We start from the raw sequence: 144179 nt of genomic DNA, 5'->3' as shown, positions 1-144179 counted from the left end.
CATGTTTTCAGAAAGAAAGTCTCAAGAGGAATGACTCCGTCTGAGATGGTATGTAACTACCCAATTTTGTTCACTGTTTATATTGCTGTGTGTGAGTGTGTGTGTGTGTGTGTGTGTGTGTTATAGTGTTAGTTTACTCATCTAAAAAAACTAACCCCCCCTCCCACCAGTGCACGGACACACACACATTTCATATGTAATTCTTTGGACATGCTCGAACCCAAATTAAACAAGTTTGGGCGAGGGCGGGTCTTGACTTTTCACTTGACTGAGACCATTTTCACATTCGCCATCTTGAGCATGTGCTTAGGAGCTTGCACGGGCCAGACTCACATCTAAATGGTAAGTTTTACTCTTTTGTGAAATTATTCAAACTTTTTCGCTGTAGCATCATAAAAAGTCATAGCCTACATGTTGTTGTACAATATATAGTAATTTAGGATGGTGGTAATTACAAGTCAAGCTAATTTGTCCAGGTGTTTGTGAAGTTATCGTAAGCAATTCATTATGTAAGTAAAGATTGCGAGGTCAAATTTTTGTTCAAGATATGTTTCATATATCCCACGTTTGGATATAACGTTAGGCTTTAGCTGCCAACGGCTAACTTAGCAGGTGTTGCTAGCCCCTTACAGGTGGAGGAGGCGCATTGCCGTGCTGCCGAATACACAGCAGTTTCCGCTCCCAAACTAGGGGTGTATTACAGTGCTGTGTTTTCGTGTTTGTGTAGACATGGCTCAGCTGCAACGTTCTGGACACCGTCATCTAGCTTGAATAGGTAACTGGCTACCAAGCGAACAGAGCGAGGTAAGAGAGGAGGGAGCGCAACATGTGTTAGCTACTGCTGTGTTTGTAGCAGTAGCTGCCAGTTACAGTAGACACCGGGAGACTGTCATTTCGGCCAGAAACAGCGAGGAACCAAAGTGTGAACGTGCCATCTTTGTACAGATCAGCTGTGGCAGGATTTTGTTATCGATTATCATGACTGTGTAATGATGTGAAATCTTTAAGACAATAAATATGCAAGCAGCTCAAATAAACTCAAAACTAAACTTGAATACAGTATTCTCAAAAGTCTAAAGAGCTAAGCACTAGAATGTATTTTTGATATAATACAGCAGATTCTGCTTTGAGGAATTTTTGCTTGTTAGCACAATAATATTTGTAAAAAAAAAAAAAATGTATTCAGTCTAAATCATGAACTTAATATCAAAATATGTTTTGAATTGTGACAAAATTTTTACAAGCAAAATGAACTATGCAGTCATGTGTGCAACATGCTATTAATTGTGATTTGTTTATGCCTTCTTCATTTCTGTGTTTAGTGAATATTAATTTTCTATTCATGTGAATTATAAATAAAACATCTTTTTAAGGTCAACGATGAATTTGTACGTCTCAAAGTTTCTCTCCCAGTTGGATCACTTTTCTGCGAAGCACATCAGTATATTCAAACCCAAGGGAGGAGCCAAAGGACTGAAAATCCGCCGACTTGTAGAACTAAGTGAGGAGGTAAGTGATAAGCAAAGTGCAGCCTGCTTTTTTCACACTTTATATATTAATATATCACAATTAACTCATTCAGTGCCAGCTGTTTTTGAGCATTTTGACTGAATATTTTCTACTATGACTATCTAAAATCTGAGAAATTCTGAAAGATTGAAGCCTCTACTTTCATCAAAAAAAAAAGAATTTGTTTCTGGCTCGTTTCGTTCTTTTGTAATCAGCCGTTGAATAGAGCAAGTTTTACACAAATCTTCAGTTTCAGAGCAAAAAGCTGAGAAAAAAGCCTTTTTCTTGAAGCTATTTCTTTTTGCTTTAGTGACAACTTACATCTGAACATTGTTTCCTTATATAAAACAAAAAAAACAACAAAAAAAAAACACTGAGACTGGGTTGACCGTTTGATGGCAAAATTATTATTATTTTGCTGTGGGTCAGAGTTGAATGGATTTCTTACTGTATTTTGGCATTCCTCCAAGTTTCTCTCATTGTGTCATTCTGCACTTACGCAACTTCCTCTTCCTCCCGGACATGGAGTGTCACTGCGTTCCCCATCTTTTTTATGGTTTTATCTCACCATTGCCACACTATCCATGAGTTCCGCACATGCTCTGGTCGAGTGTGTGCTGCTGTGCATCTTCTGTCTCGTAAACGCCTTTCCTCCTCTCCCTCTTAGCTCTGCTGAGCATGGATGATCTCTCATCCAAAGGTGCGCTGCTACCTCCTACATGTCACCTATTCTTTTGCTATCTGGCTCACAGGCTGGGGGTATTTTGTACGGCTTTTGCGCTGCTAAAGCAAAAGTTGCGGTTGCGCTAACTGTTTACATAACATAGCATAATTTGATGTCACTTTAAAAACAATAAAAATAAACTACATTTTTTCCAGCAAAATCATGATCATAGTTTAAATATTTTATTTTGTCTAAAGACCCATTATAGATTTATGTATCCGAAAAAGTTTGTTGTATTGTTTATTTGCCCTTAATTCTAAGATGGCACTATTTATTTATTCACCCATTATGAACACAACAACTTCAGTTTGTTTATTAGTGACAAGGGAAAAGAGGGGAAGGGAGAAGGGGTGGAGGGAGGCAAGAGCTTAGCACCACAGTGAAGTTGGTTTCATGTTGGACGGTGGATATTCACCTCCAACACTTTAATGCCGATCTGGTGCTATACAGACTAAAGCTATACAGGCTACAGTTATTCTCTGTTGCGCTGGTTAAGTCCTGCTCATATAATTAATAGGCAACATTGAGTGGCACTTATCAGTAAACTTAATATACAGTATCTCTGTAACCGTACACTACTGTACACAAAGGCAAGGCAACTTCATTTATGCCGCACATTTTACACACAAGGGAACTCAATGCACAAAGGTATTGAATAAAACTTTAGATCGGTCACAACGCTCCTTAACATGGCAGACGTGGCGGTCATCTTGTGACAGGCCTGCAAGGCTAACCCTTATAGCAACCAATGCAAAAGCAGTAGCAACATTTTAATTGGTTCAACAGCTGAATGTTAGATACACTCATTGTTTGTGATTTAATGAATTTCATTTATTTATTTATCAGGACATTGTACAATTACATTAAGCTCGTGAGCAAAGACGATTGTACCAGACCAATAACAACATTTTTTAGCCATGTTGTTTTGCCATATTAGCATTGTTTTCTCATTTATTCCTAGGGTTCAGTATTAGCATTCATTGTATCTCTGTCCTATCAATATATATTGGTCATGTGGTGTTCAAAAGTACAGAAATACTGTTTTAAAGGAGGAAACATGTTATATTTCATATAAAATGAATGCTTGGAAGTGTTTAACAAAGGAAAATTCACGAACAAATGTAGCTGAAGTCTATGCATCCTATGCAACTGAAAAAACATTAAAAACATATTTTCTTGCCTGATAGGACATATGGTCAGTCACAATGATCAGAGTCATGAAATAACTAAAAATAGGTAAAAACAGTGTTAAGGAAATAAGTGGTGTTTCCCATTTGATGACATTGCACTGGGTTAGAAGTCAAGATTGCTTACATACAATTTAAAAAAAACTGAAAATGACCTTGTCTTAAATTATCTTTTATTCCTTTTTTCCCATTTAGGGCGATGGTTTTAGGTAAGTGAATTAAGTTTAATAAGTTTGTTTTATTGGTAAATAACTTTAAAATAGTCTAAATGCTTTGAATGAAAAAAATCGTATTGTGATCGTGATTTTACGAAGAAAAAATTGCGATGTGATTTTTTTTCCCCATATCGTCCACTGGTATCGTCCATACCAGTGGACGATATGGGGGAAAAAAAATCACATCGCAATTTTTATGGTTGCACAGACATTAATTTAAGTTAATGTCTGTGCTAGACATTAACTTAAATTAATTAAAACTCTTATTCAGCTACTAGCAGTGTTATGAATTGCACTTGTAGGTTATATCAGCATAAATACATAATAAATGAAACAAATGCCTTGTTTAATCTAATGTTCATATGAACTGTTCTTCAATATTTTTGTATGTAATAGTGTATTTCTATGGACATTGAGTCTGCTGCTAAGACATTCATTCAATCAAAAATCACTTGATGTTTTCAGGTGTTTTACATGATTAGCTTTTTAATGACCTTTCTGTTGCAGACAAGGAGAGCTGAGGTAAAGGTAGCACTGCCTTAGGCCACAGTGTTTTAAGTGGGAGCCTCCTGCCTCTGTCAAGGCATCAAAATCTGAGACAAACACCTACAACATGAGACATGTCCCCAGCTAAATGATGGAGAGTTGGTTGAAATTAAATATTGACAAATAAATGTATTTTGTCAAAATTCTTGTTAGTTTGCATTTCTGATTTCTGGTTAATTAAAACTAGCATTAGGAGGCCACAGTGCAGGGAGAGCCGCTGGCATAGAGGTGAGGACATCAGTCTTAAGGTATGAATCAACGTTAAAACAGGCCAACGCCATGTTAAAAAAGGCCACATTTTTTTTCGCCGGAACGCATCAGGTCACTAAAGTCTCACTCTTGTCATTTTCTGAAACTTGGCAGCCCTGGTAATCCGTTATTCCCCAACACTGCTTACATGTTGTCAGAACAATTAGTTAAGGTAGGTTTAATAGCAACAAACCATTGCAGTGTGTCAACATTTGAACACTATTGCACTGCAAAATTATATTATGATAAATGCACCTAATGAGATGGGTGGGCAATGTGCATGGAGCACAGCATCCACATTAAGACGTGATCTGTATTTATTTTTTATATATGTCAGCTAGGGCTATATACATTTTTTAGAGAATAACTCCTGTGACGAAACAAAATAAAAATAAAATCATAATTAAACAATATTTGTCAAAAATAATGAGTAATATACATTTAAAAAGTATATATAAGTTGTACTGACATTGATTATTCTGACTACTCCTTTTTAATTATTTATATGTCAAATAAAGATGTATGAGAGCAGCATAAATGTTCCCCTCAGGAATCAATGGTTTACTGAATCTTAACAGGTTTATTGAGCAAGTTTTGATCAACTTAATTTAAATTAACCTCATTTAATTTATTCTGATGACTTCATTCCAGGCCATAATGATTAGACTAAAACAAATGGAAACAAGAAGGAATCAGTTATTTCACCACGAGGGGCCAGAATATTTTACAGTATCAGAAGCTACCATTAGACAACAATGTTTAAGACTCTACAAACTCTGACATTGGTGTCTCATCCACAACAACACACAACTTTTCCCCACAGATCTTCTGTAGCCAGGGCCGTTTGTAGGCAGGCATAAATGAGGGGGCAGTCAGAAATGTTAAGGGGGCATCATATGTACACATCATGCTACAGCACTTTGTATTGGGTTGTTAGCTACTGTATGTGTCCAACCCCAACCTAGAGAAGTGGATTGCACTTAGTCAGTCCTCTACCTTCAAGACCTGTCCAACTTGGGTGTCCCACCTGAAGACTAAGCTCCTGCTGGTATAGCTCTTAAGGTCACTGAGGCACGCAATCTCTCAAGGGGGGAAACTGAAAAATAAAAATAAAATAAATAAAATATCCTTTTTCAGATTTTAGCAACCAACATCATAACATATATCTTAACTGGATGGCCTAATTCTCAAATACATTTTAACTTAAGTTAAGACTTCACACACTACGATATTTACAAAACTGAAAGGTAGTCTCATGAATAATAAATAAAATTCTCAAACTAATTGATAAAAATAATTATTTATTTTGTTAGCAACCAAACATCTACTTTCTCTCCACTCCACAGGAGCACTACACTTTTTAAAAGCGCTAAAAAAAAACAATGGATGCATCACACAACATTCACTTTCTCTTTGTGAGCTGCATGAAGCTGGAGTGAAAAATATTTAAACTGGCTTTGTAAAAACCGCTGTAATTAAATGAAACAAAGTAGTGCTTCTTCAAAGTCTCCGCTGGCCGCGCTGAAAACTGACACACTGTCCGGCTACATTTTGGCTCATTGGCATAATGACAGTGATTGGATGTTTACTGAGGGCTGGGGGGAGGTGTGTCTATGTGAGCTCACAGTGGAGGGACAGAGAGATAAGAGGAAGCTGATATTGTATCGTCTTCGTGTCATCTTTTCGGCTAATTTTTCCGCTACTTCTAAAATTATGATTTGAGGGGACGAGACATTTATTTGAGGGGGCGCTGCCCACTCTTGCCCCTGCATAGAGCTGGCCTCATCTGTAGCTCTGATGAAATGTTGTTTAAATACAAATACAGATCACTGTACACCAAAACTACCTGCCATAAAAACAGTTTCTTCCCCCAGGCTGTCACTCTTGGACGTGGTGACGTATCTTACGCTCTACCGCTGCTTGCAGCGCTCTACTACTGTGTTCTGCTAACGCTAATCAAACTTGTTGTCATTGATATTCTAGCCTTGAAAACACTTGTTTTAATTTTTTTACCGTACAGTTAAACGTACAAAGGTTAAGTAAAAAGCAACCTCGCCTCTTAGAGGCAGTGTAATCTCCTTTAAACTTCCTTTTGTCCTTAGCTTAGCTTAGTTTAGCTTAAATTTAGCACCTATGGCTTCTCTCTCCTCTCCTCCGCTCTCCTGCCAGGTGTGTCAGATGTTTAGCTACTCCTCGTCCTCCTTTAGGGACAATGGTAGTTGCATAAAGTGTAGCGTACTGTTAGATATGGAGGCGAGGATCAACAATCTGGAGAAGCGGTTCCGCACCCCTGATACCAAAACCGAAGCTAGCAAGCAGGACCTAGCCGGTGCGGACCGTGCTAGCTCTAGCTTAGCCTCCCCCCCGGCCAGCAATGAGTGGGTTACTGTCCGTGGTAAGCATAGTCGAAGGTCAAAAAGCCGCTCGGGACACCACCATGTTCACGTCTCAAACAGGTTCTCCCCCCTCCGTGAGGACAACACACTCACCGGGGAACAAACTCTGATAATTGGCGACTCCATAGTGAGAAACGTGAAGCTAACAAAGTCAGCGGGCATCATGAGGTGCATCCCAGGGGCCAGAGCGGGCGACATAGAATCAAATCTAAAGTTGCTGGCAAAGAGTAACCGTAAGTTTGATAGGATAGTCCTCCATGTCGGCACTAATGACTCCCGACGTCGTCAGTCGGAAGCAACCAAATCTGACCAGTGATGACATGTATAGCCGCGTGTCATCATTTAACCGCTGGCTATCGAGGTGGTGTCCAGAAAACGAGGTGGGCTTCATTGATAATTGGAGATCCTTCTGGGGAAAACCTAACCTGATAGGAAGAGATGGAATCCACCCTACTTTGGAGGGAGTATCTCTACTATCAGAAAACATGGCACAGTCACTGTTATGACATCTCATGAATGAGACCATGTTACAGAGGTGGAGTCCTCCACGCCCTTCTGCGCTTGCCTTAGGACAGTTTCCCTCCCATTGCTATTATGATAGCTGTGTTCATCGCCATGACAACTGTTGTGATGGTGATGAATATTATTTTATAGAGACGGTGTCAGTCCCCCGACCCAAATTTCACAATGATTTTAACAAAAAATCAAATAAAAGAGAAATCAATTATAAAAATCTGAAAAAAATTAAAATCTCAAATATAGAAACACTAAAACATAAAACCATTAGATGTGCTCTATTAAATATTAGATCACTGAGATCCAAATCTCTACTAGTAAATGACCTTATCTCAGAAAATAACTTTGATTTATTCTGTTTAACTGAAACATGGTTGTATCAAGATGAATATGTTAGTTTAAATGAAGCCACTCCTCCCAGTCATTTAAATACTCATATGCCACGAGACATAGGCCGTGGAGGTGGTGTAGCAGCTATTTATCATTCCTCTCTCCTAATCTATCCTAAACCAAAGGCCAATTACACTTCCTTTGAAAGCCTGGTTCTAAATTTATCTCATACCGAATCAAAAACCAGTCTTATTTGTGATAATTTACCGTCCTCCAGGCCCTTATTCTGAATTTCTATCAGAATTCTCTGAGTTTATATCAAACTTAGTCCTCAGTTCTGATAAAATACTGATAGTAGGAGATTTTAATATCTATGTTGACAAAGATAGTGATAGCCTGAGCTCAGCCTTTATGTCCCTAATAGACTCAGTTGGCTTTTTTCAAACTATCATCACTCATCGTTTAAATCATACTCTTGATCTTGTTCTAACATATGGCCTTGATATTAATGAACTAAAAGTCTACCCTGAAAATCCTCTGCTATCAGATCACTTTTTAATATCTTTTAACATTATCCTAGAGGATCTCGCACTGTGCAATAAAATAGTTACGAGTAGAAATCTGTCCAATAGTGCTATGGCTAAATTTAAAGAGGCCATTCCTGCTGCCTTAAACTCAGTGCACCATCCAATAAATAACTATGATATTAATTATAACCCCTCTCAACTGGATCTGCTTGTCGATAGCTCTGCTAGTCTACTAAAATCCACCTTGGACTCAATTGCCCCATTGAGGGAAAAAAACTATTAAACGTCAGAGGAAAGCTCCGTGGTTTAGCTCTGAAACTCACACACTCAAACAAACAACCTGTAAATTAGAGAGAATGTGGCGCTCCAATAAAACAGAGGAGTCACGAATACTCTGGCAAGAAAGCCATAGTAAATACATGACAGCCTTACGACATACTCGATCTACATACTACTCCTCACTAATTGAAGAAAATAAAAATAATCCGAGGTACCTTTTCAGCAGTGTAGCCAGGCTAACACAAAGTCAGAGCTCTATTGAGCCCATGATTCCTCTAGCCCTCAGCTGTGAGGACTTTATGACATTTTTTAACGATAAAATTCATAAAATTAGAGATAAAATTAGCCACTCCCTGCGTTCACCAGGGCCTGCGTTCACCTGGGCCTGCTGTACCATTAAATGTAAATAGGCCTAACTGTTTCACACATATAGGACTTCAGGAACTTAACTCTATTAATTCATCCTCCAAACCATCGACCTGCCTTTCAGATCCGATCCCAACTAAGCTGTTTAAAGAAGTTGTTCCCCTTGTCTGCCCATCTTTGTTGGAGACAATAAATATATCCCTATCAATAGGCTACGTGCCACAGTCCTTTAAAGTAGCTGTAATCAAACCCCTTCTCAAAAAACCTACTCTTGATTCCAGCACTTTAGCAAACTACAGGCCTATATCTAATCTTCCTTTTATTTCAAAGATTCTTGAGAAAGTTGTGGCAGCTCAGCTCTGTGAATTTCTTCAAAACAACAGCCTGTTCGAGGACTTCCAGTAAGGTTTTAGAGCTCAACACAGCACAGAGACTGCTTTAGTTAAAGTAACTAATGATCTACTCTGGGCTTCAGATGAAGGACGACTCTCAGTGCTGGTTTTATTAGATCTTAGTGTAGCTGTTGACACTATAGATCACTATATTCTACTAGAGAGATTAGAGAAATTACTTGGAATCACAGGGACTGCCCTAAACTGGTTTAAGTCCTACCTACCTGATAGGTACCAGTTTGTACACGTGAATAATAAGTCTTCTGTGTACACTAAAGTAAGCTACGGGGTTCCTCAGGGCTCTGTGCTAGGCCCAATCCTCTTCTGCATCTATATGCTCCCCCTTGTTAATGTTATGAGAAAATACTCTGTTAACTTTCACTGCTATGCTGATGATACCCAACTGTATGTATCAATGAAGCCAGGTGAGACAAATCAGCTATCTAAACTTGAGGCCTGTCTAAAGGACATTAGGGCCTGGATGGACCAAAATTTTCTTCTTCTTAACTCTAACAAAACTGAGGTCATTGTACTGGGCACACGACACCTTAGAGAAACCTATGCTAGCCTAACTGCCCTAGATGGCATTACTCTGGCACGAAGCAAAACTGTTAGAAACCTTGGGGTTCTATTTGATCAGGATTTATCCTTCAACTCTCACATAAAACAAACTTCAAGAACTGCCTTCTTTCATCTCCGTAACATTGCTAAAATCAGACCTATCCTGTCTCAGAGCGACGCCGAAAAGCTAGTCCATGCTTTTGTTACCTCTAGACTGGATTATTGTAATTCTCTTTTAGCAGGCTGCCCGAGCAAGTCGCTTAAGACACTTCAGCTGGTTCAAAATGCTGCAGCACGTGTACTGACTAAAACTAGGAGAAGAGATCACATTACTCCTGTATTAGCCTCTCTGCATTGGCTTCCCATAAAATATGGAATAGAATTCAAGATTCTTCTTCTCACTTATAAAGCCCTAAATCAGGGGTGTCAAACTCAAATACACAGTGGGCCAAAATGTAAAACTTGGACAAAGTCGTGGGCCAACATTGATATTTATGTAATAATCTTCATCACACATAACATTTTCATAAGGTCCAAACAAGTTTTGCTTTGCTTTCCATTCAATACAAGCAAAGTTCAATACTATACAGTATATAATTAAATATTGCAGACTTAAAAAATAGAATTTCAAATTATAAAAAAAAAAAAACACATGAATGGCATTAATTTCTTAAATAAAATTCAAATAAAGATCATACAGTATGCCTCTTTTTTTTTTTGCAGCCTTCTCACATTTGAAAATGCTTGCTGTTTCTCTGGGCAAATGAGTTCACAAACTTTCTTTATGCACTTTTTCACAAATCGTGCTGATTTTGCAATCTCTGCTGCCTTAATAAAACTAGCCTTTACAGCAGCTTCACTTTGCGATGTGGCTTTTTTTTTGCCACATTTGTCTGTTGTGAAACCAAACTTATTTGAATTTTTTCTACATTCTGGCATCTTTGAGTCATGTCCAGGTCCTTGTGTGAGGAGATCCCCCATCTCCCCATCTATAAACTCACAATTTAAAAGAAAATGATGAGCCAGACGGCTCACAACTCTTGGAGTGAAATATAAACAACTTCAGGAAAGGAGGAGAACGCCATCACTAGATGTGGGGATATTTTCGGGATTGTTATGTTACGTTATGGAACGCACATGGATGTATGCAATCGTCCACGCATTGGCGGGCCAGCCCTAGTAATCATTTGGTATTGCTTTGTGGGCCAAATATAATTACACTGTGGGCCAAATTTGTCCCGCGGGCCAGAGTTTGACACCCATGCCCTAAATGGACAGGCACCAGTCTATCTCAAGGAGCTTGTAGTGCCCAGACAGTTATCAGGCCCCACTTCTCTGGAACCATCTACCAACCACGGTTCGGGGGCAGACACCCTTTCTACCTTTAAGGTTAGGCTCAAAACATTCCTCTTTGGTAAAGCTTTTAGTTAGGAACCAGCTCATAGCTCATAGTTAAGATGCAATAGGCATAGACTGCCGGGGGGGTCTGGCATGCTCGGTTGGAGAGAGGTTGGAGAGGGCGTTAAGAGAGAGGTCATTTAGGTTAGAGAGGGACCGGAGAGGGTCCCATTCTTCTTTCTAACACTCCCTCTATGTCTGCTTCTTCCCTTGTGTGTTTGCTCCTGTACTCCTTCTGGCTTTTGTCTTGCAGGTCCGTGGTATCCTCAGTGTGGAGTTACAGAGTCTCAACAACTCTGTCTCCACCCTCTCCTCTGCACACACCCAACACAGCATAACGTGGACGGCTGTTCACCATAGGAATGGGATCCACACAAGGTTCCTTCTGCTTAACAGAAGGTTTTCCTTGCCGCCATGATGAATTCATGTTGGGTGTGGCATACATATGTATATTATATACGTATATATGCATATGTGTGTATCCATAGATGAAGAGTCCGTCCTTAAGACTGCTCTACTGTAAAGTGTCTTGAAATACCATTGGTTATGATTTGGCGCTATACAAATAAAAGATTGATTGATTGATTGATTGATTGTCACTGAGAATGTTCATGGACATAATATTTTCATTTAAATGTTCACCTGCACTACTCATCAATGCACTACTGCACTATTATCTTATTATTATTATTGTATTTTTATTCCATTTCATTATTATTATTATTATTATTATTATTATTATTATTATTATTATTATTATTATCTTGTTATTTTATTTAGTTTGCACATATTAGTCTAACTACTCTTTATATTTACAGTATGTTTAATGTTTATACTTCTTTTTTTATTTATTTATTTATTTTTCTAGTTGATTGTTATTATTAGTCTAACTACTCTTTATATTTATGTTATACTTCTTTTTTATTTATTTATTTATTTTTATTCTAGTTGATTGTTATTATTTAATGTTTACACTATCAGAGAGAGCACAGTTCACCAAGACAAATTCCTTGTGTGTATTCAAAACATTACTTGGTCAATAAAGTTGATTCTGATTCTGATTCTGTGGGCAACTGCAAAGGTAATTATGACAAATGAAGTGCAGGCGTTTGATGGCCAAATGGGAACCTTTTTACTGCTTATAATGGCCTACAAACACGCACGCTCTCTGGTTCATTGGCACCAACTTGCACAAAATCAAGGTCATCTCAGCAGGTTAGTACAGTCTGTAAATGAGTACAATTAAACAAGATGCTAATGACTGTGAGCTAATGACCAAGTTACAGCAGGCAGATCAGAGACAGGCTCTGTCAGTTTATCTTCATTTTCGTGAATGAAAAGGTCACTTTTTCACCAAAACACCGAAGACACAAAATAAACGATCAAATTTATTTTCATGATGTTCTTTACATACTTGTCTAATGTTAGTTGATGACCCTCTTCCATACCAGCTTTTTATGATCGGGGCAGAGAGAACTGAAGCAGATCCCTGTTGGATTTAAATCTAGTTGATGTGCTTCTCTCTATCGAGGTTTTTAGGAAAAAAAAAAAAAGAATTGATAACTGTGGTATTGACAATACAAACAAAATCATTGTTATGATACCTAAACATGAGTAATGAGCTCCTCAATAAAAATATTTTGTGAAGGCCCACACAAGCACCAGTTTGACCGGATCCACTTGCTCAGGTAAAAATTACCATTAAATTAACCCTGTTTAGAAACACTTCTTGCAATATTCTGTGAAATTGGTCTTCATTCCTGAGACGACTGAACACAGTATGTATTCAGAAAAAGGAACAAAAACATCAGACCTTTGCATCAGCTGCAATCCTGTAAGAACTGATTAATCCTTGTCATTCGGTCCAAATAGAAAGAACCAATCAGATGCCTCCATGCCTGCCACACTCCCCACTGTCCCTCTTGAACACTCTTGAACACTAACTCTAATCACTTACCAATCTCTAAATGGGAAGCTGAACTTTCAATCACTACAAACACCGATTTCTGGACAGAAATTTGTTGTAATACTTTTAAGATGACTAAAAACACAAATCTTCAGCTAATTCAATACAAGGTTCTCCACAGATCCCACATTACCCAACGGAAAATGTATAAAATGGGCTTCTCCCCAACAGATATCTGCTCTCAGTGCACCCAGGGAACAGCTGATTCATATTTACATGCAGTATGGTTTTGTTCGCCAGTTCAACAGTTTTGGTTTGTAATCACTGAAAAACTGTCCTCCATTTTGGACTGCAGGGCTCCTCTATCTCCAAATCTATGTCTGTTAGGAGACCTGACTATGCTCGATATTCCAGAAAACCAATCACAATCCATCCTTGCGGCACACGCCATAGCAAAAAAAAACAATATTAGTGAATTGGAAAGATAAAAAATCGTTAAGCATAAAACAATGGCGAAATCTCCTCATAGAATTAATTTCCATGGAAAAGATGTCTGCTCTCAGAAAAAATAAAATAACCTGCTTTGAGGAGCGTTGGACTCCTTTTCTAATTGCATTGAAATTCTGCTGGCGACGTTGGTGTGGGGTTGCGGTGCCTGGCTGGAGGTGCATGGGTTCGCCTGCCTATTGGTCCGTGGCTGGCGGGGTGGCCCTGCTTGGGTGGTTGGTGGCATCCTCTCTCGTTGGGGGGGGCGGGGGAGGGGTGTTGCTGGGGGCTCTCTTTGCGGGGTCTCTCTGGGCGGTGCCGCCCTGGTGGGGCGTGGGGGTGCCCCTTCCCTACAGGTGGGGCTTGGTGCTTGTCTCGTCTCCTGGTTGCCTTGGGGGCGTGCCTTGTGGCGTGTGGGTCCGGGGCGGTCTGCCGCGCCGGTGTGGGGGGTGAGCGCGCTGGGGGGTACTGGCATCTGCGCCGGGGTTTGGGCAAGGTTGCTTGGCACTCCGGGATGGTGCTCTTTGCTGGGGGGCGGCTCTAGCTGTTCCGGTGGTAGGTCTGTCCTGCTATCTGCGGGCTGGCGGGTGGGTGGGTTCTGCTCCTTTGGCTGGGGGCTGCTGCTCCGCATCGGTTGTGTGCCGTTTGGGTGCCTCTCTCCCACGGTAGGTCTGCGCCCTACCATGCCTGCGGGTGCTGCGCCTGGTGGCCCCGGCTTGGGCAGCGCCCTGTGAGCCGGGCTCTGCGGTGTAGCTGGGCCCTTTGGTGAGGTGGGTGGGGGGGCTGTCTTGGGCTCGTTGCGTGGGCGGCATCAAGGAAAAGCGATCTGGCACGCTTCGGGGTGCTTGGACGACTATAGGCGTAGTCGCCGTCCCTGGGGGCGCTGCTCTTGGTGCTGCTTCCGTTCCGGGTCCTTCTGGCCTGGGGTCCGGTCCCTGCTGGCTCCGGGCACACCGGCGGGCGCCCGCTGGCTGCCCGTTCGGCGCGGCTCTGGCCGTCTGCTGGGCGTGGGCCTTGGCTCCTCTGCTGGGGTCTCGAGTGGGGGTCTCTCTGGGCCCTTCCCTCGGGGGTTGGGTGCTTGGGTGTGGGTGGGTGGGGGGGACGGGATGCTGGCGGGGGGCCTTGGAGTTGGGGGTTGGGGTCGGTGGCGGAATGCGCTGGGTGCTCGGCTGCTTGGGGCTTCCTCTGATGTGTGTGTGGGGGGCGGTGGCTGCCTCTCGGCCTGGGATCTTGGGGGTGTCTGGGGGGTTGCTCAGCCATGGGGGGTGGCCAGGGGCTCCCTGGCCCCGACTCTTTCTGCTGGCATGGCTGCATCTGCGGGCCCGGAGCAGTTCCTGGTTTTGCGGTAACGGTTTTTGCACATATACTGGTATACAATGCACTGGCACGCCTTGGGATGTGGGATAAAACTCATACTGGGCTTAACTTTAGACACGTTAACCCAAAATACATGCTTTAGGTACTAACACTCACTCATTCCCCCTGTCCACAGCCACCACCATTTTAAAAAAAAAGGAAAGTCAGAACTAAGATTTTCAGAATCAGAATCAGAATCAGAATCATCTTTATTCGCCAAGTGTATGTTGTACACACGAGGAATTTGACTCGGTCAACTGTGCTCTCTCCAATAGTGAAAACATTCAATAATAAACAATCAACTAGAAGAGATGATAATAAGTATAAACATAAGTATAAATATAAACAGTAGTTAGACTAGAATGTGCAAATAACAAGATGATAATAATAATAATAATAATAATAATAATAATAATAATAATAATAATAATAATAATAATAGTATAAAAAAATAAATAAATACAAAATAAAAATTAAAAAAAATAAGATAAAAAGAAGGAAAAAAAAGATAATAGAAAAGAAAGGTAATAATAAAATATAATATTAATAAAAGGAAAATAGTGCAGTAGAGCATTGATAAGTAGTGCAGGAGAACATTTAAATTAAAGGTATGTACATGAACATTCTCAGTGTCAGATTGATCCAGGGTTGTTATGTTTGGTTCCAGGGTTTTTTCACAGAAACAGGACTGACACTCTTTGACTGTTCAGTGTTGATCAGAGTGACAGCCTGGGGGAAGAAACTGTTTTTATGGCGGGTTGTTTTGGCGTACAGTGATCTGTAGCGTCTGCCAGAGGGGAGGAGTTTAAACAGATTGTGTGCAGGGTGAGAGGGGTCTGCAGTGATGCTACCTGCCCGTTTCCTGACCCTGGACAGGTATAAGTCTTGGATGGAGGGCAGATCGACACCAATGATCTTTTCTGCAGTCCTGACTATCCTTTGTAGTCTGTGTCTGTCTAGTTTGGTTGAAGATCCAAACCAGACAGTGATGGAGGTGCACATAACAGATTGAATGATGGAGGTGTAGAACATGATCAGCAGCTCCTGGGGCAGGTTGAACTTCCTCAGCTGACGCAGGAAGTACATCCTCTGCTGTGCCTTTTTCCTGGTTGAGTCTATGTGGGAGGACCACTTCAGGTCCTGTGAGATTGTGGATCCCAAGAACCTGAAGGAGTCCACGGTAGCCAATTCCCTATTTAAAATGGTAAGGGGGGGGAGTGGGGGGGATTTCTTCTGAAGTCCACTGACATCTCCACGGTCTTGAACGGGTTCAGTTCCAGATGGTTCTGACTGCACCAAAGAGCCAGCTGTTCCACCTCCCGTCTGAAGGCAGACTCGTCCCCGTCCCGGATGAGACCGATGACGGTGGTGTCATCTGCAAACTTCAGGAGTTTCACAGAGGGGTCCCCTGAGGTGCAGTCATTGGTGTAGAGGGAGAATAGCAGTGGGGAGAGAACACACCCCTGGGGGGCGCCAGTGCTGAGTGACCGGGTGCCAGATGTGATGCTTCCCAGCCTTGCTTGCTGCTTCCTGTCAGTCAGGAAGTTGGTGATCCACTGACAGGTGGAGGCCGGCACTGTGAGCTGGGTGAGTTTCTGGTGAAGGATGTCCGGGATGATGGTGTTGAATGCAGAGCTGAAATCCACAAACAGGATCCTAGCGTAGGTCCCTGGGGAGTCGAGGTGGTGCAGGATGAAGTTCAGACCAATGTTGACTGCATCCTCGACAGACCTGTTTGCCCGATAGGCAAACTGCAGGGGGTCCAGCAGGGGTCCTGTGATCTTTTTCAGGTGGCTCAGAACCAGCCTCTCAAAGGACTTCATGACTACGGACGTCAGAGCAATGGGTCGATAGTCATTGAGGCCTGTGATGGCAGGTTTCTGGGGGACTGGGATGATGCTGGAACTTTTGAAGCAGGAAGGTACTTCACACAGCTCCAGTGATGTATTGAAGATCCGTGTGAAGATGGGAGCCAGCTGCTCAGCACAGGCTTTCAGGCAGGAGGGAGATACTCCGTCTGGTCCTGGAGCCTTTTTGATCTTTTGTTTTTTGAAAAGCTGGCACACATCTCTTTCATTGATCTTCAGGGCAGGTGGGGGGACAGAGGGTGAGGTAGGGGGGGGGGAGTAGGGGGAGCAGGAAGGGCAGAGTCCAGGTTATGGGCTGATGCTAATGAGCTGGGGGGTGGGTGTGAAAACCTGCAGTAGAAGCTGTTCAGGTCTCTAGCTAGTCTTTTGTTACCAGTAGGGTGGGGGGAGGGTTTCCTGTAGTTGGTGACTTCACGCAGGCCTTTCCACACTGCAGAGGGATCTTTGTTTGAGAAGCTTTGTTTTAGCTTCTCAGTGTAGTGTAGTGTTTTATAGTCTATTCGAAACTTGACTGGAAGATGGTGCAGAGTAGAAAGAATGGGGGTAATGTGGGCTGTTCTGGGAGCACCAGTTAAAAGTCTGGTAGCAGCATTTTCTGAGGTTTCTGAGGCTGGTTTTCATAGATGATCCCAGATCACCAAGGGAGTTTTTAATCAGAGGGATCATTTTTTCATGAGCGATGATCAGAGTCTCTGTTTTGTTTGAATTTATCCGGGTACAATTTGATGACAACCAGTTTTTGACACTGGATATACAATCTAAGAACTCCAATAAAAAGTGAGTCATTAAAGGAGCAGTACAACTGGATATCGTCAGCATAAAAATGATAACCACGAATCAACCGACCAAGAGGCATCAGATACAGTAAAAACAAAACAGGCCTGGGCTACTCCACATGACAGTTTGGACATCGTTAATAGCAACATTAAAAGTTGTTCCATTTATACAAGATGTAAACCACTGGAGAACAGTATCAGAAAACCCCATCTCTGTTTAAGTTGTTCAACTAGTACTGTCATCTACTGTGTCAAAGGCAGCTGTCAGATCAAGTAAAACCAAGACTGTTTAACAAACAAAGTCAGCAGCCATCATTACATCACTAGAAATTTTAAGAAGAGCAGTTTCAGTGGATTGACCTAAAACCAGATTGATATTTACCATGTATGAGGTTAGTAGCTTAGCTATCATTTTAGCCATGATTTTTGACATGAAGGGAAGGTTTGATATGGGCCGGTAGTTTATAGGCTTTCCCAGATCAAGATTGGGTTTTTTAGGAATGGGATTCACTATCGCATGTTTAAAGAAACTGGGTACCAAGCCAGATAAAAGTGAATCAATTTTACCACCCAAGGACCAAAACGTCAAAAACATTTAAGAGCAGGGAAGTAGGAACAGTGACCACCTGAACATCCTGTAGCCTGACAGGAGTGAAGGAGGACCATGAGCACACAGGAACTGAGGCAGTGTACAAGCTAACCAAGGGAGGAGTGATACTGACCTTAATGTCTTGCACTTTGTTTACAAAAAAGTTTAAAAATTGTTACAGTCCTCCTGTGTGTGTGTACAGGCACATGGAACGATGAGGGTGCCACAAGACCTTGGGATTTCTCTTATTTCACAAAACAAGATTAGTGAAATAAGCAGAGCAGGCGCGCTTTATCATTTTATCTAGCTCCATTATCTTTTCTTTAAGATGGAGTCTATGCACCCCTAGTTTAGTGATTTTCCACAACCGTTCCGCTTTCCGACAGCTTCTCCTAAAGCTAAAAATAGCTTCATTCATCCACGGACAAGGTTTCTTTTTTGAGCCTGGGGTATTTTTAGCTGGTGCTACTGTGTCCAATACAGTCAAACAGTGGCTATTGAAATTTTACATAAATGTGTCAACATCAACATGACTAGCAAATGTAGTTGGGTCAAAAGAGGCAGAAAACCCACTGATTGCTGCTTCATTATGAATCTCTGCTTTTTCACTTTGGAAGTAGTCCGTACCAGTGTGATTAAGATTAAATACAATACAGCAGTTGTCGCTTATTTGTAAATTGTCAATTCTTGATTGGTCAATTATTAAACCAAAAGAAAAGACCAAATCTGAAGTATGACCTTTTGTGTGCGTTGGACCTGACACATGTTGCACAAAGTGAAAAGAGTCCATAAGAGACATCATCTCAGCTGCCATAGGACAAGAGGAGTTATCAACATGCAGATTAAAATCACCAAGGATTATAACACACTCCAGCTTGACAATAGATGACGTAAACTCAGAGAATTCATGTAGAAATAAACGAGCAGGACCGGGAGGTTAGTAGATTAAAACAGTAAAAAGAGTGTTCATTTCCAACCTTACACGTCTGGATCTCAAAGGATTTGTACGTGTTCATGTCCAACAGTCTGCAGCTGAAAGCGTCCCGGTATACGAGCACTAATCCTCCTCCGCATCGCGTGAGCCGTGGAGTTTCAAACACAGAGCAGTCCACAGGGCACAGGTCATTAAGATGAACGTACTCATCCTTCCGTTGCCATGTTTACGTAAGGTACATCAGATCCAACCCGCGGGACATGAAAAGGTCCATCGGGAGGTGAGATTTGTTGGCTAGCAATCTAGCATTCTGCAAGCCGAGGCGTAGAGTCATTTCCTCGTCGAGCTGCGGCGCAGCGGATGAAGCCACCCGTGATCCACAGTATATACTGTCTACTATATAATACCAAGTATGATTAGGATGATGATGTTCCCACTGAAGTATACTTTCAAGTTCCCCAAGCTGCATTTCGAACCTACAATGACTAAACGTCTCCGTTGATTTGCCATCTTTTAAAGTTCTGAAAGCATTTTAAGCGAGAAGTTGACCAAGTAGAATATCAACATCTTTGCATACTATCTAATGTGAACGCACCACATACTAATTTTGACGTAAGACTTTAAGTATGATTAGTATGATAGAACGCAATTTCAAACACAGCTGGAGTGTCACTACATGATCGGTATCAGAAACACAATCAGTGACTTACGTCACTTCCTTCACTCGCAATTTTTAAGACGGAGCTCCTGTGATATGATATTTGAATGTAAACAGACCGTACTATGTTTGTAAATTACTGTAATAGTACATGTTTTTTCATGTGTTTAATTGTAAATAAAAAAAAGACAAAAAGGAAAAATTACAGTAAAATGTGTGCTTTGTTGTAGTGTAACACCTCCCCCTCGGGGCACAAATGCTTCACCGATTTGCAGTGGTGGGTAGTAACGTGTTACATTTACTCCATTACATGTACTTCAATCATCAATCAATCAATTTTATTTATAAGAAAGCACCTTTAATACAACAAGTGTAAACTCAAAACACTTTTACTTAATTAAAAATACACCCACTCTGCACAAAACACTGACCACCGCACACAGACACACAGGTTAAAAATAAGGACAATGGCACATGGCTGGGCACAGAGGATCTAGTTAAGGAGACATCACAAGGAGCCTTCTGCACCAGAAGCAGGACACAGACCGTGGGCACAGGGTGCTAAGACAGAGCCCCCAGACCAGGAAAAAATTTTTTGCAAGAGAAGTGGAGACTCGGACATTTCTTAGCAATATACTTGAAATTCATTACAGCCACATTAGACATAAAACAACAAAGGAATACGGAGTGTTATAAGGAGTTTCTGAGCATTCGTCTTCCTCGCAGGATGAGATTTCACGGGAGTTACTTTGTCAAAACTTTAGAAATGCCACTTATATTTGGCGAAAATCTGGAATAGAAACACAGCTATTGACAGCCCTCGTATATCTATAAAGGCAAGGAATCTCTGTCTGTCTGTCTGTTCCTCAAATATCTCTGCTCTCACTCGACAGTGTGAGCAATCAAGTAAAAGCAATGTAAAAAACGCAAATGGAAAAGACAAAGACAAAACAGAAAAAGCAACGACAAAATGGAAAAACAAAGACAATACAGAAAAAGCTATGAGAAAATGGAAAAAGCAAAGACAAAATAAATAAGAATATGACTACATTTGTATATTTTTTATTATTGGTTCTCTTTATATTTCCACATTTATTTCCTTTTAATTTTGGCACTCCTGTGATTCCATAAAAAGGGGCTATTCGCGTCATCGACCACTTGATTTTAAGATGGCGGCGCACAGGTCCTAAAACAGTAAAGTAGTCCCATTTTTAAAAGTTAATAAAAATTAACATGGCACAAAATGATAAGTTTTGTTAGACATAGATCGTCTAATAAGGACAATTTCAAAGGTTTTAGGACACATTAGTGTGGAGGACCCCTTTAAGGGCTTCCCTTGATTTCCCTGAATTTTGCTCATTAGTCAGTTTTGTCAAGTGGGTTGAAGAAGGAACAACATAATACTAATTAAAGGTGAAGATTGTTATCTGGAAGCCAATTTTGATAAAACAGTAATACAAAATAGAAATACACAATGTAGAATTCATTGAAAGTTTACCGATGAAATTCCAATTGTTGAATGCAGAGCCAATATCTGTTAGGGGCATGTCAAACAATATTACGCAATAACAAATACAGCTTCTTTAAGGTCTCCCTTGAAAAAGATAATGTAAATCTCAATGGGACCTCCTGGTAAAATGAAGTTTAAATAAATAAAAACGTACGGCAAAATAACAGAAGATTATTTTGTGAGTAGTTATTGCTACCTCTAAGTGGGTATTATTATTTATGCAATTAAGTTTCAGTTTTTATGTTCAGATTTTGTAATTGTTGTTATTCATATGTCAACATATAAAACAGTATAAAAAAATGTAATTACAATTAGGTATATAAAAAAAACAAAAAAAAATTAGGTATATGAATTGTTCCTGGCTAAACGGACACTGAGGTGTGCAAACAGTAAAGGGTCCACTTTGTCTCAAGTTCAAATACATCAATAAAAACTGGTTACTCTCTGCCTTAATTTAAAATGAAATTGTCATTTTGAGGGGCACGCTGTTTCATAGATACTCTTGTCTAGTTGCTGTTGTGAAATGCATTATAACAAACATACCGCACAGTGCTATCCTTTTGTACAGTGTTTAAATATCCCAAGGAATTTAAAAAAAATGATCTTACTAAACATCCAGCACTATACATGATCTTTTAAAGGGTTTGCAATAGAAATTTACAACAGGTACCCTTTAAATGATGAGTCAACTCACAATATTTGCATTAACTCATTTTCTTAACCAATTTAATCACTTTACCATCAGTTTTGTCAAAACCCTGATTAGCTGCATAAACCAATGCAAATCTAACAACTACGGATTTCAGCCAAAACCTGGTTTTAAAAGGGGATTGTGCTCAAATTATTCAGGATCACGTTTTCCCTTTCACCAGTACCCAGCAAAAATGTCTCACCTCCCCCAATAAAAAGAGTAAAATACAAAGCCTGGCTTCACATAGTTGTCCATGAAAATCCTGAGGGATTCTTGGCAAAGGTTATTTCTTGTCACTACAGTGTATTGGCTGTTGTTGTGCCAACCTCAAATAATGTGGCCCTTCAGAGAGATAAAAAGAAGTCCAGCAGCTCAGGGACAAGGTTCTCAGTGTAATGTGTTGAGTCTCATCCAATTAAAATGGAGGTCTCACGCTTGGTAAACCATTGGGGAACTATGATATAGATACAGTCATGCTCATAAGTTTACAAAATGTGGCATAATTTGTGTACAAAATGTGTTTTTTAAATACAAATATTAGCGAAGTAACAAAACGAATTGGAAAAAAAGGTGGTAACCGGGGTGTTGCACAGAGGTATCGGTTCCATGGAGGAACGACAGATGCAGCAGTTTCATCACCAATTTATTGGGACATTAACGGAGCCCATGCTCTTCCTAAATGCTCACCTACATTTCCCAGGAAGTAAAAGTGATGCCAAAACAGTATGCATTACTGTACAGTGCATCCAACAGTGGGCAGCAGTACTGTACCACAAAGAGCAAGAGTGTCATGCATAATAACAATAATGACATTTAACAAATGGCATTCAGACTATAATGTGGCATAGCTTAAAAAAAGTAATTAGTCTAATAATTTTCATGGAATTTTGCCTGGGTTTGTAAACTTTGGGCAGTTTATTGAGGCCACTACAGGCTCCAACAGTGTCTCTGCAGAAGAACACTAAAAACACTCAGAATGTGAAAAATTAACCACTAGCAGGAGGTTAAGCTACTCCACTGTCACTCCAACAGCCCACAGCGATGTCGGTACATTTCCTCTGCCAAGGACAGAAATGTTTCCCCATCCACTGGGGTCTGAGTCTCACGCCATGCTTGGACAAGCTGAATAAATCATAGGAGTGTGACTGAGAGCGTGTACAGCTAGAGAGCCTCAAGGAACAACAGAGTGGCTTCTGAGCTTCTTTCATATTAGCAGACTGTTGGCCACATGGCAGGGGGAGCCAAGCCTTTCCAAGCTCAGGCTGTTGTGAGAGAAACACTGAATTATGCATCCGAGAAGAGCTGGGAGATTGGCTACTGGCTCCGATAGTGCCCTCCTCATTTACCTCTTTTCCTATTTCCTGACAGATAGATGAAGGAATGTCAATGAAGTTTCACAGAAGGTCAGCTCCTCAGACTGAAAATTGATAGACACTGAGAAGTGGGGGTGCTTCTCTTTTCTGTTTTCTGCTTCATTTCATAGAACTCGGAGAAAATGCCACTCTCCGCCCTCTTTTCTAACAGGAGATGGGGGGTTGGGTGGGGGGGGGGAGTGGCAGGTGGAAACGGGTTGTCTCAAGATGTATGCTCTATGACACATTGATGATACATTTGTGACTCTGAAAAAGGCCGAGGGTGGTTGTGTGATACACCACATCGATTTACAGGGGTGAGGCATATCTCTTGCTACACTTAAGGTCACCAGGTCACTCATTAACTGCCTTTGCTCTGCCTGAAAAAATCAATTCTATAATAGAACGTCATTGCTGTCGGATAAGGGTTGAAATGACAATGAAAACAGAAGAGGTTCCTCTTTGTCCTATATGATTATAGATGCTTGCAAGCTTTTCTCCTGTTATCAGGGAATATCTGAGCTTTAGACTCTTTTTTCATTGGCTGGATCGGCAGTGCTCCTCCCCCTCATTTGAACCCTTTGCCCCGTGTCTCTTGACACTTCATTGCCAGGCTGTTGGTTCTATTTCAGTCCATTGCCGTTGGCTATACACTCTGCATATTGTACATGTAGAGAGAGCCTCATATAAAACACCTGCTTTCATAAACAGTAAAGATTTACATTCAACACAAGTGCTTTTCCACAATGGTTTGCATTGTGGTTTCATTATTGCAGAAAAGAATAAACATTTCTGATGACCTAATCAATTATTGAAGAGGTGGAGTGACCTGCGGCTCCCTCTGACACACACCTATGATTCACTGCCCTGCTTTCTTATCAGATATTTGTAGTTAGTAAAGGACAACACAAATCACACTTAAATGCCCTTCAGTACCATTTGTGCTTGCCCTTCTGACTAAGTAGGGTTCAGAAATGATGATAATCAAAACCATGATGCCAGAACAGATGTCAGTTTGTGAATCAAGAGCCTCTTCATGCTAATAACACTAAAAACCTAGTTTTAGTCACATTTCAGAAATGGTGTGCATGACACAGTACCAGCATACCACATGAGAAAATTTAATGGATTCTCATTATTCTCCTGGAGTTATTACGCCAATGCACCAATGGATTTAATATAAGCACACATGATTATTAACCTCTAATTTGGAATTATATAAATTCTAAAATAGAAGCATTAGGGGGTTATATATTACATCTATTTAGCCAAGGCTCAATTATACGATCCAACAAGCTATGGTCATTGGGCCGACACAGACAGCTACAGGAGAGCATAAATGTAGATAACATGCTCCAGGCTAATGGGTGGAATATATGAACCCCCTCAGGGTCTGTGTCATTTTCAGGTTCTTCCCCCACCCCGAGCTTACCAATGCATGGATTTTTTTTTAGGGGTCAGATTTATGATGTGGATAAGATGACAAAAGAAGATCAGCCTGTCATAGCGCAGATGGTTTTTCATTTTACATCCCATCTTCTACTTTCCGCGTCTCATGTTGCTTATCTTCCCACTGACTTGGCTGTAGTACTGAAATAGGCTTTCTAAATTATTCAGGCCTTTTTTCACTAATGTTACCAGCTCATCAAAATCAAATTTTGAAAACATCTAATTTCACAAAGCTGACCTTGACTCAAGTTGCTATCTTATCAGTTATGAAGTGTGGTCTGTGAATAGGTGAGAGAGTTCTGGAGGTGGAGAAGCACTAGGTTCTGAGACGTTTCCTGCACGTATAACATGGTCTCTTGGTGATTCAAGAAAATATACAGCAAACATTTAAGAACTGAAATTATTAATAGGATCTCTAACTGAACGTTATTCTTTTCTTGTGACAGACTGATATCTTATGTTTTTGATACCTAATTATTTCACGGTGTCCTGTTTTTCACAGTAGCTGGTGTTTTAGGATGTGTCATTTCTGCATCTAAACTATTTGCCATACAGATTAAACAACAAGTATAATATAATGAAAAGTGCCAAGGTCAGACAGTATACATTACACCATATATGTAGCCATAACGCAAAATAAATTACTAATGGGTAACAAATTATTGACTCCTATTGTCAGAAGTGGTAATACATATATGGCTGCATGAATGTATTCCAATCAAATATACATGATACTTTAAAAACAGGTTTGGATCAAAACCTACGAGTTTGAAAAAACAATAGTGGCTAAAGAGTTTGAGTCTTTGGTTATCTTATTTGTTATGCACAAAAAATGGTCTTGAAATTACTTTTTTCTGACTCTGTAAAGGGGATGATGATAATTGTCGCCCTATTATCTTGAACTTCATTGCTAAATGTGCTCACACATACACATACCCATGGTTGGGACACACACACACACACACACACACACATACACACACATTCACATACTTGAGAGCTAGCTTATCGAGACGAGTTTTATCAAGTGAAGCCAGGGCAATAACATAGATGTCAACCCTCACACATTTGCAGTGAGAGCATGGAAATTGGTTGATTTTACACGGTCTAACGCCTCACTCTAAATTTCTCTCTTGAAAAAAAATGGACCAAAAATATTGCCTGTAAGGAAGAATACTGTTTATTATTGTAGCCGGTCAGGAAGCGTGAGACTTGCGTGCATACTAAGCATGTGGAGATTAATAAATATGAATTGGTACCTAGATACCAACGTGCGCAATGCGAGTTTATTTATTCATTCAGGGTGCATTGTTACAATTTACAGGTGAAATTGATATACATTGGTCACTGTGTGCCTGCATCGGTAAAATCCATGGTTGCATTGATTTTTTCATCCATCCATTTTCTGACCGGCTTGACCCTGTTTTGTGGCGGTGTGATTTTTTTCATGTTGTATTTCATTCCATCCTGTGTTTCCGAGCCACATTGAATGCACCAACACTGCCTCGCATTTTGTTTTGAACACGGACTGAAGCCAGGAAGCATGTTGGTACTGCAACAAAGTTATAACAACACAGTGGTCCGTGAGAGCTATAGATGAGATTTATAACACACCTAAAAACTTCAAATCAGGCGAAGAAAGATCGTAAACTTGACAAGACGCAGGTGATTTGTAAAGAATGTCGTGCTGCTAAACCTTACACAAACTGAGTGGCTCACTTTTATCAATACGGCCACTGCTGCTCAACCCCCACCCTCCACCAGGCAGATTGGAATCAGAGCTCCAGCAAAATTGGTGAGAAAAGTATCTCTAATGACGTTGTCCAAGTTGGTACTCTCTACCCGTGATTACGACATTAACTGACACCAGACATTATTTTTTTAAAAGGTGTATTTTATTATTTTATTAAATGTTATTTAATTTAATTTCATTCTTTAGTTTATCTTATGGACATTGAATACAACTCAGCAAGGGTCTGTTTACAGCAGCTGTGACTAGCGCCAAATAATAGTTTGTATCTTTCTTTGCACAAGCAGTTGTGAAAACCTGATTGTGAAAGGTTATTGTGGCATTCTGAGGCACTACAACCCGTTATTAAGAAAATGACAAAGCCAACCCCAGGAATAAAGATTAAAAAATGCTCACTTCAAGGGGTAAAAAGAAAACACACAGGTGAGTTTGTATAAGGAGAGCAGAGATGTGTTTCCAGGTTGAATCAAGTACAGTGCTTTGTTTTATTTCAAACTGTAGGAGGAGGAGTTATTAATAATGGATTATATAAATAAGAATATTAATTATGATTATTGATATTACTTCAACTTTTGCGGGGTGCTACTCCTGTTAACAGGAGAATTATGTCTAAATTTTTAGACTAAACCTATTAAGGTGAAACCAGGGAAAAGTGAATTCAAAAAGCAATCTACACCATCATCACAGCTTTAATGAATCAGAGGAATCAAAGATTACGTATAACCATTTATTCAAAACTCAACAATTAACACAGTCAAAATATCAATTGAAATGGGATAATTAAATCATGATCAAATGCATTTCTAGGCTAATAAAAGTGAGGATTATATGTAATAAAGTGAAATCACTATTCTAGGAAAATGCTAGTCTACTAAATATCTATACTATAATTCAAGGCAGGTCTGTGTGGATGTGTGTGTGGATGTGTGTGACTGAGTGAGTGAGTGTGTGTTTGGAGCAAATATCTCCCCGACGCAAAGCCAGTTCGACCTGAAACTCGCTCAACGGGTTCCAAATACCCAGAGTGTGTGTATCTGTTATTTTGGAGTCATTTGGTCATTTCAAAATGTTTATTTTAATTTTATTTCACTTCTGGACGGCCCCGAAATGAAACCTATTAAACTTTTGACCTCAGGGTGTGAGGGGGCGCTCGCGTACCGTCTATATCCATTTCACCTCCTCACGCGAGCAACAGTCACGTGTGCAGCCAGTGTAATTTTATAATTACGGCTCTCTCGGTAAGAGCGCGGTATTGAGCGTGCTACTTCTGGTTCCAGGTTCATTCGATTACATCACAAACATTCTGATTCTTCAGACCGAGGAATGCATCGTTTTTGTGAGCGGATGGGTCCACTATGATTATTGTTTGTTCTGCGCAACGGTGAGTGTTAATTTATATATTATTCTATGTGCTAACAAAGATGATAGCAGCTACAATGTAAACACACACACACGGCTGATGCGCGTGCACGGAGTAGATGGATGTAGACACACACACACGGCTGATGCACGTGCACGGAGTAGATGGATGTAGACACACACACACCGCTGATGCGCGTGTACGGAATAGATGGATGTAGACACACGGCTGATGCGCGTGCACGGAGGAGATGGATGTAGACACATACACACACAGGTGATGCGCGTGCACGGAGTAGATGAATATAGACACACGGGTGATGCGCGTGCACGGAGTAGATGGATGTAGACACACACGGCTGATGCGCGTGCACGGAGTAGATGGATGTAGACACAGACACACAGTATTTATAATCAAAAATATACTAAATGAGTAAAATAAAACAAAAACCTAAAGAAATGCACAAAACTACACTAAAAAAGATTGTGCACAAATGACGTAAAACAAAAAACTAAACAATATTTATACAGGAAGTACACAAAACAACAACAGAAATGCACAAAAATACACAAAAGGCTCCAAAAACATACAAAATGACTCCAAAAAACATATACATATTACAGAAAAATACACCAAACAACAACAAAAATATGAAAATGAAAATATACACAAAACTAAATATTTATATAAAAAACACACTAAAATGACAACAGAAATACACAGAACTACATCCAAAAAATAAAAAATACACAAAATGACTCCAGAATAACACTACAATGGCATCAACAAACAATAATTAAAACAAAAAATATAATAAAAAACCAACACATTCATCATGCTCATGTCTCATAGAATTAAACCATGGAAAGTGCACACGTTATTTTACTTTGCACCTGCAAATATGCCCCTTAATAATGCTACAGAGTATGTTATTATTATGCCCGTAATTGACAACTCCCCTTAAGCGCCCACTATATGAATGCATACTTCCAACGGGCACTGTACTAGTTGAATAAAAATGCAGGATACATATTTGAATAATAGGATCATAAAATAAAAGAATAAAATCACAAAGAGAGCTCATAAAACAATAAGGGGTAGACAGACAGGGGAAAACAAACAAACATGAATGAGATAAACTGTATGGAACATGTTGTGAGTGTATATAAGTGTGCAGTATGGATGTGAGCTATTGTAGATCAAGTTTGCTGATCTGAGTTCATTCTGGTACCTTGAAGATGATGTCAGGGTTGGACCTGGAGGTGCTGTTTGAAGAAATGCAGCGGGACGTGCCACCGTTGAGTTCTGTTGCGTTTCAACAGAGTGTAGTCCTTTCAGCCAACCCAGGCGTTCTGGCCTTCGCAGCTGGTTTAGAGAACGGCTCGTGGCTTACCCCAATGGGTCGCGGAACGGGCTTTTTTTTCGGCTGTTACGCATGTCACTAGATGCCGGATTTGTCCGAACCAAGCAAGCTGTTGTTTCCAAAAATCTAACTGTTTCAACTAAAAATAAAATTAAATAAATAAAAAGATGGGGAAGGGAAACGCATTGAGCATGAAACGGCCAGCGTCCCAAAACTGAAATTTTGGGCGATTTTCTCACTTTTAAAAGATTATCTTTGAGACTCGCCTCCCAAGAAGGAAGCTTCGTTGATTGGTTTGTGATATTTTCTGATATTTTAAGCACTTTTTAAATGATGAAACATTTAAAATAACATTCTGTGGGTATAAAATTATCTGAAAAGAGTGGAATAGGACAGACAATATTTGCAATTTCAATTCCTGCACAAACCATTCCAATAATGTTTTCGTTTGTAACTTTTCAAACATAATACAGTTTCTTTGTTCTTATCTTCATTGGGACACATCCCAGAGGAGGCCTGGGGAGTGTCCTGGGTGACAACTCACCTCAGGGGTCAGTGGGACAGTTGGACAGTTCGGTGATCTTACAGCATCCCAAAGGTATCTGTTTGTAAAGGAGGAAAAAGACGGATGTTTTTCCCCTGTGTGGAGTCGTAAAAAGAGTTCGTAATGAAGACTTCAAAGTGTCAGAGCTAGTCTTTTTGACTCTGTTATTGGGTTCAAAGGCAGCATAGTGGGGTTAGCTATGCACCTCAAAGTTGCTGGGGCGGTTATTTTGTAAACAGTTCATGATAAAGAAACAGGCTCCTTGGGTACTTCCTGCTAGGAAGAGGGTCTTTTGGCTTGAAGTGGTTTGGTTCCCTACAACACTATATAAAAAACAATTTTAATATAAAAGAGTTAAGTTCCCTTTTGCAGTAACCAGGCCTACCATCAATAAGTGGGGCCAGTGGTAGGGGGGGTCCAAAGAAATCAAATCAAAAGAAAGTGACACACACAACAACGGGAGGGGAAGTGCTCAAACACACACACCAGGACTGCACAGCACACGAAGGGACGCCACCACCCTGGACACACCACTACAGAAAGAGGAAGCACAGTTAAAATACAAATCTAAACAGACATCTCACTTTGATGTTAAAGCTGATATACAAAGTTTCTGAGAAACGTCTCGATGTCCCGCCCTAAACAGCCACATTTTCTCCTACTGATTCTGTCAATCTACCAAAAGCCATACCTCTACTTTTCTGCACACACATCGTGTAACAACAAGGTCGCAGCGGGTCACGTTGATATAGGTCTATGGGTCAGGTAAGAGCCAAAATGATATTTACAAGTTTGCTGTTGTGACGAGCGGCCTTGTTTCGATGCACAGTTGCGCATTCACTTTGATTGACGGCCTCAAAAAAAGGAAGTCGTAGCCTATTGGCTGGGCTATCACGGCTTGTTTCCATTTGTCTAAATGACGAAGGCAGGACTTATGTACATTGGCTTATATGAATGACCACCGGCAGTAGCAAAAACAAAGTTAGTTCAAAAGAATGATTTTAAGAAACTCCAGATATCAGCTTTAAACTACAATTAACCAAATACATATGCCAAATAACAGTGTCCAGAACAAAATAATAACAAACACGAGTAATTAATCATCTTTTCGTTCATACCCTCACTCATTCACCTGCACTACAAACTGATTTTACAGGTTTTTCCAAACGAACAAGAACACACACACGCACACACACACACACACACACACACAAACATACCAGCTAACGTTAGCATGAATGTTAGCAATAGTATATGCCTACTGGCTGTAGTGTGAGACGATCACCACCGTTTGCAGGGTTGAGCATTACTAAAACAGGGAATCATTAAGGGTCTGTCATGAAGGCTGATAAAGACTAACAAAACATTATTGAGGATGAGGCAAATTGCACACCTACCGATCAGAGAAGCAACAGGAGTACCCAAGCCAGGTAGTGGGAGGAGCACAAACCAGAAAGGAGCAAGGGGTTGGGGAAGAAACTTGGTCCCTTTTATTCTCCCACCCCAATAAAGGTAGGCTAGGTCATTTTCTCCAGATATACTTTTTAAGTTTTTGGTTGAAATTTTCTATATGTCCTGACAGAAATTAATATCTTATGTGCTCTGAAAAAGGATTGAAAAAAATCTGTCATCTCTACCAACTACCAAAGAAAAAGACGGTTCGGTTTTTTTAACCAGTAAAGGCGGAACCCTTGGAGGACGCTACATTCAAAATCATGCTAGCTTTCGAAAATTACCTACCCTGCCTTTAATGGGCTGGATTGAATTAGTAGCAACAGCATATGATACTGCTACATTATTATTATTAGTATTTTTTCATATTAGAAATGTTAATGCTTCTGTATTAGCATAATACCTGCTGAAGAGTTCATATTAGTATCTGTGTGGCAGACAGGAATATGGACATTGGCTATTGAAAGTGTCGCTTTTAAGTCACTCATTGAGAGTGAGGTTGTCTCACTGTTTTCTGTTTAAGTTGTGACAGTTAGATAAACAGGTTCCAAATGTGAGCATATCTCAATGTGAGGAACCCATTCCTGTTTTTTTTGTTGTGCTTTTTGAGAGGCCAAAAAGAAGTTGCATAAGGTGATGCATGGAAAGCTGGAAATGTCCCTGGATTTAATTTCAGAAATCTTATTAAGTGCTGCTAAAGTATGTAAAGGCATTGGGAGATGTGTCTTTTTGCATTTATTTTATTTGTGCAAAAGTAAAAAGATTAAAGTATGATAAACAAATTAATAAACATGCACGATTGGGACAAAAGAAACCCTTAAGGGCATATAAGAGGGTCCCACAGTATATCAGGCATAACCATTTACTAAATCCTGTCGGGTAAAAAAACATCAACAAATTCATATTCTCAAAGTCAAAAACAGGAACAAAATACAGTTTACAGAAGAATTCATTTTGTTAAAAGTTTATTTGTTTTGGAAGTAATTTAGAGGCAGAAATAGAAATGTTCCAGATTACTAGGACTCTGAACCTGACTGAAAACGGTCCAAAGCCAGTTCTGTAGAACAGAATGTGGAGAAGATCAATAGATCTGGTATCATAATGGTGGATATTAGACTTAGCCACAAAAAAAGACACTGAAATATAAAGGAAGTAAATTATGAATATTGACAAATAAAGCTGCCTATTTCTACAAAATCTACATCAAATTATTTAATATTAGCAGGCTTTGAGATAATTGAGTGGTATGAGCATTCCACCCTGGCTGGTGACAATTTAACAACTTTTTAAACACATTTTAATGAATGTTACAAGGGTGTATGACCTGATATATGGAAAAAAGGGACTAATAAGTCTTCGACTGTCAACGAGCAACCGTAGCAGTGGAGGCAGTCAATAAGGAAACCAGGCTCCAGGTTTTGATGCATCAGTTTTATGTTTATTTTTTAATTTGCACCACAAGCACAGTGTACTTCAATCTCCACTCAACTCTCTACTGAACAGAATGAATGTCCTTATATACAGGTGCACCACTAATTAGCCTGTACCAAGCATGGGGTGACATTTAATTTGCATATTAAAAGTACAACATACCCGAACACCTCAGGAAAGAGGAAGAGAGCATGCACAGGTAAGCTTTGTTGAAGATCACATTTCAATCACATGCAAAACACCAGAACATATTTAATTGTTTTATCTTTCATGTCACTGCTAAGTTATTTATCAATTAAACTGATAATGTATTTTCTGTGTTTATCACTAGATGAATCCTGTGGCCTGAACCATGTGCTTCACCATTTGACCAATAAATTAATTAAACCAATACAACAAAAATGTTTTTCTTAATTTCATTAAGCACTGCAGTTTGTCACAGTATTACAATTTACTTTTTTTAAATTACAACAGTTCATAAGTGTAACAGTCTATAAGTAACGTCACCTCGTCGTTACAGACTGCTAAAAATGACTATGGCAATTTATTCATTCAACATGGTAACATTCAACAATCATGTCTTTCCGGTGGTGTACTTCAGGGGCTAAAGTGTTGGCTTGGATCTACAGGTAAGGGTTATGTACAGTATGTCATGTACCTGAATGAACAGTCCTTATACCATTTAGGACCCCAGAACTTCCCATTTTCCCTGTCTTCACATGACTTGGTGTGGTTTGTCCTGCTAAAAGTTTACTAGTTTGTATCTCTGAGAAATAACCGGTCATTATTTTTTTATGTAAGGCATCAAACATTGAAAGACCTGTTCGCCTTCCTTATTCTGAGACTCAAGGAAAAAAAAGTCAAGCCTCAATAATGGATGAGCTAAAGGTTTGCCAAGAAAAGAGAATCAGGGTGTGACCGGGTCGGGGAAAGAAAAAAAGGAGTGAGAGGTTACATGTTAAAAAAAAATGGGTGTATAGAAAGAATATGTTTTACACATGAAGATGAAGGAGGGGTGTCCAGGAATTTTGGAGGGGATCTGCCTGGACAGGGCCGGCCCGTTATATAGGCAATCTAGGAAAATGCTAAGGGCGTCATACATCCAGGGGGCACCAAATTGTCTGAGAAAAAAAAGAGAAGGAATTAAACAACCAAAGCACTGATATTATTTGGATACTAAACTTCATAGTATGATTAATAATTTGTTTTAATGACAATAAAAAAATAGTTTTACTCCGTATTATATAAACACCTGCTGTTAGATATATTTTAGAATATGAAAATGAACACTAGTCTAGAGGAAACCTTTTTTTTTTCACTTGTCTGCACATTCTGTCAAAGGTCATAACTAGAAAAAGTGCAATCAATATAAGACAGCAATGCATGTTTTGTTATTGCAATGAAATAAATTAATTTATTAAGGGGGAAGGGGAGGCTCAAGGCAGGAAAAAGAAAGGGTGGGAAAGAATAGATTATTTTACAGTGAGAGTGAGATGTGAAGTTGTAGTAGAACATATTGTGCTTATTATGTTGTGTAATCAAGCCAGTCTGGTGATAAGTGTGAAGCTTAGCTATAATGGTGGTTGTGGACAGAGGTAAGGAGTGAGTGGTAATACCTAAAGCAGGTATTTGGGATCAACGTGTCGAAAGTTAAGCCCAGTTTTATCCCACTTCCCAAGGAGTGCCAGTGCATCGTAGACCAGTTTATGCACAAAAACCGCAACCGGTGCGGAGCAGCAGCCCCTAGCCAAAGACGCCCCGGACCCATCCATCAGTCCGCAGATAGCAGGACTGACCTACCAAGCGGTCAATACAGACCTCAACCACCGGACCAGCTAGAGCCGCCCCCCAGCAAAGAGCATCATCCCAGAGCGCCAAGCAACCCCGTTTAGAGGAAACCAAATGTACAGCAGGTCATGTATTAATGTTGGCTATTTCATATCTCTCATTTTACTTTTTATAAAACTGTATTCTATATGTAAACTTTTGTTTTATTAGTATTTTGTGTCAATCTATTTCATAAATAATGAATGGCATATAAAAGAAGATGAATGTTACTATATATATATATATATATATATATATATAAAGGCTCCAAGCCTTGGCCAGCCGCCTAAAGAGATACACGAGAGACAACGAAGCCAGATGAGTAAATCGTCTGTTCGCAACTCAACCAGCGAAAGTGTACGCTCAGTGCCAGGGTAACAATAACATAGCAGACCCACCAAGGCTGGAAAATGAACAGTACTGGAAAGGCATATGGGAGAAGGAGGCAGCACACAACAGTGATGCACAGTGGCTGGTGGCTCTGAGAGAGGACCACAGCAACCTCCCTGAACAGAATCCAGTTACCATCACAGTGGCAGACATCCAAGAAAGAGCCTCAGGTATGAAAGACAGGACAGCACCAGGCCCTGACATTATACACGCCTACTGGCTTAAGAAACTCACGGCACTCCATGAGCGCTTGGCAGCACAAATGAACCAGCTGCTGAGAGATGGGAATCACCCTGAATGGTTAACCGAAGGGCGCACAATCCTGATCCTGAAAGATCCCTCAAATGGTACAGTCTCATCCACCTATCGCCCAATAACCTGCCTTTCCACAACGTGGAAGCTCATGTCCGGCACCATAGCGGCTAAGATAAGCGGGCACATGGATCAATACATGAGCACAGCTCAGAAGGGAATCGGCAAAGATACCAGAGGTGCCAAACACCAGCTTCTGGTAGACAGAACAGTCGCTCAAGACTGCAGAACCCGACATACTAACCTGAGCACTGCCTGGATTAATTACAAGAAGGCCTACGACTCAATGCCACATACTTGGATCATTGAATGCCTGGAGCTATACAACATCAACAGGACTCTAAGAGCCTTCATTGCAAACTCGATGAGGCTGTGGAAAACCACCCTTGAAGCCAATGGCAAGCCACTTGCACAAGTCTCCATCAAATGTGGCATATTCCAAGGAGACGCCCTGTCCCCACTGCTGTTCTGCATAGGTCTGAACCCCCTCAGCCAAATAATCAACAAGACTGGCTATGGATACCGACTCAGGATCGGGGCCACCATCAGTCACCTCCTCTACATGGATAACATCAAGCTGTACGCTAAGAATGAGCGAGACATCGACTCACTGATCCATACCACCCGGATATACAGTGCAGACATTGGGATGTCATTCGGACTAGAGAAGTGTGGTCGGATGGTGACTAAGAGAGGGAAGGTAGTCCACACAGAAGGGGTCTCACTCCCAGAAGGAACAATAGCAGACATTGAGGACAGTTACAAGTACCTCGGAATCCCACAAGCAAATGGCAACCTCGAAAAGGTGACAAGGAAAGCGGCTACGGCCAAATACCTCCAATGAGTAAGACAGGTCGTAAGAAGCCAGCTCAATGGCAAGAACAAGACCCGGGCAATAAACAGCTACGCCCTGCCAGTAATCAGATACCCTACAGGAATAATAAGCTGGCCAAAGGATGAGATACAGACCACAGATGTTAAGACGCGAAAGCTCCTAACCATGCACGGAGAGTTCCACCCCAAATCCAGCACTCTGAGACTGTACGCTAGCCGGAAGGAAGGAGGACGAGGACTAGTGAGTGTGAGAGCCACTTTCCAGGATGAAACATCCAAAATCCATAAGTACATCAAGGACAAGGCTCCAACAGATGACATGCTCAGTGAATGTCTCAGACAATGGGGAACAGAAGATGAGGTGCTGGAGGTTACATCATGGGAGGACAAGCCCCTACACGGGATGTACCACCGAAACATAACTGAAGTGGCGGATATCAAGAAATCCTACCAATGGCTAGACAGAGCCAGACTAAAGGACAGCACAGAGGCACTCATCATAGCTGCACAGGAGCAGGCCTTGAGCACCAGAGCAATAGAGGCCCAGATCTACCACACCAGACAAGACCCCAGGTGTAGACTGTGCAAAGAGGCCAATGAGACAATCCAGCACATAACTGCAGGGTGTAAGATGCTGGCAGGGAAAGCTTACATGGAGCACCATAACCAAGTGGCTGGTATAGTGTACAGGAACATCTGTGCAGAGTATGGGCTTGAAACCCCAAGGTCAAAGTGGGAAACACCTCCAAAGGTGGTAGAGAATGACCGAGCCAAGATCCTGTGGGACTTCCAGATACAGACGGACAGAATGGTAATGGCGAACCAACCAGACATTGTGGTGGTGGACAAAGAGCAGAGGAAAGCCGTTGTGGTCGACATAGCAATACCAAGCGACTTCAACATCAGGAAAAAGGAACACGAGAAACTAGAGAAATACCAGGGGCTCAGAGAAGAGTTGGAGAAAACCTGGAGGGTGAAGGCATCAGTGGTGCCCGTGGTCATTGGGGCACTCGGGGCAGTGACCCTCAAACTGGAGGAGTGGCTCCAGCAGATCCCAGGAAATACATCAGACATCTCGGTCCAGAAAAGTGCAGTTCTAGGAACAGCAAAGATACTGCGCAGAACCCTCAAACTCCCAGGCCTCTGGTAGAGGACCTGAGCTTGGAGGAAAAAAAGAGACCGCCCGCGGAGGGTGAGGAAGAGATTTTTTTTATAAACATTTTTTTTTTTTTCTTCTACAGATGCACTGAGGAAATTTGACGATGTCATTGATGACTTTGCTGGCAGGAAGACCAGAAGAATAAACTTGTAAAGCTGGACTGAAGAATGGATGGTGCTTTTTTTTCAGCTTGTGTTGGTTAATGATGCTTTATAAAGTACCACCATAAAAATGACACTATTTTTGATAAACAGTTTCTTTGTGCAAAACCTCTGCCAACTGCAGTGGTTTAAGTTGATGTGTTCATTACTGCACTTTTAGTATTGTAATGTTAATTCTGGAAGTTTGGGATCTTTTCACAAAATGTAAATAAATAAGAAAATATTTTAGTCATAAGTATTTAAATTAAAAAAAAAAAATACTTGATGAGCCAAACCACCACTTGAGGGCACTTTTAATATATCTCTATTTTTTTGTCTCAAAGTTACAGTGTGCACTAAAGTCTTCAAGCAGCAGTTTTTTTCAGTTCAATTATTGTTTGGTGTTTTAGTTTTTTTAAAAAAAAAAAATTAAGCCAAACATTTTATATCTATCATGTTGTTTTCTGCAATGCCTTACTATAATAATATTAATAACTTGTATTTGAACCTGTGACTAAGATGTAAATTTTAAAAATGCTTTCATTTACTTGTTTGTGTTCTTTAATATGTGTATGTGAAATCATTTTATGAAATCATTTTATGAAATAAAAAATAAAAAATTAAATTTTTTTTTTTTTTTTTTGCATTTTCTCCTTATGTAAATCCTCTTTGTGGGTACGGTGAAGACCACTATGCAAGCGTTAGAAATGATATTCCGATAATAATATTAAAACATTAATGTAAATATCAATTACTTGGTATTAAAAAAAACGCCATATAAGGGGGAACCAAAAGAAAATCTTGCCGAGAGCGCCAAAGAGGCTAGGGCCGGCACTGTGCCTAGAGATAGGGTAGAATGTAATGTGTCTCCTCCATATGCAGCCTTTGTAGATACTGTAGGTGTGTACAACTGGATGGTCCCAATGCTCTGCTCTCAGTCATTCAAGTGCAAAAAATGCATCGTGTTTCCAGCCAAACAATGGAAACAGAGTTCTTATCCTTTTATGGACATAAGTGTTTGTCACTATAAAGGAACATACACAGATAAAAGAACTGTATATATATATATATATACTTTTTAAAGTGCATTTTCAGCTTAGATAGACTTTAGACTAATGCCTATCATCTAAAAAAATGTAATATTGACACCTGGGAATATTGTTTTTTTTTTCCTTTAAACTTCTTCACTTAAAATTAATTTAATGTTCTCATCAAAATGTGCAGAAACATTTTATTACTGTAACTGTGAAGCTTAGTTTGGTTCAAATATATAGCAAGATTAGCCTTTGTAAACTAAAATCATGAAAAACAGGTATTACCATTTTTCTCAGTCGCTTTGGTACATTTCTCGAATCATCTGCACTATTTGCACAAGAGTAAATGCATTTCTCAAAACAATTTGAATAAACAGCAAAACACATTGGATCTCCTGCAAAATCATTCATCCACTTCTCAAAAGTAAATATATGTCAATGAAAATGTCAGTGCAATCAGCAGGACAAGTCTTTGTATCATTGTGTATGGATAAGAAAGTCAAAATGCTTAGTCATGTTGTCAATATAACAGTGTAATCTGGAGGGATGTTCTGGTATAAACTATGGCTAAAGTTTCCATGTAAATTGTAAGTTACACTTTAGTGCATGTGGGAGATTAATCGTCCAGCTTCCATCTTCCGTCTTCTTCTCTCGGGCTTAAACAACCTTGTCCAATTCCTTATCCTTCTATTGTCAGATATTGTGTCATTGTGTTTTGGTTGATCTAATGCTTCTCATATTCCACTTTGTAAGAGGAAGTTCACACAACATTCACCTGGGAGCAATTTACCAAGTCAGGACAAATTTAGAAAAAAAAGCCTAATGGAAATGTATGCTCAATAGGGGTGCAACGATTCTTTTTAGCAACGATTCCAACCTGCTACTTTTCTTTTTAATATGATAGTAAAGCCTGTGGCTTCGCAGAGTTAATGCTAACAAGCAAATGCTACCGCCTGCTGCTGCAGTGAATGCTGCCAGAAGGGCCTGGTTCTCCATGGTCAACAAAGTGAGTGACTCCTTGAAAATATCTCTGCTGTGCAAAAGATAAAGTATTTCGACACACTGGACCCCAAAGGTGGATTCTCCACAATGCTGTTTTGTTGCTGTCTGTTCTGTTTGTGACATCACAGAGAGCCTACAGAGTCGGCTGTAACATCTTTATTACTACAAGTGCTTTTAAAACACATCTATATAAAGTCTGCCGTGCTTGAATCCAGTGCGTTATTTCTTTGTATCAGAAATAATTTGCTTGATTACTTTTTAAAACGATTTTAGATCAATGTGTCATCAGGAAGGCTGATCAGTGTATTTGGATCATAGGAATATATATTGATTCATCAATCTAATGATTAATTTGTTACTAACTTGATGTTCAACTATTTTGCAAGTAAAGACTTATATGATGAACTAATGCCTAAATGTTGTGGGGTGTGAGGCTATTCAACAGAGTCCTAATACATTTTCATTAACATGACATAAGCAATTGATAATGTAGGAACAAGCTGAGGCTTCTACATTATCATTTGTAATAGTGTATCAAAACTGCTTTTTTGACACAAAGATGTGAAGTAGAGAATTTCATTTCTACTTTGAGAAATGTACCAAAGTGACTGAGAAAAACTGTAGAACAGTGCAGGTATGGCTAGTTATGCCATCTAGTGGTAAAGAATTGTTACACATGGTGAAAATCAGTACAGATATTTTTTATACTGCAGTTTGTTTCCCATCTGTTAATTTTTTTTTTTGTATGCCTACTTCTTCTGATCTGTTAATCATCACATATAGTATTACTTGATACAGTCTTATAGTGAATTTATAGACTCCTGTAATCCTAACAGAAATATTTCGATCGTGAGAGGAAAAAGGAGCACCTCGAGATACTCCAAATAAGAGAAAAGAACCTATAACCTTTTTTGCAAACCTCACCTCCACTTAGTGCTAATGCTTCTTCAATAACAAAAGTGACATACCAGCTGCTAAGGACTCCAGTAAAATAAGTTGTGATCCATCAGGGTTCATAATGATAGCTGTTAGCATGCTTTTTAGCTTCCAGCCAAACTAAAGACATTATTGACCAAAGTGTAGAGCTGATGAGTACTCTCGTATATCTCTAAAGCCAAGTCAGAAACCTTCACAGAGTCACCTTCATTCAAATGAAGGTTTGTACCATAAAAGTCAGACATCATTGTTTCCAGGTACATGTTAAATTATGGGAATAATGTGTGTGTCTGAGAAATTATTGTCCTGTGCAATGGAACTGATGGTGAGTTACCTTAAACTCCAGCATCCTGCACTTCCAAACAAGATATACAGAATATAAACCTCTGCAGATAATTGTACTCAACTCTAGATAGATTACATTTTCACAAACACTGGAATGCACAGACACACCTAAACATGTTTCTGTTTTATAATCAACTATTCCAACACCAGCATCCATCAGACATCACACCACTGATAACAACATCATTCAATAGACCATTATGGTGATTTTGTCTCCACTCCAGGTTCTGTTTGTGTATTTTACATTTTGTTTACTTGTGGGACTTTATTCTCTCCAGTTTAGGGAAGCAAATTGTTGGCAGCCTCTGTTAGAATGAAAGTCATGGATGAGAAATGCAAGCAAGAGAAAACAAGAGCAACAACACTGCTATGTAATCACAGTAAAATACACAAACATGAGTCCTCCAGACAGAGATAGAAGGTGCCACTGGAATCATGATAACCAGACCAACTCAATGAATGAGTTAATTTTTAACTGGGACATGAAAAATAAATTTTAAAAAAACACCTCCAAATCGAACCACCCCCATCAATTGGATGCCAAAGTTCTGCTACTGAGGGATTTCATTAAAATCAAATAACTGGACCCATGAATGTGTTAAAATCCTCAATGAATGGTTGTATACTTTTGCAGACAAACAATACTTGTTTACAGTCTACCACATCCAGTGGCTGTGTGTAAAGTTAAGAGGGCTGGTAAAAACTAAGGGGCGGATTCACTAAATAGGGTAGTAAACCAGATATGTCCCTAATTCCTTTGGTGGCGCTGTTTCTTCGCATGCTGTGGGGAATTCACTAACGTTGTGGCACTTATAGGTGCACGTATAGACGTGGTTGAGACTGCCCTATTTAAATGAACATTTTGCTCGTTCAATGTGGAGAGGTGAGTGCACAGAAGCACAAAATAACATTTGAAGAAGGAGGCAGGTGCACAAACATTTAATAATGTAATAGATGCACAAATGTCAAGACGCGAAAGCTCCTAACCATGCACGGAGGGTTTCACCCCAAATCCAGCACTCTGAGACTGTACGCTAGCCGGAAGGAAGGAGGCCGAGGACTAGTGAGTGTGAGAGCCACTATCCAGGATGAAACATCCAAGATCAATAAGTACATCAAGGACAAGGCTCCAACACGAGAAACTAGAGAAATACCAGGGGCTCAGAGAAGAGTTGGAGAAAACCTGGAGGGTGAAGGCATCAGTGGTGCCCGTGGTCATTGGGGCACTCGGGGCAGTGACCCTCAAACTGGAGGAGTGGCTCCAGCAGATCCCAGGAAATACATCAGACATCTCGGTCCAGAAAAGTGCAGTTCTAGGAACAGCAAAGATACTGCGCAGAACCCTCAAACTCCCAGGCCTCTGGTAGAGGACCTGAGCTTGGAGGAAAAAAAGAGACCGCCCGCGGAGGGTGAGAAAGAGTTTTTTTTTTTTAATATAATATATATATAAATATATATGTGACTAACACTAAATATATATAATATAATATATATATATATATATATATATATATATATATATATATATATATATATATATATATATATATATATATATATATATAGTCACATAAATATCTATGTGACTATATATATAATGTCTGGAATGAACACAGCTGTCAGTGTTTCATAAACACTGAGTCTTTGAAAGCCTTTAGTTTGTGTTTGTAGCGATAAATAAAGCACGTAATCATCAGCTAATGATTGTAAATAAGGTTTAAATGAATTGAAGACTCCAGGGAATAGACGTAGCCCTGCAGCCACCAATGAATGGATTCTCTCATTTTGTAAATGTTAATTAACATGATGTTACGGTAAATAAGCTCCTTCATTAATGAAATAAAGACCAATGTTATCAGAACGTTGCCGTTAAAATAAAGGGAAGTGAGTCACGTGGCTCTTTGTGTCATGTGACCTCAGTGCTGTATTTATCTATAGTTGTTTTTTGTTTTTTTTCTAGAAATTGAGATTATAATAAGGGATTTAGTAATTAAATCAAACTCAACTAACGATCGTTGATCAATCGATTGTTTTAATGAACAAGTAGAACAGACTATATGAAATATATTACATTATATATAAAAGATACATGTTATGTAAAGTACTGTTTATGTGTATATAATGTTTTCTGTAGTGTGTATAATGTTGTGTATGTGTATATAATGTGTGTAACCGTTGTGTCCTTTGTTTCAGGCCATGTTGGGAATTTTCTTCAGCGCTAAATCTGCGGTTCTGATTGAAGACGTTCCGTTCACTGAGGAAGACATCCGTGATGAGTATCCGTCTCCACGGTATCGTCTCCTCTCTTATCTCCATGATAACACCTCTCCCCCCCACAGTAAAAACCCCCCTCAGAACATCTACAGCCTGTACAACCAGGTCAGCATCAACTGCTTCATCGCAGGGGGCGTGTACGTGGCGGTCGGCGCCGTGTCACTGTGTCAGGTTCGTCTCAACAAATGTCAGGAGTACATGGTGACATAGACGACCTCTGACCCCCGGCTCCTCAGGATCTGATTGGATGTTACGGGGATATTTATTTCGACCTGTTGATGTTTGTTGTTGTTCATTTGAGATCAAAGTGTTTTCGTTCCAATAAAAATGTGACTTTGTTCTGTTTAAAGATAAACTTTTTATTGTTATCAAATACATTTACACATTTGTAAACTTTAAACAACTTTTATCTAAAGCAAAGTTAAACGTCACCGATGAACAAACTTCATTAAAAAAATCGAAATCAAACCCTTTCAAACGCTGTGGGAATAAAAACAAGCAGCTCCATTTCTACACATGACTCAGCAGTTCTTGCCTCAGCTGATCAGCAGCTGGTGAAGGTAAGCCTGGGTGAGGCCCCTGAGCTCCTGGAGGATGTAGTCCTCAGGAAGGGGGAGGCGGCTAAAGCTGGGGGCAAGCTCGGCCAATGGGACGCTAAAGGAGTCCGACTGCAGTGTTAGCACCGCCGTCAGGATGTTGGCTACACGCTTAGCCATCTCTGACACACACACACAGTGAGACAAAACACAAAGTTTAGACTCAAACAAAATGAAGAAGCCATCAGTGTGTGTCACAGTGTGTGTAACCTAAAGGCCAATAATAAAGTGTGACCTCATCTCTCACCTGATTGGGCGAGCCGGTCCCTGGCCGTCCTACAGGGCAGTGATTGGATTCGTCCACAGAGAGACGTCATGTCGCCATGGAGACGCTCCAGCTGGTATGGGGCGTCATCCGTCTGCAGTGATAGGATGTTGTTATATTGTGGTGCGTGTGGGGGGTGCGGCCTCAGTAGTACCTGCTGTAGGTGTGTCAGCGTGTTGATGACAGTGATGTAATCCAGGTACATATGCCCCGCCCTCCCCCAGTCCACAATGGCCGCGCTGCGTTCAGGGACCGACAGACCATGTAGAAACTCCAGCAGGTTCTGGTGCTCCTCGTTGATGATGCAGTCTAAAAGGGGGGGGGGAGTCAGAGGGGGCGTGTGGGTGTGTCTTAGTGATGTCACTAACCTGAGGCCAGGTGCTGGATCAGCAGACGGTGGCACTGGTTCCAGAGTCCGGCCCGGTACAGGTGTTGGACCTGCTGGTGGGGGTCAGACACACTCTGAGCTCGGAGGGCTTTGGCCTCATGGATCCACCAATCAGGGACCAGCAGACGCTCAACCAGGAAGTGTTCCCTCTGCTCCGCCTCCTCACCCAGGGTCACATGACGCCACAGCAGCTCTCGCACCGCTCGCTCACGGTGCCTGAGCGTTAGTATGTAGCGTTAGCATTAGCATGGAGCGTGTTTAGAGTGTGTAACACATGTATAGTGTGCACTATAGTGTGTACTCACGTATTGTGGGGCAGGTGCAGCAGCACAAACACTGCCATGTCCCAGTGTCCTAGTGCCTCCAGCTGAGCAGAGAAACTGCAGTGGAGGAGGGACTGAAGCTCAGAGCTGAGGTGTCTATAGTTGAGCACCTGCAGAATGTTCCATAGGCTCCAGCTCAAACTGAAGTCACAGCGCTGAGACGTAGACGAGCGTGGCTCCAGCAGCGGCACCAGGCTGTACAGTCTGTAGGAGGCACGGGGTCAGATGGAGCAGCAGGTCACATCACATGACCTCACCAAACTGTCACTAAACAGCTTGATCAGGTGGAAGCACACGTCATACTGAGGTCGTCCACCTTCCTCCTCTTCCTCACGCTCCAGGTATGGTGGTAGAGGAGCACATGCATACCTCCCCTCCTCACACGAGCCCTGTGGGTGGAAGGCGTGTCAACACAGACACACGCAGAGACGTACAGACACGCACACACGCAGAGCGAGTGAGGTGCCTCACCTGGAACGCAGCTTCATATCTGCAGAGGGCGTCGTCCACAGAGGCCGTGGGAGGTAGTAGGAACCACAGGTGGACACCAACGCATCTCTTGCAGTCCAGCTCAGCACACACGTTCACCAGGGAGTCTGACGACTGCCACACCTGCAACACCGCACAGGAAACACACAGTGAACACTTTCAAACTAAAAATAAAAGCACAGTTTGTTTTTTCACGGGCCAACTGGTCATGTTATCCTGTGACAGATGTAAAATGTGTGTGCATTAGTCATACAGCTCTCCCTGACAGCAGGCTGAAGAGGCGGAGCCTCTCCTCAGACAGGAAACAGTCTGTGTGCGTCTGGTTCCAGTCACTGAGCTGCAGAGCCAGCAGCTCTCTGGCATGCGGCGCCCCAGCACTCTGAGCCAATAGCAGAGAGAGGCGATGATCTCCTGGTTACATGACACAAGTTTGCCTTAGGTCAAAGATGGAGCAGCGTTTAAATGCCGACACTCACCCTTTCTCTGAGCCACCCCGCACGCCTCAGCTACGAGGTTTCCTGTCAGGAAGCTGAAGACGGCATCCACGTGATGACCCTTTCCCGCCAAGGCCACTTCCTCCTCCACGCGGGGGGCCGCACCCTCAGAGAGCCAGGCTGAGAAGCTCCGCCTCCTATCCAGCTGCTGCTCGTACTCGCCTGTCGTCTACTCTGGATGCTGACGGGCCCCCAGACGCCCCCCACAGGGTGGAACACAGTGTCCACACCTCACACCAGGACCTAAGCACAGCTACACACACACACAATATCATCTTTACGTACGTTTGGCTCCTTTTATTCTGAAAAACTGTCACTTCCTTCTTTGCACTGACAGCTCCTACTCTTTACTCATTACGCTGCGTTCACACCAAATGCGTTTTCAGGACGCTTGTGATCATTGAATACAGATGCTTGTCACCAGCGTCAAAGATGCTTGGGACACGCGTTTAGGGGAGGGGCTTCTCTGTTGCCGGTGGTGTTCATACAATGGATGATATTATGATCAGTTACGTTCATAATTCACACAGTGACTGTGAAGTAGGGCTGTCAAAATTGCTCAAAAATGACGTTCGAATATTCCCTCTTAACCCCGCCCCAATATTCGAATTATTCGAATATCTTTTTTTTTTTTTTTTTAAATTGACAAAAACAAATTATATATCTGGTGGTGCATGTTGTCAATAACGTGCATTAGGTCAATAACAGATCAAATGAATACAAAGAGACATATTAACTACTTGGTTTTTTTTATTCAAGTTAAAACATTTGACAACCTTGAACGTATTATTGCCCGCACCCTCACGCTCTCTGCACATAACCAATTGTAGCAGGCTTCAGAAACATTTTTACAGTATAGAACTGAACGCTCTGAGCAAGCTGCAGTAAACATGGAACTTTTCTACCTACTTTATTAATGAATATCAATTCACTCAAGTACAGTAGCCTACACGTTAGTAATATTTCTGTTTAATGTGAAATAAAATGTGACAACAAATAACTTATACCCTGAGGTTCATAAAAAATAAAGTGCTATTAAACCGAAAAAGGCTACTTACATTCTTGGTGCTTGTATAAAAAAAAGTAAACAAAACTGACTGCGCTATCACTGGCGTCGGGTCAGGCCTCCAGGCCTACAGGTTATTTACCAAAAACACAAGACGGTCCACATTTGAAGGGGCCAGTGCTGATCTCTTTATTTAATATATTCCCAGCAGTGGAAAATACGCGTTCAGAGCGCACTGATGATCCGGGGATGGAAAGATATTTCTTTGCCATCTGAGCGATGTGAGGGTATCTCCCAGAGCTTTCCACCACATGAGAGGATTTTGTTGCGCAGGAATGGGAGATTCTTGTTCATACATCGACATCTTTTTTTGAAGCAGTAGGCTGATGTCCTCCTGATCTGGGTTGTCCGTGCAATACGTGTCTCCGAAGAGACACCCCATAGCAGATAACGCAGTTTTCTCAGCGGGTTGCGTTTGCTGATCACGGGGTTGTTCGCTAGCGGCCTCACTGCCTGTGCCTTTTGCCACATTCACTGGTTTCATCTCCTCCAGAATAGCCACCTGCACCTGCTCCTCTTTCAAATGAACGAGGCGGTGAAAGCGTGGATCCAGGTAACTCGCTTTGTTAAGCAGCATAAATGCGCCTTTTTCCTCACAATAACGCTTCTCCAGATCTGTGGCGATCTTTGTCTTCATTTCTGACAATGCCGGTGGTTCTGGTCCGTCTGGCGTTGCTTTTCCAGTTGTGCGAGCAGAACATATAGTAAAGGCAGCACAGCCGACACTGTTGGATATTTGTTAGTTAAAAGTGCTTCACTTTAAAGGGTTTAAGAGCCTCCTGCTCCTGCAATAAATAAGTAAATATAATGTGTTGATATAATAGGACAGGTTTGCATTTGTCCAGCTTATTAACATGCACACACAGTAAATTAGGGCCATCATTCTCCCTATTTAAAAATATATAATATAAAAATATATATTAGGACAGTTTTGCATTTGTCCAGCCTACTATTGTACATTTCATACACTATGCTTACCTTTTCCATTAGGGACCATTCGCTTGTGATCAGCTCCATTCTTTACAGTTTTTTCTCAAAGATGACAGCAGACACCGCTACTTGCTGCTCCGATCCACGGCAGATCATTTCATAAGTGATGTTCCATCGCGTCGGACAGTCATTAATCATCTTCTCATTTTTTAATCCCAAAAGTTGTTGTTTTTGCTGGAGGAGGTAGCTGTCGGCGGAAGATTTGTTGAAATGTGAGGCCGCCACTTTCAGCCTACTAACGAGGATTTCAATGGCTCTGACCCCGAGCCCTTTATTGTTTATTGTGTGCTCCACACATGATATATCCACTGTTTGAAGATGTCTCTCCACTGCATTGACGTAATTAATGGTATTGTCCATTGTGATGGAAATTACAGATGCCCTTTCTCTGCCAAAAAAGTCCAAGATCTCTTGAATGCATTCACCTACATTTTCTGCAGTGTGGCTTAGCTTAAGCTCTTTTGTTTTTAGCACATTTTTAAGCATTTCCCAGTCATCATTAATCCAGTGGGCCGTTGCTGTAACAGGATGCTGTCGCTAGGGATGTCCACCCATCCGTGGTAAGAGCAACCTGTTTGTCTTTGATTGATTCCTTTATCTTGTCTGAGGTGCTGTTATACACTTCTACGATTCTATTGGCGACTGTTCCACGGCTCGGGATGCGGTACCTCGGTTCCATTTCTTGACAAAACTTCCCGAAGCCTGCCCCATCCACTACACTGATCGGTCTCATGTCCTTACAAATGAACGATGTTAATTTCCGTGTGGTGGCCTCTTGTCGTGTCGCAGACAATGCTCTTGTGGTAGGCGGTGCAAAATAAGTGTCAAGACGTAGCGGTTTAGATGTAGTTCCACACATCATGCCAAGCTCCTTTGGATGCACATTTTCGAGATGTAAACTCATGTTGCTAGTGGTTGAATGGTATGCTAACTGCATTTTACAAAGCTTGCATACTACTTTATCTCACGGATCCACAAATTTACCTTCTACCGAAAAAAAAATCCAAAGTACTTCCAGACATGGCTTTTTAGATGTGATGGGGTTGAAATCACTTTCACTGCTGCGGTTGAGTTGGGCTCTGCACTTTCTGTTCCATATGCACTGTAGGGACCGGACGTCATTCCTGCGACCTGTCTCTGATCCCTCAAGCAGCGCGAGCACAGCAGACAGCTGCGCCTGCTACCCATTGAACTATATAAAAACCTACCGCGGGCGTATTTTTCCCATTATATATATATAATGTTTTTAGTAATATTCGAATATTAATTTTCACGTTCGAATTTTAATATTTTTTTACTATTCGACTATATATTCGAGTTTAGGATATTTGTTGACAGCCCTACTGTGAAGTGGTGGAACATTGTGATGAGAAGGTGTTTCTGGTCAGATGTATTTAGGTGTGACTCAGCGTTTACACTGTGATGTCAGAGGGTTATAGAGAAATGTGGGTGGATCGAGAATAAAGTTTGGAGTTCCTTGATGGACACGCCCCCTCTGACTCCCGTTCATCAGCTCTACATTAACCAGAGAGTGACTTGGCTTTATTTACGCATCGGCGCCGTTTCAGGATTCATCAGAACTGTGATTGGACGAGAGTCTCTTTCAGCTCTACTTCTGTTTCTCCTGTGCCCAGTTTAACGACCTGCTGACCAGCATCAGCAGGTCCACAACTACAGACACTCTTTTCCAGCAGAAGAGTCTGTCCATCTGTCTCTGATTAGTGTGTTTTTTTTTCTTTTTCTCAATATTCTGTTGAAGTCACAGTCTGGGAACGCTCCTGATTGGTCGATATAACCCAAAAGTTCAACAATCCCAACTCCAGCGTCGGCTGCATTGGAAGCGCCGGACGCACGTCTGGGCGAAAAGCTTAAAAACGCGCTGTGCGTGGTTGTGTAATGTACAGTGGACGTGGCTGTATACCGTATGGTGGTCGTGTAACATATGGTGGGCGTGGCCGTGCGTCTCACTCAGCGCTGCGATCCACTCAGCGTACTCGTGCAGAGCCTCCACCCCGGGTTGAGGGCGTAGGAGTGGACAGGAGGCTCCGTCGGGTGTGCTGATGGTGCAGTGCTTCAAGCTGATCTGAAGGGGGTGTTGGACTCCTCCTCCTCTTCTTCTTCTTCTGTGGTCTTTATGAGATGCGGCTGTCCCACCTGGAGCTGTTCCACCGTCACTTTGTACGGACTGTGTGCGAGTCTGTGTGAGAACACAAGGTACACAATTACTTTGTGTGTGTGTGTGTGTCTGTGTGTGTGTGTGTGTGTGTGTGTGTGTGTGTGTGTGTGTGTGTGTCTTCTGGCTCCTGAGTGGATGAAGCTGAAGTCGGTCTTCAATCTGAGGTCCTCCTGGTGTGATGAACCCAGGACGTGTCCACTGTGGACCAGGGTCCAGCTTGGACCTCACTCCACCCTGAAGGAGCGCACCCTAAACAAGCCGCAACAGCGCCCCCTGCCGGATGCACACGGTCAGCATGATAAAGGACAACAAAGATGGCCGCTGGCTCCACCCACCTCCCCCTGAGTGATGGAGTTCTCGATGGGGACGGGCCCGCCCAGCCTCCGAGCACCAACCGTCCTGATTGGAGGATCTGCAACACGAGGCGTGAGAAGGAAGTGTGAAGGCCCCGCCCACTGTAAAGGGGGGCGGGCTGGAGGATGGACACAGATTGAGTGGGACGGACACCTGCAGACACAACACACCTCAGAAGATGTCTGTAGAAGCCCAGCCCCTTCCACAACACTTATTAACATTAATAAGATTCACACTAATGCTGCACCATCAATTTAATCACTAGATGAGACCAGGGTGAAACAGGAAGCTGTAGGAGTCAAAGTCTGTCCTAATATTTCCTCCTATCTCCTTTCCTATCCACTTTTCCTTAACCCTGTGGGTGACGTCACAGGGTTAAGGAAAGGTGTTAGGAGACTTCCTAATGGAGTTAAGGAAAGGACATCACGTTGGTTAGACCAGTGATTCTCAACTGGTGGGTCAGGACCCAAAAGTGGGTCACTGACCTGTATTGGGTGGGTCATGGACAGCTGGTCAAAAATAAATAAATAGAATTTGTCTTTTATTTTGAAAGAAACTTTTCTTTTGACAGGCATGCTCTGAAATGCATGTTGCACAGGAAAATATAGATTTATGTTTTAAAAAATATATATATACATGTGCTTTCAACAGCTATTTTTGAAAAACTAAATTTGGTTGGCTGAATGAATTCTAAAAAAAATTTGGGTCACAATTTAATGTCTGTGGCAAAATGTGGGTCCCAGGGTGAGACCAGTTGAGAACCACTGGTTTAGACAATTAGACGCACTTAACTGGGTGGCGTGATAACAATAATAATATAACATTAATAACAATAAGGTTAGTGACGTCTGTCGTGGTGAAAAAACTACACATTGTCATGCCCTCTACCTCTGGCATCTCCTGAATTGGTCCGTTGGCACCATCTGGTGGTCTCCATGCCTCACTGTCTGGACTACTCACCTCTAATCATCAGGATTGCTTCCAGCTGCGGCGGGGAGTGGTCTCCCCACCTGCAAGTATTCACACCACTACATAAGACACCGGCAGACCACAAACCGACGCCAAACCATAAACATTGCTCACTCTGACCCTCTCCGCCGCTGGGATATCTCCTGCCTCCTTCCCACCTGGAACCACCATCACCTCTGGAATCCCTCAGCTCACTCCACCCTTCAGCCGGTTCTTCCCCACTCCAGTGCCAGGCTCCTTCGTTTCGTCCGCGTTGGCTGCAGCTCGAGCGTCTCTGTGTTCCTGCCCAATTGGGGTTCAGAGGTTTCCTTTGTTATTTTAGCCCATTCTGAGTTTATGCCTTTAGACCTAGGGTTCTGTTTTTTCGTCAGTAGTTTCCTGATCGTTTTTATTTATTCTTAGTATTAGGTCTTCCTCAGTTTGCTCAGCACTTCCTTAGTTTCTCCACCACCCCACTTAGGGCACTGGTAGGTTTTCTGTTGTATTCTGTTTTGTGGAATAAATCAGTTAATTGTATCTGTGCCTCCTGTTGTGCTGTCTGCGCTTGAGCCTCAGTTCCGTCTCGTGACACACATTTCCTAAAATGGACTAAAATCTAATTTCTAACACTTTCCACTGATATGTCATCAATCACAGGTTTGAATATAAATCAAAGGAAAAGAGGTTACCATGGCTACGAGGAACTAAAGGTATACTAAAGAACGTCACATAGAGAATGGTTGATCACACTCACTAATCAACATTAATACAAAATAAGGAGAATTGTATTAAATAGTTCCATTAATGTCAGATATAGACATACATAATGTAGACATACACGTACAACCACACAAAGGGGGCCAAGCCTTCCCGTGCGATTCGGCCCCCAGATTTTGCGGAGCCCCTGAAAGTACGTCACGAAGGAAGACGGGCTCTTGGTGAGCGTCAGGACACAGGCCAACGTGCCATTCGCTGTGAACAGGTGGATATGAAGTTTTGGAAGATGTGATTTAAAGTGTGAAAGTTACAGGCCAAAATGCATTTGCACCCATTAGAGCGCCACCTAGTGGTGCACTTTTTGGTATGGGTGGTCTGTGTGCTCTGTAAATTTCACAGCCCTCACCATAATACTTCAGCTAAAATAAAGGTTTATTTATATGTTATGTAGTAATAAGCCACGCCCACTTTGACCAATCGCGATTTACTTTGAGATACGGTCCCAGGAGTGAACCAAGGTCATACCCACCAAATTTGGTAAATATTGGTTGATAAAAATCGGTTGTGCCATTTAGGAGATATACATTTCTCATAATTGCAGTGCCCCCTAGAGGCCTTTTTTAAAAAAATTTGGCTCATACCCCCACAGTCTCATTGCAACCAAGGATCTAAGAATTGGTGGTGTTAGCAATTATTTTGACCAAGATATGCAACAGTTTGTGTTTTTATAGCTCGCTAGAAAATTTTACTCGTTAATATTTTGCGCATATTTTGCCCGAACAATTTTTTTTGCTAAACTCTAGATCAAATCCAAATGAAGACTCTACGTGACAAGTTTCATGCCGATTGGACAAAACCCCAAGGAGTAATTTGAAAAAGTAGGTTTTTGATATGTAGTGACTTACAAAGAGCAATATGCTGTGGGAGTGGGCGTGGCCTATGCCAGAAAATGCGACTTTATGTAGGGAACATGTGGATATGAATTTTTTGAAGATGTGAATTAAATTGTGAAAGTTAAAGGCCAAAATGTTTTTGCAATTATAGCGCCACCTAGTGGGGCAATTTTTGGTATGGGTGGTCTGTGTGGTCTTCTATATCTATTCAGTGCTTTTCAAGGAATCTGTGAATATGAAGGTTTGAAATTTGCAACAAACGGTGTGGGAGTTATTGGCCAAAACGCGTTGACCTTTGTTATAGCGCCACCTGCTGGCGGATATATGTGAATTTTTGCATCCAAGGTCCCCTGGAGGTTTTGGACCCAACCACCAAAGAGCACCGCCCTACCTTGCAAGGAAAAATAAAAGGTAACAATAATAATCGGAACGATTACAATAGGGTTCCAAGCACCGCTGGTCCTAGGAACCGCATATGCTTACATACGCGGCTCCCTGGCCCCGCGGGCTTGGCCCCCTAATAATAATAATCGGAAGAATTACAATAGGGTTCCTAGCACCGCTGGTCCTAGGAACCACGTATGCTTACATACATGAGACAGGGGGACAGAGAGTAAGAGGAAAGAGTAGCAGAAAAACACGCAGGCCCCCAGCCCAAAGGGCCCCCCAGATGCGCACGGATGGGGCAGAAGAGCAACATCAAACAGCCCAGGGACCACAAGACAACCCGAAAGGGACTCATGCAGAGGCACCCAAAACACCCCGGCAACCCACCCAAGCCGCCCAAGGCCACCCCACAAGCCCATGGAGGTCCAGGTCTACAGTTAGATCAGTGTGTTAGTAAAGAGTGGTGCTGGCAGTCGCTTGCAGGCTAGATCATCAGCCTAAAATCGAAAAATCAAGATTTAATGCAATTAGAAAAGGAGTCCACCGCTCCTCAAAGCAGGTTATTTTATTTTTTCTGAGAGCATCTTTTCCATGGAAATAAATTCTATGAGGATATTTCACCATTGGTTTATGTTTAAGGATTCACTAATATTGTTTTTTTTTTTTTTTTTTTGCTTTGGCGAGTGCCGCAAGGATGGATTGCAATTGGTTTGCTAGAAGATCAAGTATAGTCAGGTCTCCTATCAGACAGATTTGGAGATAGAGGAATCCTGCAGTCCAAAATGGAGGACAGCTTTTCAGTAATTAGAAACTAAAACTGTTGAACAAGGGAACAAAGCCATACGGCATGTAAATGTGAATCAGTTGTTCCCTGGGTTTTTTAGAGTTCTTTTTTTTATTTTGTTGAGATTTTTTTCATATATATAGCCAGTTCGGGAGGTTGATCTATTGGCGTATTTTGTCTCTGTTACTTGTAAGTACTGAAGAAAATTACTTTCATTTAAATTGAATGTTTAGGTTACATTGTTATATGTTCTGAGTTTATCATTTTTGAAGAGGTCTTGGAGATGAATAATTCCGCTCTCTTCCCATGTCTTTAGATAGAGAGGTGTTTTACTGTTTCTAAAGTCGGGGTTGTGGCAGATTGGAGACAGCATGCTAGTTTTTAACTGAACATTCATAATGTCCAGGGCTTTCCACCACGTAGTCAGGGTGGAGGCAATCAGTGGGTTTTTTAAAGCAGTTATGACATTTGAATGTCAGTGATAAAAGGGAGATCAGAGAGTTGAATATGTATGCAGTCTAGCTGTTCTATTTCTAGCCAGGTGTTGTGGTCTTCTTTTGGTTTTAGCCATTCTGTTAAATATAACATTTAGTTTGCTAAGGAATAATGCGTGAAATTGTGGGCTTCTAAACCACCCTCGCTTTTATTTTTTTTCCGGGTTGAAAGGCTTATTTTGGGTTTTTTATTCCTAGCATAGAATTTTGTAATTGCAGAATCTAATCTATTATCATAAAGATTATTTTGTGTTCTGAAATGTATGAGTGGACCCCTTTAATATCAGAATTCTGACGTACAGCTCCTGCAAGATGTTCAACGAATATTGCAAAGAGCAAAGGTGAGAGTGGGCAGCCTTGTCTGGTTCACCTCTGCAGTGTGAAGCTTTGAGATGTGATTTTGTTTGTGGTTTCTGGGGCCTTAGGTTTAGTGTACAGGGTGGAGATCCATTGTATGAATGATTGTCCAAAACCAAATTTGCCAAGGACAGCAAGGAGGAATGACCAGTTGACTCGATCAAATTATTTTTCTGCATCGAGTAACAACATTATTGTTTTCTTTTTAGAGTTCTGTGCCATGTTGATCAAATTTAACAATCTTCTCGCATTGTCTGTGGAGTGTCAATTTTTAATTAATCCTGTCTGCTCTTGGTATCTAATTGACTGTACTACTTTCTCTAACCTGGAAGTGAGTGCTTTGGAAATAATTTTTACGTCTGTTTATAAGTGAGATGGGACAGTAGGTTGAGGGTAGCATGGGGTTTTTGTCTGGTTTTAGTGATAATTTAATGTTCGCTGTATTCATGTGGCCTCCTACGTAACCTTTTTTTTTTTTTTATCTCTGTCACTACTCTAAAAAAAAAGCGGCGCAAACATTGACCAGAAATGTTTTAGGAATTCAGCAGGGAACCCATCTGGACCGGGTGCTTTGTCTGTTGACATGCCATCCAAAGCATTTTGTAGTTCTTGTAAGGTTAATGGTGAGTCTAAGGTGGTATTACTCTGTAAGTTTCTTAAGTTTTTCTTCAACCATTTTTTCAGCTATCTCTTCCTGTTTTTTTCTAGTAAGAAGAGTATGATATAGTCTTCCCTCTGATGACACTGTCATTAAGTAATGAAGTATTAAAGCACCATAGAGAGAATAATTTCTGATTAGAGTCTCACTTCAGGGTGAGGGATATTGGCGCATGATTGCTAATTATTATAGGATGTACTTTAGAGGAAATCGTATGTGCGATGGAATTATTTGAGAAAAAGAAGTCAATTCGGGAGAAGGATTTATACACGGAGAGAAGAAGGTGCATTATTTTTTAGTTGTTTTTTTCAGTCTCCATACATCTCCTATTCCAAGATCTTCCATGTAATTCATTAATACTTTAGCAGATCGAGATGGTTTTGTATTTGGGCACTTACTGGATCTGTCCAATGATGTGTTGAGTGCCAAATTGAAGTCACCTCCGATGATTAAAGATGAGTCTGCAGATAGGTCTGATAACTCCAAAAAACTCTGTGGAAGAAGTCAGGATTGTCATTATTGGGGCATAGAGGTTTAGAATTGTGAAACATTTATTATAGATTACCACTTTGATAATAATATATCTACCCTCTGGGTCTATGGTGGAGTTGATTATGTTAAAGAGTAATCTTTTGTTGAAAAGGACCGAGACTCCTCTTTGCCTGGAATTGAAACACGAATTATATATCTTGTTAAATTTGAGTCTATCAGAGATTTTTCTTCTGATTTAAGTAAGTGAGTTTCTTGAAAGAAGACAATGTCTGCATTTAATCTTGATACATAATCAAAAATCTTAATCTTTTTAGCCTGCGAGCGAATGCCACGCACATTCCAAGATGTTACTGTAAACTGAGACATGGAAAAGAGTGGGGTTTAGTCCATACAAATGTGAGCATAACCGAGAGTCTGTGAGCATTTGTGCACAGCCGTGTTGTGAGAAACTTAGATGCAAGAAAAAAAGAGAAGAAATACTTATCAAGGGGCAGGGTTGAAAAGGTTAGTGAAAAGCACAAACATACAACAACAACCAGTACCAAAAGAATAAGACAAGCAAGGGGTAATTATATGAAGTGTAGGAAGGGGGGGGTGTTGAGTGGATGTGAAAGAAAAAAAAAGGGTCAGGGGATGGAGAAGAAAGAGTTGACATGGGGGTAGAGAGTGTCCTGTGAGACTGTACGCGCCTATACAAGTCTTGCTGAGAACGCATCTGTGACAGTGCTTCACATGATTGCGGACATCCTTCTCCATGTTTTCCCAGAAGAAACACTGGCGGACCAGAGAAAGTGTGCGGGGTTGACCTTGATGACCAGCGTGGTCGTAAACACCTGACAATGCATCTTTCTTCAGGGTCTCAGGCACAACAAACTGGAACCTCTTCTGTTTTGTCAAGGGATCCTTTATGACTCGATAGAGGATTCCATTCAGAAGTGTTAATTTATCCCATTGCTTCAGGACTCTCAGAGTTGGCTGGCTCTCATTGCAACATTCATTTCTGGAAGGTCTATGTTTCCTGTCAACATAATGAGCGACCCTTGAGATGACTGGGTCCCGCTGCTGGTGTGACTGGAGCTCAGCGAAAGACAAGGTAGTCATCACATCCTGGCCAGGAGGTTCCAAGGTGGTGAGGTGGTCAGCCATGGAGGCTCCACGTTGCCTGGGAGCTGAGTCCCACTCGTCCAAAGATGAGAGAAGAGAGGAGACATCATCTTCAGACATTGAGCCTATGATAGCAGCTGAGCGTTTTGCTTGCAAAGGAGATGGGTCTTGCCTTCTCCTCACCGGCAGGCACTTGAGACAGTACAGCACCCAGACCATCAAGCGAAGCATCGGTGGAAAGAATGGAGGGCTTATCAAAGTCTGGGTGTGCCAACACCACACTGTTGAGGAGCACATTTTCCAAATGCTTTCTCACATGCAGGAGTCCAATCCTGAGGAGTCAGTTCTTGGAAGGTGCCAGCTCGTCTCCGACTAAACTGAGACTGAGACTGACTGAGCCTTTAGTCCTCTTCTTCTGTCCTGCAGTCAAGGCGTAGAGTGGCTTTGCGATGGAAGAACAGTCGGGAATGAAATGTTGATAGTAGGTGGGGTGCGATCGTCATCATTCATGAGGTCTTCCTTCATGAAAGCTGAGATGGTCTTCACTTTCAGTTAACTGGCCGGTTTGTGGTCTACTCACACCCTGGAAGAGTGGGATGTCCTCCCCCCAGGTGACACAGGAGCACTACCGGGCAGCTTTCCCCACACCAGATACTCCCCCTGAGGGTCAAGAGTGATTGCCTGCCGGAGCCTGACTGTGTCACCTTTGTCAGGCAATTCAAGACCAGACCAACGAGTGATGCAGCTCAGAAACTGAAGGAACTGCTCACAATCTGGGTCTGAGGTGTTGGAGTGGATGAGCTCCCAGTACTTCTCATCAGCCTTCATTCTCTAAATCATAGGCCTTATGACATTGCTTCCAATGATAAGCTCATCTCTCTGCCCTCTTACAAGAAAAGTAAGTACAATGAATTTGAACCCATAAAGTTCAATTCCTAGGTCACAGATGCAGCTGGGCTGTGTCGTAAGGCCACCACAGCCGATAAAGACCACCTTCCCGGGCTCAGGCTGAGGACTCGGGAGAACACCAGGGGCTCTAAGCTTGGACTCTGCCTCTGCACTGAGCGTGCATGACATGCTCCCTGAATCAAGCATCCCCTTCAAAGTAGGCTGACCCCCTACATACACCGGAGCATAAAACAGTTCACTATTTCTTTCCTCTATGTGAACCCACTGTAATAACCGTTTTGTCACTAGAAACATTACTACAGCAGCTCACATAGATTGATTGTAAGTCTATTTCCTCACTGAGGGTGTCACCAGTGCCGCCCATGTTATCCCTCTCTCTACACAGGCGGGCTATTTTAAATTAGCAGGGGAGGGAGAAGATGGTGGCACAGCTGAGGAAAGGGAAGCCTGCGGGCACTGACTTCTTATGTGACCGGGACTGAAGCAGTTGAGGCACAATCTGTAAAGCCTGCAGTGTGCATGGGTAGAATGGTCCCAGGAACCACAGACTCTACACCCAAAGGGCTCAGAAGCCTGTGGGTTACGGGGTTGTCTACTCTGACGGTGGGCTGATTGACTATTGCCTGGTTGACGGCTGACTGGTCTTTGGTTGGCTACAAAAGAGGCATTGCACAAGGACAGAACAAGGTCAAACATTGCCACAACCTGCTGAACACCAGAGTCAGCGGTAGGGGAGTCAACAGCAGTATGAGTCAAGTTCGAGGCGGCAGAAGGCAGTTGGGACAAAGAAGCAGACTCACATGGGCACACCTCAATGTTGTCTGTCTGGGGCTGATTGCAGGCCATTGCAGAGAGTGACAGAGAGTTAGAAGGGGGCTTTGGCTGGTGTGCTACAAAAGCAGCCTGGGACACGCTTACATCAAGAGGGCTCTGGCCGCAGGCAGACATACCGACCATGTGTTGGGAGTGGGCTGCTGTTAGTCTCATATTTCTCATGTGAGCATCCAGACACTCATGAACCTCAGCTGCAGTCCACTGCTCTGGTGCCTTTAGTTGGAATCCCATGGCAAGTCTGGGATCAGGACAATGATTAATAAACATCAACCCCCTCCTCCACAGATTTACACCGCCTCCGGAGACACTCATCGGCAGCATCGATTGACTAGTTAAGATGAATCCAATATTCTAATGCACTCTCACCAGCATGAGGAATGGTGCTATAGAAGTCCTTCATAGGCAAGTTAGAGAATGACAGCTGACTGAAGATACCTTTCAGTATGTTAAACACAGCTGTGGGCCGGTCGGCTGCACTCAGTTCAGGGCGGCTGCGGAGTGACACCTTCACCACATCCGGAGCTTTGCCTGTTAATCAGGTCAAACATTTCAGCATCAGTGACATATTTCACCCTACTCAGGTAACAACTCATCATGATGAATTCATGTTGGGTGTGGGATACATATGTATGTGTATATACGTATATATGCATATGTGTGTATCCATAAAATGAAGAGTCCGTCCTTAAGACTGCTCTACTGTAAAGTGCCTTGAGATACCATTGGTTATGATTTGGCGCTATACAAATAAAGATTGATTGATTGATGTCCTCCCATTCATGGACAGAAAACACATCAGCATGGTCACCCCTGAAGTAAGGTGGAGGTTTGGTATCTGACTGCACAACAACCTTCAACTGTGGTCTTACAGCATTGCAGGGTGACTGATCTGTAGTGGGGGACTGAGGCTGTACTGTACAAGTCTGGTGCATAGTGTCAAGGCTGGCTGCGATGTTTTCTCCAAGATATGACTTGGGGTCTGACCGGCTAATTGGCGTGGAACTAGCAGTGGTGGTCAAAGGTGGGATAACTGTCTGATCAGCTGTGTATTTGGGAACACTGGGGGACATCATCCAATATCTACCAGCAACCTGTCGGCTCCTACCCCTCCCAAATGTGACATTATGCAATTTTTTTCAATTTTATTTATATTTTTTATTATTATTATTTTCTCCCTTTCCTTTTTTTTTTTTTTTTAGCACTTTAGTAACGGTCAAAGAGTCCGTCAAACAAGCATCCAACCAGACAGCAAACTTTGCAAGTGCCTTTCTCCGCAGCAGCGATGAGCAGGGAGAAGGAGACAGGAACTAGGACTAAGCAGCCTTAACTCGGGGACCGGACGGGCGCTGATCGCGGATGCAACGGGTCGTCACGGCACCAAGTGTAACCAGTCGAGACTCTGCGTTGTGTTTAGAGATGTTTTATTCTGACAGCAGCAGGAACACACACAAATCCTGGCAGCAGCAGGAACACAACACACACAAATCCTCCAGTCAGTTTTCCCCATAAACATGCCCCTCTCACACGGAGATTGTTAACAAAAGCGAAGAGGTAAGGGCGCGGGAAAACAAGACATAGGCGGAAGTGCTACATTAAAAACTGAACGTGGGGATACACACATAAATTAAGGCTCCACATACTGATTTGGAGGCCCAAATTGTCAGGAATGAACTAATAAAAAGAAATTTACTTAAAATGACAGATTTTGTGTAATTATAACAAAATATTTGACAAGCATACATAATTGACCCTGTTACATATATATACATTTTAAATTATTATTGTTTTTTTTTTGTGTGTGTTTTTATAACATTCATATACACACATATATAAATATGAATTTGGCAATGATAGGGCGTGAATGATTACCTCTGTTCTGACCGAGACGATGGACACGTTGATGTTTTTCACGGTTTCTGACGGGATTTTAACTGCAGACGACATGAAGTTTTTCAGCAGAGCCTCTGGGTCGTCGTTGGGGGTTCTTGATTGCATGAGAATATCACGTTGTCTCGCATACTACGAGATTGTATATCCAGGACTGTCTCTTTAGGATGCTTGTTTTCATTTTTCAGCGCTTTCGGGGTCACCGCAGATAAAGCTGAAAGGATATCGTGATTTACTTTTTGTAAGTCCTGAATTTGTTAGTAGGCAAATTCCAGGCTGGTCTTCTTTTCTTGAAAGTCTTGGTGCAGTAAATCGACCACACCTAGCCTCTTATTGATGGATTTTAGGACCTCTGTGTGAGACTCTGCCTCCAGATCTGACGTGTCCGTCAAAGATTCATTCTTTCGGCGTTTTGCAGACTTACCTGACGTGCTCGCGGCTTTCGGTCTAGTTTCCATCACATACTCGGCGTAATATGGGTCGATGAATTCTTCGAGGTCCTCCACTCTGGCTGGTGAGAGGGCATGTGGTCGGCTCTCGTTTGTGGCGTGGATTTACCGGAAAGAAGCGTTAATATGTGCAAGTAAACAGAGTTGGTACACTAGTCAAGGCAGCGAGCCGGCATGTTGAATTTTCACCGACTGTCACGTGACTCTCAGAACATCTTGCGTGACTAACCTCTCTCCCGTCTCTCCTTCCGTCTACCGCTCTCCTTCCGTCTACCTAATTTTAAGTTTACGGCCCTCTCAATAATGAGCGCGGTATTGAGCGCGTTACTTTTGGTTCCAGGTTTATGACGTCACTGTGTTGCAGTTTGTTTGGGTTTAAAAAAAAAACCAAAGTCAAAATTTAAAACGTTTTTGTACTGATAAAAGTTATTTAAGTTAATATTTCATGGTTATTTAAAATTATCCCCGTGATCCCAAACTTCCTTTAAATCGCGAGTGACGGAGTCCACTTCCTCAAAAAAAAAAAAAAAAAGTACACTTCCTTTTCCGTCTCCATCTCTGTACCTGCCATGTTGTTGTCGCGTCTCAAAAACGGAAGCTCTCTGAATAAGTCATTTGAAACCGTCAGCAACTGGTGAGTCCTATACCGACAAGTTTCCCATTGTTTAAACCATATACCATATAACTGTCCGTGTAATTGCTCACTAACATGCCGTTTCACTATAGTCGGTATTGAACTCAACCCGTTCAATACCCCATCTGCAAAACTGCAGAATCTCGGTGTTGCCACGCATGGAAGTTAAGCTCTGACCACTTGGTTCAAAGGTAAACAATGATTTTTGTTTTTAAAAAATTTACATTTTGTTTTGCGCAGATTTGTTGTTTTTCTGATTGGCGTTACAATACCTATGGAGTTTTGTTATCAGAGTCTCAAACATTTCACAGGAACACACACACACATGGTATTTATTTATAATAAAAATATACTAAATGAGTAAAAAAAACTAAAAACTCAACAATATTTATACAAAAACCACACAAAATGACTCCAGAATCACAAGACAATGGCAAAAACAATTATACAAAAAATGCACAAAAAGACAACTGAAAGAAAAAAATATATGATGATGACTCCAAAAAACATACATTACAGAAAAATACAACAAAAATATGAAAATGGCTCAAAATACACAAAATTAAATATTTAAACAAAAAATACACAAAATGACTCCAGAATCACACTGCACATTGCAATGGCAACAAAAGTAAAGTAACAAAAATAAAATGCACAAAAATACAACAGAAAGATACAAAAATACACATGATTCCAAAAAACTTACATTACAGAAAAATACACCAAACGAAAAAAATATAAAAATGGGTAAAAAAAAACAACACATTTATCATGCGCATGTCTCATAAAATTAAACCAGAGAAATCGCACATGCTATTTTACTTTGCACCTGCAAATATACACCTTTATAATGTTACAGAGTATTTTATTATTAGTATGCCCATAATTGACAACTCTACTTAAGCTCCCACTATACAAATACATACTTCCGACGGGCACTGTACTAGTACTTATTAAACAGTAGAGTTCTGATAAACTTGGGTTTGTTCAGACGTGCTTGGTAGAATGCGACTCGCGTCGCGTCTCTCCTTGTGGGATTTTTTTTTTTTTTTTTTTAATCGTCAGATGCTCGAGCCAGTTTTTTTCACTTCACTGAGTATCTGACACTTTCTTGCTGTATTTCATAAAACAAATAAAAGTAGTAGTGGTTGTTTGGTATAAAACAAATTTATTAAGCTATACACACACATACACTCTCTCTCTCTCCCACCTTCTCCCTCTCTCTGCCGGTTGTCTGAGTTTTTTTTTTTTTTTTCAAACACGCACGCACACCTGGTGTGGATATTTAATATTTAATTGTTTATGAATAAATGTAACTATAATTAGGAAATAAAACTATTTTTTATTCCTTCTTTGCAGGAAAAAACGGTCAAAGATGTTCACGCAGATGTTCTTCCATGGAACAGTCGGGGACACGGTTCATGCAGCAGAACCAGCTGGACCAGGACCACGTCCATGGTTCATAACCTCCAGTTCATGGTGAACTCCACAGCAGTTGGACTGGTGTTAATTCTGGAGCAGATAGAGGCAGGCTTTGTCCATTTGCATTAGAAAACCCAAAATCCTTTTTTAGGAAATGTATATATACAGTGGCGGCTGGTGAAAAATATTCTGGTAGGGCTGGGCCATATCAAGTCAAAAGTCAGTTTCAGTAACCATCTTGTTACAACTGAACATAAATAGCAGGATATCAGTGCTCTGTGAAATAATAATATTTTAATTCCAATATTCATAACTTGAGGCAACATATTGCAAAACCACAATCTTGGCAATAAATCACTTTACTTACTACTCATTTTTACCATTTCATTTACAGCTGAGCACATGAAACAGTGCTTAGTGGTAAATCGGTCAACTTTATCCAAAGAAAAATGTGGTCAAGGGAATTAATGTGTGTCTTTTCTGTTGAAGAGTACTTTGTATGAATATGAAACTGGCCTGGACAAAAATTATGGTAACCTTAAAGCACCTGACTGCTCCCCTCTGGCTCCCGACTAGCTGTTCTCCCAGCCACAAAAAATAGATATAAGTTCACCTTTGTGCCCCTCTTCATCAGGACTTTAAACACAGAGGAGATAAGGAGGTAACCAGGATAAACTGCTGCTTTTGTCTCTGCCTGTGCATCTATTTATTTATTTTAATTATTAGGCAGTGGGCTACTTCCCCTGACGTTGTGCTCTGTAAACAACACACATTTGCTTCTAAAGTCATTGCTGCTCTCACCTCTTATGTTGTTTTATGGTGTATGTTATGTTGTGTTTGTGGTTAAGACTGATGTCTCTTGTCTGCTGCAAATCAAATTGCCCTTCAATGGACAAACTGCTAAAGTGGAAGTGAAAGTGCAGTGATTGGCTCAACAACAACATTGTGCAACAAAATATCAAGTTAAGATTAATTTAAGGGTACCATCCTCTGTGTGTGTGTGTGTGTGTGTGTGTGTGTGTGTGTGTGTGTGCGTGTGTGCGTGTGTGCGTGCGTGCGTGCGTGCGTGCGTCTTGTTTTGATGTTAGGCTGATCTGGGCCTCGCTGTTTTATCCTTAGTTTTTCCACCAATGTTCTCCACTCAAAGAGATTTTGAAGAAGAGACCCTATAACTTTACTCCCTGCGTCATCCATCATAGTTGTCATTGTCATTGTTATCACATCAACGTACTTCTTATTATTATTTTTGAAATTCTGGCAGACCTGTGGAGGGCAGCAAAGGCTCGTTGCTGCCCTCCACAGGTCCCGTGTTTCCCCACACCATAGGCACACTTATAGTAGCTTGCCACTTGGGCGATATCTTCATTGTCCAAGTAACATCAGATTCGACGTTGACACTGGTTGGATATTCCTGTTGCTATGTCGAATCTCTTGACGGTGATTGGCTGCTCTGCTACACTGGCTGGGCAATTGTTCTATCGCCCAAGTGACTCAGCAGATACGAGCAGGAAGCTGCAGGAAACCATTTTCCCACAAAATTACAATTTATATTTTGTATATAACATGTCATTGAGAATTTAAACACACATGGTGTTCAAAATAATGGTTTATTGTTTATTTAAAAAATGCTTATTTTTAAAAAGAAAAATCAAAAGCACTATATATATATATATATATATATATATATATATATATTTATTTATTTTTTTTTTCACATGGTGTAAATAAAGTTATTTATTCTGTATTCTACAAGGACTTTGTTCATTGTTTAATGCCTACTTATAAGCATGCACATTTATTTATTTTTTTTCAGATAATGTAATTGCTCTTTACATCCACACATTCTGAGTTTAAGACATCAGCATATGTTATTTTTTGCCCCAAGATACAAACTTAACCACAGCACAAACTATTAGGTTTGTATTTTTTATTTTGATATATTTATAGGAATGTAAAGTTCATGCAATACTTACCTAAAGAATAGGACATTTAAATAGAATCATGCAAATGAGATTTCCTCAAATCAAACAATTTATTGAAACAAATCAAACAGCAACAGTGGGTATAAAACAAATGTGGGAGTCAATAAGGTGTCATGTGTCCTTGATCATTAATAACGGCATCAGCACAAGTTGAACAGCATGATGAAGAGGACACACAAACATATGTTTATTTAAATACAACAGTATCACTCCAGTCAAACACAGTAGGTCCTTGGTCCAAATGAAGATGGATGGAATGACATCAGGGCACATAATTTCGACACATACTGTACGCACTGATATTCTGGTCCTAGTGAGTCCCAGCAGCAGCACGATGACAGACATGCACAGGCAGTCAGCCTTAACAGCATCTATAATGATAAACACATGAAAACCAATGTATTGCCTTCATCTGCTCTACTCATGCGACCATAGTTGAAGCTGGGTAGCTTAGCAAAGGCTAACACTAACACGGTCATTGTTAAGAAATAAAACATATTTGATAATTACCAAACATTGCAGATTCCTGCTACACCAATGAAGATGGGTAGAGTTGTTTGGCTGAATATTTAAATAAGATAGAATAGCATAGATACGATGTCAACAAAGACGTCAAAGTATGGGCTTCATTATGGCACAAGTGCTCATGGGTAAACTGCTATGTAATTAGTGACGTACTGATGTTATACAGTGACGCAAGGATGTGGCTCTAACTTGCTGCTTTTGCGGTGGAAAACAAAACCGGTTCTTCAGCTAAAAAGAGTAGCTCTCGCTTAGCTTCAAATGAAAACTTCTTGTTCTTGGTGGAAGTTGACACATTGTGAGCCTGAAGTTTAAGTTAACAATAAGAAATGAATGCTTGGCTAATTAACTAATTCAAGCTTTACACAAATCTTCAGTTTCAGAGCAAAAAGCTGAGAAAAAAGCCTTTTTCTAAAAAACCCTGTCAGTGACTTTAAAACTTTTTTTTTTTTGCTTTAGTGGCAACTCTAACATCTGAATATTGTTTCCTTATATATATGTATATAAAAAACAACACCGAGATCAGGCTTTTGATGGCAAAATTATAATTTTTTTGCTATCTGGGTCAGAGTTGAATGGATTTCTTACTGTATTTTGGCGTTCCTCCAAGTTTTTCTCCCGTCAGTCTGCACACATGCAATTTCCTCTTCCTCCCGGACATGCAGAGTGTCACTGCGTTCCCCGTTTTTTTTATTGTTTTATCTCACCATTGCCACACTATCCATGAGTTCCACACATGCTCTGGTCGAGTGTGCGCTGCTATGCGCTGTTACAACGTCAAACTCTCATACTTAGCGCCATTTTTTGTCTCGTAAACGCCTTTCCTCCTCTCCTTCTTAGCTCTGCTGAGCACGAATGATCTCTCATCCAAAGGTGCGCTGCTATCTCCTACATGTCACCTATTATTTTGCTATCTCGCTCACTGGCTGGGGGTGTTTTGTATCCCCCCTCCTCCCAACAAGCAGCGATGACCCGTTTGGCCCGGTTAGTTGATGGTATTATCTCACCATCGCAACATTATCAATAATCTACTCATGACCATACATGTTCTGTGTTAGTATGTGGAGCTGTGAGCTGCTGGATACAGCACAATTTCACTCTGTAGCGCCATAATCTCACTCGTTCCTGCTTCTTCCTCTTTGGCTGGGTAGCATCAGTGGCTAATCTCTCATCTAAAGGTGTACTGCTGCCATCTTCAGGGAACAGTTGGTCACTACCACACCCCACAGTTTAGATATTGATGAGGAACCTCCGCCAGGGTGTTTTCTAGTTATCCCCGTGAAAAAACGTAAATGACGAGTTATCTTGTCAATGGCACTGAGTGAGTTAAAAGAAATAACCAGCCAAAAAGCAGACTGCAGCTAATGCTCATCAAACTAGGAAGGGAGCCAGCATACGAGTGGACGTGAATCTGCTCCTGTTTTGCAAATAATAGCCAAAGACCCAGCTAAAAAGCAGACTGCAGCTAATATTAGCAAACATACGGCTACCGGTCACATTCAACCCGCTGATGAAGACGCATTTGGAAGGGTCGACGTGAGTGAAGAGCCTCCAACTAAAATGAGAATTTCAAGGTTGAAGCCATACAAAGACTATTTATGAACTATGGTTTTAATAATTGTTCCAATCCCAACCAAGAACCATGGCCCATGTGTGTGTTATCTGCAGTGAAAAACTTGGAAATGAGAGTTTGAAGCCTACCAACTAAAGACATTTGGAAACATTGCATTGTGAGTTGGCAAATAAACCACTACACTTCTTTAAAAGGAAGGCACACGAGATTAAATCATCGGCTCAAATCCTTCATAGAAATGTGACATTAACTGACAAAGCACAGCTAGCTTCATACAAGGTTTCTAACTATGTAGCCACAGAGAAACAGCCCCACTCTGTTGCAGAGAAATTGGTCCTGCCTGCCACAATGGACATGGTTAGCACAATTATTGATGAAAAGTCAGCATAAGTTTTTAAAGGATATCCCCCTGAGTAACAACACTGTTTCCGATAGAATTCATGATATTTCAGACAACCTGGAGGAGCAGCTTATTTCAAGACTAAAGACAGCAGGGGATTTCACCATCCAGCTTGATGAGAGCACTGAGGTATCTGATTCAGCAACTTTGTTGGTTCTCATAAGGTACGTGTGGGAAAATTAATTTGTGGAGGACTAATTAGTTTTTCAATGTCTAGCCTGCTTGACTGAAACTAACCAACCATTTGATGAAACCACAGACATTTCAGAAGTATAATCACCTGTGATTGGACAGAAAGTCCTTCACTCATTAGTCACCGTTGGGACCTATTGGGTTCTGTATTGTTAATGCAACAAAATATTGGCCACGTTTACATGGAAGCTTTAAATCCTCTTTAAACCGGAACAAAAGTTAATTCCTCTTTAACCTGACCTTGTAAACGCATAATTCCTAATGCTAATTTAATTCCGAATTAAAGTTAATTCCATATTAGGTGGGTGGTTTATTCTGTTTTTAATTCGTAATTGGATAATTCCTCTTTCTTGTAAACACTTAACCTGGTTAAAACCGCTCTAAGTTTATTCAGATCATTTTACGCTTGCGCAACTTCTGGCGATGACGCGCTGGTGATGACATAATCCAAGATGGCGGCGGCCCGGACTCCATCCTAGAATATTTAATATGAGCCTTAAAAGACATGGATATAATGAAAAGTGTGGATGAATGGAGGCATAAACATGCAGACTTTCACACGGACTTATTAAACACACACAGACTTATTAAACACACACGGACCTCGGTAACCGCGGTAAACGGAACAGGCTTCACCGGACGGCTGGCACTAGGACCCGGGGGCGGAGTCAATGTGTCCCCGTACTGCACGTATAATTACCGGTGATTAGTTCCCATCTCCTTCTGCTTCGCGGTCCAAACTGAAACCGTGTGTTTATGTCGAGCTGCTGATTCAAAACTACAATCAAAATAAAGGTGAAAACAGTTTTCATGTGTGGTGTTCTGAGTTATAGCCAACAATTAAAGGTTTGTTGTGAGTTTTTCCTGATAGACGTGATACGTCACATTCTCCCCCTGTCCAATCAGAGCCTTCCAAACCCCTAGACCTAAAGCAGAATTATCTAAAGACAAATAAACCAGTTTTCCATGTAAACCTTGTTTGGGAATTACTATTTCTATGTAAACACGAAGCAGAACACTTTAATTCCGAACGATGTCATTCCGAATAAATAACTCCGAGTTAAAAAAACATGTAACCGTGGCCAGTATGTGTCAGCCATTTTGTTTTGTTTTTCCCTCCAAAATGTCACTAGCGTTATTCACATAGTACAAACATAATAGGAATAGATTAAGCTCTACTTGGCTCTGTGCACATGCTCTGTGTAACACCTGTTCTGATGTCATTAAAAATCTGACCCTCTTCCTCCTCTGTCTGCTGCACCTTTCATGGCTTCTGCTTGAGCCCAAAGGTCTGAATGACTAAATCTGAAGTTCTTCCAGACTGTCTCATAGTATGTCTTACATGCCACTGGGAAAAAGAAAGGCAACAGACATAAATATATAAAATAACACCACAAACAACAAAACAGATTTTTTTTCCAGATTAAAGTTACTTACATATAAAGACTCCAGTGTCCACTCCACACATGTCTGTACTTGCAATGAGAGTTTCCATCAAATACAAGGTCACAGTCGAATTGTGGGGCAAACTCAGTCTGTCACAACAAATAACAAATAGTGTCAGGTCAGATACATTTACATTTACTTATACTTTCTTTTTTCTTAAAATCTTACCCTTGTATGTGATCATAACGCTTTTCATTTCCCTCTAGTTGTGCAAAAGCTGCACCGTTACCTATAAAAAAATGAATAAATAAAAGTTCAAGTTGGTGAAGCAGCAGGAATAGACATTCACTTTAAATCTATTATTATTTGACAAGGTCACAATCAATCTGTGTATTTGGTTCTGTACTTGTAAGAGAAAAGTTCTCACACGCACACAAAAGCAAAATGGTTTTTACAGGTGTAAATAATTTTCACACATACACAAAGGTTATTTTGCAGACACAAACCATTTTACAAATAAAAATATTTTATTCACACAGATTTTTTTGCAGACAAAAAATGTATTTCATAACTACTAATAATTTTCACACACAAATTTCTTTTGCAGACACAAAATGTATTTTACAAATACAAATTGTTTTTTTTTTATGTACACAATTTTTTTTGAGCACACAATCTTTATGACCCTAATTTGATCCCAAAGCTCTGACACACCGAAATATGTGTAATGAGTAACACTTACTTTTTGTTCCCCTGGGCTAAACACCTGCAGCATCCATTGATCCATAACAGGATCACCAGCCAGGGACGAACCAGGTCTGTCATCAAAAACCTGGTGAGGGAACAAACAAGTCTGTCATGGGTCTCATGAAGAATAAGTATGTATAAATAAAAGATTTGATCCTAAACAGGTCCATCACCACCAATCTAACCAGTGAGAAGGGTGGATGTAGCTCTTGGTGAGTGGGTGCACAAAACGTAATGTCAAAAGTCCAGTTAGAATAAAAACAGGGGTTAGCTTACCTACTACTTGTCTGACATCGTTGTGTGGAGCTCCTCAAATCACATCTCAATGCCATTGTCGTCGGCATTAAACAACGGTCGTCCACCGAGGACCCCGTCTATAATATACTTATAACTTGTATATGTTACACCCCTGAAAAAAGGAGAAATAATCACAACCAAGACTGTTTAGTAGAATCTAATGTTAACAAAAATATAACATGATACAAAAGTACACATTTACAGCACTTTCTTACATTAAAATGATCACAGATAAACATCACTCAATCTCAATTTTAACAATAAAGATTCAAGAAAATTATGTCTATTTAACACTCTTTTAACACTTTTAACTGTCCTAAAATGTAACTGGTATTTAAGTATTTAAACTCATGAACTCAGACACAAACACACAAAATTATGACAAAAATGAACAAAACGACAACAGTAATGCACAAAATAACACATTGAAAAATGACAACAAAAAATACACAAAAAGACAAGAAAAACACAAAAAATTATTGCAAACCCATAGTACTGACAAACAAGCAAAATCAGAAAACAGAAATACACAAAAGTGACTTCAAAAAATGCAAAATGACAACACAAGTACATATTATGACTCCAAAAAAACATACATTTTACAGGAAAACCACACAAAAGGACAAAATAAATGCACATAATGCCTCATAAGGAGTAGGGCAACCACAAACATACACAGAATGACAGAAAAACACACAAAATTACTATCAAAACTCCTTGTTCTTTCCTGTGTTAATGATCAGATTGGTCATTATTCTAACTTCAGACTGGAAGCCTCATTTTTAATTGGAATAAACCAGCTACTTAATTTAGATTTAAGTTAAATTTGGAATAAAATGTACAATAGGAATTAAGTGTTCACAAGGTCAGTTTAAAGAGGAATTAACTTTTATTCTGCTTTAAAGAGGAATTAAAGCTCCCATACAAACATGTTGGCTCCCAGAGACTTGTGTGTCTTTTCAGTGGATACAGTCCTGATTTGCATTTGTATAGATCACAGCATGGTCATTTACATGTGAAAACCTTGCCCAGTCCTAGAAGCTGGGGGGGTGACTTTCTCACCTTGTGCTGTGAGTTTACGGCAATTCCTGGCAGTCATCTGGAGCTGACTGGAACTTCCAGTTGACTCAGAGTTAACGGCAATTTACAGTGACGAAAACTACCGGAAATCCCACTTTTCATGCAGTGTAATAAAAAATGTCACTGACACAAATGTGAAACGTCTGACGGACTTATTCAGACACACCTACTTCACTCATTGATATCTTTGATTGCTACTTTCCAGCAAAGAGATATGACATTTTGAGTGACAAAAGGTGGATTCAAAATCCTTTTAAATTTCCAGTATTTGACACTCAGCCCACATTGGGAGCAGTGATTAGGGGCAGTACTGTGTGTGCACTTATAACCAGGGGGTATTTCATCAAACCCAGCTCAGGGTTAAGTCCAGGTTTAACCTGAAAGTCTGGCTCCGTTAAGCCGGATTCTAACTGGAACAGCGGTTTCATCAACGAGAAAACACCTTGGTTACCATAGTAACACAGTCCGTGGGTCAAACCTGCTCCCGACCAGGTTTAAGCAGCAGGCTTGGCTTAACCTGCAGATGCACTCTCATGAAACCACGTCATCATTTTGAAATAAGTCATTTAGTGTTGCTTTAAAACACTCAATAACAAAAGGAAAAATGAGTCAAAAAAGACTTCTGTTTTTCTTTTTTTTTAAAATACCACTTTAATACGGTATTTTAAAAGAAAATTAAACAGAATATAATGGTAAATGTTTTAATATGATTTTAAATCTATACAAATAACGATATAATCATTGTCTACATGTTTAATGTGTACCGTATTTTTAATGAGATGATCAGTCTCCATGTGTTTAAACCATCCGTAATAATATATAAGGATACGTGTGTAACCATCGCCTCTGTTTACCGCACAGTATAAATGTGTCCATTCATTGATCAGAAATTAATAATGAGAAAGCTGTGGATATACAGAGAGGGAGGGGCTTCAGGGACAGTCACAGGGCAGAGCACTAAAGGCTCCCAATGACAAAGATACACTATCGCTTTAAGGGATGTGCGTGCACAGCTCACCTGCAAATGCAGCCTCTACAGTGTTGTGCTCCCGCTGTTCATTTAGTGGTCAGTTCAACAAACTATTCATCAAACACTCACAAGTCTCATAAATTACATATTATTTGATTGTGAGTTACATCATCTCTTTTATTAAACGCTGACAGGTGTTAAAAAACTAATCAAACGCACACAATCAGTGTGTGATCACAACATGCTTGAGTTGTTTGCTATGATAAATTGACTAAATAATACCTTCTTTAATCCTTTACTTCTTTCAAAATGTTCAAACCTCAGTTGGTCTTTTTTTTCTTTCTTTCTTTTATTTTTTACGTGTCCGTCATTTATTTTCACTTCTCAGTAACAGATGATGTCACGTCCTGTTGGTCTCAGCATTGGTTCCTATTGGCTTCTCATTCATTGTAAAAGCTGCAGCGCATGCGCCGTCACTCTCTAATCATTAAATCTGTGATCAATCTCGTATGATGAAGTTCACTTAAACTAAACACTGTCTGCTGGCTCGGCTCAGCTGGGGAGCTTGAAGCTGAGAGGAGTTTGATGAAATGATGAGAGCCAGCATGTCACAGACGGTTTAGCTGAACCAGGTTTAAACGAATCGGCGATGGATACGCACGTATCCTTATGTATTATTACTGATGGTTTAAACACATGGACACATCTCATTAAAAATACTGTACACATTAAACAAGCAGACAATAATTATATAATCATTTGTATGGATTTAAAATCATATTAAAACATTTACCATGATATTCTGTTTGATTTCCTTTAAAATACCGTAATAAAGTTATATTTAAAAAAAAAAAAAAACAGCATAACAACCTGGACTTAAACCTGAGCTGGGTTTGATGAAATACCCCCCAGGTTTAAACCATAAGCCTGGCTCTACTGAGAACACTGTGATGAAATATCCCCCAGGTCTCTACAGCCCCGAGAAGCAGCGAGTTGGGAGCGGGGCAGCCCTGTAAATCTCGCTTTAGACATAACGTTATGTCTGCTCCTCTATCAGCATCCACAGCATGTCAGTCATTGTTTACTGTTGTACTAGTACAGTGTCCGTCGGAAGTATGCGTTCATATGGGGGTAGAGTTGTAGAGTAGAGTTGTCAATTATGGCCAAATGAGAATGTGTTTGAATGTTGGATGTACAAAGAGGTGTACATACTCTGTACTCTGTAGTATAAATAAAGGGTATGTTTATGGGTGCAAAGTAAAATAATGTGTGTGATTTCCCTGGTTTAAATCTATGGGACATGCACATGACAAATGTGGGTTTTTTTTTTTTTTTTGATGCATTTTTCTGTAATGAATGTTTTTTGGAGTCATTCTGTGTATTTTTGTATCTCTCTGTTGTCTTTTTATGCAATTTTTCTGTAATTATAGTTTTCTGTTTCCAGTGTGATTCTGGAGTCATTTTGTATATATTTGGATCTTTTTTAGTGCACTTTTGTGCATTTCTGTTGTCATTTTATGTATTTTTATAAATACAAATATGTATTTTTTGTGTATTTTGAGTCATTTTCATATTGTTTTGTTGTTAACTGTATTTTTATGTAATGTTTGTTTTTTGGAGTCATTTTGTGAGTTTTTGGAGCCTTTTTGTATATTTTTGTGCATTTCTGTTGTCGTTTTATGTACTTGTTGTATAAATATTGTTCAGTTTTTTGTTTTATTTTACACATTTAGTATAGTTTATTATAAATACTGTGTGTGTGTGTGTGTGTGTGTGTGTGTGTCTACCTCCATCTCTTCCATGCGGTATCACACGTGCGCGCATCATGCACATAATCCGTTGCAGGTTGTTGAGAGATTAAAAAAAAATCAGCCGTGTGTGTGTGTGTTTACAATGTAGCTGCTAGCATCTTCTTAACACATAGAATAATAAAAGAAGAAACACTCACCCTGGCGCAGAACAAACAATAATCAAAGTGGACCCATCCGCTCACAAAAAAGTTACATTCCTCTGTCTGAAGAAGCAGAATGTTTGTGATAAGGTTGGCTAATGACCGTCAGCACAGCCACCGCCCACAGTCATGGAGACGGAAGAGGAAGTGAAGTCCATGACCCGCGATTTAAAGAAAGTTTGGAATCACAGGAATAATTTTAAATAACCATGACTTTTAGCAGTACAAAAACGTTTTTAATATTGACCTTCCTTTCTTTTTTAATCCCAAACAAACTGCGACACAGTGACATCATGAACGCGGAACCGGAAGTAGTACGCTCAATATCGCGCTCATTACCGAGAGGGCCGTGATCTTAAAATTAAAGTTTTGAGCGTTTTGCTACAACAAATTACTCCAAAATAACGGATGCACACACTTGGGATATTTGGAACCCATTGACTAAGTTTCAGGTCGAACTCATACCGCGTCGGGGGAGATATTCGCTCCACACACACACACAAACACACAGACCTTTTTTGCTTTTATAGATAGATGAAACACACACAAAAACACTCTGTGGGTACAAAAACAAGGCAGAGTAACAATAATAACAGTAAACACACACCTTTTGTCCGTGATTGACTCTGTTTGGCGATGTTTCACGTGCTGCTGCCAAGAACGGCGATAAGAAAGCGCCGGCAGTGACCGTGGCTGAGGTGAGCCCGACAAACCCCGAAGAAGAGCGCCACTGACGTCATTCTGCTGTGCCGTATGGGATTGAGAAGTCAAATTGAATTACGTTACACTTTGTGCGGGGGGTGGGGCATGAAAACAAAAATGCAATGATCTCTTTGCTTTCTTTAGTTGTGTCACAAATGAGCAGTGTTGAAGAAGAAAATGAATATGCAATTTTGATTACTTATTACCAATTTGATTTATGAGACAAATTATGCAGCTACAACCTCCAACGCATTAGCCTTTCTGCTAATGCATTTTAATTTTTTAATTTTCCATTTCAAATTGAATTTTGGTACCTAATTGTTGGGCCATCTTTTGAAAACTTAATTGTTAATTTTAACAAACCAAAAATCAACAAAAGTAAGTTAGTTTGGAGTTTGTATTTAACCTTTTTTCAAACTCACTCACTGCTGTGCTTCATCAGCTCACACACTTGAAGCACGTTATTTACCTTCCTGTGTTTGTAAAGCTGTGCAAGCCTCAGAGCATCCACTCTGCCCACAACTTCTGGAGCTCTTTTTTGAAAATTCTGCTCCTGGTGATGTCAGGTGACTGTGCTAATACACGCTAATTACTGAGTGTAAGCTAATACACAAAAGTAGCTCACTCAAATAAAACACAAAACACTCATATGTTGCTTCAAATAATGACAAAAATAATATTATAACTTTAAAATACTCAAGGACAAATATTGTCCAAGGCATCAACATCTTTTTGAGGTGAGTACAAGCTCAACCGACAACTCGACAGTTTGTGCTGCCATCTAGGCTTTTAAATGAAAACTAAAGGAAAGCAATTACACTATGGTACCACAAGAAGGCGCTCCAGGTCAACATATAAACCTATACTACTGAACTTAAAACCACAGACAGAATAGTTACTGTAACTAGTAACTTTACAACGCATTACCTCAAACACTTTTTTTTTTAATCTTGTCTCCACATACTGTCGCAAGTCAACACTACATGAAGTGCAATCTTTTTATGACAGCAATGCATGTTTTTTTATTGCAATTAAATGATTGAATTTATTTAATTGCATAATTGTGACCATCAACAGAAAGGATAAGAAAAATTTATTAAAGGGAGAGTATAAAAAGAGAGAGCAGTGTTACACCTAGGTGAGGGGGACGAGTACAGGGAAGAGGGAGTCAGGGTGGGAATTGGAAGGGGTGGGGGAGGCTCGACTGTTCTAAGGTGAGAGTGCAATGTGATGTTATAGTTGTGCATATTGTGTTGTGTAATTAGTTAAGCCAGTCTGGTGACAAGTGTGGAGAAATTGAAGTAGGTGACACAGCACCTAGCTTAAGTATAATGATGGTGGCCATGAATAGAGGAAAGGAGTGAGTAGTTATACCTAAAACTGGTATTTGGGATAAACGTATCTTAAATATGAGCTTATCCCACAGCCCAATGTGTGCGCAAGAACCACTCCTATACACCGCACCGGGCTCGATAGTGCAGCCAGCAACAACGGGAGCTAAGGAGCACCCACGACTGAGCAGCCCCCCCAAATGCCCTCGAGACCCCAGGCCAAGAAGCAGCCACTACCCCCTATGAAACTCTCAGACTAACGCCCCCTCATTTTGGAGAGGTGAGCAAGAAAAAGTTCTGGTATGCACTGTATGATAGAAAATGCTGTACCTTTGCCCACTTAAACCACTGTTTTTAAAAAGAATTTGGCCCCAGCCCTTCCAAACTCCAACATAACTATTATTCTTACTGTTTGAATTATTTCAGATAAAGGTATTTGGTCATAGCTGGTTTTCAGGGTTTGGTTTGGGGCCCCTTATGGCCAGTAGGTTCAGCATACCAAGATATTTTGGAAAACGCTATGCTCCCAACAGGAACAGTTGGGGAAAGGCCCTTTTTTAAATTCAACACGACTGTGTCCCCAAAGATATGCTGGGAATTCTTCTTCTTCTGTGTAGTTTTACAGTGGTTGGCAACCAAGGCAAGGAGCATTAACGCCCAACTGGCTGATAATTATTTCATCAAAGTGCTCTTAAAGGAGCCAGGCCTACGGTTTAAACTTGGTTTACCCAAGCCGTCCATGTCATTTCATCAAACTCTTCTCAGCTTGGAGCTCACCATCTTAGCCAAGGCAGCTGACAGTGTGCAGTGCACATCTTAAGAAGACCAATAAGATCAATCACAGATTTAATGATCAGAGACGTGAGGCTGCATACGCTGCAGCTTTTACTCTCAGTAAACAGCCAATAGAAACCAATGCTGAGACCAACAGGACCTGACATCATCTGTTACTAAGCAGTGAGAAGAGGGAAAGAGGAAAAAAATGATGGACACGTTTAAGAAGTTTCTGACAGCTCCATATTAATATATATGTACATGAAAACATTGACATTACAACATGTTTCTTTGTATAAAACATCTTGAGTAGAAGTTATTAGCCTTTTGCTTACCTCTGTTGATTGTACACAGAGGCCTAAGATGTAAAACTGCCAATAAATCTGTCACTCTAACAAGTATTGGTGTTTTGTGGTTTACATATCAATTTGAATTCTAATCAATATTGTTTTTGTCGTCGTCGTCGTCGTCAGAGGCGTCGCAACAGGGTAGGTAACACAGGCAAGCCTAGGGCACCGAGGTGAGGGTGGCCCCCGAGGGATCTAACTAAGGCAAATTTCAATGATAAAATAATGAAACTGCTTTGAGATGCTGCAGCAAAAGCGCATCAAAAATCCCCTGCACGGGGCCCTTTCTGAGTAGTCACTGGCTAGTTGCTAGTAGGGGCCAGGACAGACGGCAGATATCGGTGACACAACTTGAAACCCCCCGGACACATTACAGTGATACGTTGGGAACCTCCCTAACGGGGCTCCACTACTACCGGTCCCTGCATCAATGTGCTGTTGTTATTAAACACACACACCGATAAAATGAAGCGGACATATCCCACAGGGCTCATGAAAAGAAGAAAAAAACAAGAAGAGGATGAAATTAAAAAAAGTGATAGTGGTAAGTGAGAATGTGTAAGATATGTGTGTTACATTATAAAAAATGTTTGTCCCAGTTAGTCCCAGTCACTTTGTCCCAAACTCCCAGTCATCCACCCAGCACCAGAAAAGTTAACTCCACGTTTAAGTCTGTGTAAAGTGAATTCAGCCATTTCCTTCTAAACACATTGATAAAGTGTTTATATGTTTATATTAATTATTCAAATTTGACAGTGTGGTTAACAATAAACTTCTGTGGTATGACAAACTTAGAACACATATTTATTCTTACTTTACACTAATTTTAACAGTTTTATGTTAAGAAGTAGTCCAGCTTTGCTTACACATCATAAGTATTGTTGCCAATGGCTGTGTACATACTGTACATTCATAGACACACAATAAGTTAGTCCTTTGCTGCCAATGATATTTTCTCGCAGAATAAAGTGTTTGTTGTCAAATGGTAAAACTGATACATCCATAAATGTTCTGCTATAGCCTAAATGTTACATTAAATTAAATGTTAAAATGAAGCATTAAAGTTGTGACAACAGCAGACCTACATGAAAGTAAGAACTTATTTAGTTTAACTTTTTAAAATACATTTTAAAGTTTAAAATATATCATGAGAACTATCTGATTTAATATGACCACACAAATATTTGTCTTATACTATTTTTTTTCTAGCAATATCATCCTCAGATCATGAGTAGGGTCTTGAAGAAGAAGAGTAGGACATGATGGCACCTTCATGCAGCAGCAGCATTCCATCACCATCTCCTCACCACCCTCATCACACCACATCACCAGAACAGAAGGTACTCAAATAATAGCAAATCAAATAATATCAGATGATCCTGCTCTGTGGCCAAAAGCTATCGATGACAATGCTTGGTGTCAAATTGTGAGAAAAGAATCACTCCAAATAACATACATGGACTTCCCCAAAGTTCAGAAAATCCACCTCGGGAGATTCACCAAAAAAAATTAAAAAATGACAATGAGAAATGGTTAGTGTACTCTTATTTTCCACTTCAATTGCTTGTTTTTTTGTTGTTTTTTTGCTTGGTTGCATTTTTGTCATACTTAAAATTTTGCACATTTCAGTTGTTTGTTTTTCTGGCATTTACTGTATATATTGTGTGTAAAGTTTGCTTTTACTTTACATAGATATGTTATTTATTTTATATGTTAATTATTTAATAAAGTATTTCTTTACTGATACGTCGTCCATCATCATTCTGGGGCCGGGAGGCCCCATTGTCCTTCTTGCCTTGGGCCCCCAGGGGGTCTAGAAACGCCCCTGGTTGTCGTTGTTGTTGCTTCGCACAAGCTGAAACTTCAGGGTTTTTCTGGCTTTTCATACAGTGACCAATCAGCTGATCAGTGCTGTTACACTTATCTGCCTGTTCATCTTGTGCACTTCTTAATTAAATTAATAGCTTTTTCAATCCACCAAACCCTGATTTGGCTGGAAGAACTGTCCATCTGCCAGGGACACTCCCACCCTCTATACAGTAAGAGGGAGGGCAAATGTGCAGTTCCTCATTCAAAATAAGCACCTCTTCTCACTTGCTCCAGCAAGAAGGATTGTCTGGTGAGACATCTCATTCATATTACTCAGAGAACCAGGGTTATATGCATAACCAAAAGTTCTATTTCATAATATTTCTTGAGATGTCTCACTATGAGATATCAGAATCAGAATCAGAAATGTTTTTAATGGCCATGTACAGTTTTAAGGACAGTACAAGGAATTTGTCTTGGTAGTTGGTGCACAAAACAAACAAAAAAAAAACAAAAAAAAAACAAAGAACAACCCAGCAACAATAATAATAATAATGATATATATAAAGGATGAGGGATAAATAAGGGATAGATAGAGAATAAAGGATGTATATATATATATATATATATATATATATATATATATATATATATATATTTACAGTGCAGCAGATAATGTCATCATGGAGGTGGTAATCGGGTGAGGGGGGGTTCAGTGGGTGACTTGGGGTGTGTTCATGTGGATGGTGGCAGAGGGAAAGAAGCTGTTTTTGTGTCTGGAGGTTCTGGTCCTGATGGACCGAAACCTTCCAGAAGGGAGAGATTGAAACAGTTTATGACTGGGGTGGGAGGGGTCGGCCACAATCTTTCCTGCACGCCTCAAAATCCTGGAGGCGTACAGGTCCTGGAGGGAGGGCAGATTGCAGCCGATGACCTTCTCTGCAGAGTGGATGATACGCTGCAGTCTGGCCTTGTCCTTGGCCGTAGCTGCAGCGTACCAGATGGTGATGGAGGAGCAGAGGATGGACTGGATGATGGAGTTGTAGAAGTTCACCATCATCTTTGTTGGCAGACTGAACTTCTTCAGCCGCCGCAGGAAGTACATCCTCTGCTGAGCTTTTTTGAGGTCCTGAGTGATGATGGTCCCCAGGAAGCAGAAGTACTCTACAGAGCTCACTGTAGAGTCTCCCAGGGTGAGGGGGGTGAGGGGGACTGGGTTCTTCCTGAAGGTTACATCTGCTATCATCTCCACTGTCTTTAAAGCGTTGAGCTCCAGGTTGTTCTGGCTGCACCAGGACACCAGCCGGTCTGTCTCCCACCTGTAGTCAGACTCGTCTCCATCAGAGATGAGACTGATGATGGTCGTGTCGTCTGCAAACTTCAGGAGTTTGACCGACTGGTGAGAGGAGGTGCAGCTGTTGGTGTACAGGGAGAAGAGCAGAGGAGAAAGAACACAGCCCTGAGGAGATCCAGTGCTGATGGTCCGGGGAGCAGAGATGGTTTTTCCCAGCTTCACGTGCTGCTTCCTGTCAGACAGGAAGTCTGTGATCCACTTGCAGGTGGAGTCTGGCACGTTCAGCTGGGAAAGCTTGTCCTGAAGGAGAGCTGGGATTATAGTGTTGAAAGCAGAGCTGAAGTCCACAAACAGGATCCTGGCGTAGTAGCCTGGGGAGTCCAGGTGCTGGAGGATTAAGTGGAGAGCCAGGTTTACAGCATCGTCGACAGACCTGTTGGATTTATAGGCAAACTGCAGGGGGTCCAGGTGGGGGTCGGTGATGTCCTTGATGTGGGAGAGCATGAGGCGTTCAAAGGACTTCATGACCACAGATGTCAGAGCGACGGGTCTGTAGTCATTAAGTCCTGTGATCCTCAGCATTTTAGGGACGGGAACGATGTGACAGTTCCCGTATTGCAGACATGCTTATCGAGCAAATACCAGACTGCAAGGCTGAGTCCGTTATACATCAGGACAGTAGAAAAGTCCAGCATGTAAAACCGGACAAATGTGAGGGGCGAGCTACAACTCGCTGCTGCACAAATGTCCTGAGACTAAAGATTAAAGATTAAATCTGGGCCTTCGACTTTGTTATTACGGTAACACTTTATTTGAAGGGGTATACATAAGCCTGACATTACACTGTCATTATTATGACATGACACATGTCATTAGCATTAATAATGTGTCATGAAGTCTGTCATTAAGTGTCATTCGCTAAATTATGACACCTTTGGAGCTATGTTTGCATTTCTTGAGAAAGCATTGTCATGACAACTTGTCATTAGCCAGGGCAAAACCACCACCCATTGTCTTTAATATGACAACTTGTCATTAAGTGTGTACAAAATGACCAAAAATTGTCTTTGTCATGACAACTTGACATTCATCAGGGCAAAATAACCTACCAATTTTTATATTATGACCATGTGACATTAACATGTCATAACAAGCGCGATTATCAAACATCCATCCATTCATCATTTGACCCACTTACTCCTGTTTCAGGGTCATGGGGGTCTGCTGGTGCCTATCTCCAGCATCCTTCGGACGATAGGTGGGGGGTACACCCTGGACAGGGAACCGGTCCATTGAGGGGCAAAACACATTGACAATACTCACACTCCCATTCACTCCTATGGAGCAATCTCAAAATTCCATTCAAGAAAATGGTTATGTTTTTACATTGTGGGAAGAAATCAGAGCGCCCAGAGGAAACCCAGGAAAACACTCCGCACAGAAAGGACATAAGAGTCCACCCTAGGGTTTCAACTTCGGACTTTGTAGCTGTGAGCCAAACATGCTAGCCACTAAGTCACCGTGTGCAACATTTTTAAACATTCATAAATTATTTTCAATTATATTTACTTTTATTACTTGCGGTTAGTGTCATTGATGTCATTAGACCATTATAACTGTAAAATGTCTCTTTTCCATGACCTGAAGTAAAGTGAAACCCTTTGGAATAGTAATGACGATGTCATTATGTGTTATAACACAGTCAGATAATGTTATGACAGTAAAATGTCTGTTTTTCCATGACCTGAAGTAAAGTGAAACCCTTTAAAATAGTAACTAAGATGTCATTATGTGTTATAACACAGTCAGATGATGTAATGACAGTAAAATGTCTATTTTTCCATGACCTGAAGTAAAGTGAAACCCTTTAAAATAGTAACTAAGATGTCATTATGTGACACAGTCAGATAAAATCATATTAATACCTTAACAAAAGCAACAATGAAGTCATGAAACATCGTTTTATTATTCAACAATTTCAAACGCGGGTTTTCACTTAAGTGTACTTGTACACTATTGGGAGGAGTTTCCCCCCAATTTTAAACATGGGATGACTTACCACCCACAGAGGGCCCCAATAACAAATTAACATAGGCTAAAATAAACCATCCAAAATACTGAAAAACTGTTATAAAACTTACAACTGAACTCAATTAAAAAAAACAAAAAAAAAACAAACAAATCAGTAACACTTGTTCTTTAAGGTGAACTTCTTAACATTAATATGGGTTGTCACATAAGTGTACTTATACACTATTGGGAGGACCTTACCCCCCTTTTTTTTGGCTGTGATTGTTTCAGCCATCTCTTTGGTTATAGCTCTCCTACAGCATTCTGCAAATTCACTGATCTTAGTATGGTCTCCATCACTGAGAAGCCCCTTGTAAACATCTGGAAAGGTGATAGCAAGCTCAGCAATTATTGCTGTTCTTGCGATTGTGTTGCGGTCAACATTGATCGCAGAGAAGGCCCTTTTCATGGATCCACATTTAGAAAATTTCTTCATTGCTTTTTTGTAGCGGCGAATGACTCCATCGGGTGAAGTAACTTAACACAAACAAAAATAACAAAACATTTATGAAAATACGGTTACACATAAGTGGGAACAAATATTTTTTGTATAAATGATTAATGACTGCTTACTTCTTGAACGGCTTTGAGCATCGATGTGTCCCTTGGACTTCTTTTTTTTCTTTTTCTTCTTCTTCTCCATCTCCTCTAATTCGGAGGAAGAAAAGGAGCTGGAGTTTGAGGAGGGGGCGGGAGACCCTGAAGATGGAGATGAAGAAAGAACCTCAGCCGTCTTTCTAGATCCTGTAAAAGGTGGGGGTTGGAGAACAACTTTTATAAGCAAAAAACCTGACAAAAGGGCCTATTTCCAATAAACACTGTGTACGCGGACACTTTGATCACTCAGCCTTTACTTGGACAACTGTGACTATTCTAGAGCTAACACAACCAAATATGTGCTGACCTCTGGGGCTATTTGTTTTACCTGTGTACACTCCTCTTACCTTGCTCACATTCTTAAGCAGGGTAGGAGGAGCAATGAGTGTCAAAAGGAGGCATGCTTCTCTTTGACGTCAAAGTGGAGCAAAAAAACCAACTCACTGGTTTGGCGCTGACGTTTTACAAAATGTGGAATAGCAAGGGATGGAAGAAAATTAACTTCTTCAGGTTAAGGCTTGAATACAATGTGCGATTTTTTCCATGGTTGTCCTCAGCTCCAGCTCAAACTGTGCGACTTATCTGAGTCTGAATGTGCGCTGCTCAAGATTCACGTTCTGTACAGACCGACACTATGACACAATCTGACTGCTTAGACTGTACGTCCATACACAAAACATTCAAGTCTTGTTTCCGGAAATGCAATGTACAAATTTGAAGAAGAAGAAGAAGAAGAAGAAGAAGAAGAAGAAGAAGAAGAAGAAGAAGAAGAAGAAGAAGAAGAAGAAGAAGAAGAAGAAGAAGAAGAAGAAGAAGAAGAAGAAGAAGAAGAAGAAGAAGAAGAGACTCTAGCAAAACTCAGCAAAAAGAGCTTTTAAAAAAAAAAAAAAAGTTGGTGAAGCGATGGACCAGAGGCTAGCTGGACAGACGTGGTCAGTATAGTCAGTCAATTTTACAGCGGTCCTACGGTGTTTGCACATGCACAGTGTGAGAGTTCAAGGTAAGCCGTTCCGTGGCACTGCTTCAACTGTGAGATACCCTCACGAGGAGCAACTGGATTTCAAACATGTTTGATTTCCTTACAACCTACGGTTGCTGATCGGGAGCTGGTTGTGAGGTGTTAATCGCTTCTTGAGACCCCAAAATGGGCCAAAAATCGCAAAACTATTAACGGTGAGAACAGTGAAAACCTAAGTTGGTACAATATTCCAACCCAACTTTAACAAATATGATGTGAGCCTTGATAACTAGAATACATTAAAGCTAGCTATTAAGCGCTGAGCTATACTTACCACCGTAACCCATCGCTCCGACGATATATAACCAGATCCATGTTTCTGTAGCATTTTGCGCATTTCATCTTCCTTTTCAGGATACCCCATTTCTGCATCCATCTAACTATTCTCCTTTTGCTCATTGTAGTATTGGCACGTCTCGTATTTTTTACAAGTCCTTGTAATAGTCGAGACATTGCAGCCTTTAAGTGCTTCCTAACGCGCTGTCTCGTCTTCCCTCCCGATTAAGCCGCGGTCTAATCAGTCGATAGGTCTAATATAAATGTGTTACTTTAATTTATCCACATCCACATTGTTACTGGTCATTTTGACGGGCGGGGCAATGAAAGCCAAGTGTATCAGAGGTAAACAAATCAAACTTACCTTGCTGAGCCTCTTTGCGCGCAAACACCTTCCCAGCATGCATTTGTGCGGAGAGAGAAAGAGAGAGAGATCCGAGATACCGAAGAGCGTCAAGTGGAAGTCGGTAAGGTAAGTTGAACATGTCATAACATTTCAAATGTATGTTTTATCATCCATAACTACGAGTGTTTTCAAGTTTTAAAGCTTCTTCCTCTCGTGAAACTAAATGGTTTATATGATTAAAAACGGAGGATGGTGGCGATACGTTTGTCAAAAAAACCCAGCTAGGCGTGTTCAAGACCTAAGTGTGGGTGTGACTAATACCTGGGAAATGGCCACCTTCTCTTGAAGTAATGAAAACGTTCAGTACTCCAGTGAATAGGACCAACAAGCGGAGCAGTTTGACAAGAAGACTACGTAATCTGCTCTGATAATTTCCGTGTCCTTTATATAAATACATTTAGTGAAAAGTAAATGTAGCCAGATTTAAATAATATTATGTTGCATACAATTGATAAACAACATGTTTCATATGACCTAGGCTTGTCCCATTACATAATCTACTTTTTTGTAATATATTTTTTACATGTATTTTCTTTTTTTTTTTTTTTTTTTTTTTTTTTTTTTTTTTTTTTTCATGCATTTCCATAACAGTTGATGGCCAGCAGTAAAAGATTTGTAATGACCCCCCCCCCCCCAAAAAAAAAAAACAAAAAAAAACAATTATATAATAAACATTTCCCCCTGCATTTCTTTATATTTTTGTCAGATTGGCTCTAAGACATTTTAGGCCTGAGCAATATATCAAGATGCAAGATATGATGTGACTTCCCCCCGAGATACAGAAAATTACAATATTGCCTATGTCGAAATTACTATTAGTTGTAGATTAACAAAAGTACACATCAGGACTACTCTCAAATACAGCAGAATGTAAATGCTACGCCTGTGTCTGTTCTATTTGGGTAAAAACAAACAATAAATTACTTTATAAAGCCATTTTGTAATATATCAATGTTTTGATCTGCCACAATAATGTAATTTAATTGAAAATACCAAGAGTTGAGGGCATTTCTCAGCAATTTTTAGGTGTGATTAAATAAGAGATTAATTAGATTAATTACAGAGCATGAATAAATAATCGCACATTTTTATATAGCTTTGGACTCCTGTCCAGGAACGTATTGTTTCCCTCACCGTCCACTGTACATCTCACATCACTGATAGTTCTAAATGTAAGATATCCTCCTAATGCACATGTGACTTACTTCCATGAAAGTAAACTGCAGGACCGTGAGTTTAATGTCGCTGAGATGTAATGGTGTTTCTTGCTGTTTTTTCACAACTTCATCTAGATGGAAACTCGTTTCAGTAAAAAAGCAAATGAAACCAGTCAAGACCTGACGGAAGAGGTTAAGAAAAATGTAGCTGAACAGCCACAAGATAAGGAAGATGTCCCTCCTCAATCAAAGAAGAGACTGAAAATCATAAAAGGTTTGCCAAGGAAACAATGTAAGTCTATTATATTTAATGTATCTTGACAAATTTACACCTGCCACCATCCCAGTAAATTAATAATTTGCAATGCTCTATAAATGTCTGAAAACATAAAATCATGTTGTTTACCAAAAAATGTGCACAGGGGCACCAACAGCGACTCTGGAGTTTGCCAAACTCAAAGAACAAGCCAAGAAGGATCAACAGACGATTAAAATTCTTGAAGAACGCATTGTATACCTGGAGGAGACCAACAGGGAGCTGAAAAAGGACAAGGACTTCCTTATGTCCCAATTAAAGGCACTCTCTCAGTCACCTGTATCTTCTCAAATGCCAGGTACTTTTTAATGCAGTCAGGTGATATTCATGCAGTACTAAATGTTCATAGATGGACTAAATGTTCAGAAAAGTAATTAAGGAGGGAGCATGATAGCTGTGCTTTTGGTACAGGAGCTACGAAATGTGTTTCACCATGCAGGAAAATGTAATCAGGACATGGTAATATTAACATATAATAACGTTACAATTAATTAATTTGTTTGTCCATAATATCTGTTCAAATATAATATTTTTTTTAAAAACTTGAATATTACAATTTCAGTTAATCACATGAAAGTAGATTATCTTACTAAGGGTTGTATTACAAGATAACTAGTTCATTTAGCAAACACTTTTAACCAAAGCAATGGACAGGATGAGCTTTTAGGGTTTTGCCTAACACCTCGTCCCAGGCTGGATGTGAACCAGTGACCCTCCAATTACCAGCCCGCTTCCTTAACCGCTAGTCCACCACCACTAGGATCACAAGTATTTTTTTCATATAGAAAATACAAGTGTCAGAAGATCACAATAATTTTAATTGACCAAAATGTGGTTATGATGCCATACAATTATGTGTATGGCATCAGTTTCATTTTTATAAATGGGTTTATAATGTTTTTCCTTTAGTGATATACATCCCTTTAGCCTCATTCAGAGGGCCTAAAGGCAGGCATACACTGTGCGATTTTTGGCCCATTTTGGGGTCTCAAGAAGCGATTAACACCTCACAACCAGCTCCCGATCAGCAACCGTAGGTTGTAAGGAAATCAAACATGTTTGAAATCCAGTTGCTCCTCGTGAGGGTATCTCACAGTTGAAGCAGTGCCACGGAACGGCTTACCTTGAACTCTCACACTGTGCATGTGCAAACACCGTAGGACCGCTGTAAAATTGACTGACTATACTGACCACGTCTGTCCAGCTAGCCTCTGGTCCATCGCTTAACCAACTTTTTTTTTTTTTTAAAAGCTCTTTTTGCTGAGTTTTGCTAGAGTCTCTTCTTCTTCTTCTTCTTCTTCTTCTTCTTCTTCTTCTTCTTCTTCTTCTTCTTCTTCTTCTTCTTCTTCTTCAAATTTGTACATTGCATTTCCGGAAACAAGACTTGAATGTTTTGTGTATGGACGTACAGTGTGAGCAGTCAGATTGTGTCATAGTGTCGGTCTGTACAGAACATGAATCTTGAGCAGCGCACATTCAGACTCAGATAAGTCGCACAGTTTGAGCTGGAGCTGAGGACAACCATGGAAAAAATCGCACATTGTATTCAAGCCTTAACCTGAAGAAGTTAATTTTCTTCCATCCCTTGCTATTCCACATTTTGTAAAACGTCAGCGCCAAACCAGTGAGTTGGTTTTTTTGCTCCACTTTGACGTCAAAGAGAAGCATGCCTCCTTTTGACACTCATTGCTCCTCCTACCCTGCTTAAGAATGTGAGCAAGGTAAGAGGAGTGTACACAGGTAAAACAAATAGCCCCAGAGGTCAGCACATATTTGGTTGTGTTAGCTCTAGAATAGTCACAGTTGTCCAAGTAAAGGCTGAGTGATCAAAGTGTCCGCGTACACAGTGTTTATTGGAAATAGGCCCTTTTGTCAGGTTTTTTGCTTATAAAAGTTGTTCTCCAACCCCCACCTTTTACAGGATCTAGAAAGACGGCTGAGGTTCTTTCTTCATCTCCATCTTCAGGGTCTCCCGCCCCCTCCTCAAACTCCAGCTCCTTTTCTTCCTCCGAATTAGAGGAGATGGAGAAGAAGAAGAAAAAGAAAAAAAAGAAGTCCAAGGGACACATCGATGCTCAAAGCCGTTCAAGAAGTAAGCAGTCATTAATCATTTATACAAAAAATATTTGTTCCCACTTATGTGTAACCGTATTTTCATAAATGTTTTGTTATTTTTGTTTGTGTTAAGTTACTTCACCCGATGGAGTCATTCGCCGCTACAAAAAAGCAATGAAGAAATTTTCTAAATGTGGATCCATGAAAAGGGCCTTCTCTGCGATCAATGTTGACCGCAACACAATCGCAAGAACCGCAATAATTGCTGAGCTTGCTATCACCTTTCCAGATGTTTACAAGGGGCTTCTCAGTGATGGAGACCATACTAAGATCAGTGAATTTGCAGAATGCTGTAGGAGAGCTATAACCAAAGAGATGGCTGAAACAATCACAGCCAAAAAAAAGGGGGGTAAGGTCCTCCCAATAGTGTATAAGTACACTTATGTGACAACCCATATTAATGTTAAGAAGTTCACCTTAAAGAACAAGTGTTACTGATTTGTTTGTTTTTTTTTTGTTTTTTTTAATTGAGTTCAGTTGTAAGTTTTATAACAGTTTTTCAGTATTTTGGATGGTTTATTTTAGCCTATGTTAATTTGTTATTGGGGCCCTCTGTGGGTGGTAAGTCATCCCATGTTTAAAATTGGGGGGAAACTCCTCCCAATAGTGTACAAGTACACTTAAGTGAAAACCCGCGTTTGAAATTGTTGAATAATAAAACGATGTTTCATGACTTCATTGTTGCTTTTGTTAAGGTATTAATATGATTTTATCTGACTGTGTCACATAATGACATCTTAGTTACTATTTTAAAGGGTTTCACTTTACTTCAGGTCATGGAAAAATAGACATTTTACTGTCATTACATCATCTGACTGTGTTATAACACATAATGACATCTTAGTTACTATTTTAAAGGGTTTCACTTTACTTCAGGTCATGGAAAAACAGACATTTTACTGTCATAACATTATCTGACTATGTTATAACACATAATGACATCGTCATTACTATTCCAAAGGGTTTCACTTTACTTCAGGTCATGGAAAAGAGACATTTTACAGTTATAATGGTCTAATGACATCAATGACACTAACCGCAAGTAATAAAAGTAAATATAATTGAAAATAATTTATGAATGTTTAAAAATGTTGCACACGGTGACTTAGTGGCTAGCATGTTTGGCTCACAGCTACAAAGTCCGAAGTTGAAACCCTAGGGTGGACTCTTATGTCCTTTCTGTGTGGAGTGTTTTCCTGGGTTTCCTCTGGGCGCTCTGATTTCTTCCCACAATGTAAAAACATAACCATTTTCTTGAATGGAATTTTGAGATTGCTCCATAGGAGTGAATGGGAGTGTGAGTATTATCAGTGTGTTTCGCCCCTCAATGGACCGGTTCCCTGTCCAGGGTGTACCCCCCACCTATCGTCCGAAGGATGCTGGAGATAGGCACCAGCAGACCCCCATGACCCTGAAACAGGAGTAAGTGGGTCAAATGATGAATGGATGGATGTTTGATAATCGCGCTTGTTATGACATGTTAATGTCACATGGTCATAATGTAAAAATTGGTAGGTTATTTTGCCCTGATGAATGTCAAGTTGTCATGACAAAGACAATTTTTGGTCATTTTGTACACACTTAATGACAAGTTGTCATATTAAAGACAATGGGTGGTGGTTTTGCCCTGGCTAATGACAAGTTGTCATGACAATGCTTTCTCAAGAAATGCAAACATAGCTCCAAAGGTGTCATAATTTAGCGAATGACAAGTTGTCATGACAATGCTTTCTCAAGAAATGCAAACATAGCTCCAAAGGTGTCATAATTTAGCAAATGACACTTAATGACAGACTTCATGACACATTATTAATGCTAATGACATGTGTCATGTCATAATAATGACAGTGTAATGTCAGGCTTATGTATACCCCTTCAAATAAAGTGTTACCATTATTACATACTAGTACAGTGCCCGTCAGAAGTATGTATTCATATAGTGGGAGCTTAAGTAGAGTTGTCAATTATGGCCAGAATAATAAAAAACATACTCTGTAGCATTATAAAGTGGTATATTTGCAGATGCAAAGGTAAATAGCGTGTGCAATTTCCCTGGTTTAATTCTATGAGACATGCGCATGATGAATGTGTTGTTTTTTCATTAATTTTTATATATTTTTTTGTTTGGTGTATTTTTCTGTAATGTATGTTTTTTGGAGTCATTATGTGTATTTTTGTATATTATTGTTGTCTTTTTGTGCATTTTTTTATAATTATTGTTTTTTGTTGCCTTTTAAGTGTGATTCTGGAGTCATTTTGTATATTTTGTCAGTGTAGTTTTTTGCATTTCTGTTGTCTTTTGTGTATTTTTTGTATAAATATTTAGTTTTGTGTATTTTGAGTAATTTTCATATTTTTGTTGTCGTTTGGTGTGTGTGTGTGTGTGCGTGTGTTTGGGGGACAGGTGTTGTGTGAGTGAAGCTGCAGTAATCAGGTGACCTTCACTATGTAGCACCATCTCTGTAACATGTGAACACTGAGATCTGATTCAGAGTGTAACACTACAGTCACTACCACGCTATGGATGGGTGTCGTGACATAGACTGTAACCGGACTAAATGGTGGTTCGTTATACACTCACACAGTTACATACCTGCACTCTTGTACACGCATGTCACGTAGACGGTGATCGATAGTGAAGCGCACCTGATCGACGTGTGTGTGTGTGTGACTCTAATCTCCTCTGTTGGTTCTCTCTCACACACACGCTGCGGAGAAATGTGCAGCTTGCAACATAGCAGCCATTCCCTGTCAATAACTACCAGGTGAGGTCTGTCCGGTCTAAATAACAAACGGTCAAACTAACATGAAAATAAACATTTTGAAACGTCATCATCAATAAGGAACAGTAAAAAAGTATGTTTCCTCAAAAGAGAAGTCCACAGGAGCTCTGGCACGCACCGGAAGTGAGCTGTGTAGTGAAATAGATATAGATGGTGCGCTAGCACCCCCTCACGATCTGAGGTCAAAAGCTGAATAGGTTTCACTTCTGGGCCTTCCAGAAGCGAAATAAAATTAAAATTAACATTTGGAAATGACCAAATTACTCCAAAATAATGGATGCACATACTTGGGGTATACAAGTTTCAGGTCGAACTCATACCTCATCGGGGAGATATTTGCTCCACACACACACACGCACAAACAAACCTTTTTTGCTTTTATAGATAGACTAGTAGAGTGCCCGTCAGAAGTATGCATTCATATAGTGGGAGGAGCTTAAGTAGAGTTTTCAATTATTGTCAAATGAGTATGTGTTTGAAGGTTGAATGTACAAAGAGGTGTACATACTCTGTAGTGTTATAGAGGGGTATATTTGTGGGTGCAAAGTAAAATAGCATGCGATTCTCCTGGTTTAATTCTATGGGACATGCGCATGATATTTAGAGATAGGTTGCACCAATGTTTCCTCTACTTAGGTAACTGGATAATACATGTTCCAGAGCATCCCCTGTCTTTAAACCCTCCCACAAAACTTAGTGGTAAAATTAATTACACACAAACATGTCAAGTACATCCATCATGCGACCATAGAGAAGACACATAGAAAACTGGTGGGTTTTACACTAAAGGTGCCCCTCTCCATTTATCCAGGCTTGGGATTGGCACACAGGAACACACTGAGTGAGTCCTTTTGTGGCTGGATTCCCACCACCACACCATGTTAGAGGTTAGTTTGTTAGTTGTTAGTGTGTTAGTTCTTAGTAGTAATAGTACGTAGTATCAGTGTGCGTGCCGCTCAGATGCTCCTCCCTCTCATGTCTCGTTTGGTCTAATTTGTGTTGATTTCAAAATCACAAAATAAACGTTTTTAAACGTAATTACTAAAGCAGTTAAAAAACAATGGAAGCACATCCTCAGATTCTGTGTAGTATGAGGGTTAAGAGAACTGAACACTAAAGTAAGCTACGGGGTTCCTCAGGGCTCTGTGCTAGGTCCAATCTTCTTCTGTATCTACATGATCCCCCTTGGTAATGTTATGAGAAAATACTCTGTTAACTTTCACTGCTATGCTGATGATACCCAACTGTATGTATCAATGAAGCCAGGTGAGACAAATCAGCTATCTAAACTTGAGGCCTGTCTAAAGGACATTAGGGCCTGGATGGACCAAAATTTTCTTCTTCTCAACTCAGACAAGACTGAGGTCATTGTACTGGGCCCGCGACACCTTAGAGAAACCTATGCTAGCCTAACTGCCCTAGATGGCATTACTCGGGCACAAAGCACAACTGTTAGAAACCTTGGGGTTCTATTTGATCAGGACTTATCCTTCAACTCTCACATAAAACAAACTTCGAGAACTGCCTTCTTTCATCTCCGTAACATTGCTAAAATCAGATCTATCCTGTCTCAGGGCGACGCCGAAAAACTAGTCCATGCTTTTGTTACCTCTAGACTGGATTATTGTAACTCTCTTTTAGCAGGCTGCCCGAGCAAGTCGCTTAAGACACTTCAGCTGGTTCAAAATGCTGCAGCACGTGTACTGACTAAAACTGGGAGAAGAGATCACATTACTCCTGTATTAGCCTCTCTGCATTGGCTTCCCATAAAATATAGAATAGAATTCAAGATTCTTCTTCTCACTTATAAAGCCCTAAATGGACAGGCACCAGTCTATCTCAAGGAGCTTGTAGTGCCATACAATCCCCCCAGAACACTACGCTCTCAAAATGCTGGACTACTCGTTGTTCCATTTGTCTCTAAAAGTAGTATAGGAGGAAGAGCTTTCAGTTATCAGGCCCCACTTCTCTGGAACCATCTACCAACCACGGTTCGGGGGGCAGACACCCTCTCTACCTTTAAGGTTAGGCTCAAAACATTCCTCTTTGATAAAGCTTTTAGTTAGGAACCAGCTCATAGCTCATAATTAAGATGCAATAGGCATAGACTGCCGGGGGGGGGGGGGGGGGGGGGGGTCTGGCATGCTCGGTTGGAGAGAGGTTGGAGAGGGCGTTAAGAGAGAGGTCATTTAGGTTAGAGAGGGACCGGAGAGGGTCCCATTCCTCTTTCAAACACTCCCTCTATGTCTGCTTCTTCCCTTGTGTGTTTGCTCCTGTACTCCTTCTGGCTTTTGTCTTGCAGGTCCGTGGGATCCTCAGTGTGGAGTTACAGAGACTCAGCGGCTCTGTCTCCACCCTTTCCTCTGCACACACCCAACACAGCATAACGTGGATGGCTGTTCATCATAGGAATGGGATCCACACAAGGTTCCTGCTGCTTAACAGAAGGTTTTCCTTGCCGCCATGATGAATTCATGTTGGGTGTGGGATACATATGTATGTGTATATACGTATATATGCATATGTGTGTATCCATAAAATGAAGAGTCCGTCCTTAAGACTGCTCTACTGTAAAGTGCCTTGAGATACCATTGGTTATGATTTGGCGCTATACAAATAAAGATTGATTGATTGATTGATTGAACTGTTAGCCGGGTCAGAAGTGTTTGGGCTTCACCGCAACTGGATCTGTTTGGACCTCCAACTGCTTCCAGCCTCCCCCCAACTACTGAGTGAGCATGAGAGAGTGGTTTACTGAGTCAGTACTTCAGTAAATACAACATTGCTTAGAAAGTGTCGCTTTTTCTTAGTTTCTTCATCGAGAGCAAGTATACGAAGTTGGTTTGATCTTCCAACTCTGCCGGCGGCAACATAAAATTGTCCATGGCTGAAGAAATCTCTTGTGCTGAAAACACCAACACGCTGCAAAGATTGACCCTGTGACTTATTCACAGTCATGGCAAAGCATGGTCTCACTGGAAATTGTTTGCATCTTAAGGTGAATGGGAAGATGTTGTCAGATGGTATGAGTGTGATTCATGGAATAAAGAGTGCACGTCCACCATTTACACCAATAACAGATTTTGTAACTAAGAGGTGTGGCAGGATTTCTTCAATAATGTATCTTGAGCCATTACAATGTCCATTTTGTTGGTCAAAGTTTCGCAGTAGCATGATCACCATTCCAACTTTTAAATAAATGCGATGAGGAGGCATTCCGGAAGGGCAGAGTGTTTTTAAAAACTTAGTTGGGTACATATGATGACCCTCAAAATCTGCTGTGACAATGCTGTTGCAAACGTGTTCTTCTCCTGGAAAGATCTTGGTCATGTACTCATTTACTGTGTCGACTTCAGAGTTAGTTGGGCATAATATGACACGTTCACATGGCCACGTTGGACAGGAAATGTTGGCCAGCATGTCTTCATACACCCAAATTACAATGTCTTTTAGTTTGTCACCAGGAATTGTCAGTGTGTCGTTGAGTTCACCTTCTTCTGGAACTATTGGAATTTATGCCTCGCCAAGGTCTAAGAGGAATTTGGAAAAGTTTTCTTCAGCTTGTTGATAATCTGTAGCTTGATAGATTCTCATGTTTATTGTTCGACTGATCGTTCCAACATTTTTCCATAGGTATGAGCTCTTGCAACACCATCCTATGATCTTGGTTCGGCTACCGTGTGGCACAACGGTCAGTATTTGCCTCCAGTTGCCACCAAAGACCACTGTGGTTTGTCTGATCTACGATCTACGAAGCCACCGAAATGTACAGTCTGCTGCTTCTAATGCACGGCGATCAATCATTGTCACTTTATCCCCAACCAAGAGATGTACCATCCTAATGAGTGTGGCAGTGTTGTCATGTTCACTGACAGCGCAAGTGGATTCATCAGTGAGAATGAGAGGACATTTTGTTCTACTGTGAAAGGTGGTGCTTTTTGGCAGTAAGGTTGCTGCGATGCCACTCGCGGCTGTTGCAAGAGCCATTTTACCTTTTGCACGGACTTTGTTCAGGATGTGGCACAATACAAAGGTTTTTCCTGTCCCCACCGCTCGTGATTAAGTGTGTTTTCTTTTTGAGTAATTTGAGCGTGAAGTTCCTCCATGTTGTGCTCTGTCTCATGCCGGATGATGCGGGGAGTCTGATTTTGATCATGAAGTGGTTTAGGCTAAGGGAATCCAAAGCTCATTCATTGCAGCCCTGTGCATGAATCACATTTGTGCCTTTCTCAAAACTGCAAGTGCTCTCCTCTAAGCACAAACATGAGCATGATGGCAAATACTTCACATAGTGCACTATTTGCAGTGGGCCAAAGGTCACATTTTCTGCTTCCTCCATAACAGAATTCACTTCCTGGTCATTGTCAACAATGCCATGTGCAATGCAGGCAGCCAGAGAGGTGTCCATAACCACATCTCCAACTTTACGGAGGTCTGCGAAGGTAGTAGGTCCTGGGATACGCTATAAAAGGATGCGGAGATAGAACAGTTCAGCAGTGTGTGGGTTGAAGGCAATCACTGGAATGCGTCCAACGGTGTCGGCCATGCGATTATCATGGAAACTTAGTCTTTTTTTTCGCAATTGAAATGTTTTACCTGTGTATGTGAAGTGTTGAATTACATTTGGGTACACAATGTGTCGCATGTGTGGATGTGGAGACATTGCTTTAAAAAAGGCAGTCAGTGTAGTTGCAGGTGGTCCTGCATCCAGTAAGTTGTGGATAGCGCCGTCATCATTGAACGTGATGACTTGTTCATTCTCTAAATGAATTGCCAGCATTTTTACAGTGGAGGTTTTTTTGTTGGATGGGGAATTCATAGATTTGCCAGTAGGCCTCAGATGCAGTGATGTACCGTCCTAACTCATAGCGCGTCACCTCATCGTGTTGCAGTTGCTCACGGTCAGCAACATCCAACCTCACAAGACATTGATCTGGACCCTTCTCCAAGTATTTGTACAAATACTTGACACTTGAGACAGCACAGACAATTTCAAGGTTAATGTGTGCATTGCATCGGAGCAGGAGGTATGGATTGTATGGCACAACTCACTCATTATTGACGGACACATTTATGCCCCCTCTGATCGTCTTTAAGATGGGAGAGCAAGGTGCATCTTCAGCTCGTCTTCTGTACAGTGGGTAAGAGTTATCTGAGAAGCTTGTGGTATGTCAACTGTTTGGGGTCGTCCTTTGAACACTTTCTGTCAACCATGCATACTGTTACGATTCCATTGTCCACATGGGCCTTGAATCATATGTGATGTGACAATGTGATGCAGATGTGGATTTGTGTCTTTGTTTGGAATCTCTGCAGATACAATGCAAATAAATATCTGTGGAGGTCCTGGGTTTGTCACGTTGCACCATGGTGATGAGGATATGTATATGAGGAAGATGTCTTTTTTGAGTTTCTTTCATCATCACAAATACATCCACTTGTCCCAGTATGTCATGCTTCAGGAGGTCTGTGAGTAGAGCTTCCACCTTCATGTGGAATACTCTGGCATTGATGTCTGGTCTTTGATGGGTCTGATGACCTTCAAAAAGTGATCTTTTAATCTCGGCCCAGTTGGGGTTGCAAGTGAAGGTGAGGAAGAAGTCTGTTTTTCCTTTGACTCTGACCAAGGCCATGGCGTCTTGGAATTCTTTGGCGTACCATGTTAGTGATCCATAAATTGTGGGGGGCAGTATGGTTAGGCATCCCGGGATGATCTCAGTGTCACTACTAAGGGCATCAACAATGACATTGTATTTTTCTGCCTTGATGGATTTCTGGTTGTGGCAATTTTCTGAAGTTGTCCTCCTCTGAAGTGAAGACTGACAGCCAGCTTTCCAAATTGTTGAGTAGGAGTGGTTCCTGGAGCAATGACTGCAACATCGCTGTCCAGTGACGGAAGATTCACAGTGCCACGATGAAGGTCAGGATGGCGAGAGTGAGCTGTTAGGACAATTCTCAGATCATCAGCAGTCATTTTGGTTTATGTACTCAATTGCTGACTTGAACTGTTGTACATATGGGTTGCACCTGTGAATGGCCTCTTGTGCTCTAAGCAAGAATTCTTCATTCAGATCACTGTTTGAGGCATGAGTATGGTGTAATTCCGCTTCATGGGAAGGATCATGAAAGTAGATCTGAGCAAAAATGGGCATTTGACCCTGTTCAGGAAGGGGGCCGGCAATGAAATGAAAAACGTTTCCTTGTATTCGTATGCCTGGGTTGAAACCAAGAATTGCGATCTCTTTTATGCCAATGCTTGCCATTGCCAATGCATTGTTGTATTGTTTAACTTGTTTAACAAATTTTTGATTCATGAAAAGGTCCTTGATAGCATTTGGAGGCTGTGGTGGGATTGAGCCAGGTTTAGGATTAGTGGGATTGTATATGAGGTCCATTTTTCCAGACACGCAACTGAATCCTTTCCTCTCCTCTTTCCAACATAGGCATTGTAGTGTACGCATGTAGGACACTCAAACAGTGAGGTGATACTGAGTGTGTGTGTGAAATCACTACAAAGCTCCTCTTTAAAAAAGTCTATGTCATCACACCGAGCAAGGTTGCAATTGTTTTCGTGTGCCTGTTCTACGCGTGCACGATGCATTTCCTGATGGCACAGAGCATCTCTTGCTTGTCGGTCTTCCTGCTGCTGAGGTGATTCTGCTGCACGCCGTGTTGCCTCGAGCGCAGCGTTGCTGGCCAGGCAATTATTTCGTTCTACACCTGTTTCTGGTGCACTGCGTGTTGCCTCGCGTGTAGCGTTGCTGGCCAGGCGATTATTCCGTTCTACACCTGTTTCTGCTGCACGCCGTGTTGCCTCGCACGCAGCGTTGCTAGCCAGAAGGGCATTTCGGACTTCAGGTGACTCAGCATCACGTGCCTCACGTTTCCGCTCTTTTTCTGCACGTCAATTTTTTGGCATGATACAACCAAAAGTGATTTGTAGAATAATAATAGTAGTAATAGTAGTGCATGTGGCTCAGACGCTCCTCCCATTTCGCATGTCCCTTTCGGTTTAACCCGCATTTAGTTTAAAATGAAATTTTTGAAACGTAATCACCAAAAAAGTCAAAAATAATGGATGCACCCCTTTGAATTATGAGTAGCGTGAGGGTTGAGAGAACTGTTAGCTAGCTTCCCCCCCCCACCTCCTACTGAGTGTGCAAGTATGAGAGTGCGCTAGAGACTGAGCGTGAGAGAGTTAAATGCAAAAAGCTTACCATTGCTTCAGGCGCAGGAGTTTCCGGTGTTGAATCTTGGTTTAACTCCTCGGTTTCTGCTTAAAATTCTGTTAAAAAGTGAAAAAGTACAAGTACAAAAGTTTATAAGTACTTTTTTTAAGTACTGTTAACGATCCAGAATTAAACCAGGTCAAAGATATAAAACGTCAATGTTTATTAACTACACAGACTACTGAAAAAAACATAGTTTTATGGAAATGCTGCAAAGCTTGCTGACGAATCCTTACGAGACTACCTCGGGCACCATGCGATTAGCTTTCGCATAGCTTTCTTAACTATAAACATAACATACGTAGACGCATACTGTGGAGGGATGCATCTACAGCGCAGCCATCTTACAACAGTGCTGGTGGAGGCAGCTGTGCATGGACATGTAAGGGATAAGAAGGTTGTTACAGCTATAGTGAAATAAACGGTGACAGGCCGGACAGAATGTCCTAATAATAGACCTGTTGTTCACTTGTTGTTATGATTTGCTGTTAATAAAAAAGTCTTTGTTATGTCTTTTAAAATTATATATGTATTATTATAATTAATTCCGCCACTGCTTGTTACAGAAAAACTTAACATTGACAGTAAAACATTTTGCAAATATATCTCAAGTCACTGTCAATCTTTACTTCTGACAAAACCACAGTACGCCAGTTAAGGCAACTATTCATCAGCATGCATGGCTATACTGTACACCCCCTCGACTAACAGAGAAAGTTGGTCACACCAGTGCCACCACTGGATAAGTTTGTCTAGAGCCCTGATAATAATAAAGATGATGATATGGATATAATATTAATAGCGAAAGTAGTAATAGTAATAATAGTAATGGTTATAATAATAATTGCAATAATAGCAATAACAAAGTAATATAATAAGAATCTAGTAACAATAATGCGATAAAAAACTATGAGAAACAATATTAAATAATGATAAGGTAATATGATGACAATATAGCAATGCTAATAATACAATGAGAATACCATAGTATCCTATACTATAATAAAAAGCAATAGCATTAAATACAGTAGTAGTAAAATTATGAATTAATAATAATACAATAATATGAGACTCCAGTAACTATAAGATAAAAGAACAATAAAAAATAAGTATTTTAGTATAGTAGTACAATTAGATAGGGCTATAATATTAATAGTAGAAGTAGTAACAGTAATGGTTATAATAATAATAGCAATAAAATATAATGATAATACAGTAACTATAATACAATAATAAATATTAAATAAGGTAAAAAATAGCAATAATAATATTACATGATAATACCAGTAACTATAAGATAAAATATTAATTAAGAGAATAAGAATAGCTGTAATATGACTAATATATAAGCATATTATTCATCTCTCACTCTCTGGGCTGCAGCAGTCAATGCAGTGTCTACGTGTATAACCTCGGGCATCATGTGATAAACTTTAGCTTAGATTTCTTAACTGCCAATGCCGACATAACTCAGGGAGATTTATAGCACAGGGAGATTCTCCCTGTGCTATAAAGGGCTTGGCTGCTCCAGCGTGTGATGCTCTGCTACAAAGTAAAAGCCTCACGTGCTTTTGTTTTTCTTATGTGGTGAAAATATGAGTGTTGTTCATGGATAAACATGCACGTTAACTTACCAGAATAGTACGTCCCACGTTTCTGCTCCAGCAAACTGTGACACACAATAGAGTTTGCTAGAGCAGCTAGGTTACATGGAGCTGGTTCATCTTCAACAAACACGTAGTTTAACAAACAACACTAAAAAATAGTGAATGATATGTCATTATATACAGACATAAAGTGACAATAACAAACTTACAACATTCCCTGTCGATTGATTAACGTGGATGCCGATAGATGAGTAGCAGTTGATCACAGTTCATCTGTTTCACCATCACAACTGTGATCAAGATGGACACCAGAAGTCTTTCACTTGCCGTGCCGTCCAGAAGTGAAATTAAATTAAAATAAACATTTAGAAATGGGCGCACGGTGGCTTAGTGGCGCACGTCCGCCTCACAGCAAGAAGGTCCTGGGTTCAAGCCCTGGGGTGGACTTGGGTCCTTTCTGTGTGGAGTTTGCATGTTCTTCCCATGCTGCGTGGGTTTCCTCCGGGTACTCCGGCTTCCTCCCACAATCCAAAAACATGTAAGGTTGATTGGAGTCTCTAAATTGCCCATAGGAGTGAATGAGAGAGTGAATGGTTGTCTGTGTCTGTGTTGCCCTGTGATGGACTGGCCCCCTGTCCAGGGTGTACCCCCGCCCAGCGCCCTATGAGAGCCGGAGATTGGCACCGGCAGACCCCCGCGACCCTGTTAAACGGGAATAAGCGGGCATGAAGATGGATGGATGGATGGATGGATGGGCATTTGGAAATTTCCAAATTACTCCAAAATAACAGATACACAAACTTGGGGTATTTGGAAGCTGTTGACTAAGTTTCAGGTCGAACTCACAACGTATCAGGGAGATATTTGCTCCATACACACACACACACAGACCATCCTGAAATTATAGTATATTATTGTTAAGTAATAATAATTAATTATTATGAAGCATTAAAGACAACCACTGCCAAGGGTTCACCCATCACCCAACATCACCCATCATGCAGATTTATACAGGGGTTATATAGACCCATTTGATGTGACGTATGCATACTAATTTAGGTGCATGCGCTCTGTGCAAAACCACCGGAGAACTGATGAGGTGATGGTTCACGCGAGCGGATGGAGCGGTATCTCAGTCTGGATTCAGTAAAACGTGACCATGAAAGAATGTAAATGGACTGATATGCAGACGTGGGGCAATGAGGAGGAGACATAATGTAGAGATGGAAACTCATCCGTTGAAACTGATCAGAATACACGGAAATACATGGAATCCTTCGGTAACAGGAGTACAGCAGCCCGCCTACCTGCCCGTTCATATCAAGTAATTATAGAGATCTAGAGACTTAATACTTTTAGCTTTTCTTTCATTTATACACTGGGTATTTCTATCAGATATGTAGAAATAACTATTGAACATTGGGCCAGGAGCACACATCGGATGACCACTCATTTTCGGGGATTGCTGCATGGGTCCTGCAATCGTTCACCTGTACTTAAAGTGAGTTTCCTTAAATAAGCTGCCACGTCCTCAGCTTTCTACATACCAACTATTTTCGAGCCTTAACAGGGGTTGATTCATTGCCATTTTTCAATTTTTCAAGTGTCACATATACAACATGGTTTCTGCATCGAGGATGCACGCACGTCAGTCACGCGTCTCATGTTTGTCCACATTGAAATGGGTCAATAGGTAGCCCCGCTCATTCTAATTAAAACTCATTAAAAACCACTTGAGGAGCACAGTGGGACAGGAGAGACTGAGTGGACTTTCCATGTTGTCCATAGAGAATGAGAGAGCAAAAGAAATAGACTTACAGAGCGTCGTGGACAAGTTCGTGGAGCGCAAGGGTAGTCGTATGCCCTACAAATAGTGGTGAGTAGGCCTATAGTACTTCATATTGAAATTGTGTTTGTGAACATGTTTTACTAAACTTTATAGCTACTGATACAGGCTCTGAGTTAGAATAGTTAAAATGGGTGTCAAAATGATGCTGTCGCTATCCGTGGTGCTGAACTGCTTTGAATTTATGTTGTTTTAATATTAGTGACCATGTAGCCTAATGTTTTTGTTGTTCTCTTGTTTTGTTATACTTCATGTCTGTTTGATGGACTTCAAAATGACATAGTCGCTCTCTGTAGCTTGTAAGCCCCGCTGTTGCAGGCATGTGTAATTTTGTAATTATGTTATTATGAACTTTATTATTTGGGTTTAAAAGGCCCGATCATTTGCCCCGCATCCTAATTTGTCCCGCTAGTGACTAGAACCCTCCACTTGCAATCATACAGAGCTCTAGTGAAAGAGGCCTGGGCACTCTGTGTAATGTTGATCACACACGTGAGAGTCCCCCCACTGACAGACGGTGCCATTTCGGGGCCAATCCCACAGCCCCAGTCACTTTGGGTGTGGGTGGAACATTGTTCCCCCTGCCTGTGACAGCGGATCACTGAGCAGCGGGAGCTGCCAAGGACGTGGGCACAGCTGCTGGTAAACCCTGGACATAGTGAGGGGTATGAGGGCCAACGGGGGAATCGTGTAATGCAACTGGCGGCTAGCAGAGCATTCATGCTGCGCAGGGAGAAAATCATTGCGCACTACCTGTTTTCCTCCACGGCAAACAGATCCACCTTGGTTTGTAAGTGATGGGCCCACAACTGTTACACCACCAGTGGGTGTAACCTCCATTCCCTGTACACCGGCACACTCCTGAACAGCAGGTCTGCGCCTACATTTAGAAACCCTGGAACGTGTGTCACTGTCAGAGAGAGGAGATGGTCACAACTCTACAGGAATAGTCTGCGTGCCAGCAGATTTGCACCGGTCGAAACAGCACGGGCCGTGCCCTGAACGTCTCCACCCGCTGCGCCGACAGGTATGCGGTGAGAGGCACTGAGCTCAGGGACAGTCCCAGGAAGACAGTTTCCTAGATCAGACAGGTGATGTAACAGAATGCGCTTGTGCGCTGTGGCCTCCGATTCTGATAGTGCCAAAAGCAGCCAATCGTCCAAATAGGTGGCCAAGCGGATGCCCCTCCTCCTCAGCGTGCCTATCACTGCCTTCGTGCATTGCACAAACACCCTTGGGCTCAGTGAGAGGTCTCCGATCTCCTCCTGTAATACACGGGCCGGGTTTCCCCGGGCCTGAGTGTGTATTACGCCGACAAACCGGGGAGGGACAGCCGCAAACTGCAGCCTGAAACTCCAAGATATTGTCCGCAGCACCCATGGTGGGGCTGCGATCGCTGCCCATCTCTCCCTCTTTTGGAAGAGGGTGGTTAAGCACTCCGGCTTGTTCATCCTTGGAGGCAAAAACCGTAGTATGATGGCGCACTCTCCCGGGGGCAGACTGCTAGTGGCCAGAGAAACCAGTTGTGGTGTGATGGCACCCTCTTGAAGCGACGTGCCGCACACCACCAGAGGATCCAACCGCGAGGCAGTGGAGCCCTCTGTCAGTGGCAGCCTGCCCTACAGCAGAGAACCTAACTGCGTGCCTTGGAGGTGGGGAGGATGAGGCGTGAGGAGCCCATGGATGCACGAGTGAAAACGTAACAGGTGGAGCTGGTGAATGAGGAACATCCAGCAGCACCCGAGGCTAGGGGTTTTCTGCACCAGCTGCGGCGAGGCGGATCGCGGAACGGCCGATCTTGGTGTCTTGAACTGTTGACCCTGAGGAGCAGTTTGAGACGGTCTCTTCCATGTTCACAGAGACGTGAAAGACACAGGCGGAGAGCTTCATCATCCCTCTTTTTTCTGCTCAGCTCCACAGTGTCCAGGCTTGGGAGAGATGAGACAGGTGTGGAAATCTCCTTCTCCCCCAAGAGGCGACAAAGGCGGCAGGCAGCTGGGAGCTGGGAGCCCCTAGCAGGCACTAGCAAGGATGGAGGTCTACGCGTGCTGGAGCGTCAGAGACGCAGAGGACAGCGTATTGGTCCGAGACAGTAGCTGGCTCGCAGGTGTCTGGAGGCTCAGATACCGGTAGTATGGAGCTTTTGGTCGGGCCGTTCACTGTCTGGAGGATGGCCAACGTGCCGAGGAGCCCGGAGGCGTCGAGGGCAGGGCAGCCTGGGGCGACAGCTAGTGTGCTGAGGCCGTCGAGCTCTGGACCTGCGCAGAGCTTAGATCAGAGCGGTCACCGGAGTGTGAGCGCCGCAAGGAAAGCCAACGTGCCCAGGAGCCCGGAGGCATCGAGGCCAAGGCTGAGTTTGAGACTGCAGCTGATGTGTGGGAGCTCTGGACTTGGCTCGGTACAGAGCATGATCTCAGATGGAAAATGAACGTGGTTCGTTTTTGACCCATGTTGTGCATTTGAAGGGGCACGTGTATGTTGTGTATGAGTGCAAGTTAGGGTTGCCTCACAATGTAGATTTATTTTAAGAAGGGCACATCCCCAACATTATTCACATAATTTTCAACAATATCAGAATCTACACTCTTCAAAGATGATGAACATTTTTTTTATGCTGCTCATAAAGATGGAAATTTTAAAAATAATCATTCGGAGGAAATTTTACCCTAATCCCCAAAAAACAACATAATTGTTCATAAAACGTTATAAAACAAATGGAGACGTGATGTCCCGCGATCGTTTTATTAGTTGTACATTATAAAACAAATAATCCTTTTAATTATATTTTTAAATAAAACTAATGGAACAGTGTTGGTGTTCAGCTGGGGGGGCATTCGTGGGCAGTGCCCCCCCAGCTGACCTACTGTGCCCCCCACTCTTCCCCCTACAGGGGGAGCTTTTTATTAATCAAAGACATCTGATTGGCTATTTCAACTGACTGTCCATTCACTGACAGCGGATGGGAGTCTGCTCCATAGATATAATATACTGTGGTGTAATTGTTTAACATTTGTGCTATCGAACAAACCCTAGAGCTGTTGTTGGGATCAGCCAGTAGAATGTGTATATGTCTATGACCTGCTCTGTTGATTCACGTGACGTCACTCACATTGCAGCATCGCGACAAAGCGAGAGCACTAAATTCTGATGGAGAGTAGGAAACTTGAGAATCTGCCGTCTGAAATAATCAAAATGTCCATGTTTTGTGGAGTTTACGGCTGCTCCAGTTGGTCTAACCGAGAAAAGGGAAAGAGATTTTATAGAGTACCGAAGATTGTTGTTCACAAAGGTGAGAAATGTAAAAAGCTCACAGAACAACGCCGTAAAAAGTGGATTTTAAACATACAACTGCTGTTGGGAGGAGCAGAGTCTGCTGATTGCGAGCTAACTTTGATTTTGTGGCTGTTTATATAGCATTAGGAATCCGTGTACCCTTTGTTCTTTGGTAATTCCATTTTAAAACCAAATCAAAATAAATAAAAAAAAACAGTGCGGTTTTTTTGTTTATCTGATTTAAAATCAAAACAGAAATACAGAAAAACCAAAAACCAGATAAGCAGCATTTTTCTGTTTATTTATTTATTTTTATTTTATTTTTAAACTTGTTCTGTTTGTGTGATATTTATGGAGAAATTTGAACGAGAACTGAAGTCCGCTGCACCTTGTTTCCCTCCCCAGGTTCTGGACCAGGGGCCTCATTTATAAAAGTGTGCCTTGGTAAGCACACTTCAGCTGGCGTACGCTAAAAACCAGCAAGTACATATAAATCTTTTTTTTTTACGATTTATAAACGAGGGAGCATGTACGCCCCCACCTGTTTCCGTTTATAAATCACAATCAACTCGAAGGTTGGCGCACGTGAAAAAACATCTTGCTCCACCCATTTGGTGCCCATAAAAAGTCCGGTTAACGCCCTAAATGAACATTCACTAATACGAATTTCACGGTGGAATAAAGGGGAAAACGAGCAAATACAACAAATTTCACTCAATGTGAGGTGGAGGTATTAATATTTGAGGCTGACACACACAGGAGTGCATAATTTGGTGACACAGTGAACATTAGGAATGATTGAAACGCAGATCGCATTGTGTTGCCTCATCAGACTGTGACAGGTGAAAAATAAAGGATCACACATAAAAGCGGAGGAAAAGATGTTGATCACTCTCCATAGGAAGAACGTCTGTTCAACAGGTGAAGGAAAGGGCGGAGCTTACCCTCACAGACAGAAAGCTGGAGGATCAGTGGGGATTGGGGACCCCCTCTGTGTAACGGAGGTGGTGGACATACACAGATGCACTATATATGCTCCAAAAACATAGGATTAAACTCCGCAGCAGCTCGTCTTCTTCCCACTGCTGCATCTTCCTCCCTCCTGCAGCACCTTGTCCTCATGCGGGGTTCCTGCCTCTCGCTGGTCTCTGTAGATCCTCTCCCTCCAGAGTCTCATGTGCACCTCGTCCTCCAGCAGTGCCAAATAAGCCATTGTGCGTCTTCACGCATTAGAGTGTGTTCCTTTTTACAACAGCTACCAGTGTTGCAGCCAATTGATCGGCAGTTTTGCGCAATTATCATGTGATTTTGTTTACAATTATTATTATTATCATTATTATTATTATAAAACTGTATTTGTAGGCAAGCGCACATCACTCACTCCCTGTGGGTGTCAGTATAATTTTTTCTCCTCCGTTTTTGCAAATGCATCCTTCAAATAATATGTGTTGTGAAATGTTCAATATGTCTGATTATTTCACACAATTTCTATCAATTTCACAGAGCTGTCTTTAATTTCATCCTTCTCCTGTTGGCATACCTGTCAAGTATCCCGTTTTGGCCGGGAAACTCCTGTGTCCCACCATCATCCCGTATTAGTATTTTCCCGTAAATATCCCGTATTTTAATGTAATAATAATTAAAAGATGCCTTACTAAACTGAGCGCTGTCACTAGCCTCGCGAGAACTTCCATTTGAAGTGACCTGAGTGGCAGTTCTCGCGAGATTAGTGCTGACAGCGGCAACAAACCCGGAAACAACTCGGAAAAAAGATGAAGACGTTCCGGCGAAAAAAACAGAACTGGTGTAAATACCTTGTAAACTGGAACAGAGAGTTTATCTTCCTAAAGAGCAGCAGGATGGGACACAGTTACACGTTCTGTTAGATTAATAACTGAGATTTTAACGTCTACCAAAGCGGAAGGAATGACGTAAGTCACCATGAAAAATCATCCAATCACAAGCTCCACAAATATACACTGCTTTATAAAGTGTTAAAGAATGTAAAGTCTAATAAATGTGTCTAATAAGTCATTAGTGAATACCAGAGAACCACATGAGTGAGCATGAGAAATTAAAATAAAATATATATTGAAAATAAAATGTTAATGTCTAACTTAAAGACAAGCAACGTGAAATTAATATAAAATATGCAACGTGTTGACTTGTATATAAACTGTAAGTATATTAAATAAACACATGCTTAATATATCCATTTATGTTTTAATTTAGGGTGTTTCATAATTTAGGATTTAGGGCGGGGCGATATATCAAGATTTAAGATGTATCGAGTTTTCTATTATATAGAAATAGCTTATTTTGTATCAAAATACTAGTTTTAAGAGTCACTGCTTTTTCTTCTCAGAACAGAGTCCGAACTCAGAGCTTCCCCATAACAAGCCATATTACAGATTACATATCACTCACACATGCTGTCCCTTACAGGAGAAAAAAATCAAAAGTAGCACATATTGATCAGCTGTTTGTTAATAAATGAGCCTGTGTAGCATTTTGGATCAGCAAATTTAACCCAGAATTCTCTTTCTTCTCAGACTTCATTTGAAATAAAATTATCTAGATTTATATTGTATATCACCATTTTGAGAAAAAAATATTGAGATATAAGTTTTGGTCCATATTGCGCAGTCCTAGTAAGAATGTTCACAGCATTTCAATGTCAACTTACCAGATTCTAATAACATAATTGTATTTAGTAAGTGGTTGACAAGTGGCTATTTTAGATTTATTGTACATCTATCTTAAAATATAAGGAATTCTGGAGCTTGGTTGAGCGGGTGGGACGGCTCGTAGTGGACGCCAGAAAATGTCCCTTATTTTCAAATCAAAAATTTGACAGGTATGCCTGTTGGGGTCGGAGTTTCCATTTCTCATGATTTTGGGTTAGGGTTAGGGTCAGAGCTGCCGTGGAGGTGCGCACATTATCTCGCCAAGGTTTTTTTTATATATATAAATCTACAACTTTGCTTACATGTGACTTACGCTTTCTTTTGTACGTACGCAGCTTTTATAAATGAGGCCCCAGGTCTCCTCACACAGTAGAACTGTTTAGGATTTATTCCAGCAGTTTTCTCATCCTGATCATGTTTTCATTCAGTCTGTGGATGTTTTAGCTCGTAAAAAGCTGCTCACGCTGTAGTTTTGTTTTGCGGTGTTACGTTCCATAGAGTATCAAAATAAACTGGTGACTGGCTATTCACTGTGAGGCTGGTGTGAGGAACAATAGATGTTACAACTTCTACCATTTGACACTTTTGCAAAAAAATAAAAAATAAAAAAAATACAGCTTTTTTTAGGGTAGTAAAAAAAAAATATTTTGCACATTATAAATACCGCCTACAGCAGCCGTCAACACACACGGAAGTTGATCATAAGAAACGAGGGGCACCAGTAGAGTCATTACATCACCTCCACACATGTGCATGTTTTTACGTAACATCCATTTTTTGGTTTTGATTTATTAATGTATTAATAACGTTTCAATTCACCAGTAATGTGACTTATGAGTTGCTTCTTTTTATGTCCAGACCGGGAGCAAAAGTCCTCCCAGTCACCAGTTTATCTGGATACTATTTGAACCGTGACACTGTTAGGTAAAGTTGGCATATTCACAGATTCAAACTTCCAGCATCAATAACTCTTTAACGATGCTACTCGGAACGGATTGTTTTTGTGCCCCCCGCAGTTTTCTTCAGCCCCCCATTGAATGCTGCCTGGCGTCGACTCTGTAATAAAACGATTCACAGTCAGTACTCACGTCCTTTCGTCGTCATGGTCGCAATAGGTTCGCATGTTGCAGTAGATGAAGCTGTCTGTGATAAATGATGAAAACGTGCGGCCGTAGAAGAAGAAAGCAGCCCTCTCACTGCAGCTCTGTGGAATCAGCCCTGTCAATGCAGCTCCGTGGGTTCAGCCCTCTCGGTGCAGCTCTGTGGGTTCAGCCCTCTCGGTGCAGCTCTGTGGGTTCAGCCCTCTCGGTGCAGCTCTATGGGTTCAGCCCTCTCGGTGCAGCTCTGTGGGTTCAGCCCTCTCGGTGCAGCTCTATGGGTTCAGCCCTCTCATTGCAGCTTTGTGGGTTCAGCCCTCTCAGTGCAGCTCTATGGGTTCAGCCCTCTCATTGCAGCTTTGTGGGTTCAGCCCTCTCAGTGCAGCTCTGTGGGTTCAGCCCTCTCAGTGCAGCTCTATGGGTTCAGTCCTCTCAGTGCAGCTCTGTGGGTTCAGCCCTCTCAGTGCAGCTCTGTGGGTACAGCCCTCTGAGTGCAGCTCTGTGGGTTCAGCCCTCTCAGTGCAGCTCTATGGGTTCAGTCCTCTCGGTGCAGCTCTGTGGGTTCAGCCCTCTCAGTGCAGCTCTGTGGGTTCAGCCCTCTCGGTGCAGCTCTATGGGTTCAGCCCTCTCGGTGCAGCTCTATGGGTTCAGCCCTCTCATTGCAGCTTTGTGGGTTCAGCCCTCTCAGTGCAGCTCTATGGGTTCAGCCCTCTCAGTGCAGCTCTATGGGTTCAGCCCTCTCAGTGCAGCTCTGTGGGTTCAGCCCTCTCAGTGCAGCTCTGTGGGTTCAGCCCTCTCAGTGCAGCTCTGTGGGTACAGCCCTCTGAGTGCAGCTCTGTGGGTTCAGCCCTCTCAGTGCAGCTCTATGGGTTCAGCCTCTAGCTCATGGGTTCAGTCTCTCAGTGGCTCTGGGTTCAGCCCTCTCAGTGCAGCTCTATGGGTTCAGTCCTCTCAGTGCAGCTCTGTGGGTTCAGCCCTCTCAGTGCAGCTCTATGGGTTCAGTCCTCTCAGTGCAGCTCTGTGGGTTCAGCCCTCTCAGTGCGGTCTCCGGCTCTGCAGACAGATCCTTCTCCTGCCTTTGAGCCTTTGTCGTCATTTCTGCCTTTGGATGGTCGCACGTTGACGCAGCGTTCGTGCAGAAGGGGCGTGTCCCACATCCAAACATCACCGGCAGCTGAGGCTCTGACGCTGTCATACAGGATCGCGTCAGTCCCTTTCTCAATAATAACAACATCAGTGCTGCATCGATGTGGGCTTTGTAGATTTTAACATCGGGATCTCCAAGGACATCCGTACAGGCGTCCCTCATGCGGACGGAGCAGGATTAAAAAGGCTGTTTCCTGCGCTTTTCTGAGCGTGCACTCTTCCGTTTTCAGCTCCTGAATCGGCCCACTGCTGCTTTTAGGGTTCGACGTCATGATAAACAGATGTTGGCGTGATACACACGGAGAAGTGTTACTGCGCTGAAGGCATATCGCTGCCTCCACTCACTAATCAGGATTGCATAAGATGATTCCTGGATCTGCCGCATCGATGCTACCGTCAGCAGAAGCCGCCAAACTCTACCAGACCAACTACGTCCGAAACTCCCGCGTCATCGGACTCCTCTGGGCCATTTTCACCATCCTGTTCGGGATCGTGAACGTGACCATCTTCTCGCAACCCTACTGGATCGGGGATGGTATGGACACCCCACAGGCCGGCTACTTTGGCCTGTTCCACTACTGCGTGGGGGACGGACGCTCCAGAGAGCTGGCCTGCCAGGGCAGCTTCACCGAGTTCTCCGCCATCCCGTCCGGTGCATTCAAGGCCGCTTCCTTCCTAATCGGGATGTCTATGATGCTGGTGGTCACTTGTATCGGCTGCTTCAGCCTCTTCTTCCTCCTCAGCACCTCCACCGTGTATAAGATCTGCGGCTGGATGCAGGCAGCATCTGGTAAGTGTGTTTTGTCCTCATGTTGCCATAGCATAAAGCATCCTCTCACTGAGGCTCACTATATGTTAAAAATTTTCAAACGAGTTTTATATTTTGATGGTGTTAAATACACAAGGCGCTAGAAACCATCTTTAGAGTCTGGGTCCAAGTAGGCTGTGCTACGGCTGCAGTCAACCATTATTTCAGTAATGAATTAATCTATTTTTTAACCGATTAATCTTGTATGAGAAATCACACGTTTTGCAGTTTGTATGCTTCTTATACTTATTCCCTCCAAAACATAATAGAATGGAACGAAATAAACTCACATGACCTTTTAACAATGCATCACTTCAAGACTTATTAAGCAACAGTTCTTAAATAAACACAACTACAATGTTTCACAAAACTGTGCATTTTGATCCACCATTTATATTTTAATTATTAACTTAAATAGTAAGACAAAACAATGTATGTATTTTACAACAAGTACAACTTTCATATATCAGAATATTACTATAAGTTATAAATAATATTGGTGGTTATTTTTATGTGGTTACTCATATTTATGTAATTTTCTTACTGTTTTTTTCTGTTTTATTGATTTTCATATTTCAACATATTAAACATGAATTTCAAAGTGTTGCCAGAAGGTACAAATAATATGTCTTTACTTATGGTTGCTTTAGTTTTATATGGAATAATAAAAAACAATAAAATAAAATAAAAAACTTGGGGTTTTAGACCCATATTTACAGTCTTAGTCTGCCCTAAATTAGAATAAAAGTGTTTTGCAAAGATAGATAATAAAACTGACCTGTCGATACTCTTTAACAAGTCCACTGTGTTAAATAGATCCTCCAGTCAAGCTGCAAGCTATCAAATGATAAAACTGCTTTACAATAAACTCGTTGCACAGTGCTAACTGCTGTAATGATCCTTTACTTTAGGTTGACTGTATTTTTTTTAGGTAAACTGTGATTTTTGCCATTTTTTTCAACCAGATGCTGCAGGCATGGGGCAGAAGTACTGTATGTATATCTTAAGTGAGGCAGCAGTGTTTCATTAAAAGCCTATATCATATCTGTTGGAGCCATAATGTAGTATATTTGTGTATGTGTGACGCAGTGTTTGGTTGTTGTGGGAACACACGGGAGGCGGGGTCACATGACGTAGGTGTAAAGGGCGGCTATTTCAAGTAATATTTTGACCACTTTGCCTTTCTTCTATTCCATGCTGTTACATGTGCTATACTGTGTACACAAATCCATCCAGTATGTGTGTAACTGTGAAAGCCGTTGTTTTATTAAATCACCCAAATCACAGTCAGGGTTCGACGGTAGCGCGTGTCACAGGTCTAGGACCCATTCTCTGCTTTGGAGTTGCTACGATATTTGCTGTTTTTATGTGCATCAGTCTCTTTTAAACCCTTGCAACAGTGGCAATTAGTTTAACTATATGGGGTGGGACTATATAGAGTTCACAATACAATACAATAGACCAGTGTTTCTCAAATGGGGGTATGTGTCCTGGGGTACGCGATGGCACTTAGAGGTTACTTGAGAGAGAGAAAGAGTGGAAAATTGAAAAATAAAATGTGAGTCTTGGTCCCACCCCAGGCGTGATATGACCTGAAATTATAATAACTTTGGAAAGAAATCTATTCAGAAGCCACTCAATCAGTGTTTTTCAACCTTGGGTAGCCTGGAGTTTCTGAAAAATTCAAATCGATTCAAAAACATTTTTAATCATTTTTTTCTATTTGTTTATGCTGAAATGCACTCCGCTTTTGTGGTTTCCAGAACATCTTGTGGTTCACCAGGGAGCAGACTAGGGATGTAACGATTCACTCAACTCCCGATACGATTCGATTCACGATACTGGGTTCACGATACGATTCTCTCACGATTTATTTTACAAAATGGGACTGTAGACAATTTTTTTTTTTTGGGAAAAAAACTAGAAAATACTGTACTATTTTCCTTTTAATTTTCATTGTCAAAAGAATTCCTTGATAAACTATTCAAAACAATGCAATTTAACTAAAAATAAATCTTGAATAAAATAAATAAAGGAATAATACAAATGAAAATGAAGCCTATTAATTTAAATTCTGATTCTATAATAAACAATGCAAAACTACATAATAGTTATTTTACTTTTTAAAAGTGCAACTGAAAATGTATTTTGTGCCTTAACATTTGGACTTTTAAAAAAAAAAAAAACGTGATTACACTGATTTACGTCATATTTGTTTGGACCAGCAGAGGGCGCTGGTAACACAGTGGTCGGTTGGCATGCATATATATTGCAGTGAAGACGAGAAGCTATGCTAGCAGACAGAGCTAATAGAAAAATGTGACTTTTACAGATATTCAAGTAATATTACAGATATTCTTTCGGTGCTAAAGGGGTAATGAATCATTTATTAACATATTTAAGAGTAGAAGGCGGCCAGAAAGAAAGTATTAGCAGACTCCGCCTGCCGCCTACACTTGTGGATAGCCCTCTGCTGGTTAAAAAAAGTACTGCGATTCAATTTTCAGAAAATCGATATCAACCGTGATACCTATGAATCGATTTTTAACTGCCTTGCGATTAATCGTTACATCCCTAGAGCAGACACATTTTTAGTACCTGTTATATCGCCTCGTATTGCTGATCTGACGTGTTTGTGACACAATGCGACGGAGAAGTTTGACAAAACAAATGATTACCACTTTAAATGCACTATTCCTGTAGTTAGAAGAGCAGAAGAGGAGAATAAAATGACTTAGCAGCTTGACACTCCGGTGAGAGTTTGAATGACTGCTGCTGCTGAGATGAACACAAACCCTGAAGCGCTAAGATGAACTCACAATAATAATAGCCGCTTAAATAGCCATATGTTTTACCGTAATGTGATGTTTTTTGGCTGAAAACAATAACAGTGTGTGGATAGCACAGTAAAATCGCTTTGGTGATCACTGAACTACCTCGTAAAAGAACGAGGAATGAAAGTCAGCGTCTATAGCCACGTCCACTCATGAATATGTATAAGGCCCCAAAACAGCCTGATTTTTAGAACTGCTCAGAAAGACACTTTTCAGAGGGCTAAAACTCTGGAAAACAGGCAAGTTTAGGAAAATAACTCTCAAATACTATGTTTTTGGGATTCTTAGAACAAATGAGATGGGTGAAAAACAGCATAATATGTCCCCTTTTAAAACAACACACAATCTTAAAAAACTGTATTTCTATACTTTCACTTTGTGAAATATAAATCTAGTTGAACTAAAATTAAGTTTTATATATATATATACATATATATATATATATATATATATATATATATATATATATATATATATATATAGCAGTATATGAACTCAAACATGATCAAAAACTAATTCTAGAAAAAAATGTCTTTAGGGTCGCCAGAAATTTTTGATATCAAAATGGGGTCACGATCCAAAAAAGGTTGGGAAACACTGCGATAGACAATTGGTTCACAATAAGTTACAATAAACAAAAAAAAGTTTTATTTGACTTTAACTTTGGCCATACATACAGAACAGTCTACTCTACATGGACGTGTTTTCGTTCAAGAATATTAGCATGTCTATGTTTTCTGGCAGCAGTCGAGACCTTTGAGCATTGACTATTGCTCTTGCAGTTGAAAAGACTTGGTGAGATGTAGCAGGGATGGAAAGGTAGGCTTCAACCTGTGATCTTGTGATTCATTAATTTCAAAATATATTGTAGCAGACCAGACAGGATTTATTAAAAATAGACACTCCACAGACAATGTTAGAAGGCTGTTTAATTTGATCAACATGGCACAGAACTCTAAAAAGAAAACAATAATCTTGTCACTTGACGCAGAAAAAGCATTCGATAGAGTCAACTGGTCGTTCCTCCTTGCTGTCCTTGGCAAATTTGGCTTTGGAGAATCATTCATACAATGGATCTCCACCCTATACTCTAAACCTAAGGCCCCAGTAACCACAAACAAAAAAACATCCCAAAGCTTCACATTGCAGAGGGGAACCAGACAAGGTTGCCCACTCTCACCCTTGCTTTTTGCAATATTTGTTGAACCTCTCGCAGCAGCTGTTCGTCAGAATACTGTTATTAAAGGAATCCACTCATCCATTTCAGAACACAAAATTAATCTTTGTGCGGATGGTATTTTACTCTATCTGGAAGAACCCTAATCCTCATTAGAAGAAGTATTTAAACTAATAAACAGCTTCTCTAAATTATCAGACTATTCCATTAACTGGTCAAAATCATCAATCCTTCCATTAACAAAAATTTCATGAAACCCAGCAACCCAAAACCCACAATACCCCTCCCCCACAAATACAATTAAATATCTAGGCTTAAATATATCACCAAACCTAAATGAATTAATTAAACTGAACCTGGATCCGCTGTTGGATAAAGTCACAGAAGACCTGCGGAGATGGAACAATCTCCCCATCTCACTCCTTGGCAGAATAGCCTCAGTTAAAATGAAAATCTTACCTAAAATAAACCATCTGTTCTCTATGATCCCGCTGAAACCACCAACAGAATGGTTCAAAAGATTAGATTCTGCAGTTACAAATTTCTATGCTCGGAATAAAAAAAACAAAAATAAGCCTTTCAACCCTTCAAAAAAATAAAAGCGAGGGTGGTTTAGAAGCCCCTAATTTCATGCATTATTACCTAGCAAACCAAATTCTATATTTAACAGAATGGCTAAAACCAAAATAATACCACAACACCTGGCTAGAAATAGAACAGCTAGACTGCAAACATATTAAACTCTCTGATCTCCCTTTTATCACTGCGATCCTCAAATGTCATCACTCCTTTAAAAACCCACTGATTGCCTCCACCCTGACTGTGTGGTGGAAAGCCCTGGACATTACAAATGTTCAATTAAAAACTAACATGCTGTCTCCAATCTGGCACAACCCCGACTTTAGAAACAGAAAAACACCGCTCTACCTAAAAACATGGGAAGAGAGCGGAATTATTCATCTCCAAGACCTCTTCGAAAATGATAAGCTCAGGACATATAACAATGTAACCCAAACATTCAATATAAATAAAAGTAGTTTTCTTCAATACCTACAAGTAACAGAGACAATTAAGAAAAATACGGCAATAGATTTAATCACCTTGCAACCTCCAGAACTGGCTATATATATATATGAAAAATATCTCAACAAAAACATAAAAAATCTCAAAAATATACAGAGTACTCTTGAACACTAACTCTAATCAATTACCAATCGCTAAATGGGAAGCTGAACTCTCAATCACCACGAACACCGATTTCTGGACAGAAATTTGTTGCAATACCTTTAAGATGAGTAAAAACACAAATCTTCAGCTAATTCAATACAAGGTTCTCCACAGATCCCACATTACCCAACAGAAAATGTATAAAATGGGCTTCTCCCCAACAGACATCTGCTCTCAGTGCACCCAGGGAACAGCTGATTCATATTTACATGCCGTATGGCTTTGTTCGCCAGTTCAACAGTTTTGGTTTCTAATCACTGAAAAACTGTCCTCCATTTTGGACTGCAGGATTCCTCTATCTCCAAATCTATGTCTGTTAGGAGACCTGACTATGCTTGATCTTCCAGCAAACCAATCACAATCCATCCTTGTGGCACTCGCCATAGCAAAAAAAAAACAATATTACTGAATTGGAAAAATGGTAAATGGACTTGATTTATATAGCGCTTTATAACCACTCTGAAGCAGTCCCAAAGCGCTTTACATATCAGCTCATTCACCCAATCACTCTCACATTCACACACCAATGGGACAGGACTGCCATGCAAGGCGCTAGTCGACGACTGGGAGCAACTTAGGGTTCAGTGTCTTGCCCAAGGACACTTCGACACATAGTCAGGTACTGGGATCGAACCCCCAACCTCTCGATCAGAAGATGACCCTCTACCACCTGAACCACGGTCGCTAGATAAAAAATTGTTAAACATAAACCAATGGCGTAATCTCCTCATAGAATTTATTTCCATGGAAAAGATGTCTGCTCTCAGAAAAAATAAAATAACCTGCTTTGAGGAACGTTGGACTCCTTTTCTAATTGCATTGAATCTCGATTTTAAATTTTTAGCCTGATGATCTAGCCTGCAAGCAACTGCCAGCACCACTCTTTAATAACACACTGATCTAACTTTAGCCCTGGACCTCCATGGGCTTGTGGGGTGGCCTTGATCTGGGTGGCTTGAGTGGGTTGCTGGGGTGTTTTGGTGCCTCTGTGGGGCCGTGCATCCCTTTCGGGTGCTCTCGTGGTCCCTGTGCGGTTTGGTGTTGCTCTCCTGCCCCCTTCGTGCACGTCTAGGTGGCCCTTGGGGCTGGGGGCCTGCGTGTTTCTCTGCCACTCTTTCCTCTTGCTCTCTGTCCCCCTGTCTCATCCTCCCCACCTCCTCCGCCTTCACTCTGCGCCTGCTCTCCCGTTGCGTTTGGCGTTGGTGCCCGTCTGCGCCATCTACCCTCTCCGGTGGCCTGCCATGCCGATGGACCGGGCTCCTACCAGACAGGCCTCCTACATGGGCACTTCACATCACTCACTCCCAGCTGGTCTGGCTCACCCACTTGTTGCACCTTACTCACATACCCAACCTGGGGGCTGGATGGTGGGGCTGGGGGTGGAGGGGGCCGCCGCCTGTGCTACTAAGTAGTGGGGGCGGCACTCCCACCTCTGGCTGCCCTACTAATCCCTCCAATTTTAATTACACCTCAACACACCACCCCCCATGAGGGTGGGACAACCACTTCCACCCTCCGGAGCTATTGCACCACATACACATATATACACATAGGTTGGATGGGGAGCACCACACCCTTCCCCCCCCCTCTCCACTTAGGTGTAACACTGCTCTCCCTTTTTATATCCTCCCTATAATAATAGATTTTTTACCCTTCGTTAGGGAGGGCTGGTGATGGTCACAATTCAGCAATAAAATAAATCAATTTATTTTATTGCAATAACAAAACATGCATTGCTGTCTCATAATGATTGCACTTCTTGTAGTGTTGACCTTTGACAGCATGTGCAATGTGCGGACGAGAAAAAAAAAAAAAATAACAATATATTGTAGCACAATCATCCCACCTTCAAGTTGAACCCATTTGTTTGACATGTCAGCCATTTCACCATTTTGGTTATGTTTTTTTAATATGTCCTTAGGAATCTGATCAACATCCATTGTTGGTTTGTGGAGAAATTGTCCAGTCTACATGCAGCTTGTTTGAAGTTGCTGACATGGACTATAGGAACAATGTCCTATTTCCTTGACACTTGTCTGAAAATATTTCTAAGTACCAACTGCAATGTTCTCATGCACCCAGAAGTTTATGAGTACTTCAGGTTTACAATTCCTGCTCAATCGGAATAATTTCACAACATCAGTTTTAGAGAAGATAAGCTTCACCTTTAATCGTCCCACAGTGGGCAAATTTGGTTTGCACAGCACCTGAAGAATAAAGGATAGAAGGGTTGAGCTTTGTGAAATGTAGCATTTTTCAAATGGAAGTAGATCATTCATCGTGGTCATAAAAGGAAGGTCATGATCATCATCAATACTCAGGTAGACTGTGGGGTTCAAACTGTGGTTCAGATGATACGAAGGGATACAAACTGGAGATAATTCTCTTCCACACCTTTCAACCGGCAGCAGCACCAGTTGAACTTTTGATCCAAGTCAAGATGCATCCATGTTTTTTATGATGGTCATACTATATTCCAAGTCACCATCTGAATGGAGCACCAGAAATCCCACATGATCTGACCAGAGACACAGAGATTCCCAGAAATGGTTAGAATTGCATTAATGGTTATTTCCTATTTTTCTGGACATAAACTTTTGTTTAAAAGAAACAAGATTTCTGGCCCAAATACAACAGAAAGATTATCCTTTGAATCACCATTTGCTACTAACCTATTCTGAGACATTTGATCAAACCTTATGAATACTCGATTGCTGATGTAAATCCAACAACCACTTCAAAAACATATAATTCCTACTACATAACTTTTAATCCTTGAATGGATTGTTGATCCCTAAACTTTGCAAAACCCTCATAGAAACAAAAAAATGAATTGCTTTTGTAAAATCACATTTCTTAATTAAAGTTTAATGCAGTGTTCCTAAATAGACTCAACTCTAGTCAAATTCAAGAATGAAAGGTATTTTAGTGAGCAGCTGATAAGGGTTGAAATGTTTATCTTGGGTTCAAGTTTATTCTGTTTTGGAAATTTCTAGAAAGCTTAATGGTCCAAAACTGGGGCAGAATGGCATGGATGAGGTGATAAATACATATATCAGGAGCAGCCAAGGTGAAAATAAAAAGGCAGTGTTGGGTGTGTTGTTGCAGTGCAGAGCAGGCAGTGCTGAGTGGATAACACTGTCTCACTGTCCACAGGCCCTAGTGAGAAACACATGTGTAAGACGTACCCTCTGGGATACCATCAGAATTTATTTTCAGGTTTCATATGTGTTACCTCATTCCAAACAATATAATGCTTATCCTAACTCATGTTATGTTGACATAGGTTGTTATAATCAAAACTGTTAAAATTCTGACTTAACGCAAACTACAACCTGTGATATTTATTCTTGTAAATGTATCATTAAATAAACTATACCATTGTTCAGAATACAATAAAAACATAAAATCATCAATTCACTAGTACATAAAACAATACAACTACTAAAACACTGTTATGTATCAGCAGTTTGGTAATAATAAAAATCTAAATGTAATTGTTGTAGTTGTTGTTTTGTTAATAATGAAAATAATTTATCAACACAGCATTTTTTCTACGACTATTCTATGATTTTCTTTTATGCAGGGCACCAGGGCCAATGATATCTATAAGGGACAACTAAATATTTTCTTATAAATTATGTAAAAAAAAAAGAAAGAAAATGCTCTGTGGGCGGCACATACACTTAAATTTGATTATTTAATATAAATATATTACTTAATTAAATAGGTCTACCAAAATAGTATACATATTTGTTCCAAATTGATTATACAATAAACTGAAAAACAACTGTACTTCACAATAAAAAAAACATTTATTTTGTTTTATATGACTAGGCTTGTTTCCAATGCACTTCAGTCAGTGCTGATCTCGATAAGATCTTGCTCTTTTACAACAGAAACATTAATAACGGCTGAGATATATAATATGGTACATATTTTATGATATATTATTTTTTAAAGTAATTAATATGATTATGAAACTTGCTCAGTTGATTACTTTAGGATAAAAATTAAAAAAATTGTTTCAATATGCAACTGAAGAGAGCATTATCTTACATAAGAGACATTGAATTGGATAAAGCCTGGTATTAACTTCAGAAATCTAACTTTCAAAGGTCACTTGTCATGTCAAGCAGGTAGGGCATTCAATATATAGAAAACCAAACTACATTCACTGATGGAAATTACTGATAACTGAATGGGTAACCAGAGAATCTTTTATTGGCTGGTGATAAGATTTTTCCAACAATACATTACCAACAGATTTCTACTTCTCAAACAAGTAAAAAGTGATACATTTTACCCCAATTTCCGAGTTGAAACAAATCTAGTCGAAGCAATATCTTTAAAGGAAATTAAAAAAAGGTGATCATATTGTTCTCCCATGTGCATAAGTCAGAAAAGCCGCAAAACAAAAACAGCTGCATGGGTTCTGGCAGCGCGGTATGACCCCTCCCCTTTAGTCTGTCACTATTGCTGCGTACACACTGCGGGGTATGATGTCTGATTCTGATTTTTTGTTCAAGCCATTTTTTTGTAGTCGTTTACTGTCATGTCCTCTACTTCTGGCATCTCCTGAAGTGGTCCGTTGGCACCATCTGGTGGTCTCCATGCCTCACTGTCCGGACTACTCACCTCTAATCTTCAGGATTGCTTCCAGCTGCAGCGGGGAGTGGTCTCCCCACCTGCAAGTATTCACACCACTACTTAAGACACTGGCAGACCACAAACCGACGCCAAACCATAAAACATTGCTCACTCAGACCCTCTCCGCCGCTGGGATCCCTTCTGCCTCCTTCATCTCTGGAATCTCTCTGCTCTCTCCACCCTTCAGCTGGTTCCTCCCCACTCCTGTGCCAGGCTCCTTCCTTTCGTCTGTGTTGGCTGCAGCTCGAGCGTCTCAGTGTTCCTGCCCATTCGGGGTTCAGAGGTTTTCTTTTGTTAGTTTTTGCCCTTTCTTAGCTTATGCCTTTAGGCCTAGAATTTTGGTTTCGTCAGTAGTTTCCTGATTGTTCTTATTTAACCTTAGTATTAGGTCTCCCTCAGTTTGCTCAGCACTTCCTTAGTTCTCCACTACCCCACTTAGGGCGCTGGTTGGTTTTATGTTGAATTCTGTTTTGTGAAATAAATCAGTTACTTGTATTTGTGCCTCCTGTTGTGCTGTCTGCGCTTGAGCCTCAGTTCTGTCTCGTGACAGTATGGTTTGGCCATAATGAGCTCAGCAGATCGCACGACAGATGAGGGCTCAGCCGCTCATCAGGCTGTAGTTAGTCATGACGCAATTCTAGGCCGGCATGAGGAGCTACTCAGGACTCTTGCGTCTAGCGTTAATGCTTTAATCAGTCAAATGTCTCACCTTACTGGTCAGCAGTCCGTGTTAGCATCTTCCATAGCTGCGTCAGGTAGCCAGCCTACCCCCACTAATGCCCACGAGACGACGGTTGTAGGTTCTCCCTCGGCTCTGGCCACGGTAGGCCGTGAACCCACGGTTCCGGTTCCTGAGCGCTATGCTGGGGATCTCGGTTCTTGCCAGGCCTTCCTGACTCAGGTTTCACTCGTCTTTGAGTTACAACCGACTTCCTACGCGTCCGATAGGGCTAAAATCGCATATCTAATTGGCCTTCTACGGGGACCTGCACGGGACTGGGGAACAGCTGTGTGGGAGAAACAGGGGGAGGTCTGCTCCTCCTACTCCCGCTTCTCTGCAGACATGAGGCGCGTCTTCGATCACCCAGTTCGGGGCCGAGACGCTGGAGATCGCCTCATGGCCTTGAGGCAGGGGGCCCGCAGTGTTGCAGAGTACTCCGTGGAGTTCCAGGCCCTTGCAGCTACCAGTGGGTTCAACGATCCGGCCCTCCAGAGGTCATTCTATAGGGGACTGTCCGAGGCTCTGAAGGATGAACTCGCCACCAAGGAGGAGGTGGCCAGCCTGGAGGCCCTAATCTCCCTCGCCATCCGGCTTGACAATCGGTTGAGGGAGAGGCGCAGAGAGCGCTCACACTGGAGGGACTCAGCACCCTCCCGCCGACTGAGTCCCACTCTCCAGTCTGCTACGCCCGCACCGTTCCCTGAGGCTGCCCCCGAGGCCATGGAGGTTGGTAGGATCAGTGGGGCACCGCTGACTCAGCAAGAGAGGGAGCAGAGGCGGGCTACTAACACCTGTTTCTACTGTGGGGGTTCCGGGCACTTCATTGCTTCCTGCCCCAAGAGACCAGCAAAAGAGAGGGCTCACTCGTGACGGGGAGTCTACGAGTGAGCCGGACTGCTTCCACCTCCCCTCATCTGCTACAGCTACCCGCCACACTCAGCTTCCAGAACCACTCACTTTCTGTGACCGTGCTGGTGGATTCTGGGGCCGAGGAGAACTTCCTTGACTCGGACCTCGCCAGGCAGCTCCACATCCCATCGGTGCCACTGGATTCTCCCGTGGAGGCCCGTTCTCTCAACGGCCTCTCCCTGGCCACGATCCGCCGGAAAACAGTTCCTGTCTCCCTCCGGTTAGCAGGTAACCATCATGAAACACTAACCTTTCACTTGATGGAACATTCTCGCCCACAGTTGGTGCTGGGGCACCCCTGGTTGATTAAACATAACCCCTCTATTGACTGGTGCGGCAGCCAGGTTAAGTCCTGGAGTACTGGGTGTCATGCTAACTGTCTCCGTTCAGCCCCATCCCCTGCTCCTGTAAATCCCAAGCCAGATCCTCGGCCTCCAGACCTGTCCGGCGTTCCTGAGGTTTACCATGACCTAGTTCCAGTCTTCAGTAAGGAGGATGCCCTATCCTTGCCTCCTCACCGGCCCTACGACTGTGCCATCGAGCTCCTGCCCGGAGCCACCTTGCCCTCTGGCCGTCTGTACAACCTCTCGAAACCCGAGCAGGCCGCCATGGAGACTTACATTAGGGACGCCCTGGCAGCAGGTATCATTCGGCCCTCCACTTCTCCGGTAGGTGCGGGATTCTTTTTTGTAAATAAGAAGGACGGGTCCCTGCGACCCTGTATTGACTTTCGGGGCCTAAATAATATAACTGTGAAGAACAAGTACCCTCTACCTCTGATAAACTCTGCCTTCACCCTTCTCCACGGGGCCAAAGTGTTCTCCAAACTAGACCTGAGAAATGCTTATCATTTGGTGAGAATAAGAGAGGGAGATGAGTGGAAGACGGGTTTTAATACCCCCCTGGGACACTTTGAGTACTTAGTAATGCCCTTTGGCCTCACGAATGCCCCCGCCGTCTTCCAGAACCTGGTTAACGATGTGCTCCGGGATATGATTAACCGCTTTGTGTTTGTCTACATAGACGATATCCTGATTTATTCCAGAGACCAGGAGGAACACGTCAGCCATGTCCGCTTGGTTTTGGAGCGCCTGTGGAAGAACCGCCTTTTTGCTAAAGCGGAGAAGTGTGAGTTTCACGTTACTACTGTATCATTCTTGGGTTTTGTCATCTCCCCAGGACGTGTTATGATGGATCCGGCCAAGCTATCGGCTGTCACCGAGTGGCCCCAGCCAGAGACCCGGAAACAGTTACAGCGTTTTTTGGGCTTCGCTAACTTTTACCGCCGCTTCATCCGTGATTATAGTAGGGTGGCAGCCCCTCTCACAGCCCTGACCTCCACCTCAATCCCCTTCCAGTGGACCCCCAAGGCCGAGCAAGCATTCCAGTCCCTCAAGGTACGCTTTACCTCTGCTCCTATCCTTGTTCAGCCAGATCCCCACCTTCAGTTTGTGGTCGAGGTGGATGCCTCGGACTCCGGGGTTGGGGCCGTGCTCTCCCAGAGGACCCCATCTGACCAAAAGCTGCATCCCTGTGCCTTCTTCTCTCGCCGCCTGACCCCAGCAGAACGGAACTACGATGTGGGGAACCGGGAACTGCTGGCGGTCAAGCTCGCTCTAGAGGAGTGGCGTCACTGGCTGGAGGGGGCAGAGCACCCATTCATTGTCTGGACGGACCATAAGAACTTGGAGTACATTCGTTCAGCCAGGAGATTGAACTCTCGGCAGGCCCGCTGGGCGCTGTTTTTTTGTCGCTTCCAGTTTTCCCTCACGTATCGCCCGGGGTCCCGTAACATCAAGCCGGATGCCCTGTCTCGTCAGTTCTCCTGCGACGAACCCTCTGGTGACCCAGAATCTATCCTTCCCCCTGCTCGTCTTGTCGCCTCTCTAACCTGGCAAGTGGAGGATCAGGTCCGTCAAGCACAGCCCCAACAGCCAATCCCAGGTAACTGCCCGCCTAATGTTCTCTATGTTCCTGAGTCTGTGCGTACCCAGGTGCTCCAGTGGGCTCATACCTCTCGCTTCGCCTGCCACCCTGGGGGCTTCCGGACCACAGCCATCCTGCGGCAGAGGTTTTGGTGGCCCTCTCTCGAAAGAGACACTCGGGACTTTGTCGCCGCTTGTCCCACCTGCTCCCGGGGCAAGACCCCTTATAGACCCAGCTCGGGCCTCCTTCAACCACTCCCAGTGCCCACTCGGCCTTGGTCACACATCGCTGTAGATTTCGTCACGGGGCTACCCCCCTCTGGAGGTAACACGGTCATCCTCACCATTGTTGATCGTTTTTCCAAAGCAGCACACTTCGTCGCCCTTCCCAAACTCCCCTCAGCCAGGGAGACGGCATCCCTCCTAGTTGACCACGTCTTCCGGTTGCACGGGATACCAGCAGACATTGTCTCGGACCGGGGTCCACAGTTCATCTCCGGAGTCTGGAAGGCCTTCTGCGCTGCTCTAGGAGCCACCCTCAGTCTCACCTCTGGCTTTCACCCTCAGTCTAATGGCCAAGCGGAGCGGGCCAATCAGTCTCTGGAGACGTACCTCCGGTGTCTGGTCTCCTCCAACCCCACTTCCTGGGGTGAGCATCTGACCTGGGTGGAGTATGCACACAATTCACAGATAAACTCTTCTCTGGGGATGTCTCCTTTTCAGTGCTCCCTCGGCTATCAACCTCCGCTGTTCCCCTCCCAGGAACAAGAACTCTCCGTTCCCTCTGTACAAACCTTCGTCAGTCAGATCAAAAGGGTCTGGGACAGGGCCAGGGCCAGACTTATACAATCAACTGAGAGGATGGAGCGGCAGGCCAACCGCCGTCGCTGCCCGGCACCAACCTACTCTGTGGGCCAACGAGTCTGGTTGAGGGCCAAGGACCTCCCTCTGAAGGTTGAATCCAGGAAGCTAGCGCCTCGGTTCATCGGCCCCTTCCCCGTGGAGAGGATCATCAGTCCGACAGCGGTACGTCTCACCCTTCCCCGAACTATGAAAATTCACCCCACGTTCCATGTCTCGCAGGTCAAGCCCTCCAGGGACTCCCCCCTGGCTCCTCCTGTTCCCCCCCCCCCTCCTCCCAGGATGGTGGATGACTCACCCGCCTACTCGGTTCGGCGCTTGCTGGATGTTCGCCGCAGGGGTCGCGGCCTCCAGTTTCTCGTGGACTGGGAGGGATACGGGCCTGAGGAGAGGAGCTGGGTCCCCCGCAGTCGGATCCTTTGCCCAGACCTGATCAGGGACCTCAAGCGGCGGCGTCCTGAACGTTTTGGTCGTGCGCCTGGAGGCGCACGTAGGAGGGGGGGTACTGTCATGTCCTCTACTTCTGGCATCTCCTGAAGTGGTCCGTTGGCACCATCTGGTGGTCTCCATGCCTCACTGTCCGGACTACTCACCTCTAATCTTCAGGATTGCTTCCAGCTGCGGCGGGGAGTGGTCTCCCCACCTGCAAGTATTCACACCACTACTTAAGACACTGGCAGACCACAAACCGACGCCAAACCATAAAACATTGCTCACTCAGACCCTCTCCGCCGCTGGGATCCCTTCTGCCTCCTTCATCTCTGGAATCTCTCTGCTCTCTCCACCCTTCAGCTGGTTCCTCCCCACTCCTGTGCCAGGCTCCTTCCTTTCGTCTGTGTTGGCTGCAGCTCGAGCGTCTCAGTGTTCCTGCCCATTCGGGGTTCAGAGGTTTTCTTTTGTTAGTTTTTGCCCTTTCTTAGCTTATGCCTTTAGGCCTAGAATTTTGGTTTCGTCAGTAGTTTCCTGATTGTTCTTATTTAACCTTAGTATTAGGTCTCCCTCAGTTTGCTCAGCACTTCCTTAGTTCTCCACTACCCCACTTAGGGCGCTGGTTGGTTTTATGTTGAATTCTGTTTTGTGAAATAAATCAGTTACTTGTATTTGTGCCTCCTGTTGTGCTGTCTGCGCTTGAGCCTCAGTTCTGTCTCGTGACAGTTTACATTACAAAAACAAATGCGACTTCTAATGCGTCTGTGAAGTGACCCCACAAAACACGTTACGTGGCGCAAGGTAAAAATGGCCGCTATACAACCTGATTGCGGTATGTGTGACCCCTCTATTTTGGCTTGAACTGACCAGTCCCCCATATATTTAATGCTTGAATAAAATAGAATAGAATCCTTTTATTGTCATTGTACAAAGTATGACAAAATTGCACGTGCCCCTCCCAAACTACATCCAAGTACACTTTAAAGATTCAAGCCAAAACAGGTACGCTAAGAGTTCTAAAACATCTTTTCTTTTCTGCTCTTTCCTCTGCCATTACTTTTTGCTACTGTCTGTTTTGTCAAACGCCTTTTGATGACATATAGGTTGGATGACTGTGACTCTGAGCGGCCAGACTGCAGTCGTATCGGATAGATATCCGATTTATATCCACATACTGTACAAAAAAGGCCTGGGTCGGATTAAAAAAAAAAAAGGAATTGTAATGTTCACATTGACATGAAAAAATCAGATAAATGTCACATGTGGGCAAAAGAAAATTGGAATTGCCCTGCAGTGTCAACATAGCCTATGTGTCTCCATCTCAGTTTCACGCTCTGGGTGGAGCAGCAGTATAATGTGAGCGTTCTGAATCAAATCTGACCTTATGCCTATTCTCCAGTCCACAAAGAACAGCCCCGTTTTCTTGACACAATTGTAGTAAGTCCAAGGAGCATGCAGCATAGTGTATAGAATTTTACAGGTGAGGAAGAAGATGCTGCATTTGCTGCCTGATAATCTTAAACACAGGTTATGACACTGAAACTCATCAGTCACCTGTAAAGACAGAGAAATATTGACGCAGATGATCAAGTATTAAATGGCAACTGCTTGCACTCAGTAACAGTGACAAATCGCCCTTGGACATTTGTGAATGGCTGATATTTACAGAAACCTCTAATTATTCTATATTCTGTTTACAAAGTACAAAGTATAACACATATGAATATACAGAAGCCGGGACATGACTCCCAGGGCGACCGTGGCTCAGGTGGTGGTGGGTCGTCTTCTGATCGAGAGGTTGGGGGTACGATCCCAGTACCTGACTATGTGTCGAAGTGTCCTTGGGCAAGACACTGAACCCTAAGTTGCTCCCAGTGGTCGACTAGCACCTTGCATGGCAGTCCTGTCCCACTGGTGAGTGAATGTGAGAGTGATTGGGTGAATGAGCTGATGTGTAAAGCGCTTTGAGACTGCTTCAGTGTGGTGATAAAGCGCTATATAAAATCAAGTCCATTTACCATTTACCAGGAGAATGGCTCCACTTTGGTGGCATTTTACCATTGACTAACAACAAATAGCAACCAGCTTCTGCCCATGTACAAAATCAGGACAACAATCAAATCCATTACATCAAAGTACCATTTTTTTATATTTAATGATAGGCAACACTCGCAGTTTATTAGTAAATGAAAGAAAAGTGTAGTAGTAGTAGTACTAGTAGTAGTAGTTGTTGTTTTATTCATATGATTGTGGTGTAATATTTATTTTATATTGCGAAAAAGGGCATTAAAGGAGGGATTTTCAGTGTGGAACTGTAACCAACGTGAATTAAATCAAATGTTACTAAGGGTGCAACGATTAGTCAACGTCAACAAAAATCAATAACAGAAATAGTTGCCGACAAATTTAATTGTTGGTTAATGTCATCACGTCGATTTCTTTGGGCCATAGACGACATAGCAAAATGGCTGCAGAATCCAGCTGCTAAACCGGGGCTGAGCTATAGATAAACAAATCTCTGCTGGTTCCATCAAAATTGATAAATGTATATAAGCATTTTAATTTACCTGGTAAAAAAGAGCCATTAATGGTATGATTTATTATTTGATTAGTCGATTAATCGTTTCAATAATCAATGACGAGTCAGTTATCAAAATAGTGGTTAGTTGGAGTTAAGGCTCCATGATTAATCAATATAAAATGCAAATTGGATTATTTATTTATGGGGATTCTTAAAAAGTCAAAATCAGACAATCGATTTTCCCGTTTGATCATTGGTAATCACAACACAAGTCTCTTTCCCTGGGCTGTTTTTGGGCTGAGCTGTGCAGGGAATGTTGTATGGTGTTGATTATGGAAAGACCAGAGTGACATGGAAAAGCATTACAGATGTGGAGCTAAGGATATGGTCCCTTTACAAATAATTGAAAAACAAGTTTCAAACACGTTTAATGTGATAGACCCCCACTACAACCTCTTCTTTTTTACATTTGTGTGAGGTTTTTTTTTTTTTGTAATGCAAAGTTCTCTTTCTAAAAATGCTGTGGGATTCATTTTTGGTTGGGCAGTTGGTTGTTATTTTATCAATCCCACATGGGATTTAACATTCTTTGTTAAAGCTTTGCAGTTGCATTTTATTCCGAATACATAATTTGTTTTCACTTTTTCAATTAAAAGAAAATACTTACAATAATTAAATCCTGTCTTTTTTTTTAAAGGGTAAAGAACAAATCAAAATCGGAATCGTAAATTGAGTTTTCCAAGTAAAGAAATCTGGATTTTGTTTTGAGCTAAAATTGTGCAGCCTTAGTTGCAGCCCTGCCACGTTAATTTTAGCATACTTCTATTTTCAACTTTAAAATTGGAAGGAAAATATTATCTTTTAGTTATTGGTTTTCATCTTTTTTAAAGTGGAATGATATTGGTTATGATATCGGTAGAAGAAAAATCAATATTGGTCTATCCTGAATGTAACAAAAATACATTTTTTTTAATCCTAATAGGAATTATTGCATCATCTGTTTGTAGGGATCTCATGAAGAGACTAGATTTTCACTGAAGTGACAAAATCTAAAGTTTGTCTGCATATTAAGTTAACTTTGTGAGGTTATCACAAAAGTAAAGTAATAATACAACAGGCCAGCTAAGGATTGTTGTTACCTTTCTACTCTGTTAGACTCATCCAAGGGCGTCAACAACATAATCAGTATGCAGACCATTGCTGCCAACGATCTGTCAACTTCATTTTTGATCATAAGCAACCCTGTTAGTTAATTTTGTGGTTTTTGTCTTTCATTGGAATGTGGATTTCTAAATCTTGGATGTTTTATAGATGTTAAATTTTAGCATGCAGCAGTGCAACGCCTCATTGAATAAAAAGCTTTTCTGAATATCACGGTCACACAACACACAGTGGGTCAGCCGACACATATTGAACTGAAACACATTTGCGACAGTTGCGACGTGCCCGTGTTACCTGGTGACAAACTAGCGGCCGCACGTTTGGTCTTTGCTGTTGAAAAACATTCAGATATAAACAGTATTTATTCTTTTTCAGCATTTCCTCTGTGGACTTGTTAATGTTTGTTTGTTGCTAAAAGCTGATGATCTCTGAGATTCTTCTTATTCACCCAGAATGGAAGTAAAATAGGACCCATGTTCCGTCTCAACTGGTGCATGTGTTACCTGGTGACAAACTACCAGCCGCTCGCTTTATCTTTGTTGTAGAAAAACATTCAGATATAAACAATATTTCTTCTTTTTTTATTCACATGTTTCATTAACACAGGAAACAACAGATAAACATACAAAGCAGAAATAGTTCTCCCTCTTTGGTTTTTAAATTCTACCTCATTACGGCCACTTAACAAAAACACCCAACAATGTGCAGCCCCCAAAGTCTGTCTGTGTGTCTTTCTGTCTGTCTGTGTGTGTGTGTGTGTGTGTGTGTGTGTGTGTGTGTGTGTGTGTGTGTGTGTGTGTGTGTGTGTGTGTGTGTGTGTGTGTGTGTGTGTGTGTGTGTGTGTGTGTGTGTGTGTGTGTGTGTGTTCTTCAAATATCTTTTCAGGTCAGGATCAGACTGACCGGAGAGTTTCAACATGGCTGCTGCTTGGTTCAAGGGTGTGCAATGTCTGATTTGTTTGGACTGCAATGATACAGTTAATAAATTATTTCATAAAGGCTTTACAAATTCTGTGTGCATCTCAACTGACTGTTGTGGATTAATGACACTAAAGTCCAGGCCGAGTCTGTTCCAGTCTGAGGAGATACGGATCCGCAGGGACAACTAACCGAAATTGGAATAGATGGGGTTCAACTCCCTACAGTGCCCATGCTAAAAGCCAAAATATATGACTACACAATTCACAACAAACCTAAATGTCCTTGACGTCCCACCTTCAAACACAACCTCATTAGGCCTTCCATGAAAAAGCTACTTAACCTCCCACTTTTCTATAGCAATACATACTTCCTACGGACACTGCACTATTCAATTCAATTCAACTTTATTTATATAGCGCAAATTACAACAAAGTAATCTCAAAGCACTTAACAAAAAATAGAGTCCATAGTAGGAAAGAAAGAACCCAACAAGATCCACATGAACAAGCGTTTAGCGACAGTGGGAAGAAAAAAACACCCTCTTTTTTTATTGGAAGAAATCTCCAGCGGAAACAGGTTCAGAGGAGGCAGCCATCCGTTTCAACTGGTTGGGGTTAGTGAACAGAAGGTCAAACAGAATAGAATATAAGAATAATCCATTCGAGTTTCCCAGAGGAGTTGAACCGCGAGCCCTCGATCAGGAACCACCAGCTCCTCGGAGGGCGAGGAGAAGGCACAGACTGCAGGAAAAACATGATACACTATGACAGGAGAAACGGACAACAGATATGACATGTATCAGTGGGTGTAGCATAAGTGTGTGTAGTTATGGGAGTTTGTGTTGTATGTCAGGTCTGCGGGCCTCAGCTTTCGTACCTCGTAGGTAATTCCGGTGGGATCTGGAGACGTGAAGGCTGCAGAGTTCCGTGCTCTCAGCTGCAGGAACAAAGTTTGTTTTGAGAGGGAACGTTGTAAGTTCTGCTCTCTTTGAAGAATGTTGAGCTGATCAAGTCGTGAACAACACCATGTTCAGAGAAAAGCCCTTTTCAGCCGGCTGGATGTTTCTAGTCTTAGCCGCTTAATTGGAGAAATGGCCCTCTGGCTCAAGATTGCGGGCAGGGCTATCGAACTGGCTGTCACGTGCTCGCGAACGTCTGCGAGTCCGGTTTGCAGGCTGGGATCATTCGAATCGAACGAGCTGGTGTTTTCAAAAATCTAACTTGTAAAACTAAAAATGAAACTAAAAAGAAAGTAATAGATGATAAATGAAACGGGGTGAGTCTGAAGATGACCGGCACCCCAGGAAGTAAAGAATTCCTAACAAAATGTTCTTTAAAAGTAACTTTGGCCTGCTAAAGGATGGGTTTTTGTTAGACATTCAAAAATCATGATTGTGACTGGTCAATGATCTCTAGCGTGTACACTTACAGCTGAATAGGTGTAGTCTTGTGTATCAGTGGGACAGACAACAAAAGGGAACATTCTAAACATGTAAAACCATACTAATCAATTCAGTGTAATTCAAATCTTATCTTCAATATCTAAAAGGAATATATCATCATTCATAGATCATTTTAATACACAGTATTACTTCAAGAAATATTGTTAAAAAATCTTCCTATTAGATGAGATTAAACAGTGGGCTATCTTTTGAAACAACATTTGTGATGTTTTGGACATTTTAAACCCTTTTACAGTAAACAGTTATAATATTCTCTGAATAATGGGATATTTACCTGGGAAAGGCTTTTCAGACAGTCATAACACATTTATATTTTAGATATAGATAGACATCATATGGATCTTTTTTTACTTTTAAACATATGATAACAGGTTTTCTTTTGTTCTGAGCTGTTTTTTCCACAGTCCTGCAGTTGGTTAATGTCAGTTTGATAGTTCTCTCCTTGGAAGGTCAGAGGTCCCCAGCTTTGGGCCTGAGTTTGAAGGCGCAAAACAGTTCACTTTGCACTTCTTTACGGGACATCCTGCCTCTCCTGCCTGTGATAGTTTTAGACGACTGAAAAGCAGGTGCAAACACACGCAGAGATCATCGCTGCAGTAAATGTGGGCAGAAAACACTGCTGAGATGGAAAAAAAATGTTCCAGTTGTGTGTGTGTGTGTGTGTGAGAGAGAGAGAGAGACAGAGGGAAAAAGCTGGACGTGCGTTCATCTCTCCTCCGCGGGTCACGTCTCACACACACGCACGCACTCGATCAGCCGCATGCACATCTCTCCTCCGCAGACCACTGTCTCACACACACGCACGCTAACAGCCACACGCACGCACATCTCTCCTCTGCGAATCACTGTCTCACACGCACACGATCAGCCGCGCGCATGCACCCATCTTTCACTCACAGTCACATCCATGTACATTTCTCCACTGTGGGATGAATAAAGAATATCTATCTGCTGTAATCAAGGACATGTGCTCTCTTTTACCATAAGCTGTTCATGGACATGTGCCCCTTCTGTTGAATGACTCCAGGCCTGCTCATCCCTTTGAGCTGTTTATGTAGATGATGGGATGTTCAGCAATGCCTTTGATGGTCTTTTAAGAGCCTTTCATTCTCAAGTTTCTACCAGCCTTGTCTTCTTTGTGGTGGATTCACTAAGATCTGAAATAAAGGATGGTAAATCAGGTCCATGCCTAAATCCTTTGGTGGCACTGTTTGCTCACCTGCTGTGGGGAATTCACTGACATTGCAGCACTAATAGCTGCTCGTATAGACGTGATTCAGACCACACTATTTAAATTAACATTTTGCTCATTCAACGTGGAGAGGTGAGTGCACAGAAGCACAAAATGACATTTGAAGAAGTTCAATTGGAGGCGGGTGGACTTCTCTGTCTGCTGCACAAACATTTAATAATGTAGAAAACAAAATAAACAAATAATTTTCTTTTTTTTTTTTTAAAACTTTAAAACCTATGTTATTTTTTACCCCTAATTTAATGTGGGTGCTCAGCCACATCCCATAACTTTGCTCTTATGAGTACATGAAAAACAGGCAGATTTGGACAGAAACTGTCCTATTGATCTGTTGATGCCGTTGATCTGAGTTAATGCAGCAACAGAGTCTGTCTATGGGCTGAGATTTGTGCCACTAGAAACTTAATTTGAATAGTTGGTAATTAGTAACTTGAAATTGTATTGAAACTGAATCAGGAACTTAAAAAATGTATTTTTCCTGTTGAAAAAAAATCATCTTAATTCATTCCAACAATTCAGTATTCAAAATTCAGATTCACTGCACGCAATTCAATTTCACTACACAGAGATACACTTCCGGTCCGCGAGGTTGAGCAATCAATTACTGATTCATGGTACTCCTGTTTACAACTACAAAAACTCCTTTACGGCCGTTGAGGGTGTGACCATAGATATCATACAATAAAGGCATTTATTATCTAACTCTATATAGCCCTGAAAAAACTTCAGACTAGAAAATTTCCATGGAAGTTATGTTGTCAAACACTCAGCACTAAGGATGTAACGATTAATCGTAAGGCAGTTAAAAATCGATTCATAGGTATCACGATTGATATCGATACTTTGAAAATTGAATCGCAGTACTTTTTTTAAACAGCAGAGGGCTATATATTTATTCCTTCTCTTGTCCAGCAGTGTACTGGCGGACGGAATCTGCTACTATTTTCTTTCTGGCCGCCTTCTACCCTTACATGTTAATGTTACATGTTAATAAATGATTCATTACCCCTTTCGCACCGAAAGAATATTTGTAATATTACGTGAATATCTGTGAAAGTCAAGTTTTTCTATTAGCTCTGTCTGCTAGCATAGCATCTCTTCTTCACTGCTAGATTAGCTGCATGCCAGCCGACCAATGGGTTACCAGCGCCCTCTGCTGGTCCAAACAAATATCTGAAATAAATCAGTGCAATGACGGTTTTTTTTTTAAAGTCCAATTGTTAAGGCACAAAATACATTTTCGGTTGCACTTTTAAAAAGAAAAAAAACTATTATGCAGTTTTGCATTGTTTACTATAGAAACAGAATTTAAATTAATAAGCTTCTTCTTCATTTGTATTATTCCTATTTATTTCATTCAAGATTTATTTTTAGTTAAATTGCATTGTTTTGAATAGTTTATCAAGGGATCCTTTTGACAATAAAAATAAAAGAAAAATAATAGTTTTTTCTAAAAAAAAAAAATGAAGGGATATTTTTCAGTCATCATATGTCTACAGTCCCATTTTGTAAAATAAATCGTGAGAGAACCCAGTATCGTGAATCGAATCGTATCGGGAGTTGAGTGAATCGTTACATCCCTACTCAGCACCATTTGAAGATGATCTACTGAGCATCATCCAGCAGGTCTGAGCTCCTGAATAGCGCTTGTCATGCACGCGCTTTACATTTGTGAACATTGTTCCATCATTGCGTAAATTGCGCAGCTGGTCAGATTACGCTGGCCGGATGGTCCTTCCATCAACGCAACATGAGAGTTTTACGGTCAAAACTATAGGTTATTTACATAACCTCGGTTCTCTGAGTAATATGAGTGAGATGTCTCAATATGGGATATACACCATATCTCATCACGCCAATCCTGATTGGCTGGTTAAATGTATTCATCCGCCGCAGGTAGTCCTGCCTACTATAAGTAGAGTCGGCAGAGAATGCAGCACTTTTGGCTCAAAGGTGGGCTTTCAATAACATCCTTGCATCGCCAGGGAAGAACTGAGCAGATGATGAGTGCACTGTGCATGGATGTCACTGACACGCTTAGTTGGCGCTAAAACCAGCACACTGCCTTCAGGGACACAACTTTTAGTTTGCACATCCCATAGATTCAAAAGGAAGGCGTTTAAGACCCTCCAGAATCACAGCCACAATTGGGAAGGTTGAAGGCACGTCTTCAACGTTTCCACTCGTGCTGCCGAAAAGCAAGCCGTGATCGGCACCGTGCGCAGGGATAGACCCAAAAAGACTATCTCCTGTACTGGCACCAACACGCTCTTTTCCATGTTTATCACAAAGCCTAGGTCGTTTCGGTGACTCAACAGAATTTGCGTGTGCGCTCTGGCTTCCATCTCGGAGCTGAGAAAGCCTTGCGGCGAGCAGGTGGAGACAACATCGGGAGCTTTCTGGGGAGACAAGAATCGTTTGACTAAGAACCGGTTAACGATGCGTATCCCTAGTGATAAGTTGAGACAGCATTGAGGTGGCTATGGGAGACAAAAGGAATGCAAAGAGAGGCTCTTAATAGATCCACAAGACCAGACAAAACAAATTATTATTATTATTATAAAAGGTATATACAGTTGACGTAGCTCTTCTTCTCTACTGCCGAGAAGCGGCAGCGGTCACAGATTTTTTCGGGTCACAGACTTTGGCACAACATACGGTAGCTCCGGCTTCCTTCACCGAAGCCAGTGTTGTGCTAAAGTCTGTGACCCGAAAAAATCTGTGACCACTGTGGCTTCTTGGCGGTAGAGAAAAAGAGTGCTAAACCTCTCACAAACTCTGAGATAAACTGAATTTCAATGGCAGATGAGAGGACTTTGTATCCCTTTTTAGCAAATAAAGGAAAAAGAGGCCTAGGATTTTGCTGATTCAATGAAAATCAGGTTTCAGTAAAGTTAGTTAAATGTTGCCAAAAATGCTTTGTCCATTTTTTATGTGTGTCTTGGTTCCCAGTCTTTTACAGTGTCTGTGTGTCTTTGTCTCCCTCTAGGTGTCTGTCTGGTGCTGGGCTGTATGATCTATCCCGACGGATGGGACAGTGAGGAGGTGCGGCGGATGTGTGGAGAGCAGACAGATAAGTACAGCTTGGGAGCATGCTCTGTGCGCTGGGCTTACATCCTGGCCATTATGGGCATCTTGGACGCACTAATCCTGTCCTTCTTGGCCTTTGTCCTGGGGAACAGGCAGGACGGGCTCATGTCAGAGGAGCTGCTTGCTGAAAGCAAAGGTGAGTCACACGATATAAATATTCAATTTCATAAATGACAGATCTTATATGCTGCAGAATTTCCTAATTAATTATAATAAAATTATAAGAACAATTTATCTGAAAACTTTTTTAAAAGCTTTTAAATTTCCAGTTGCATTCATGCCTCTATGACAGTGTATTTTTTAACTTGTTTAACTTGCCTTTAGGATTACTTAATTTATGTGGATACATTTAATGTATGTGCTGTGCATATGTTCAGATTCACAGTTAGTGAAGTGCTACTACTGCAGTGGTTTTTTATTGTTTTTGAGCCCTGGCACACCTTAGAAAATACATGTACAACTATAGCCTTATTGTGCTACATACTGACATCTACTGATATGGAGGACTTAATTTTCTCATTAAAGGCATAGATGGTTATAATTTTCTAAAATCTTTTTAGCAAGATTCAACAATTTCACAAGGCACACCATTCACTGGATTGATGTAGAACATGGGTGTCAAACTCTGGTCCGCGGGACAAATTTGGCCCACAGTGTAATTATATTTGGCCCACAAAGCAATACCAAATGATTACTAGGGCTGGCCCGCCAATGCGTGGACGATTGCATACATCCATGTGCGTTCCATAACGTAACATAACAATCCCAAAAATATCCCCACGTCTAGTGATGGCGTTCTCCTCCTTTCCTGAAGTTGTTTATATTTCACTCCAAGAGTTCTGAGCCGTCTGGCTCATCATTTTCTTTTAAATTGTGAGTTTATAGATGGGGAGATGGGGGATCTCCTCACACAAGGACCTGGACATGACTCAAAGATGCCAGAATGTAGAAAAAATTCAAATAAGTTTGGTTTCACAACAGACTTTGTTAAAAAAAAAAAAGCCACATCGCAAAGTGAAGCTGCTGTAAAGGCTAGTTTTATTAAGGCAGCAGAGATTGCAAAATCAGCACGATTTGTGAAAAAGTGCATAAAGAAAGTTTGTGAACTCATTTGCCCAGAGAAACAGCAAGCATTTTCAAATGTGAGAAGGCTGCAAAAAAAAAAAAGAGGCATACTGTATGATCTTTATTTGAATTTTATTTAAGAAATTAATGCCATTCATGTGTTTTTTTTTTTTTTTAATTTGAAATTCTATTTTTTAAGTCTGCAATATTTAATTATATACTGTATAGTATTGAACTTTGCTTGTATTGAATGTAAAGCAAAGCAAAACTTGTTTGGACCTTATGAAAATGTTATGTGTGATGAAGATTATTACATAAATATCAATGTTGGCCCACGACTTTGTCCAAGTTTTACATTTTGGCCCACTGTGTATTTGAGTTTGACACCCCTGATGTAGAAGATAGAGGCCACTGACATCAATAATAGGAAGTTCCATGTAAGGCATAGATGGTCACTCCCTCAGTCTAGCGTCCAAAGGTTGAGCACTAAGTGGAAGGAAAGAAGCTATCAATTTTAAAGCCACTGGCCAAGAAAAACTCACTACAAACAATAAATATTTCAGATGGGTGGCTCAGCTGCATCAGCCTGCATTGTTCAAGCAAAGCCTAACCGTGGCTCAAAATAGGACCTTTAAATATCCTTAAAGTAACCTTTAATTTAAATCTGTGCACCCTGGATTGACCTCTATTTTTCTTTTCTTATTTCTCTTTAAGTTAGAAAGAGTACAAACTGAACTCAACTTTTAAAGGCAGTGTTTTTTGTATCTTGATTGCATTTTTTGTAATTGAATAAATGTTTATAATATCTACTTTATTTTCACCATATTGTTTTGTTTCTTCGGGGAAGGAGGTAAAAACACAATTGGAACCACAACTTTCCCACCTTCACCTTTTACACAATCCACCTGACCGGGAATGCAGTTAATAATGCATATATAATTGTTATATCATTTTCATACTGAGTGAAGCAGTGACACAAACACTGTTGAGTGAACACAAAGACATTATTTATTTATTTATTTTTAAACTATGTTTTTTAATGCTACTTTTTTCTCTTTTTGCAGAAGGAGGCAATGCCTAACCAGCTCTATAGGTAGGAACAAAAATATTTCCATTTACATTCTTATAATGTCATCCTGGTCCATCTGTAAGCAAATAAAATGTCACAATTGCTGTATTGTATGTTTTCCTGATGATTCACTTCCCCAGTGCAAAAATATACTTAAAGCTGCAATTCAAAAGTGATTCAAAGTGTTCTGAGTGGACAGTGGACCTATTCTCCTTGTTGGCTTTATATTTAGGCTTTAAAAATTCAGGAGCGTCAGCCAATCAGTTATCTTTCTACAGAGTGCTCCATGAGTTGTTTTGAGCGTTAATATTGGCTGCTCAACTGAACTTCAGTCACTGAAGTCAATGCGTGTTCACATACCATCGATTGTAAAAGTGCAAGCAGAAGTCTCAATCGCAGCATAAAGCACAATGGCTACATGATAATGCTTGTGAAAAAAGGAAGATCGACTTGGAGAAGCAACAGTCTAAAGTCCCAACGATATTCGGGCGGAACGGACTCAAGGAGGTCCTTCTGACTCGGTTTGTGGGGTGGACTGCGTGCGGTGTGCTTCTTGAGTCCTCTTGCAGTCTGCCTCACATACCGAGTCAGAGGGAGAGTTATAACAGATGGGATAAATCCCTTGTAAACCTAAGAGAAGCATATCCAAGATGGAGAGAACTGATGCAATTAATTTGCAGTCTGGACGTGGAGTGTGTTTCTGTCTGCTCTGCTGGGATCAGTGCTTTAATGTCTCTAAAATATGAAAAAAAATACGACGATAGGTTTTGAAACAGGGAAGGGATGGGGGAGCATGGTTGTTTCTATACAACTCTCACTATTCTACATACTGCAGCCTAACAGTTTTGTGGTGCCAATTTTCTTTTAAACACAGACCAGTTATATTAACCTTCAAACTTTTACCCGAACCCGACGGCGCAAAACCGAAACCGACAGGTCCGACAGGCAAAGGTATTTATATTCGACAGTTAAAACCTAGTTTTTTCTCATACAAATTTTATAGTTATGTTTGTTTTAGTCGTAAGCGTGTTTTTATTAACAAACAACTGTTAATGTCAACTGAACAGATCAGCGCACGGGGTAACAATCGCATGTCAAACACAAGCAGGTGTGAAGTGCGCTCAAGAGACAGTGGATCTATTTACATAATCATGTATCAAATATAAGGATAATCCATGTTCTTGTGCAAAAAAAAAAGATTGTATCAACACTATGCTTCAAGTCTGTCTCAAGACTGTCCCTCTCTGCTCCGGAGGACAGTGCTCAGCTGCAGCAATACTACGCTGCTGCTCTCACTGCTACAAATGTTGCTATAAAGTGACGTCAACATATCAAACACGCATTGAATCCGCCTTGGCCATTCACACTGAGGTCGCATTCAAAAAAAATCTGATCTGTGTCTGATTCAGGACCACATATGGAAGTGGTCTAAATCTGATTTGAAAAAAAATCAGATATGGGTTGATTTGAGTGTTCATACTGCTTTTAAAAAAAATCGGATCTGGTCACTTAATCCCCAAAAAAATCAGATTTGAGATACTTTTGCCTGCAGTGTGAACACAGCCTATGTAACTATTAAACCACATACTGATGCAGTAAAGGAGTACTCCCACAATGGAGGAACTGTATAAAGATACCATCTGTTTCTGTGGAATCTTGTATTAACTCATCATTAAAGTAGATCAGATTGGCAAACATATTTCTCTCAATGACTTCCTCTTTAGAGTCTAGAAAGAGGACAGTTCAGGACAGGTTTGCCTCCAGCTTATTAAGTCAGGCTTTTGGCCTATTCGTTTGTTAGGCCAGCTGCTTACTGGGTATTTTCTGTATTCCAGACCTATATGCACTGGAGATGGCTATACGTTCCGAAATCATTAGGCAAACCTGTTACCAACAATAATAACAATCAAAGGCAACAAGATCACCTTTTTTCTGCAATGCAGTATTGAAATGGAACATCGACTGCTCGTCTTGACCATGTCTACGTGGCTGAATACATCTAGCTGTTGTCATGTGATTAGCTGAGTAATGACAAAGTTTTGGCCTGAAAGTGAGAGAAGGGGACTTGATGGTTGTCAGTTTAAACCCCAGGGCTTGCAGGAAAGGTGGGTGGGTGTAGGAACACCAGCTGTAAAAAGGTAAAAGGCACCAATGTGACAATGACTGAAGCCAATAGACTGTGCCTGCACTCTGATCCTCAGTAATGAACTAAGAGTAGAGACAATTTATCCTGTACCTAAATGTGTACATGACTAACAAAGTAACTTTACAGTATTTACACAAAGTGATCTGTGAGAGGTTAAACATTCTCATTTTCTTTCTTTTTTACAGGATCAGGATCTTCTTACCATTAAAATACCCCAATATAAATGTATTAATCTGCATAGGGAATTGCAACCAGACTCCTTGCCTTTTTCATCATCCTGCCTCAGTGTAACCCACCTTCAAAGCCTGTTCTCCATCTCTCCTCCCCATCGTTCAGGTGGACCTGATGCTTTTTCTATCCTTGTGTCTCTGCAGAAGGAAGCCTTGAATAGTCAAAGACCATGGCAGGGGCAGGGACTGTTATTATGTTAGCTAAAAGACTACCCACTACCTAGCGAGAAGACACAGGGTTTGAACAAAGACTAGACACAAACCTACAATGTGCACTACATTTAAAGAAACAATACAAATTGTGTAGTTACAAGTAATGAACTATGTTAACCCTTGCTGTCTATCTCTGTGTTACGTCTGCATCATTTGTAAAGCGGAGAAAATGGTGGTCAGCTGATGTTAATCAGTTCAACAAAGTAATGAAAGGGTTTGTTTAGTTTTTTTAGTTTGTATTCGCCAGGGCCGGTCCTATTAAATTCTGGGCCGGGGAGCAAAACCATTGCGTAGGGATCCCCCCACCACCACGACACACCCACCCCCAACTAGCGACATCCACCAACTCAGGCTAGGCGATATCTCAATATTTTTCCCTTGCCTTGAGATGATGCTTTGATGCATACAATTGAACCAGAATGGCAATGTTCAATATATATTGATGTTTTCTCTGTGATGTAATTGGGGTTTCCCCTAATTATTATAGCATAGCGTACCTGTTAGTTTTTTTTCAGAGACAAACCCTTAAAATAAGGTAAGTCAGTTAAAGCCACATGCCAAATGTCACACAGACCCTTATTAACAGAAGTGTAGAGAAGAATATCATAATTTATAAAACAAATGATGTGCATTTGTGCACATTTTAAAAACAACTTCAGTTGACTGACATAGAAGCAATGTTTGATCTTCCTCTGCTTACAATAAACATGCAGTGTGACGGTAACAAGTTGTTTTGAGTTCTTTTTACAACGTTATCGACCCGCAGACAACTCTGGATCTCTACAGCGCACACACACACACACTCACGCACAGTGACACTCTGAAGCCAAACCATTTCCAAATTTAATCATTATTCTTTTTTTTCTTTTTTTTTTACTAACTCTTCATTCGACTCTGTCTTAATATTGTCACTGTGGTTGCTGAAGTGAGTGAGTGTAGGAGGAGGGGGTTTGGTAAGCGTGTGCGTTGAGTTTCATTCAGAGGGACATCCACAGTGTCTTCTTGTTCTTCTGCTGCGGCTGCCCGAACGTTAAACCACGAACTGTAAACCTTTTTAGCATTTTCTGCCTCCTTTTTTGTACTTTTAACTTTTTGTTTTACCTCTCTCCATTTCTGGCAACCCAATTTTAATCTATTTACCGACATGTTGGCGAGTCTGAATCTCAAGCGTTGACTCAAGTCTCTCTTGCGCATGCGGCATGGGCAATACTAACTAAAGGTGGACGGAGGGGTGTGACGACACACATTTTGACACATTTTTGAAAATAACTCGTTATGGGGGAAAAAAAGTAAGAGCAACATAAAGGGCCTCTTGTAATGAGTGACCAAAAAAAAAATAATAATAATAATCAGAATTAAATTTTTTTGGAGGATTGAGGAGGAGCCCCCCCCCCCCCCCCCCCCCCCGCAGGCCTGGGCCCAGGGCATTTGCTCCTGTTGCAACCCCCGTAGAACCGGCCCTGGTATTTGCATTTTTTTTTCCTTTGGTGTTTGTCTTTATCAAGAAGTATTTACTTCACTTGTATTAGTATGTACTGTGAATATTTATGTTTTGTGTCACAGGGGTGTCAATCTCATTTCAATCCAGGGGCCAGATTAATCTCCATTTATTCTCATTTGGGCCAGATTAGAAATAAAAATCTTAGAAACCTATTATTATCAGTTAATAATGTTAATTTAAGAATAACATTTATTATTATTCAAGATACAAATAATTCAGTAAAATACACACGGAACTAAATATTAGGGTGTTGTGGATAGCAATCATCGCTTTCCATATAATTTTTACTCTGCATATTCATCCTGATGGGCTGGATTGGATGCTCTGATGGGTAGGATTTGGCCCACAGGCCTTGAGTTTGACACTTATGTTTTAGACATTTTAACAAAATCCAGTTTATTCCCTGTTAGTATGCACAGCTATACATTTTGTGTAGATATTCAGTATTTTATATGTGTATGGTCACTTTGACAGTGTTTAAGACCTCACAGAATTTGTAGCTAGGGCATGTGTGTGCGTGTGCGAGCGAGCAAAAGAGAGAGAGAGTGTACATTATGAATAAATGTGAACAACTATAGCCAGCTCCCCCAATGTTGAGTTGTGCATTTGAACCTATATGCTATAGTTTTTGTCACCATCACTGTATGTTGATTCATCTCTTTTCCGTGATCTGTCCGTGATTGTTGGGACACACAGGGTAAAAAACAAAGTGAGTGGGAATGTAGTGTGTGATTGTTGAAAAGGTAATGAAAGAAAGCGGCCTGTCCCAACCCCGTCTGTGGTTATGTTTCTGTGTAAATAGATATTCTGTAGATATGACTTGAAAAAGATAGTTAAAAATGCTAGAAAATGTACAGAAATTTAACCAATTCTTCTGAGATGTATGTAATAAAGATTTGAACTGTAAAACTGCCTTGTTAGTTGTTTTTTTTTTGTCAATGTAAGCCTTTCCCTGGTCAGGAGGGTCACGTGCAGAGTTTTGACCCATCTCGGTGGCGTGGATGGGTGCAGCTGGAGGCTCATGTCCTTGTGTCTCACCAAGCTATACTTTTCTCGCCTGTATGATGTGTACAGCACAGATAGGTGCTCGCCTCGTGGTCCTGGGGTTGGTCGCTGCGGTGGGTTGGCTTGGGGCGGCCTGCTTTGCTGTCAGAGGGTGGGATGGTGCTTATGTGGTGGAGGTTCACTCGTTGCTCTGGTGGTTAAGAGTAATGTGAACCACCTCATGAGGGTATTTTGTTGACTACAGACCAATTGATGGGTGTGTGCAGATACCCCCTGGTTTGGAACCACAGCTTTGAGCTAGTGTTTGCATCAATGTGTCTTCTCTTTGAGAGGGCTGCTGTTGGTTGCGTTGGTGTTGGGTGTCTCCTGTCACTCGCGCTGGCTAGCGGGGGGCAGATTCTGAGTTGGCGTCATTGCGCTAGCCGTTTGGACTGTACTAGCCAATGGCTGGTCTCCAGCCTGGGGTAATGTTATTGGGTGGGGACACCCTCTTGGGGGTTTCCACCGCTCGCTCGGTTGGCTGGGGGTGGATGCCTGGGTTATTATGTTTGGCCTGTGGCATAAGAGAGCATGGTGGTCCCTGTGGGAGTAGTTTGGGCCTCCTTGGGGCCTCTCAGAGGCTGCTGCGTGGCTGATCTTGTGTGTCCAGGGCAGCACTAAGGCTTCTAACAGCGACTCTTACACACACAATTGATGTGGATGCACATGCATGCCAAAATTATGTTTTTCATTTTTGTAATTTTGTTCAATTTATAAAATAAAATGTAACTATGCATTAATGTTTCCTGACAATATTGTCTTTTTTTCCCATATACCAGAGAGACAGTAAATATGAATATAACTTTTTAAATATATAAAATATGCTGTTTTTAAAGGGGTGCCCTGACTTTCGCACACAACTGTAAGTAACTACTGCAGTAACTAAATATGTAACTAAGGCAGTAACTAAGAAAGTAACTAAATATGTAAGTAACTACTGCAGTAACTAAT

At 41.4% G+C, this 144179-nt stretch overlaps 1 protein-coding gene and 1 pseudogene across 1 annotated transcript; one reads left to right on the top strand and one right to left on the bottom strand.

The window, feature by feature from the left end:
• Positions 1–43371: 43371 nt before the first annotated feature.
• Positions 43372–109730, bottom strand: LOC114464215 (nuclear pore complex protein Nup98-Nup96-like; annotated as a pseudogene).
• A 263-nt stretch (positions 109731–109993) lies between these two features.
• On the top strand, positions 109994–143773 carry LOC114465851 (LHFPL tetraspan subfamily member 3 protein-like). Its single transcript, XM_028451126.1, has 4 exons — positions 109994–110803; positions 135860–136096; positions 138090–138118; positions 140426–143773. Exons 1-3 carry the CDS (start codon positions 110377–110379, stop codon positions 138104–138106), a joined length of 681 nt encoding a protein of 226 aa, XP_028306927.1. The 5' UTR covers positions 109994–110376; the 3' UTR covers positions 138107–138118; positions 140426–143773.
• The last annotated feature ends 406 nt before the right edge of the window (positions 143774–144179 follow it).

This window comes from Gouania willdenowi, chromosome 6, assembly GCF_900634775.1.
Source record: "Gouania willdenowi chromosome 6, fGouWil2.1, whole genome shotgun sequence".
Lineage (NCBI taxonomy): Eukaryota > Metazoa > Chordata > Actinopteri > Blenniiformes > Gobiesocidae > Gouania > Gouania willdenowi.
This window is presented reverse-complemented; position numbering and strand designations above follow the sequence as displayed.

Coding starts and splice junctions, on each gene's coding strand:
- LOC114465851 (XM_028451126.1), top strand. CDS start 110,377: ATGATTCCTGGATCTGCCGCATCGATGCTACCGTCAGCAGAAGCCGCC. Junction 110,804..135,859: donor CTGGATGCAGGCAGCATCTG/GTAAGTGTGTTT, acceptor GTCTCCCTCTAG/GTGTCTGTCTGGTGCTGGGC.